The sequence below is a fragment of the Pristiophorus japonicus genome, chromosome 14, assembly GCF_044704955.1.
Source record: "Pristiophorus japonicus isolate sPriJap1 chromosome 14, sPriJap1.hap1, whole genome shotgun sequence".
In the NCBI taxonomy this organism is placed as follows: domain Eukaryota; kingdom Metazoa; phylum Chordata; class Chondrichthyes; family Pristiophoridae; genus Pristiophorus; species Pristiophorus japonicus.
This window is the reverse complement of record NC_091990.1, coordinates 134,451,265-134,595,443: the sequence shown is the minus strand read 5'-3', so window position 1 is coordinate 134,595,443 and position 144,179 is coordinate 134,451,265. Positions and strand designations below refer to the sequence as shown.

Here is a 144,179-nt window from a genome sequence, read left to right as displayed (position 1 = left end):
AACTGCAAGGGACCTACGTTTCTCTTCACATATCTATAGAAGCTTTTGCAGTCAGTTTTTATGTTCCCGGCAAGCTTCTTCTCATAGTCTATTTTCCACCTCTTAGTTACACCCTTTGTCCTCCTCTGCTAAATTCTAAATTCCAGTCCTCAGGTTTGTTGTTTTTTCTGACCAATTTATATGCCTCTTCCTTGGATTTAACACTATCCTTAATTTCCCTTGTTAGCCACGGTTGAGCCACTGTTTTAGTTTTACTCCAGACAGGGATGTACAATTGCTGAAGTTCATCCATGTGATCTTTAAATGTTTGTCATTGCCTATCCACCGTCAACCCTTTAAGTATCATTTGCCAGTCTATTCTAGCCAATTCACGCCTCAAACCATCGAAGTTACCTTTCCTTAAGTTCAGGACCCTAGTTTCTGAATTAACTGTGTCACTCTCCATCTTAATAAAGAATTCTACCATGTTATGGTCACTCTTCCCCAAGGGGCCTCATACAACAAGATTGCAAATTAGTCCTTGCTCATTACACATCACCCAGTCTAGGATGGCCAACTCCCTAGTTGGTTCCTCGAGATATTGGTCTAGAAAACCATCCCGAATACACTCCAGGAAATCCTCCTCCACCGCATTGCTACCAGTTTGGTTAGCCCAATCAATATGTAGATTAAAGTCACCCATGATAACTGCTGTACCTTTATTGCATGAATCCCTAATTTCTTGTTTGATGCTGTCCCCAACTTTACTACTACTGTTTGGTGGTCTGTGCACAACTCCCACTAGCGTTTTCTGCCCCTTGGTACTCCGTAACTCCACCCACACCGATTCCACATCATCCAAGCTAATGTCCTTTCTTACTATTGCATTAATTTCCTCTTTAACCAGCAATGCCACCCCGCCTCCTTTTCCTTTCTGTCTATCCTTCCTAAATGTTAAATACCCCTGGATGTTGAGTTCCCAGTCTTGGTCACCCTGGAGCCATGTCTCCGTGATGCCAATTACATCATACCCGTTAACTGCTATCTGCGCAGTTAATTCGTCCACCTTATTCCGAATACACCTCGCATTGAAGCATAGAGCCTTCAGGCTTATCTTTCTAACACACTTTGCCCCTTTAGAATTTTGGTGTAATGTGGCCCTTTTTGCTTTTTGCCTTAGGTTTCTCTACCCGCCACTTTTACTTTTCTTCTTTCTATCTTTTGCTTCTGCCCCCATTCTACTTCCCGCTGTCTCCCTGCATAGGTTCCCATCCTCCTGCCATATTAGTTTAACTCCTCCCCAACAGCACTAGCAAACACTCCCCCTAGGATATTGGCTCCGGTCCTGCCCAGGTGCAGACCGTCCGGTTTGTACTGATCCCACCTCCCCCAGAACTGGTTCCAATGTCCCAGGAATTTGAATCCCTCCCCTCTGCACCACTCCTCAAGCCATGTATTCATCAGAGCTATCCTGCGATTCCTATTCTGACTAGCATGTGGCACTGGTAGCAATCCTGAGATTACTACTTTTGAGGTCCTACTTTTTAATTTAGCTCCTAGCTCCCTAAATTCGTCTTGCAGGACCTCATCCCATTTTTTTACCTATATCGTTGGTACCTATATGCACCACGACAACTGGCTGTTCACCCTCCGTTTTCAGAATGCCCTGCACATGCTCGGAGACATCCTTGACCCTTGCACCAGGGAGGCAACATACCATCCTGGAGTCTTGGTTGTGGCTGCAGAAATGTCTATCTATTCCCCTTACAATTGAAGCCCCTATCACTATCGCTCTCCCACTCTTTTTCCTGCCCTCCTGTGCAGCAGACCCACCCACGGTGCCATGAACCTGGCTGCTGCTGCCCTCCCCTGGTGAGTCATCCCCCTCAACAGTACCCAAAGCGGTGTATCTGTTTTGCAGGGTGTTGACCGCAGGGGACCCCCGCACTACCTTCCTTGCACTGCTCTTCCTGTTGGTCATCTATTCCCTAGCTGGCTGTGTACCCTTTACCTGCGGTAAGACCAACTCACTAAATGTGATATTCACATCATTCTCAGCATCGTGGATGCTCCAGAATTTATCCACCCGCAGCTCCTGTGCCACAATGTGGTCCGTCAGGAGCTGCAGGCAGATGCACTTCCCGCACAGGTAATCGTCAGGGACACCGGAAGCGTCCCTGATTTCCCACATAGTACAGGAGGAAGTACCCCATCAAGTCAATGCTTTCAGGAGAAGGAGAGGAGGGAGAGGGAGAAGAAAACTGATTGTGGTGGTAAGGGGGAATTTCCCCCAGGAAAATCCATAAATACTGTACAGCGCTGTGGATGAAATTTATAAACATAGAAACATAGAAACATAGAAAATAGGTGCAGGAGCAGGCCATTCAGCCCTTCTAGCCTGCACCGCCATTCAATGAGTTCATGGCTGAACATGAAACTTCAGTACCCCCTTCCTGCTTTCTCGCCATACCCCTTGATCCCCCAAGTAGTAAGGACTTCATCTAACTCCCTTTTGAATATATTTAGTGAATTGGCCTCAACTACTTTCTGTGGTAGAGAATTCCACAGGTTCACCACTCTCTGGGTGAAGAAGTTTCTCCTCATCTTGGTCCTAAATGGCTTACCCCTTATCCTTAGACTGTGACCCCTGGTTCTGGACTTCCCCAACATTGGGAACATTCTTCCTGCATCTAACCTGTCTAAACCCGTCAGAATTTTAAACGTTTCTATGAGGTCCCCTCTCATTCTTCTGAACTCCAGTGAATACAAGCCCAGTTGATCCAGTCTTTCTTGATAGGTCAGTCCCACCATCCCGGGAATCAGTCTGGTGAATCTTCGCTGCACTCCCTCAATAGCAAGAATGTCCTTCCTCAAGTTAGGAGACTGAAACTGTACACAATACTCCAGGTGTGGCCTCACCAAGGCCCTGTACAACTGTAGTAACACCTCCCTGCCCCTGTACTCAAATCCCCTCGCTATGAAGGCCAACATGCCATTTGTTTTCTTAACCGCCTGCTGTACCTGCATGCCAACCTTCAATGACTGATGTACCATGACCCCCAGGTCTCGTTGCACCTTCCCTTTTCCTAATCTGTCACCATTCAGATAATAGTCTGTCTCTCTGTTTTTACCACCAAAGTGGATAACCTCACATTTATCCACATTATACTTCATCTGCCATTAATTTGCCCACTCACCTAACCTATCCAAGTCACTCTGCAGCCTCATAGCATCCTCCTCGCAGCTCACACTGCCACCCAACTTAGTGTCATCCGCAAATTTGGAGATACTACATTTAATCCCCTCGTCTAAATCATTAATGTACAATATAAACAGCTGGGGCCCCAGCACAGAATCTTGCGGTACCCCACTAGTTACTGCATGCCATTCTGAAAAGTACCCATTTACTCCTTCTCTTTGCTTCCTGTCTGACAACCAGTTCTCAATCCACGTCAGCACACTACCCCCAATCCCATGTGCTTTAACTTTGCACATTAATCTCTTGTGTGGGACCTTGTCGAAAGCCTTCTGAAAGTCCAAATATACCACATCAACTGGTTCTCCTTTGTCCACTTTACTGGAAACATCCTCAAAAAATTCCAGAAGATTTGTCAAGCATGATTTCCCTTTCACAAATCCATGCTGACTTGAACCTATCATGTCACCATTTTCCAAATGCGCTGCTATGACATCCTTAATAATTGATTCCATCATTTTACCCACTACTGAGGTCAGGCTGACCGGTCTATAATTCCCTGTTTTCTCTCCCTATGTTTTTAAAAAGTGGGGTTACATTGGCTACCCTCCACTCGATAGGAACTGATCCAGAGTCAATGGAATGTTGGAAAATGACTGTCAATGCATCCGCTATTTCCAAGGCCACCTCCTTAAGTACTCTGGGATGCAGTCCATCAGGCCCTGGGGATTTATCGGCCTTCAATCCCATCAATTTCCCCAACACAATTTCCCGACTAATAAAGATTTCCCTCAGTTCCTCCTCCTTACTAGACCCTCTGACCCCTTTTATATCTGGAAGGTTGTTTGTGTCCTCCTTAGTGAATACCGAACCAAAGTACTTGTTCAATTGGTCTGCCATTTCTTTGTTCCCCGTTATGACTTCCCCTGATTCTGACTGCAGGGGACCTACGTTTGTCTTTACTAACCTTTTTCTCTTTACATACCTATAGAAACTTTTGCAATCCGCCTTAATGTTCCCTGCAAGCTTCTTCTCGTACTCCATTTTCCCTGCCCTAATCAAACCCTTTGTCCTCCTCTGCTGAGTTCTAAATTTCTCCCAGTCCCCGGGTTCGCTGCTATTTCTGGCCAATTTGTCTGCCACTTCCTTGACTTTAATACTATCCCTGATTTCCCTAGATAGCCACGGTTGAGCCACCTTCCCTTTTTTATTTTTACGCCAGACAGGAATGTACAATTGTTGTAATTCATCCATGCGGTCTCTAAATGTCTGCCATTGCCCATCCACAGTCAACCCCTTAAGTATCATTCGCCAATCTATCCTAGCCAATTCACGCCTCATACCTTCAAAGTTACCCTTCTTTAAGTTCTGGACCATGGTCTCTGAATTAACTGTATCATTCTCCATCCTAATGCAGAATTCCACCATATTATGGTCACTCTTCTCCAAGGGGCCTCGCACAATGAGATTGCTAAATAATCCTCTCTCATTACACAACACCCAGTCTAAGTTGGCCTCCCCCCTAGTTGGTTCCTCGACATATTGGTCTAGAAAACCATCCCTTATGCACTCCAGGAAATCCTCCTCCACCGTATTGCTTCCAGTTTGGCTAGCCCAATCTATGTGCATATTAAAGTCACCCATTATAACTGCTGCACCTTTATTGCATGCACTCCTAATTTCATGTTTGATGCCCTCCCCAACATCACTACTACTGTTTGGAGGTCTGTACACAACTCCCACTAACGTTTTTTGCCCTTTGGTGTTCTGCAGCTCTACCCATATAGATTCCACATCATCCAAGCTAATGTCTTTCCTAACTGTTGCATTAATCTCCTCTTTAACCAGCAATGCTACCCCACCTCCTTTTCCTTTTATTCTATACTTCCTGAATGTTGAATACCCCTGGATGTTGAGTTCCCAGCCCTCATCATCCTGGAGCCACGTCTCCGTAATCCCAATCACGTCATATTTGTTAACATCTATTTGCACAGTTAATTCATCCACCTTATTGCGGATACTCCTTGCATTAAGACACAAAGCCTTCAGGCTTGTTTTTTTAACACCCTTTGTCCTTTTAGAATTTTGCTGTACAGTGGCCCTTTTTGTTCTTTGCCCTCCACTTTTCCTCATCTCCTTTCTGTCTTTTGCTTTTGCCTCCTTTTTGTCTCCCTCTGTCTCCCTGCATTGGTTCCCATCCCCCTGCCATATTAGTTTAACTCCTCCCCAACAGCACTAGCAAACACTCCCCCTAGGACATTGGTTCCGGTCCTGCCCAGGTGCAGACCGTCCAGTTTGTACTGGTCCCACCTCCCCCAGAACCGGTTTCAATGCCCCAGGAATTTGAATCCCTCCCTGCTGCACCACTGCTCAAGCCACATATTCATCTGCGCTATCCTGCGATTCCTACTCTGACTAGCACGTGGCACTGGTAGCAATCCCGAAATTACTACTTTTGAGGTCCTACTTTTTAATTTAGCTCCTAGCTCCTTAAATTCGTTTCGTAGGACCTCATCCCTTTTTTTTACCTATGTCGTTGGTACCAATGTGCACCACGACAACTGGCTGTTCTTCCTCCCATTTCAGAATGTCCTGCACCCGCTCCGAGACATCCTTGACCCTTGCACCAGGGAGGCAACATACCATCCTGGAGTCTCGGTTGCGGCCGCAGAAATGCCTATCTATTCCCCTCACCATTGAATCCCCTATCACTATCGCGCTCCCACTCTTTTTCCTGCCCCCCTATGCAACAGAGCCAGCCACGGTGCCATGAACTTGGCTGCTGCTGCCCTCCCCTGATGAGTTATCCCCCACAACAGTACTCAAAGCGGTGTATCTGTTTTGCAGGGGGATGACCACAGGGGACCACTGCACTACCTTCCTTGCACTACTCTTCCTGCTGGTCTTCCATTTGCTATCTGGCTGAGGACCCTTCTCCTGCGGTAAGACCAACTCACTACTCATAAAGTTGGAATACAGTATAGAAATTATACAGAATCTTAATTTATGCATCATTAAGCTCCAGAAAAACCTTTAGAATTAACATCCTTACATACAGAAAATGATTGAATTACTCTGCTAGACTCCTGTTATTTTACACTGTGGACCCCATAGGGATAGACTGCTGGTACAATGCTGTACGATCACGGGCTGAGTTTGGTCTTGTCCTTAGTTGAGTGTTAGCAAGAGTCAATGGATCGCAATTAGAGTCAAGAATCCTTGCCAGACCAAGAGCAAGGATGTGGCCAATAATATTGTTCCCACCTCAGCTATCTCAATATAGACTAAAGATGAAACTTGGGACTTTCCTGGTATGTATGGCCTATTTACCCACTGAGATATTACCAATTCATTTTGATATGCTCCTGAACAACAAAGAGTGATCAAACTTAGTTTTTTATACTAATTGAGCATTCGATTGAATTTATAGGTGATACACTACAGCTGATGACCAATCACATGGATAGGGATAACTCAAATTTACTGCAAAGTAACCCAGTAACAGTTTTGTTGTGTGTCCTGTTTACTGACCAGCAATTGTGGGGATGATGGCCCCATTGTTAGTGCTGAGCTGACGGTCATGAATTGAGCAGTAGTGGTGAGGATGGTTGATCTAATGTAGATAACAATGACTGCATAAAATTTATCTTAACACTCAAAGCACTGTTATACTTCACTTTGAAAAAAATATCAGTAGACCAACCGACAGACATAGGTTGAGTTTGTGGCCAACTTCAGCTGTAAACAATCATTGAAAGATGCCTGGAAAATCACTGTCACATTAAACAAAACTACTTGATGTAGGTTGGATCATTTTCATTGTGCAACTATTTTTATGAGTCATTTTCCAGTTGCCCCACGTCACAAATCACTTTGTAAACACAATAATAATTGCATGAGTTGCCAACCTGACCTTTTCAGGAATAATATTAAAGTTTTCCATGTTTTTCTTTTCAGCTCTATTGTATCTCATCTCATGGTCCTTGTTCACCAACCGTCATAAGGGACAAATCAAGAATGATATCACACAACTTGGCTCTGCATACTGGATGGGACTGTGTTCTTGGTTCACATTGTTAATTATTTTACCGATTATCTACTTGATGGAGCAGTGTTCACTTCCAGAACTTGAGATTCTAATATGAACAGGAGCTCAATATTTCAGGATGATAATTAAACATTAGAAGAATCGTGTGAATCTGTATAAAATCTTTCCAAATACTGGCAGCTAATGGATCGAAGATACTGAGATTATTTTCAGATACGGTTTGGAGATCTAGGGAGATTGAATTTGAAAGAGTCTCCTTTAGGAACTGAAGAAGTGATACAATTCAACATTTTAATACTTATTTAAAATTGCAGTGACCTTGGAACTTACTGAGCTATATTGTGAATAAGATAAAAAGTCACTGTTAGTATAGATGTTTCATATGTGACAATGTCCAGATAGGTACCAATTATTGATTTAATTTGAACATAAGAAGTAAAGGTGGAAAATGGTCAAACAGCCCATTAAAAAAAAAGACAAATTCAATATGGCCAATTACTGCCCCATCGGTCTATTCTCAATCATCAGCAAAGTGATGGAAGGTGTCGTAGAGCGCTTGCTTAGGGAGTCTCGTGTCGGGCATGCGGACAATGTGGCCCACCCAACAGAGCTGATCGAGTGTGGTCAGTGCTTCGATGCTGGGGATGTTGTCCTGGGCGAGAACACTGATGTTGGTGTGTCTATCCTCCAAGTGGATTTGCAGGATAACTCCCCAAGCAAGTGCTCTACTCGGAACTCCAACACGGCAAGCACATATGCTCCTATTATCCATAGATCACAGTGTGGGCTGGCCTGTGCTGCTTGTGTGCCTGTGCTACTGGTGACTGTGTGGCTTTTGGTCTCAGGTTCTGGAATAGTGAAGTGCCAAGAATTGATTCCAGCTTTGCTGTTTCACATAGGTGATTCAGAATTCCTGCATCAAGGTATTTGCCTTCTTGGTGTGAGTGTTCTACCAACCAAATGTACAGCATTGTGAACATTATCTGTGGATAACTAGCATGGGAACAAGATTGGTGGCTGTGTGATGAAACAATTTTTGGGGGTTTATTAAGTACTTAGGAGAAATACCAAATAAAAGTGACATCAAGCATGCTGTCTGTATGACATTGATTTTTGTCTGTATGACATTGATTTTTTTCTGTAGCAATGTTAGTCTATGGTTGGCCAATACACACGGTTGATGTATTGCAATTAGCAATCATCAACTTTCTCAATGTGGCTGGCTGGCACATCTATTTTTATTGTTCTTTCATGACCACGTCTGACTTCCCACAACACAGACCATTCATAGACTGATACAGCACAGAAGGGAGCCATTTGGCCCATCGTGTCTGTGCCGGCTCTTTGAAAGAGCTATCCAATTAGTCCCACTCCCATGCTCTTTCCCCCATAGCCTTGCAATTTCCCCCCCTTCAAGAATTTATCCAATTTCCTTTTGAAACTTACTATTGAATCAGCTTCCACCATTCTCTCAGACAGGCATTTCAGATCACAATGTTGCATAATTTTTACCCCCATATATTAGAATCATAAAATGATACAGCACAGAAGGAAGCCATTCAGCCCATGTTGCCTCTGGTTCTTTTGCCCCAATCACCAAATTTGTGTCTTCTGGTTACTGACTCCTGCCACTGGAATCAGGTTCTCCTCATTGACTCTATCAAAACCCTTCATGATTTTGAACACTTCTATCAAATCTCCTCTAACCTTCTCTGCTATAATGAGAACAACCCCAGCTTTTCTAGTCTCTCCACAAAATTGAAGTCCTGCATTCCTGGAACCATTCTAGCAAATCTCTGTACCCACTCCAATGCCTTGACATCCTTCCTAAAGTGTGGTGCCCAAAATTGGCCACAATACTCCAGCTGGGGCCAGACTAGTGTTTTTTTAAAGGTTTAGCATTACTTCCTTGCTTTTGTGTTCTATGCTTCTATTTATAAAGACAAGGGTCCCATTTGCCGGTTTTTTACAGCCTTCTCAACGGACAGAAACTCGACATCGAGATGTCTTTGACATACGGGTGCTCCGGGGGCAGGGCACCAATCGTGACCACGGGAGAAGGGATCATGGAGGCAGAAGGCCAGGCCACCTACTTCCACAAGGGGAGATGGCCTGGGTGGTTGGGTTCGACTTCCACCCGGTATTTGAGCCATGAGAGTTTTACCGATGGGGAGGCCTCCATCCCTTGCTCCGAAATCGAGATGGCCATGTCCCGGGTTAGGGTGACAGAGGGAAGGAGAGTGTGTTAACGTGTGTTGGGGACATACCTTTGGGACGCTGGTGGTGGCTTAGGAAACTGAGTGCGGACGTCGAGGACAGCAGTTCAGACTGGGAATGTCTGAGTAATGACACCTACCGGACGATCACGGGCTCACTGGGGGAGGGGGGGGGGGCAGTCACTGTGTGTTGGGAGAAATGGTGGGCCTATGATGGATCTATACATGCCTATGGGGGTCGGCCCAGGTGTACCCAGAGGGTTTGTCCATTGCCTTTGCCAGATGGTGGAAGGACTCGGGGAAGGGGATGGAATAGGATCACAGCAGGGAAGATTGTGTGCTCCCTCGCTTCCGGGTACCAGTCAACGCCACCGAGCTGCTGGCTCAGGTGAAGAAACACCTGCCCACTGACAGTTATGGATGTCCGCCCACCACTAGGGGACCTGGGAATGGGTTAGTGTTAGTACCCACAGATAAGTTAGTATACCAGGGAGTACATTATGCTGCTGCTTCAGTAATTCTAAACCTGACAGAAGTACGCCTACCCGCCTTCTGCCCCAGAGAAACCGAGTTGTTGTACCAAGCTCTACTGAAGGAAATGTTCAGGAGCTTCTACGAGCTGGACTTTGGGGACGTCAATGTGGCGGACCTGTATAGACAAGAAGATACAACCGAGCGGGGCATACAACACAGGGTGGTCATGAATGACGTTTTCACCGGATTTAACACTGGGGCATCCGTCATGAACAGCCTGGATGATGTGCAACTGGCTCTACAGATCAATGGGTTAAAGTCACAGCTGCGCAGCATCCTAGGGAAAGAGAATAATGTGTTGGGTTCCACGCTTCACGAGGGGGTGGCTATGACTGTGCATCTGAAAGAAATTATTGCCCAGCTAGAGGCTCACGCCCGGACATTAAACACCTTGATCAAGGAGGACCAGTTGGCCTCGGATCAGGCTGCACAGAACGAGGTGTTTTTTTTAACAAAAGGGAACATTCTGGTTTACCGTAGCACCGCGAAAGCCCGTACCTGGAAGCTGACTGGCACTGTCAACTGCTTAACTGTTAAAACTATCCATGACAGAACACAATATGGACTTATCACAGATATACATTTGTACAGTGTAATTACATCTGTTCGATATGCTGTGATGGCGGAAAAAATATTTCAAGTAACACGCGACATGATGTGCTATAATTATGTACTTAACTCGATGTAACTAAAAGCAATATGGTATCTTGTTTGTAGTTTACCTGTAAAGGAGCGTGGGTAGTGCACAAATTATGGATAGAAATATTGTTTGTGTACGTTGGTTTATGCGGGTCTATAGTTTAGAGTAATTATGGGGATGGCTGACACTTGGGGAGCTCTAGGATTTTCTTGCAAACCTTCTGACACATTCCGTCTATATCCGGATGTGTCAAGATGGGGGAGTGTAAGGTTCGAAAAACCACGGCCGCATTTTATTGGAACACCCTAAGGACAAGAAAACTAATATGGAATTGTCCTGTACATTTTAAATGAACATTTTTGGCCAAGTAAAATTCTCAGACCAGGTAGGCGGGGAAATGTGTGGGTGGATACAGACATTGTGGAGTCTGGCTCACAAGCGAGACAGAGGCACTGGCCAATGGGGGAAAAGTGCATTCTGGCAGGCCAATCAGGGGTCGAGTTGGGTCTGAAGCAGGGAAATCCTCAAACAATGGGGACTACCCGGCCCAGTTCGAAAATATGACTCACCCCTAATCAAATTATGAATGTGGACTATCATCAACCTAATTAATATGGACAGTGGACAATAGTCCTGAGATCACTGCAGTGATGGTCCATCAAAGGGGAGGCCCAAACCGATTGACTCCCAGGACTGTTACAATGGACCAGCAGACTTTGAGGCACCAATGTGCACTGAAACAATACCCCTGTCCTCACACCTACCTGTACCTGTGACATCTTCTGATTAAATATTCAAAGCTATCTCCCCGCCCAAACTTACACAATGGACCACCAACTGAGTTTGGGCACGAAAAGGCCAGAACTAAATTGGTTACAAATATAGGACCTACAGAACCAACGAGAGGGAAGAAGCAGCTGGAGCAGTAGGAGAAGGAGCCGAGGGGCAGTAGCAGTCACAGACAGACAGAAACCGAGAGAGAACGGAGACGGACTGTTACCGGCTGGGAAACCTACCATCGAACGGGCCCTGGATTCGACTTGTGTGCAGAATATACAACTCAACTACCGAGAGGCCCAACATCATCTCAAGAAGCCGAGCCGCACACCGAACAACGTACCGAGGCCAACCAGCTGAAGAACCGGAGACTGAAGTAACTGGGAGAGGCAACATTCACTCCAGCTACCCCGTAAACCAACCAGCCTAAGGCTAAAAAAATAACTGTCAAAAGGGATGGTAAGTATTATCCTGGGGTTTCTTTTCCCAACTGTCAGCCTAGGTCAGTCAGGTAAAAAGGTGGGTGGGGTGGTGTTGGAACTGTCTTGTAAAGATAAAATTGTGTAAGGTTTTCGTTGTGTCCATTTCTTCCCATAGATTTTCATAGTTTATAAGTGTGTGTCAGATCTGTGTTTTGATGAAGTTTGACCTTGTTGGAAACTTACCGTGGTTAATAAATTGGACTTACCCGTTTTTTTTTGTTCCAAGGAACACTTGTCTCTGAGTGTTTTGTTTTCCCTTGTGGAAGCTCATAATCCACCAAAATTCTGAGGTTAGAATCAGATAGGGGTGCTGGGCGCTTCGAAACCGCCAGTTTAGTGGTCAGCGAGCCATAAGCTGCTGGACCATCCCCTAGAAGGGGCAGAGAGGCCCAATACACCAACAGCCACCAAAGACCCCCGTAATTGGGCAGAGCAAAAACCCCCTACACTCATGATGAGCCAGGTAGGAGCTCAGTGGGAGAATGAGCTTACTATCTCAGAGAGGGTGGTACTGGAAAAATCTAAAATGGAGGAGAGAATCACGGACTATGTTTTCTCCAAGGTCAATTTTGCCAAAACCTGGGTTTAGAACCTGACCAGGGCGCCACCTCCAGCGGACGCAGCAGCCCAGTGGACAGAAGGGCCTACACATAACAATAGGGTAGAAAAGGCAGTTTGGCTGATATGTTTAATTAGGCAGGTTCGGGAGTTAGACCTCCAGGTAGGAAAATTACAGGAGGAATTAAAGGATGCCGTTATCAGCTCAGCGGCCAGGGGGGCTGCGGGTACTAAAGTCACAGAAAAGTTAATAGAGAAAAGGAATAGAAGGGCACGGTTAGAGGAAACATTCCGCAACCATCAGGAGTACCTGCAGAGTCAGGTTACGGTGTCACGGGCTACGGAACAGAAGTACAGGGAGCAGAGTGCAGCTTATGCCCAGCAGGTCCAAGAGCTTCAGGTCCAATTAAGGGATTTGCGCACAGCCTATAAAGTTAATACCGAAATAAATCATGAGAAGGCAGATCATGTGCCCTGCCATAAGCGAATCCAATCCCTCCTCCAGGCTCTGTCCCAGATAAAGGGGGCAGTCTGTCTGTTGGAGCCCAGGGAGGCAACCAACGAGTCAGGGTATTGGGGAGTGGAAGAGGATCCGGTGGCAGAGGACAGTCGACGGCCTCCTGAGGCACCAGTAGTGTGTCCGGCAGGTCTTACGGAGGATCAGAGGGTGCAGCCCAAGAAACCCACAGGGCATGGGATTGGCCAGGTAGAGCCGGTCCAGCCAAAAGGGTATGGGACACCCGCAGAAAGGGTCGAGTCTGCAGATTTAAATTCAGAGGCAGTTGAGGCTGAGGAAAGGGGGGAGCCAGTGGTGGTGTCTGCCGTGGGATCAATGTGCCCGGCTGTGCAGAGGAAGTACGGTCCCCTACAAGGTGATCAACCCTAAGGACCGCTGGACAACGAGTTTATCATTCCGCATCCCAGGAGAGAGTGGCATCAGGAGGGTGGACATCCTCCCGATAGAAAGGGGGTGTGTTACGGGTGCGGTAAGCCTGGCCACTACCACAACAACTGCAGGGCCAACCCCTACCGCGTGAAAGAAGTAAAAACACCCACGGAGGTGAAACCGTGTAATGAGAAAGCGGGTGCCACAACAGTGTTTGAAACCGCTGTAGAAACCCTCAGGCAGCTGCTGACAGGTCCCTGCCGTATCAATGTAGCGGTGGGTAGAGAGATCCCCACAATTCCCATAAGGCAGGAACTATACTAGCACCCACCAAGCCTGCCTACCTGTGTCCGCTGGACTATGACTCGTGGGGAAGACCGTGGGTGAAAATGGAGGTGGAGGGGAACCAGGGAACTTACTTGTTGGACACGGGGGCTTCAAGCACCCTTATCCACACAGAGGACCCGGCCTCCTCTCCCCTGTCCAGCGGTGTGCCCTACGAGCTGGTCGGCTTCACGGGGAACGAAAGAACAGGGTATTTTTCGATCCCACTGACCCTTAATTGGGAGCACTGACCACCAAATGGAAGTGCGTCCTGATAAGGTGGGAGCAGGCTACAAAGGTATATTGGGGGCAGAATTCATTATAGCCCACCAGATCCTGGTGGATCTGCGAAATCACTGTTTATGGGGAACAGTGGACCCAGATACAAACAACGAGGTCATGCTTATAGAAAGGATACAAGACAAAGGGGCTCTGTGTACTGTGAAGCCAAAAGGGGGTTATGACTTAGAGCTTCTGGTCAGGAACACCTCGGCAGAGTACAGGGCCTATGTGTGAGCCAGTCTCGCAGCATTTGCCACCCACAAACATGACTGTGGGAGAGTCACCGGAGTAGAGGTCAGGATAGATGGGGATCCCGTGTCCCGACCTCAGAGGCAGTATAACTTCCCGAGAGAGGCAGAAGCCGACTTGGAAGTGGCACGTGAGCTCACTGGTGGAGCAGGGTGTGTTGAGACCCATAGCCACGCACGTGAACTCTCCCCTGTGGCCGGTGAGAAAACCGGACAACTCGTGGAGAGCCGCCGTGGACTACCGGGTGCTCAACAGAAACATCCCGGCTTGTGCTCCTACAGTGGCAGCAGTGGCAGACCTGATCAGGGAAATCCCTGCGTCTGCAACCACCTTCACAGTCCTAGACATTTCAAATGGTTTCTGGTCTATCCCTGTGAGGAGAGAGGACCAGTACAAGTTTGCTTTCACCTTTAAGGAACAGCAATATACTTGGAGCTGCCTCCCTCAGGGATTTTACAACAGTCCCAGCATCTTCCACCAGTGCATGGTGAACTGTTTGAAGAGCTTCAGCCAGCCGCAACAGTTGGTGCAGTATGTGGACGACCTGCTCCTTTTCACTGACAACAGTAAAGAGCATGGTCCCCTGCTGGCAGAACTGTTGGCTGTGCTCAAGGAGGGGGGTTTTAAGGTCAACCCCAAGAAGGCCCAGATAGGGTTAAAGGAAGGAAAATTCCTGGGTCTAACACTCAGAGCAGGGGAACGAGGTATAGGTGAGACCCGAAGGCAAGCCGTGCAGGAACTCCCGGTACCAACCACCGTATCCGGAGTCAGATCTTTTTTAGGGATCACAGGCTACTGTAGAGATTTCATAGAAGATTATGCAGCAACCGCAGCCCCTCTACTCAGGCTCCTGCACAAAGGGGTCGAGTGGGAGTGGGATCAAGGCTGCCAAGCTGCATTTCTTCAGTTGAAACAGAACCTGCAGAAGGCACCTGCACTGGGGGCTATTGATGGGGGAAAGGATTTCTATTTAGAAGTAGCAGCCAGCGGGGACAGTCTGAGTGCAGTGCTTTTACAGGAAAGGCACAGACAGCTGAGACCGGTGGTGTACTCCTCTAGAGTCCTTGCAGAGGTGGAGAAGGGGTACTCCAACTGTGAAAGGCATCTGTTAGCCACTCACTGGGCTGTGAAAAGAGCACATGTTTTCACAGGAGTATCCCCTATCACACTCCTCACCCATCACACCCTGACCCAGATGTTGTTAGATGGGAGAATAAAGGATGGAACAATCAGCAATGCCAGGATCACTCGCTGGACCCTCCTCCTCGCCCAAATGGCCATCAGGTTCAGGGGCCTCTGTAAGTCCAGGCTCGCAGCTAGCCTCATTTATGCAGGGGAGCCACACAGATGCTCAGTAGAAGGGGTTTGGGACACCGACTTTGGATTTCCCACATCCCACAGGCCGCGAGATCTACGTCGATGGATCCAGTTCAGTGTCCGCGGGTACAAGACTCACGGGCTGCGACGTTTGGGACCCCGAGGCAGGCATAGCCTTGGCGCTTAAACTCCCCAGCACCCTGAGCGCCCAGCAGGCTGAACTGTCAGCGGTGATGTACGTGGTGACTCACCCCGAGGAATTCCCCACCCCGTGCACGATTTGTTCGGACAGCATGTTTACTTGCAATTCGTGTACAGAGTATCTGGCTATTTGGTCACGCAGGGGATACACATCCGCAGGTGGGAAGCCCCTGGTAACCAAACCCCTGCTAGTAAGGATAGTGGCAGCCCTAGGGAACAATAGGCACGTCTACATCCACAAGGTTAAGGCACATTCTAAGACTGAGCCCAGGGCAGAGGGTAACCAGCGGGCGGACCTCCTGGCCAGAGAAGGAGCCAAGACAGGTCGCTTCTGGGACCCGTATGAGAAAGGCAGGGTGATAGCAGCTAGAGGCAAGCCAGGGAAACAAGGGAGCGCAGGGGTAGCAGTGGCCCCGGACCTGAGAACGGTTCAGGCGCAGGACCCCGTCCTCAAGGCTACCATAGCAACCATCCTAAGTGGAGAAAAGGCAGAGAGCCCATACAGTGCCGCGGATATAGCTGTCAAGGGAGGGATGCTGTTCAAAGGGGATAAGTGGGTGGTTCCAGCACAACACCAGCGGGAGTTCCTACAACTGGCCCATGAGGGGCCAGGTGTGGGACACCCCGGGCCAGAGTCCACCTGGCAGAAGGTGGAACAGGCAGCATGGTGGCCAGATCTCCGGAACGACATCCGTGATTTCTGCGCAGCCTGTCTGATGTGTGCAGCCAACAATCCAGACCCCCAGAAGAGAAAGGCATCCATGGGATACATCAGGCGGGTAGAGGGACCATGGCAGTCAATCCAAATCGACTACATAGGGCCCCTTCCAACTGCCCGGGGGGGGATACAAGTACTGTCTAGTGCTGGTGGATGTTTTCTCCAAATGGGTGGAAGCCTTCCCTTGCCGAACAGCTACTGCATTGGGGACGGCCAAGATCCTGGTCAGGGAAGTGTTCTCAAGGTGGGGTCTGCCGTAGTTTGTGGAGTCTGACCAGGGAAGCTACTTCACCGGCCAGGTGATGCAGGCCACCTTAAAGTACTGGGGATTAAAGCACGGTGGCATGTGGCATACAACCCCCAGTCCTCAGGCCCTGTAGAGCGCCTCAACCACACCATCAAAGAAAGGCTCCGCAAGGAGACAGGGAATTCACCCAACAGATGGGGATCCGAACCAGTCAGTCGAAAAGCACAGGGTATTCACCCCACGAGCTGATGACTGGGAGACCCATGAGGACCCCAGTACACACATTGGTGCCGGGTCTTACCGGAGGACAGCTTCAGGAAGCTAACCGAGACCGCTTTGCTAGGAATCTGCTGGAACAGCTGCAGCAGATTCACTGGCAGGCAGCCACCAACATGGGAAGACAGCACTTTAGTAACAAGCTGCTGCCGGAACCCCGTAGCCACCATGACTGGGAAATAGGCGACCAGGTCATGGTACGCAGCTTCGCCAGGGTGGAGGTGTTCGAGCCACTGTACATGGGGCCCTACAGTATAGTGGACAAGGCAAGCCCTATGGTTTATGCGGTCCAATTACCCCGCCGGGTAAAGTGGTACCACATAAACCAATGCAAGTGGTTCAACCCTACTAGGGCAGGAAAAAGGAAGGCTCCCACAGGTAAAGAAACCTCACGGGAGGCAGAGAACATTCCGGTGGATATGGAGGCTGTAGCAGAGGTCAACCCCGGCCCCGAAGCCCCACAGCCCGGAATAGTCCACTGCCACAGTAGGATCATCACACAGCAGAGTGAAGTGGCACAGCCTGATAGGCAGGAAAGCGACTTAGCTCAGGAGAAGGGAGTCCTGTGCAGTATAACGACAGGGCAGGTAGAGGAAAGGATAGACCAGTGGGAGGACCAAGGGGTGCAGCCCGTAACATGGGACTCCGCGCCCCTGGTTAGGCGTAGTTCCAGAGTGAGGAAGCCTAGGATGCCTTGGTCCCCCGTGTAAAGTCCTGACCCTGCAGTAAAGACTTACACGAGGCACATGCTGAAGTCAAGGTCACTCTGGACCTGCACCTTTATTTCACAGCTCTCGAGTGCCACACTTGCCTGAGACCTGCCTTTATATACCTGTGTGGAACAGGTATGCAGTGTCTCCTGCAAGTGCACCCCTGGTGGTAAAGTATGCTTGTGGTTACAGGTCATATCTAGTTACAGTCATGTATAGCATGGTAAGATACAGTTATATACAGAAATGTGAGATACATGACATCACCCTCCCCCAAGGTCTTATTGTCTTTATAGATTCAGTCTCTCAGGTGGTCTACGCTCTCGCGTGGAGCATCTTAGTTGTGGTTCAGTTGTTTGCCTTGGTGCCTGTTTTTCTTTCGGTGTGATTGCTGATATCTCGCCTGGGCTGTCTGTTTTGTTCAGTCTGATTGCTGGTATCTCACCTGGGCTGTCTGTTGAGACTGCCCTTTCCTCAGGTTGTTCCCTCTGTCTGTCCACCAGGTGTGGTGTGAGTTCCACATTGTAGTCGGCCTCTGGTTCTTCAGGGTTGTTGGTGAATCTAGTTTTTACTTGGTCTACATGCCTCCGGCAGGTTTGGCTATTGTCCATTTGTACAACCAGTAGCCTGTTTCCTTCCTTGCCTGTTACTGTCCCTGCAAGCCATTTGGGACCCCTGCCATAGTTTAGCACAAATACTTTGTCCCCGATCTCATTCCACCTCCCCCTCGAATTTCGGTCATGGTACTCAGTTAGCTTCTGGCGCTTTGCCTCAACAATTTCATGCATGTCTTGGAGGATTAACGAGAGCCTAGTCTTTAAGGTCTGTTTCATCAATAATTGCGTGGGGGAAACCCCAGTCAACGAATGCGGACGTGAGATGCGGACAGCAGTCACGACAGACGGCTCTGCAGTGTGGGACCTTGGATTTTTAGCATGCCTTGTTTAACGATTTGCACTGCTCACTCCACCTGGCCATTGGAGGCCGGCTTGAACGGTGCCGTCTTAACGTGATTTATGCCGTGGTCAACTATAAAATCTGGAAATTCTGTGCTGGTGAAGCATGGACCGTTATCACTGACCAATATGTCAGGAATTCCGTGCGTTGCAAACATGGTTCTAAGGCTCTCCAGGAGGTGGTGCTCGAGTTTAAAATGGTGCACTCGATCCACTTTGAAAATGCATCGACGACTACGAGGAACATTTTGCCCATGAATGGGCCCGCATCGTCTACATGCACCCGCGACCACGGTTTGGTGGGCCAGGGCCAGGGGCTTAGGGGGGCCTCCCTGGGGGCATTACTGAGTTGGGCACAAATGGTGCACCGCCGGACGCAGAGTTCCAAGTCCGCATCAATGCCAGGCCACTAGACGTGGGATCTGGCTATGGCCTTCATAAGGACGATCCCCGGGTGCTCGCGGTGGAGCTCCCGGACAAACGCCTCTATGCCTCGCAAGGGCGTAACTACTCGGCTGCCCCACATCAGGCAGTCTGCCTGTAGTGATAGTTCATGCATGCGCCTATGGAAAGGTTTGATCTCCTCGGGGCAGGCATCGCGAGTCTCTGCCCAGTCATCAGTTAAAACACATCTTTTGACTAAGAATAATGTGGGGTCGCTGGTCGTCCAGGCTCTGATTTAGCGAGCCGTCATGGGCGAACCTGTGGATTCAAAGGCATTGATTGCCATGATCATCTCACAGTCCTGTTCGTCGGACACTTCCGTGGTCGCCAGGGATAGCATGCTAAGCGCGTATGCACAGTTGTCTGTGCCTGGTCTGTGCCTTATTGTGTAGTCGTAAGACGCCAGCAAGAGTGCCCACCGCTGAATGCGTGCCGAGGCGTTGGTGTTTATTGCGTTGCACTCGGATAGCAGGGACGTGAGGGATTTGTGGTCGGTTTCTAACGCGAACTTGGCCCCGAAAATGTATTGGTGCATCTTTTTGACACCGTACACGCATGCGAGCGCCTCCTTCTCAACCATACCGTACCTGCGCTCCGCCCGTGAAAGTGACCTGGAGGCGTAAGCAATGGGTTGTAATTTACCCGCATCATTGACATGCTGTAAAACGCACCCGACCCCATACGCTGACGCATCACATGTAAGAACTAGCTTTTTACCAGGGTCAAAAAAGGCTAAAACACTGTTGGAACACAGAAGGTTGCGTGCCTTATTGAAGGCGCGTTGTTGGGCGTCCCCCCAAAACCAATCGCACCCCTTTGAGTAGCACGTGGAGAGGCTCCAGCAGCGTGCTCAAGTTCTGCAGAAAGTTCCCAAAGTAATTGAGTAGCCCGAGAAAGGCACGCAGTTCCGAGACATTCCGGGGCCTGGGTGACAGACGAATTGCTTCGGTTTTGGATTCTGTTGGGCGGATTCCATCAGCGGCAATCCTTCTGCCCAAAAATTCAACCTCGGGCCCGAGAAACAGACACTTGGATTTCTTAACTTTTAGGCCTACCCGATCCAATCGACTTAGTACTTCCTCCAAATTGCGGAGATGGGAGTCGGTGTCCCTGCCCGTGATGAGTATGTCATCTTGAAACACAACCGTCCCCGGGATGGACTTGAGCAGACTCTCCATGTTGTGCTGGAATATAGCAGCTGCCGACCTGATGCCGAATGGTCATCGATTGTACATAAATAGGCCTCGATGTGTGTTGATGGTGGTGAGTAGCTTAGACTCGGTCAGTTCTTGCGTCATATACGCAGATGTGAGATCTAGTTTCGAGAAAAGTTTTCCTCCAGCCAACGTGGCAAATAGGTCCTCCGCTCTGGGCAGCAGGTATTGGTCTGTAGGGAGACTCTGCTTATGGTAGACTTGTAATCCCCACAGATTCGTACGGATCCATCAGGCTTCATGACGGGGACGATGGGACTTGCCCAGTCACTAAATTCCACGGGTGAGATAATGCCTTCCCACAGAAGCCGGTCCAGTTCGTGTTCAATCTTTTCCCTCATCACATAAGGCACAGCTCTAGCCTTATGATGGACCGGTCTGGCATCCTGTGTGATGTAGATTTTAACTTTAGTCCCTTTGAAGGTGCCCACACCTGGCTGAAAGAGATGTTCAAAACGACTTAGAACTGTTGAGCAGGAGGTCCGTTCCTCTGACGACATGGCGTGAACATCATCCCATTTCCAAATTAGTTTTGCCAGCCAGCTTCTCCTCAACAGTGCTGGGAGATCTCCGGGGACAATCCACAGGGGAAGTCGGTTCACCGTCCCTTTGTGTGTGACTGAGAGCATGGCGCTGCCAAGGACTGGGACGATTTCTTTGGTATAGGGCCTTAGTTTGGTGTCGATCCTTGTGAGTTTTGGTCTGTTGCTTTTGTGCGGCCACAGCTGTTCAAATTGCTGGACGCTCATGAGAGATTGACTAGCTCCCGTGTCCAGTATGGTAAGATACAATTATATACAGTAGTGTGAGATACATGACACCCTGTATAGCTTCCCGCCCGTCCCAGAGTCAAACGTGAAAAGAAGCACAAGAGTGGCAGACTCTGTGCGGTAAAAGGGTCACCACCGAAAGACCCGGGAAAGATCCCAGACACCGAAGGCTCACAGAAATGGAAGCAGGACATTTAAAAGAAGTCCTCCTGCAAGCCCTACAAAAGGGGGCAGTCCGGCTCCTGTGGCAAGGTCAGCAAGATGGCCGACAAAGCCAAGTCAGTATCAGAGACTGACCTGGCCACCCGGAGACGGGTGGCATTGTATATAGCCCGGCATTCTGCATATAGTTTAGGGAGATTTTAAAGTGAGGTGATGGTGTTTTTATTTTGTGATGTTACTCCAGTCGAGCCTGAAGAAGTCTCAGGCAAGGCTGTGTTCAATCTTGTGTTCCAGAAGATGCTCCGGACCGTCGCGATGATATTTACCGACCTGGGGACCTGCACCGGACAGAAACTCGACATCGAGATGTCTTTGACATACAGGTGCTCTGGGAGCAGGGCGCCAATCGTGACCACGGGAGAAAGGAACATGGAGGCAGAAGGCCAGGCCACCAACTTCCACAAGGGGAGATGGCCTGGATGGTTGGGTTCGAATTCCACCCGGTATTCGAACCATGAGAGTTTTACCTATGGGGAGGCCTCCATCCCTTGCCCCGAAATCGAGATGGCCACGTCCAGGTTAGGGTGACAGAGGGAAGGGGAGTGTGTTTAACGTGTGTTGGGAACAGACATTTGGGACGCTGGTGGTGGCTCAGGAAACTGAGCGCGGATGTCGAGGACAGCAGCTCAGACTGGGAACGTCTGAGCAATGACACCTACCGGACGATCACGGGGTCACCGGGGGGGGGTCACTGTGTGTTTGGAGAAATGGTGGGCCTATGATGGATCTATACATGCCTATGGGGGTCGGCCCAGCGGGTTTGTCCATTGCCTTTGCCAGATGGTGGAAGGACTCTGGGAAGGGATGGAATGGGATCGCAGCAGGGAAGACTGTGTGCTCCCTCGCTTCCGGGTACCAGTCAACGCCACCAAGCTGCTGGCTCAGGTGAAGAAACACCTGCCCACGCCCAAGCCCATTGACAGTCATGGATGTCCGCCCACCACTAGGGGACCTGGGAATGGGTTAGTGTTAGTACCCACAGATAAGTTAGTATACCAGGGAGTACATTTTGCTGTTGCTTCAGTAATTCTAAATCTGACAGAAGTCCGCCTATCTGCCTTCTGCCCCTGAGAAACCGAGTTGTTGTACCAAGCTCTAATGAAGGGAATGTTCAGGAGCCTGTACGAGTTGGACTTTGGGGACGTCAATGTGGCGGACCTGTATAGACAAGAAGATACAACCGAGCGGGGCATACAATGCAGGGGGGTCATGAATGACGTTTTCACCAGATTTAACACTGTCATGAACAGCCTGGATGATGTGCAGCTGGCCCTACAGCTCAATGGGTTAAAGTCACAGCTGTGCAGCATCCTAGGGAAAGAGAATAATGTGTTGGGTTCCACGCTTCACGAGGGGATGGCTATGACTGTGCATCTGAAAGAAATTATTGCCCAGCTAAAGGCTCACGCCCGGACATTAAACACCTTGATCAAGGAGGACCAGCTGGCCTCGGATCAGGCTGCACAGAACGAGGTGTGTGTACTCTATGGGGCCTGGTTGCTGGGAGAGGTTCGGAGCAATTTGGAAGACCTTAGGCAAGGTCGGGTCCCCTCCTGGATCAGCAACCAGCACCTGGAGGCACTACACCCATACAGCAGCACCCTCAGTCCCTGCCAACTCCGTGTGGCGTCGGAAGCCTATCCTGTCTCTGGAATTGGGATGATCCCCAGGAAGGGATCATCCCAATCCCAGAACCCTCCATGGTCCAGCTCACGGTACAGTATAACGCGAGTGATCTGCAAAACTATGTTGCCCATTTTGGGTACCCCATACCCTTACTACCTGAGAAACTCACTGCCCTGTTGAAGGCAGTGGATCTCAGCCAAAAACATTATTACACCCTACAGCAAAAGACCAAAGACATAGCCCTTGAAATCGCGACATACAGTCACCAGCGTGGTGGGAATGGGGTACGAGAGTAGATATCCCGGTCTGGCTTTGCATGACCTCCCACACACTGGTGATTGTACAACTGGTCATTGTCCTATGTCTCATCATCAACGCCTGCAGATCCAAAAGAGCCCGAATAACACGGAGTTATCTTAAAATATTCCAGAAATAACAAAAGGACAGCCCAGTCTAACACACAAGAATGCCATTTTGTTTCCAGGTGGTTTTAAACAAAAGGGAACATTCTGGTTTACCGTAGCACCACGAAAGCCCGTACCTGGAAACTGACTGGCACTGTCAACTGCGTAAGCTGTTAAAACTTTCCTTGACAGAACACAATACAGACTTATTTATCACAGATATACATTTGCACAGTGTAAATACATCTGTTCGAAATGCTGTGATGGCGGAAAAGTCTTTTAAGGAACGCAAGGAACACGCGACATGATGTGTTATAATTATGTACTTAACTCGATGTAACTAAAAGCAATATGGTACCTTGTTTGTAGTTTACCTGTAAAGGAGCGTGGGTAGTGCACCAATTATGGATAGAAATATTGTTTGTGCACATTGGTTTATGCGGGTCTATAGTTTAGAGTAATTATGGGGATGGCTGACACTTGGGGAGCTCTAGGATTTTCTTGCAAACCTTTTGACACATTCCGTCTATATCCGGGTGTGTCAAGCTGGGGGAGTGTAAGGTTTGAAAATCCATGGCCGCATTTTATTGGAACACCCTAAGGACAAGAAAACTAATATGGGATCGTCCTATACATTTTAAATGAACATTTTTGGCCAAGTAAAATCCTCAGACCAGGCAGGCTGGGAAACGTGTGGGAGGATACAGACATTGTGGAGTCTGGCTCACAAGTGAGACAGAGGCACTGGCCAATGGGGGAAAAGTGCATTCTGGCAGGTCAATCAGGGGTCGAGTTGGGTCTGAAGCGGGGAAATCCTCAACCAATGGGGACTACCCGGCCCAGTTCGAAAATATGACTCACCCCTAATCAAATTATGAATGTGGACCATCATCTACCAAATTAATATGGACAGTGGACAATAATCCTGAGATCACTGCAGTGATGGCCCATCAAAGGGGAGGCCCAAACCGATTGACTCCCAGGACTGTTACAATGGACCAGCAGACTTTGAGGCACCAATGTGTACTGAAACAATACCCCTGTCCTCACACCTACCTGTACCTGTGACATCTTCTGATTAAATATTCAAAGCTATCTCCCCGCCCAAACTTACACAATGGACCACCAACTGAGTTTGGGCACGAAAAGGCCAGAACTAAATTGGTTACAAATATAGGACCTACAGAACCAACGAGAGGGAAGAAGCAGCTGGAGCAGTAGGAGAAGGAGCCGAGGGGCAGTAGCAGTCACAGACAGACAGAAACCGAGAGAGAACGGAGACGGACTGTTACCGGCTGGGAAACCTACCATCGAACGGGCCCTGGACTCGACTTGTGTGCAGAATATACAACTCAACTACCGAGAGGCCCAACATCATCTCAAGAAGCCGAGCCGCACACCGAACAACGTACCGAGGCCAACCAGCTGAAGAACCGGAGACTGAAGTAACTGGGAGAGGCAACATTCACTCCAGCTACCCCATAAACCAGCCATCCTAAGGCTAAAAAAATAACTGTCAAAAGGGATCGTAAGTATTATCCTGGGGTTTCTTTTCCCAACTGTCAGCCTAGGTCAGTCAGGTAAAAAGGTGGGTGGGGTGGTGTTGGAAATGTCTTGTAAAGATAAAATTGTGTAAGGTTTTCGTTGTGTCCATTTCTTCCCATAGATTTTCATAGTTTATAAGTGTGTGTCAGATCTGTGTTTTGATGACGTTTGGCCTTGTTGGAAACTTACCGTGGTTAATAAATTGGACTTACCCGTTTTTTTTTGTTCCAAGGAACACTTGTCTCTGAGTGTTTTGTTTTCCCTTGTGGAAGCTCATAATCCACCAAAATTCTGAGGTTAGAACCAGATAGGGGTGCTGGGCGCTTCGAAACCGCCAGTTTAGTGGTCAGCGAGCCATAAACTGCTGGACCGTCCCCTGGAAGGGCCACAGAGGCCCAATACACCAACAGCCACCAAAGACCCCCGTAATTGGGCAGAGCAAAAAACCCCTACACTAGGCTATCATCCTATATTTATTGGGAGATGGTTTCCTACATTACAACAGTGACTACACTACAAAGTACTTAATTGGCTGTAAAGTGCTTTAGGACGTCCTGAGGGCATGAAAGGTGCTATATAAATGTAAGTTCCTTCTATTGACCTGGTCAGATACTGTTTGTTGAAGGAAATCTTCAAAGACACAGATTCTACATCAGAAGAGTCAGAATGACAGATGTGTACCAACCTCCAGAATTCTGGCACCACAGTCGACTGATTTTCAACGGCCTTGCAAGCTGTTTTTGTATTTTGCGACTTCTCTTCTGGTCCACTAAATAAGTGGGCCCAGTTCCAATCACCTGTGTACTTGTGTCATAACATAATCTCATGTCATGATATCAGCACACACACCCTCACTAACCTAGTTCCGCATCAGTTTCTAGGCCTAGCTAAGAAACGTTGCTTTTTCGCAACTCGCTATCCGTAGTTTCATTTGCAGAAGGATTCAAGTCCATTGAAATTTGGTAAGACTTCTTTAACAGGTCTACTTCCTGCTTTCAGATGCACACCATGAAAACTGAAAACATGTACATAGCATGGGCTCATGTTAAAAAAGTTGTCTTTCAACAGCCTTTGATTAAGAGTGGTGGCATGAACGAAGGTGAAAGAGCAGAGCAGGTAGAGAGAGATTGTGAATAATGAATACCACTCCCCTGGGATCCCCAACTTTTATGCCTGTCGCTGACTGAAGAAAACCAATTTCCTCACTTTAACCCAGGAGCACTAAGGCTAATTGCAACACCTATTATTTACTGACTGTGAATGTGCTCACAAGGCATTCAGACTAACAGCATGAGGAATTAGAATAAGTGGCTGTTTCATTGACACTTGAAGCAGAGTAAGGGGTACAAGTATTAACATTGGCAATCTTAATAACTCAGCATCATCAGAGATTTGCAGAATCCTTGAAATGTTCTTTGAAAATAATCATTCCTCAACATCACACTATTCCTTTTTGGCCACGGACATTTCAAAAACACTTGTAATGATGCAAATATTGTATCAGTTTCCACACACTGCTGTGCAGTGGTTAATCATGCAGTGTCGAAGGTACTGGATAGCAGTGAAATACACGGTTGACCCCAATAATTCAAGTCTTTATATACAGCAGCTAGACAAAGAAGCCACCACATTTGCAATTCTGCCGTGCTTCCAGACATTGGCCTGTATTTATTGCTTTTAAAACCAACACCCACCCTCAGGTTGAACAGTTTTAATCATCTGCAGAGAAACCAAATACAAGATGAGATGCAGCAACCAATGGGCGCACATCTGTGAAGTGAGTACTAACAAGAGGAAATGCACGATTAAAATACTTTAAAAAGCCGCAGAGTCTTCCTGCCCACAGAAGAAATGAGAATCTGCCCTTTTGATGGAGGCCTGATAACTGTTTGCTTAACAGCTCAAGTACAAAATGGTGTCTGCACATCCATTTTGAAAGTTCATATTTTCTAGTAGTTCTCTGCAAATATGATTTTTGCTCCCCTCGCTAGTTCTCTTCCCTCTCCTTCTGAAGGCATTGAGGCAGCATTGTGCCCAAGTACAACAGCAATGTTTGAGCTTTGACAGCAAGTGTAGCAGGATATCCCACCACTGGGGACATCAAAACCCAGATTAATTTTTACCTCGCCTGACACACACGTATGCACATGCAGATTTCACCAAAAAACAATGAAGGGAGGAATCCCTGGTTAATTTTCTCCTCTCTAACCCAGGAGCACAAAGGCAAATTGCAGCACTCACTCTATCACTATTGTCTTTATTGTGATTAGTTAGCTTTACACAAACTGGATTAAATTGGAGATATTCCTGGTCTGTATGGAACCACTAGACATAGTGGCTGAGTCATTTGATGCAGGTGATCTGAAATGAGCTACAAAACAGGATGTAGCACAGGAAACAAATTTAAACTATAGAGCATTCTGCAGAAATTACTAAAATAGGAAATAGAGCAAATAATGAGAAACTATACAGTCATAGAAGTTTACGCACAGGAGGCCATTTGGCCCATTGTGTCTGTGCCGGCCGAAAAAGAGCTATCCAGCCTAATCCCACTTTCCAGCTCTTGGTCTGTAGCCTTGTAGGTTACGACACTTCAAATGCATATCCAAGTACTTTTTAAGTGCCATGAGGGTTTTTGCCTCTCATCATAGGCGGTCCCTCGAACGAGGATGACTTGCTTCCACATGAATTCACAGATGTTTCAATGAAGGACCCGATGTTCCAGTCCTGAACTCTGATTGAAGGGGTGGAAGATGCCTGTGTGTGGATTTTTTTAATGCGTGGTGACCGTTGCACATCAGCCACCACACGGGCTTGACAGAGCTAGGCCTTTATCCACTGGCAAGGGTTAACCAGGACGACTGGAGACCTGCTCTGCTGCACGGACCCAGTGCGCACACATATCGCAGTGTGGGCTGGCCCGTGCTGCCCCTGGGCCCTAGGCTTTTCTGGGCCTCGTACCCTCATCTGTTGCACCTTCGCCACGATCTCTCGCCGCTCCTCCATCACAAACCAGTGCAGCAATACTGAAGCACTTTAAGAGGATGTGGACATCAAAATGAGAAAAGCTTACATTTTTTAAAATTTACTATATTCTGGGGCGATTCTCATTAAAGCAAATATGCATAACTAATAAAGCACATATATAAGTGAGTCCAACAGACAGACAGTTAGACACATTTCTGAATTAAAAGAGGGACAAGGTGAGAAGATGGATTTGTGCTCAACCTAAAGGCCATATATATCCTTTTCCTGTTCCTAAAATGTTTTGTTTTTTAAATCCACGTTCACTTGAACATTTCCATGTGTGATCTCTCAAACCATGCCTCTCTAAATCTCTCAAAATACTTTCTATTATGTTTTTCCTGCTTGTATTAAACTTGACTGGTCTATACATTTCAGGTATGTCTCCAGAGTTTTTTTAAATACCTGTAGTAGAGTTCTGTTTCTAATTTTGTCTCTTACCACCCTTACAGGCAGCGAGTGCGAGCCTTCCACCACCCTCTGAGTGAAAACATTTCTCCTCACTCCCCTCTAATCCTTTTACAATTTACTTCAAATCTATGTCCCCTGGTTATTGAAATGATTTGATTTAGATCACTTCAATAACCAAGGGTTATGAAATGATTTAAATATTTTAAGTGAGTAACTGGGAAAATTGTACTAGACTTACTTCAGTGTGGATAAGTGTAAAATAATTAGTATGGGAGCAAGGAATCAAAATTGGAAGTGTGGTTTAAATAGAACAGTGGTAGAACATATAGATCAGGAGATATAGGGGTTACAATGAATACATCTAAGAAAACCTTAGTATAGTGTTTAACTACAGTAAGAAGCTTTGGAATTTTCGGGTCAGGAGCGAAGGTTTTGGTGATTTGCGTTCCTCCAGCTGACCTCTGTCCCCATTCACCACTGTTGATGCTGTTGGTCTTGTATCTGTCTGGAACAAAGTAGATGACTCTGGACTTTTCCATCTTTGCTTGTCTCACAGAACTTTCAGTACTTGACCAGCAAACTGTCCAAATGTTGATCGTGGTTTCATGACTTGAATCAATGCTATAGCATCCCATACTCATGTTGAATCACTTGGGATCCCATCAATGGTAAAGTGTGGGTTGACTGACCTCTCGAGAAAGTGTAAGAGCGTGGCTTTTTTTGTCTTGATGAGGGATCTATAATGATTAGCTAGAGGCAAGGGCAATGGTCCTAACGTATGAACCAGCATCTCGTCGATGTCCACTTTTCTCACTGTTCCAACAACTATTAGTCTGGCAAATAAGTTCCAATCTGCTTTCGGAGCAATCTCTCTACCCTTTACTTTCGTTATGGAGGATTTTCCTGAGTCCTTGAAAGCCTTCAGTTTCATCTTCTTGACAGGATCATGAAAGCTGATATCTTGGTTTTGTAGTCACTTCTGACAAAAAGTCATGAATGCTTACTCTCCCCTTTCCTTGGCCTCTGTAAGATCTTTGACTACAGGTGCTGATTAAACTTGACCCGATGTAATGTGATACAACTAATCTGTCTCCAAGGAAGGGTCAAAAGGATTAACCATATTCTGAATGGTGTCCATGACATTCCTCACATCCTTTTCATCATGCTCCCTTCTTGTCTTGTCCAATGTTCTTGTCCTTCTTGCAGAGGAGGCACTGCACTGGAAGATGGTGGTATAACCTTGGGGTCTGTCATTTTTGAGTGAAGCAGTGGAATCTGGGTGGCGGCTTCACTCTCCTCTTCTTTCCGTATTGGTTCTGCAATGGCTGCGAAGAAATGATAAAATGGATATTCTAATCAGCCCCACTGATAATGACCCTTGGTCAAAAAAACTTTTTTTTTTCTGTGTTTGTGCGTGTTGTGACCAGAATGAAAAGTTTAGAGTCAGTCTACACAGAAATAAATATATGGGGCTGAAGATCCACAAAATGAAACATGTCAAATGGCATAACCATTGAACTAAGGAACGAAAGTTGGATATAAACATTTGTAGGCTGACACAGTTTCATAGGAAATACTGTCAAATCATGTGTACTCACGTTCATAGTTCGGATTTTCCCTTTCTTGCTTCTTCTTGGCTCTATCGATCTTGGATTTATCAGTGAAACGCATGTAGCACTGCAGATGATATCCAATTGAATGTGGGATTGTTGAGAGTCTTTCTGGTGCAATAACCAGCTCCAGACCTAAACTTTCGATGGCATTCTCTACAATTTTAGCTTCTCTAGTTCCAGTAAATTTCCACTGATGAACACTCATAAAAAATGTTATCTCGCTAGAGGCCGAAAAATAAATGATGTTGCCTTTGGCTCCCGCAACTACATGCAAGCAGCACACCATTGTTTCGGTGCATGCAGTCACTGACTCTAATCGATCTAGTACAGAGATCGTGATTGGCTGATTTCACGGTACTGACGAATACAGCAATTGTGATTGGTCATTTAAGTAACTCGCAATTACATCATCACTCTGGGTTTTGACGAGATTTCTGCCTATTTTTCAATGAAAGTTTCTGCAAAATGCTCACTTTTTGAAGATGGGGACATTGATTTTTGTAATAAGTGGTCCCTAAACTAATATTGGTGTGAATATGTAGTACTTCCACAGAGGGGACTATGGAAAATCATTTTCTTGAGACTCTGCCCACTGTCTAAAGTACTATATACAGTTCTGGTCACCTAATCATAGGCAGGATATCATTTCTCTACAAAGAGTACAGAGGAGAACAACAAAAACTTTCTAGGTATTAGGAATTTGAGTTTCAAGGAAAGATTAAGCAACTTGGGTTCACCTGCTTTGGAAAACAGAAGATCTCAAGATGATGCAATTGGAGTTTTGAAAGGTATTGACAAAAATAATCCAAACAAATTGTTCACAACGATAAAGGTTAAAATACCAAGTAACATAGGATATTTGTCACACCAAAGACAACTATCCACTCTTAGATGTCAGGAGGTGGTTCTTTTCCCAGAGAATAATGGACCTCTGGAACAGGCTGCCATCTTGTGAAGTGGATGTTGATTTGCTGAATTCCTTCAAGCGAGAGCTGGACCTGTTTCGGCTGGGGCAAAGATCAACTCTTACAGAAGGTAGGTACTGCAAGGAATTCAGGGCCAGAGTGCTCTCCTGAACTAGGTTAGATCACCTAGATGGGTTGGAGAGGAATTTCCCAGATTTTCTCCCCAAATTGGTCTGGGTTTTTAAATCTGTTTTTTTGCCTCTCCCAGATCGTATGGTTTCAAGTGGGGTGGAGAGTATGTATTGTGATACACAAGGTATCACAATTATGTGGGACTATGTGACTGGTCAACCTTCAATGTGAAATGCAGATGACAAGCACGATAATGAACACTGTTCAGAATAGTTCATTGCATGAAAAAGCCATGCCACCCTCTCCGTCTCCTAGCAATTTATCAATAGCAAGCCCCCATTGTCACCACAGCAGAGATCAGCTAGCTCAGCATTGAACCTGAACCTTCCTCATCTGTATGGCCCTGCTCTTCATTACCCTAACTTGCTGCACCATTGCAGGAGCTTTTGAAAATCATGCAAGTTTACATTCCACAAACCTTAAATATTTAAGTACCGTTAAGGACCCCTTTTATCTTGTATATAAGCTACAATTCCCTGCTACTGCATAATTATCTGTGTCCATGACTTTATGACAGACTTTTACCTCTCAGCTTAATGCACTGTTCATACCTTTCCATAAAGGTTTAGTTACCTTTTAAAACAGATAATACTGCTGCTACAGATCAGACCAGGAGATGGTGCTATAGACGTGTCTGCTCATTTAAGTGTTTAACAATTCCTGATTTAATTTACTGAATTTACCTGTAGAATGTGGATTAAGGTAATTAATTTTACAACTAATCATGTATTATTAATGTCCTTATAGTAAATGGTGATACTTCAATGTCGAAACCAACATTAAAAAATTGCACCAAATTGCATAAAAATGCCAACATCTCAAGCAGGAATTATCCTACTAAATCACAACAATTTTTGATGCTGCTTAAGAAAGATTATCATGTATCTGCACATCCAATGTTGTTTTTATGTCAGGTGTGAAATTCTTCTGTTTTCTCTTTGATTTCACTTGATCCTGTTCATCACACTCTAAACCAGCCACTAGGAACATGCAAGAGCAACATAGGAACAACTCTCCCTCCATATATTCAGCCGTTTGGCTGAAGTCACTCACGCTGGACCATTGGCGATTGAATCTCTAGTGTGCTGTAAGACAGTGCAGTGGGACACAGATTCAATCCACATGTACAGATACACTTTTATTGGGAAGGTGAGCGAAGTACTGCTTCAAGCCGCACTCAACCAAAGCTGGTGATCCAAGTCAGTTAGTAAACGCAATTTGTAACTGAGTCATATAGATCAGGATTTTGATTCCTCAGTGCTGAATTAAATCATCTCAACCAGGTGGTCAGGAACAGTGTTACAGTCAGTCTCATCACCCTTGGCTGGGTGAGGGAATCAGCCACTTTATCCTGCTCACTGCCCATTGACACCTGCAGGAAAATGATCAGGAGCGTGTGGATGTTGAGCGAGAGCAGGATTGGGCTTGGGTATGATGTCCATCCATGGTTGGATACCCTGCCAAGATGCACTGTCTCGGCTCTCATATGAAGAAAGATCACTTGGGCCTGGTACTAAAAGGCACCCATGGGACCATACCTCTGCAGAAGTCAAAGCGTTTAAGAGACATGGAGAAAACTAGCACATAAAATCTACACACAATACCACCAGTGATTCCAGGAACATTTCAGAAATGGCAAAAGTCTCAGATATCTTACTTTTCTTTTCACCAATGGAAAAGTATCCATTTTTGGGGACAGCCTCTGGCTGATTCATTTATTCTATCTGTTGGAATTCAAACTTGCAACTACAGTTTTGTTAAAAATGAGCAGAAATGTAAATGGGTGCTATGCAGATCCAATGTTTGCAGGGTTTGAGTTACATGAAACTCAGTTACACACAATGCAGAGTCAAAGTAAAATGTTTAAGTGGCAATAACTTGTAATTTTACGAGACATATGGATACAGAGTACAAAATAAAAAAACTAATAATTATATAGTAATGATTACATTAAAAAGTGACATGTTTCAAATAGGTTACACAGTCAATTTATAATCATATATATATCATGTTGAATCATTATTATACAGAATTGGATGTAATACATTTTATATGAAATACATTTGCTTTCCCAACCCCCAACAGGGCTCACAACACATAGACGCACAATTAAACCTCACTTCACATCTACATACATTAGCTCTAGGTAGATAGGCCACATGGGGACCGAGCAGTTGTGCCAAGATTCAAATATGAGAAATTACACATGTTTGTGTCCCTCTGGTAATGACAGCCATTTGAATTACTGAAGAGAACATTATACATTAATGGAAGAAAGCAAAATTAAAGACAGACCAATACTTTTAAAAAAAACTCACTTTTGTGCTCCGTTGAATGTTTAGTACCATGAGAGAACGGACCTCCAGTAATTTGATCATCTTTGAAGGCTTAGTGTGAAATAAGCAGGGAGATAATGTTTCCGCATGTTATTAGTTTAATGTAACTGAGTAGTTGAGAAATGCTTCTCAACAAATTATATTTGATTTTTTTTTAAAAAAAAGGTTAAATTTCTCTTTAAAAAAAAACCCTGTTTCAAACAACAAGCCATTACTTCTCACTCTTTCCAGACAACAGGAATTCAATTAATAGCCATATTTTCAAAACTGGCAGATAAATAAGACACATGTTTCATTTTCGGGAAGTCAAGACACTCTGGATTTTGCCACAAACTGGTTTACACAAAACGGACTTCAACATTACACTGCCATGTAATTATCCACACAAAACCAACCTCACACTGCCAAGTAATAATACAAAATAACTCAGTTCATATATTTGAAAAGTTATTCCGCCAAAACATTGTTCCTTCCCTCCACAAAGGTTACATTTATAAAGAGTCAGGAGACATAAATTCAACAATGCAACAGGAAGTAGATCCACTGAACTGGACTATACTGACAAGTTTTGTTGGCCGAACCATGATAAAGTCCATGTTGGAGACTAATTAAATATTTAGAGAAAAAAAAACCTGCAAAGGCTCAAAATCTAAAATTAAAATTGGAGATCACAGAATCAAAAGATGGTACAGCACACAAGGAGGCCATTCGGCCTATCGTGCCTGTACCAGCTCTTTGGTCGAGCTATCTAATTAGTTCCCCACTCCCTTGCTCTTTCCCCGTAGCCATGCAACTTTTTCCCTTCAAGTATTTATCCAAATGCTAGGAATTCACAGTATGCTTGTCTCTGCCTTGAAAGAGGAAAGATGGCTAATGTTTCTGGAAAAGACTTTCAGATGAGTCTATGCCAAAAATTGTAAAATTTTTTTCTATTTAAGTCTTTTATTGCCTAAATTAAACACAAAGAAAGACTTTGGTGTTTTTGATAATAGCTGTAACAATCTCAGAAAGGTTCTTTAGGCAGGGGACCATGTAAAGATTCAAATCTTCAATGAAGGTTGTTTAAAATCACTTTTATCTTCAACATTCAAAGTCAAAATGACCAACTACAGCTATTAAATAAATCCTTCAAGGTGTAAATAAAAAAAATGAAATGTCCCTCAAAAAGAATCTTGAGGAACAGTACTCGTTCAAATGACAAAACCTAAACTTTTCCTAAAAAAATAATTTATGTACTGCACGTAGAATTGCTCAAAGGTAAGTAAATAAGTGGGATGTGCAAACTTTGCATCACAAGTTTAATTAAATTTGGCACAAAATGCAATTAAAAGTTATTAACAAAAACCAAATGGGATGTACAAGATCTGAGAGTAAAATATGGTATTCTTTGTTCTACGTGAATAACTTTCAGTGCAGAAGCACCATAATTTTACTGCAGTAAAAAACATCTTCTGAGGTAACACAATCACCAAATGTACTAATCTTCAAATTGGACATTAAATTCCATGCAACCCATCAAAGTGCAAAATCATTTTCAACAGAGCAAATCATATGCTGAAACATGCATTTGTGAGACCATCTAGTTCAATGTTTGAGGGATCTTTCCATACTGTTTAGATCATATCTTCCTAGTTTTTTTAAACTGTGATTGAGGCGAGATGCATTGCAGGATCTTCATAATGCGGAGAGTTTACAAACATATCGGGCTGGATCTTCCCGCTTCTGACTCACCTGGAGCGGGGGCGGGGGAGACCTGGAAGTCCAGGTTTCCCCGGGCACTGAAGAATTTTAACTCCACAGCGTGCGTGCGATGTAAAGGGCAGGTCCCCCACCCAGAAGCCAGTCTGATTTGACAGGCTGGCTTCTAGTCGGGTGGGGAATGCTGGCCGGACACGAGGCCGCAGCAACAGTTCAGGGGGTGGGGGGGCACTGATTCCCGACTCCGGGGTGAGTTCTGATCCATGGAGGGGCTGGGCCTGATTCCGGGGGGGGGGGGGGGGGAAGGGGGGAGGGGGAAGGGGGGAAGGGTGCAGGCCGCTGGTGGAGAAGATTGGGGGGGTCAGGCGGAAGCACTCCTGCTTCTCGCGGCCTACATGGATTGTTCCCCAAGTCTGTGCGTGCCTCGCTGCAGCTACCTGGAATTCCGAAGCCCGGGATCCCTGGCCACCTGCACAGCAGATTAAAGCAGAGGCTTCAGGCCTCATCAGTCACAATCACCCATCACCCTGTGCTTCGACCTACATTGGCTCCCGGTTAAACAACGCCTCGATTTCAAAATTCTCATCCTTGTTTACAAATCCCTCCATGGCCTCACCCCTTCCTATCTCTAATCTTTTTCTGCCTCACACTCCCATAAGATGTCTAGGCTCCTCAAATTCTGCCCTCTTGAACATCCCTCATTATAACTGCTCAACCATCGGTGGCCGTGCCTTCAGCTGCTTGGGCCCTAAGCTCTGGAACTCCCTCCCTAAACCTCTCCGCCTCTCTATCCTCCTTTAAGACGCTCCTTAAAACCTACCTCTTTAGCCAAGCTTTTGGTCATTTGCCTTGATGTCTTCTTTTTTGGCTCAGTGTCAAATTTATCTGTTTTGTCTTGTAACACTGCTCTGAAGCTCCTTGGACGTTTTACTATGTTAAAGGTGCTATATAAATAAAAATTATCATATTTAAAATGTCAACCTGCCTCCTGGCAATGGTTTGGCTGCCTGTCCCCCCATCCCGACTGAGTAAAAGTTGAAAGTGGCTGGGTTGAGGTTGGGATTTAGATTTTTAAAAAGACTTGGATTTCTATAGCGCCTTTCACGACCACCAGACGTCCTGAAGCGCTTTGCAGCCAATGAAAACTATAACATCCCCCACTTCCCACTCACCCATTTTTTCATGTGGAAATTCCCCCCATTGTGCACACTCCCTTTCACTAAGTTGGTTCTTTTTCTTCAAAACAAATGGAAGCCACATGTAAAATTAAAACCACGCCTGGTGCCAGCCTTTTATATCACTCATTGGACGAACAGGGAGAAGCTAACATGCTTCTGACAGTCACAGGTTATGTAGTCTTTCCCACAAGTGAATTAAATGGCAGATTTCATTGCTTATCGTGAGTTGTTCATTGATGACAGCTTTCAATGGCCGTTATCAACTTCATCCTAAAACCAGGAATTTCATTTGACTAGCAAATTTGCAAAACATAAATGAGCTAAACAAATCTCCTGCCAAAGTTGTTTACCTGCTTCCTCGAACAGCAGATCTGGATTCGGTTGTGGAGATAAAACCACCGGAAATGTTAAATAAGAACAAGAGATGCTAGAAATGCACAATCATTGACTGAGAGAGACAGGTTAGTGTTTCACGTGCGCCCCTTTGTCAGAATTACATTCAACTCTGATGGTGGGGCCATCTATTGCAAGAGTGGAATGATCTGCTGCAGAATTTTGTTTTTTTACTCCAATTTCTGCTGTTCAGCGTCACAATTTTTATCCTTCTAAATCCATATTAATTTGAAAGCCCTATACATTAGAAAGGCATCTATTTTACAATTAGAAAGCACCTCTTTGTTGCTGTCATGAGCACGTCTTTCCTCCTCTCCAAAAACAAACATAAATATCCACTGCACCAAGTGACAATTCAATTAATAAATCAACTGCAACTCCAAGTCATGAGACGCAATGAATGGAAAGCAATCTGCCCCATCTTAACTGCCTTTATAAAAAACAGAACTGTGATCTATCAAAGTCTTATCATTCATAACTATGGCTGATATAATTTGTATGGAATTTAGTTTACTTGCAACCTGTGCAAAATGACCAACCTGGATTCTTCACTATTACAGCCCACAGAATAGTACTGGAGTGGATTCTACAGTACTTACACTGCAGGGGTGGCAGATGCTTATTTATAAAAACAAAATTAACATTTTACCACCAATTTCTTTTCATCAATGGGAGGGAAGTCAGAGCTGGGAAAAGGAACATGTTTTCACATTAAACAGCAATATCAGATTCAAGCACGGGCAATTTAGATAATAATACAGATTGGATTCAGAATAAAGCTTCCTCCTCTGTGCTTCAACTGCTGAGCTCAAAATAGCAATGACTATACATTAGCACAAAATTGTATTTTTCTCATCTCAATTATTTTATGGCTTCTCACAGTGAGAGATTGACAAACACTGCAGTGGCAAATCAGTGGCAGTTTGGTACTTTAGACTCATGCCCATCAGGAATCGGATTGAGAGTTTTTATTTTATTTAGAATCCCTATGGTCAGCAAAGAGAAGGGACCTTCATATAGTGAGCTCAGTTTCAATCCAGCCCAACTAACGGACTGGAGCATTAGTTGGAAGATTTCCTCTGATTGCTCTGTGTTAGCAACATCATAAACATAGTGGGAAGATTTCCTATGTTGGTTTTATTTAGTGAAATTGTGAATGTATTATAAAAGAACATGTTTACAATACGGTTAGAAAAACAGATTGACAATTAGAGGAAACCTTCACATTCTACTCCCAATGTCACAAATATAACTTGCATTTATGTAGCGCCTTTAACAGTAAAATGTCCCAGAAGCGTAATCAAACTAACATGAAGGAGGAGCTATTAGGATGGATGACTAAAAATCTCAGCAAAGAGGTATGTTTTAAGGAGCAGCTTAAAGGAGAGAGGTGGAGTGGCAGAGAGCTTTAGCGATGGAAGTCCAGAGCTTCGGGCTTAGACGGCTGAAGGCATGGCTGCCAATAGCCAATTCTCTTGCACATTATACAGCATAGGTGCACAGAGATGATCAATGATAACATCCTACTCAGAAAGCACTACAGGATAGAGAATCTTTCTTCATTTCGTCCTGTTGGTGATTAAAAATAAATTTTATAAACTGCTGTTCCGTACGATTTAGCAATATGTGGTTCAAAAAACTGGTTGGGGACCTCGCACTACCCTGTATCACTCATTCACAAACTAAGAGGAACTTTTAAGATCAATTCATCTTCTATTGGAAGAAATTTAAAAAATAATGTTTTCAATCACTTTGTGGACATAAAAATAAGTGTGGACAACAGCAGAATATGCTGGGTTTCTTTTCCACAGAAAACTAGATATCCCACTTCCCCGCCTCCTAATTACTCAAAGTATTGCTAACACTCATTTTATGCATTTTTGCACTATTGTTTTAATGTGTGTGATTCACAGGGATAGAAGGACGGAGATATATAGCTTCTTTGCCTCTGTCTCTATCGTCCCTTCTATCCCAAATCAAAATCAGTTAATGAAATTGCAAGTATTGACAATGCTGTAGTCCTGTGAAGGTGGAACTTTTGCATGCAGCTCATGGCAAGACGAGAAGATTTGGTTACAGCCACAAATTCATTTTCTTGGACTGGGGAGGGTGGCTGAGTGCACAAATTAAAAAATTTAAAATACCAGCAGTGTTGTACAGTACCACTTCAGTGTTAAGACATGTTACCAACCCCTCAGTCAGTGTGGTAGAGTATAGTGTAAAATAACCTACAAGCATTTTGCAAATTTGAAAATAATCACAAACGCATTCCAATTAATGCATTTTCTGAAATTGCAGGGACAGATTATTTCTCTGCAAGCTTGCAGAAAACTTCATAGACTTCTGGATTCTCTTGAGCAAACTGTTCAGCTGTGTTTCTCTGCAACCAGTCAGTTGATCGGATCTGTTGACGTAGAAGTCCAATTAGACCATCAAGAGCAGGATCTGGTGGAGATGGCTGGACCCCATCCTCTTTGACATCCTCAGCAGTTTTGGTTCTATTCTCAGCATCAGAATTGGGTCCTTTTTCAATTGACTGGATTTCTGAATCTTCCTCTTCTAAAACCTTCCTCAGCCTGTGCATTCCTAAGCAAAACAACATTGACATCTCAAGTTATTCGTGGAAGCAACAATTAATGAAGTTCAGTGAAATAAGATTTTAAAACGACTTTCAAACACATGCCATTGAGCTACTTATTACATTAAAATGGAGACCACAAGATTATTTTGAATCTCCTTGCAGCTCCCTTTGACGTCTTGGGCTGACTTGAAACACCAACTCAGCCATAGTGGAACTTTGTCAGCAATCAAGACTCTTAAGAACATAATGTGCTTGGTAACAATTTTAACCTCCCTTCCAAAAATACACTATTTCCTGTACAATGGCTTATTGCCCAAAAGTTTGTTTTTAACCATGACTCTTTATTCTTTATACCATCCTTTCAAAAGATTTCTCTTTCTCTCTCTCACTTTTCTGCTTTAAATTCCATCTGCCACGTGTCCGCCCATTCCACCAGCCTGTCTATGTCCTCTTGAAGTCTATCACTTTCCTCCTCACTGTTCACTATACTTCCAAGTTTTATGTCACCTGCAAATTTTGAAATTGTGCCCTGTACATCCACATCCAAGTCATTAATATATATCAAGAAATATGCAGTGGTTCTAAATACGACCCCTGGGGAACACCACTGTATACTTTCCTCCAGTCCGAAAAACAACCGTTTACCACTACTCTCTGTTTCCTGTCACTTAGCCAATTACGTATCCATGCTGCCACTGTCCCTTTTATTCCATGGGCCTCAACTTTCCTGGCAAGTCTATTATGTGGCACTTTGTTGAATGTCTTTTGGAAATCCATGTATACGTCAACCGCATTGCCCTCATCAACCCTCTGTTACCTCATCCAAAAACTTGATTATGTTGGTTATACACGATTTGCCTTTAACAAATCCATGCTGGCTTTCTTTAATTAATCCACACTTGTCCAAATGATTGTTCATTTTGTCTCAGTTTATTGTTTTTAAAGCTTCCCCACTACCAGGGCTAAACCTACTGGCCTGTAAGTGCTGGGCTTATCTTTACACCCTTTTTTTGAGCAAGGGTGTAACATTTGCAATTCTCCAATCCTCTGGCACTACCCCCGTTTCTAAGGGGGATTGGAAGATTACGGCCAGTACCTCCGCGATTTCTTCCTTCACATCCCATCTGGTCCTGCTGACTTATTGACTTTGTGGCTTCTGTATGGCACAGTCAGTTTATTCACGTATGGAGTTATTCACGGAGGTATCACACCACATTCTGTGGCAAATTGCAGCATTTTCCCCAAATTTTTCCAAATTCATCATCTCAACAGTTCACACCCAGGGCAGGTTTGACGCCTAGTCTGGTCTCAACTAGTGCAATGGCTGGCACTCTACAGTTGGCCTCAATGCAGCTGCACTCGGGAGAAGGGCAGAAAAAAATCCATCCAAATGCTGCTAGAATGTGCAATTGTGTAGACATCGGGCAATATTCTCAACAGTCAAATAACCTGCCAGCACTCACTATCTAGGCTTAAACATGCCTCTGGCCACATGGGCAAGTACCGACATACAGCCAGAGTCTGTGAAATCGTATGTGAGCAAGACCACCTTCAGGAGAGGAGAGAAAGGGTGCTAATCAGGAGGTAATAAAACCACTTTATAAACCTTGAATGTTATTTCACAGTTTATTTTTCTGTTGAAATCAGACTAATTTGAAAGCTAGTAACATTTAATAGATAAAGTAAACACTCAGATGTCACAAGGCCCATACTAGCGTATCGCACTTCTATTCACTTGGATGTACATATTGCAATTTAAAAAAAATAAATGGTTTAATTGAATTGCACTTTACTAAAATAACTGAAAAAAAATGCAAGAGTGAATGTTCATTCTGTGAATTTAGCATGATTATAAACCAATCCAAATTTTCCTCTGTAGCTATTCATAACCAGGTTAAAGGAACATTGGGTCAAAATATCCGGGAGGAATTTTTCCACATAGTAAATGGAGGAAAATTTCACCTTTCATGCTTAATAAAGCAACTTTGTTTTGTTAGCAGCTGGCTATATAATACACTTCACTTTAGATACCATGGAGGGATTGTTAAACTGGTGACCACCCATTCCTTGCTTCCGTCACTCCCATCCAATACAGGTTGTTTAAATATTCAAATCAAAGTCCTACAAAGGTTGTTAGAACGGGATGGCAATGTTTGTGGAGAAATGGGTGGAGCATGCAAAGTGCATGCTAGTCCCACTTTTCCTAAGCACTGGGGGCCTCACGCGAGGAGTCAGCAGAGGCCACTCAGAAAAAGTACATTTTTCATTTCCTTTTAAAAAAAAGGCAAAACACATCTTTGCGAGGTTTGAAGTAGCAGCTGCTCTTGGCCCCACAAAAAACCGTCTGTCTCACTGCCAGCATGTTCTGCCACCCGCCCCCCCCACCCAACTCCATCCCCAGGCTCCGCCCCCATCCCCCAACAGGTTCAACCTGTCAGGCGGCTCTGCAATTCTCCACTGCATCAAACTGGTGAGCTGCTGCAGAGAGCTCGTTTGCCCACAGCTCGCAGGTAACATTTAAACAAGGCCCGATCCTGGAAATGGATCAGGCCACCCGACTGTGGTCTGGGGCAAGCAAAGAGCGAGGGTTGCCGATATCACACTTGTTTTGGCCCCTCCCCTTTAGTGTCAGTATCAAGCATGCCTAGATTAGAGATACAGAACTCTCTCCTGCAGCAAAGTGTCTTGGTGCAGACCTTCGGAAATTCTTCCAAAATACTACAGCATAGTGTGAATTTGCTATATGGCTGTGGCATCTTAACTGACATTACCAAAGAGCCTAGGATATGAAATTGTCCCATACAACAGCATAGATATTAATACATAAGAATATATCATGTGGTATAATAAATATGACCTAGCCAGGTGGTTTTATTTTTTGGGGGCATGGGTGGAAGGCCTTATTGCTGAATCCCAGCATTACGATTGCAGTAAGAATCTTCACTCTAATAACCTCAGTGATCATTTAAAAAAAAGAAAGCTTTTAGAATGTTAAAATATACACAAGTTTGAAACTGCACCCGTTGATTAACCCATGTAGCAATATAAACATTAGAAATTTGTATTGGAATCAGTGCTCAAATCATATGTTCATCGGCTAAAGGAATGGCATCTGTGGCAAATACATGTTTAGAAGAGATTTAGAGATTTAAAAAAGGAGCAAAGATAAAATTACTAAACTGTCACCAACAGGACAGTTACGGTCATCACTGTACTCACCTAACTGCAGCCGATAGGTTTTGTCAGCAAATATAATGCGGAACCACCCAGGCTCACAGCACCCAAATGTCTTCCCATTGCTGACAAGAATTTTATTGTTGAGAAACCGCTTCCATAGTTTTGTCTCCTCTTCAAATGTTGGATTCTTTAAGTACTGAATCAGAAGAAACGTGTACATTATATTTCTGTGGATTTCCTGCTTCAATGCGTGAGTATAATTGTTTTCCCATTACCACGCTGCCACACCTTTTTTCCCCTCAGTCAGACTGACAATTTGGGCCAAACTACTAGAAACAACCCAGTTCCTTTTCATATTACAGAAAATATATGTATGGAACCATGAAAATATTTCAATAGTACTAACTGAATAAGTTATAATAAATCCCAAGTTAATTCCTTTATTTCTAGATTGAGACTATAGTTACAACAACAGCTTGCGTTTATAGAGTGCCTTTAATGTAGTAAAACATCCCAAGGCGCTTCACAGAAGCGTTATAAAACAAAACTTGCCACCGAGCAGCATAAGTAGAAATTAGGGCAGGTGACAGGTAAGTTTTAAGGAATGTCTTGAAGGAGGAAAGAGAGGTAGAGTGGCGGAGAGGTTTAGGCAGGGAGTTCCAGAGTTTGAGGCCTTGGCAACAGACGGCACGGCCACCAATGGTTGAGCAATTATAATCAGGGATGCTCAAGAGGGCAGAATTAGAGGAGCGCAGATATTGCGCGGGGTTGTGGGACTGGAAGAGATTACAGAGATAGGGCGGGATTTGAAAACAAGGATGAAAATTTGACGTAGCTGCAGCGATGGGAGAGGTTCACCGCTGGTCTGGAATCAAATCCAAGATCCAAAAGGTGGACCTGAATCCTCAGAACAATCCAGTTCCTTTTCATATTATGGAAAATATATGTATGGAACCATGAAACTTTTTCAATTGTCCTAACTGAATAAGTTAAAATAAATCCCAAGTTCATTCCTTTATTTACTCTGGTATAGGAAAGAGACAGAAGCAATATTCAAAAAGATTACACAGAATACCTTTTTAAAATCCGCCCAGATAAAAAGGCCTGCATGCTGGTTCAGGAAAGGAATTCCCATTGCTGTCAGTTCATTGGTCAAACACTTGTGAGCAGTTTTCAATCTGGCTCGATTTGTTGGCAAAAACACTTGGTTGATCCAATCTGCAGAAAAGTGGGAAAACAGACAAAACAAGCATCAGTGGATGACTGTGGATTTTATTGAGGCTGCAAGAAATTTTCAACCTTTCAGAAGGAAACTCTGATCTTTCAAGATGCCACAGTTTATAGGAAATCACTTCTGTAAAACTGCAATTTGAAGAGTGTCTCTCCATCTCATTATTTTAAAAGCTGAAGTTAAAATAAATAAAACAGTTTTAAGAGCCATTTTCTATATAAATTTCAACATTAACCTCAACAAGGCTGAGATAGATTTTTGGACTCGAGAGGAATCAAGGGATACGGAGATGGGGCGGGAAAGTGGAGTTGAGGTCAATGATCAGCCATGATCTTATTGAATGGCGCAGCAGGCTCGAGGGGCCATAGGGCCTACTCCTGCTCCTAATGCTTATAATCTTACAATCACACTAATATTTTTCACACAATTGTTTTGCTTAGTACGGTATCAATGTAAAATGCTGCTCAATAGGACGACGGTGTGGCCCAACAGCTCAAGCATTTTGTTTATAACTGGTGTTGCCAATGACAAAAGCTCTCACCTCAGCTGAAACTCCACACATCTCTATAGTCCTGGGGCTCAATATGGGCAACAGAACACATGCCAAATGTGACAAAAGAAAAATGCCCCATTTACTATCCCCTGCTGGCTTATGGTCTCATCAAGCAGGGTTTGCAGCCAGTAAAATTAGCTGCACAGTCAGCACTTTGCTTGCTCTGATCCTTCAAAAACTCAGTGGAGCAGCAATTGACAGAACTAACCAACTAAAACAGCATTTTGATGATTCCAAGATCTTTCCAACACATACTCTGGCCTGAATCCTCAAGCATAGATTGTGCCATTAGGTAACTGATTGATAGTTACTAGACTGATTGCTAAACTATAAAATGCAAATCCAGAGAGTTAGGATTGCAGGATGTAATTTTACAAAGTTAATACATCACTTGTTCCACCGGGCACTAAACATGCTTATATTTCTAGTGAATGAATACAAAAAAAAGTGGGTAAATAGAATCTTCCAAGTTAAGTAAGAAATTATCCTGCTAATTATTAATTTAAGAAATGTAGCTATTTATTTATTGACTAAGAGGTTAGTAAATAAAGCCCAGTAAAGCCTCAGTGGGTGATTGGACCCAAACCCTCCAGTTGATCCTTGGCCACATAGAGCAGGAAGATGCCTTCTGTGAGAGGTGGGTGCTGGAGGGACTGGTGTGCATCATTTCAACAAGGAACAGAATTTTAATTTGATTTAACAAAGGTTCCCTTAATCTTTAATTGTTAATTTATGTTTTTTGGTGCTCACCCCCCCAAAAAAAGAGGGCACTTGATTGAAAGTTACTTTAAAATAGATGTGCTGAGTTAGCGAATCTCAGTGTAGGGTGACCATATCTTTTACACCAAATCCGGGGACACACAGGGGAGGGAGCACAGCAAAGTATCCATGATGGAAAATGTAGATTGTGCAGCGTAGCGAGGCAAAGTATTTTAGCAGCCTATGTTTTAACAATTGCACATATACAATACAAATACAAAACAAATGTGCATATAATTACTGTGGATGTGATGTCACACTATTGAAGCCCATTCAGACACAGCCCAGAGATGCCCGACTCCCGATCACCCTCCCCCGGCGCCACACCCCGATCTCCCACCTGCCCCGACCCCCATCACTCCCAATCCCCCACTGCAGCGAAGTTTCCTGAAAGTTCAGCTGTTACACCAGTTTTACACCAATACCTGCAGTAACGGGAATATAAATTAGCACACCCAGGAAACTTGTGTGTAATTCCCAACATGAGAAATTGAAAGCTAGGGTATTTGGGGGTGTATTTCACGAACCGGGGACTATTCCGGGGACATTGTTTGCCTGGGACTGCCCCCGGAAAACCCCATCTCAGCAGCATAATGATAGACTGGAGGTGTTACAATTGGCTTCAGCGACCCTAATCTAGGAAGGAAAAACTAAATAATCAGCCAAGATTCCCACTCCTGATCACTATCCAGTCACCGCTAGTAGAAAGTGTATGTATGTGGACATGATTGGGTGAGAACAGGACTCAGCTTGACTGCAACAACCTTCATAATCTAACAACGTGCTGACATACACTGTATAAGCTCATACATGAGGAATGGTACGTTTGTTGAGGTCACAGAGCCACTGGTGCATGTAGAACTATAGAGCAAGCACCTTCAGGACAGGAGTCGGGAAAAAATGAGGAAAGACCTAATGGGATGTTTCAGAAAAGCAGATGATCTGTCTGACATAACAGCTTTGCAAGAGGCCTCCAATCCATGCATGACAACAACCTACATGAGCTCACTGCTTATTTGACACAAATATCCCACACAAACATGGAATAAGGCAACTTTCCACTGAGGTAGACTTACCTCGGTCTCTCAGTAACTGTGCTACCATATGTTGCGTGGGACCTGGAATACCATGGAAGTACGACAGCTGGCCAAGGGCACTGATAACATCTGTATTTTCAGTGTACAGTGTACCTACTCGAATTCCACTGGCTGCAAAATCCTAAGCAATGATAAAACAGGTTTAATTTATATAGTTCCTATGCTGCTCCATTCCCCCTCACCCTGCTTTGCCATGTATTTTTACACAACCTCCTTCAGCAAGTAGGCCAAGCAGTAGGTCAGCAGGCTCTCTGCAATTTATAAGGAATTGCCATCATTGTGCTCAGTCTCCAGGATGTGCACTTGATGAGATTCAGTATTAGTTTCCTTTATGCCCAGGACTAGATTTTGTTCCTGGAAGAATCACCAGTGAAGAGATTCATTGCAAAGCATTATTGATGGATTGAAATATAACTGACCCACTATTTAAGCCTGCAAGAACAGATTACTAGGTCAACAGTCACACAAAAGTAAAACTCAAGGGTTATTCCATCCCCAACATTCAATTGGGCACTTGGTAATGTCACTATATTTAAAGCCCCAACATCTGGACACATATGACCTAATAATTCTCTAGCTGCTCAAATTGGAGGTCATAAACCACGGGGGCCGAATTTGATGACACAACTGCCGGCTGTCGCCGAGTTTTCTCGGTGGTTTCCCAGTTTTTTCGGCGCTCTCCCCTCCGTGGGAGATTGGTGAGGCCCTCATGCCGGCGGTTTGGAAGGACCACTGGGGAGCGTCCGCTGGTGTGCGCCGGCGTGCAACGCAGAAAAAGGTCCTCCTGCTCACTCCCTCCCGAGATTTATCCGAGCGGGTCCTCCACTCTTGCAGAAGAAAAGACCACTGTGTGGAAGCAGGTCTTACCTGGACGGAAGGTATGAAGACCTGCAAGAAAAGGTAAGTGAGAATTTTTTTTTTTAAACTTCTTTTGCAGCGATTTTGTGTAAAAGGATCCTCTGAAGGTTTTGTGTTTTTTTTGTTATTTATTGTTTTTAAACTCATTTTTTTTGTGCGTTCCCCCCTCCTTAGACCTGACTCCAGCCTCGGTGTAACTTTCTTCAGGACTGCATTTGCCGTCCAGAATCACCCCTGCCACCTAGAATCAGTGTGTTACGCCCATTTTTGCCGCCGGGCGCTTTTTTGCTCCTTTTTTGACCAATCTTCTGCCCAAAGTACCGTCACGATCTTAGCAGTCTTTTCGACGGTAAACGGGCGGAACTTGCCTTTGATCAATTTCGATCCCCAAGTCATTTACACCAACAGCTGTTCAGCGGTTACGTTCTGCCAAGCTGAGGATTTATAGAAGTGTTTTCTACCAACACATATCTGAAACACAATTTTTTCCATTTGTGCAATATAACCTCTCAGACGTGGAGATTTTAGATGTAGATATAATTAGGTCCTATTACTATATCATCATCATAGGCAAACGAGGATGACTTGCTTCCACAAGAGTTCACAGATGTTTCAATGAAGGACCCGATGTTCCAGTCCTGAACTCCAATTGAAGGGGTGGAAGATGCCTGTGCATGGATTTTTTTTAACGTGTGGTGACCGTTGCACATTGGCCACCACATGGGTTTGACAGAGCTAGGTCTTTATCCAGTGGTAAGGGTTAACCAGGACGACTGGAGACCTGCTCTGCTGCATGGACCGAGTGCACACACATATCGCAGTGTGGGCTGGCCTGTGCTGCCCCTGGGCCCTCAGCTCTTCTGGGCCCTGTACCCTCATTCGCCGGGCCCCTGCGTGGGCTACCCCGACCTATGAGAGAACACCACCGCAGGTCGGGAGTATAAGAGCTGGAGCATACCACTGCAGCTTCCGGCGCGAGCCGACACAAATGTGCGACGGCTTTGAGGTGGGCGACTGGGTGACGTCATCAGGACCCAGGTCGCCGTTTGGAGTGTGGGCAGAAGCATTGGCGGGGCCATGGTACAGCGGAGGAGCGGGAAGGTCATATTACTATATAGGCATGTTAGGTCAAGTCCTACTTATTCACAGTGATAAATACTATTTTTGTGAAAATAATTGTAATCTTTTCCTTCACCTCAATCTTGTAATTTTAACAGGCCTGCTGTTACTTTAATAAAACTTAATTTCCAAATTTTTGACCTTGGCACCTCTGCAATAACATGATCAATATTAATTTAAAAACTTGCTATTTGCTTTCTCCCATTTACATTTTTATCCCCATTCTCCTTGGGTCCTTGCTCCACTTCTGAGCAGGTAGATAGACAATCTGCTCCAATCTCTCGCAATGTTTCTCACCGCCATGAGGAAACTTTGGTTACTTAGCCTTGGCTTACCGCCAACCTTTCCATGGGAAATCATAAACAGTCACAGCAGTGAAACAGGCCAATAGACTTCTAAATCCCTTTTAAAAAGAGTTGATGGACTCTTCTTCAACAATAGATTGAGAGAAAGAATTCTACCCTTTAAAGATGTTTTTTCTAACCATCTCTATCTTACATTTCCAGCTAAGAGCATGTGGCCATCAAAGTGGTTGGTAATACAGGTGCAGCGTTGACAATCCAGAGTTCCGAAATCTGGAACACCTCCTCCACGGCGGGGCCCCGCCCGAACACCTCCTCCACGGCGGGGCCCCGCCCGAACACCTTCTCCACGGCGGGGCCCCGCCCGAACACCTCCTCCACGGCGGGGCCCCGCCCGAACACCTCCTCCACGGCGGGGCCCCGCCCGAACACCTCCTTCACGACGGGTCCCCGCCCGAACACCTCCTCCACGGCGGGGCCCCGCCCGAACACCTCCTTCACGACGGGTCCCCGCCCGAACACCCCCTCCATGGCGGGGCCCCGCCCGAACACCTCCTTCACGGCGGGTCCCCGCCCGAACACCTCCTTCACGGCGGGGCCCCGCCCGAACACCTCCTCCACGGCGGGGCCCCGCCTGAACACCTACTCCACGGTGGGGCCCCGCCTGAACACCTCCTCCACGGCGGGGCCCCGCCCGAGGACCTCATCGATGGGGCCGGCCAACCCGAACACCTCCTTGGCGTGGGACACACCCCCTCCTTCCTGACATTCCAAAATCCAGAAATACCAGATTCATGATGTCAGAAAGATGATCGAAAGTCCAGAATAGCACAGAATCCGGAACGGCCTCGGTCCCAAATTCTTGACGCTGCACCTGTATTACATAGAATTTATGGCACTGAAACGGACCATTGGGTCCATGCCGGTGTTTATGCTCCACACGAGCCTCCTCCCACCCTAGTTTGTTTAACCCCATCAGCATATTCTTCTATTCCTTTCTCCCTCATCTACTTGTCAAGCTTCTCCTTAAAGACATCCACGCTATTTGCCTCAATCATTCCATATTGTACCAAGTTCCACATTCTCACAACTCTCTGGGTAAAGCAGTTTCTCCTGAATTCCTTATCGGAATAAATGAAATATAACAGAAACGTTTTTTCCTGGATTGAAATTCTTTTTTCCCCAGTATAAAATTCTCTGCGCCATTTGTAGTCACTTCGTACAAACAATAGCAGTAGCATATTTCTGGGTTCCACCATTGCCATTCTGTCAGCTGCCTCTTCTGACTTTGTTCCCAGATGAATCCAGCAGTGACTGGAAATCCATCATGTGAGGCACATACCTGAGTGAAACCGCTCTCTGGCATAATATACCATGGTGCCAACTCACTGTTCCACCTTGCTGCTTCAACACATTACATTCATCTCATGCGTTCATACAGAATTAACCATTAGTTTCAATGCATGCGTTACCTTGCTAAATCCCCACATCACATGCGTTCTCATTGGATCAGGAAGCCTGAAAAATAGTGTCATACAGCCATGAATTCAGAATACTTACATGTAAAAAAAAAATAAAGCAACACAAAAATATACTAAGCAGCACAAAATAAAATTAAGGAAATATATAGTATAAATTTGTTGAATTTTCAGGTAGAGAAGATAAAAATCACAGTCTGGAGGCCAATCTACGATTAATGTAAATGCAATTATTCCCACTCCCATATAAACAGTAACCAAAGTAGCAAAGTTAAATCAAAAAGACTGCTCAGGCAGCACGCTGTGCTACATTGTGCTGGACCTGCACCATCAATGTTCTGGCATAGTCTCATTTTACATAAAAGAGTTGTCACAGGTCTAAATTCAGCATAATGTAGTCAGACATAACGGTAACCAAGCATGAGTGATTGGATTTCTTTTAGGTGGTTTTGTTATGTATCCTAGTTTTGCATCACCCAAGAGGGAATTTCAAAAGCGATGTGACTATTTGTACTAACGATTTTCTCGTCCTCCGGAATCCGACCCTGCAGTGGGGCCCCGCAATAGGCCACGATGATTCTGACCACGTTGCCCAACTGAGCCACAAGCCGACGAGCCCCGAGCCCCCCACCGAGTCCTGAGCCCCTGCCGGGCCCCGAGCCCCCCACCGAGTCCTGAGCCCCTGCCGGGCCCCGAGCCCCCCACCGAGTCCTGAGCCCCTGCCGGGCCTTGAGCCCCCCACCGAGTCCTGAGCCCCTGCCGGGCCCTGAGCCCCCCACCGAGTCCTGAGCCCCTGCCGGGCCCTGAGCCCCCCCACCGAGTCCTGAGCCCCTGCCGGGCCCCGAGCCCCCCACCGAGTCCTGAGCCCCTGCCGGGCCCCGAGCCCCCCACCGAGTCCTGAGCCCCTGCCGGGCCTTGAGCCCCCCACCGAGTCCTGAGCCCCTGCCGGGCCCTGAGCCCCCCACCGAGTCCTGAGCCCCTGCCGGGCCCTGAGCCCCCCACCGAGTCCTGAGCCCCCCACCGAGTCCCGAGCCCCCCACCGAGCCCCGAGCCCCCCACCGAGTCCTGAGCCCCCCGCCGGGTCCTGAGCCCCCCACCGAGTCCTGAGCCCCTGCCGGGCCCTGAGCCCCCCCACCGAGTCCTGAGCCCCTGCCGGGCCCCGAGCCCCCCACCGAGTCCTGAGCCCCTGCCGGGCCCTGAGCCCCCCCACCGAGTCCTGAGCCCCTGCCGGGCCCTGAGCCCCCCCACCGAGTCCTGAGCCCCTGCCGGGCCCTGAGCCCCCCCACCGAGTCCTGAGCCCCCCCACCGAGTCCTGAGCCCCCCGCCGGGTCCTGAGCCCCCCACCGAGTCCTGAGCCCCTGCCGGGCCCTGAGCCCCCCCACCGAGTCCTGAGCCCCTGCCGGGCCCTGAGCCCCCCCACCGAGTCCTGAGCCCCTGCCGGGCCCCGAGCCCCCCACCGAGTCCTGAGCCCCCCACCGAGTCCTGAGCCCCTGCCGGGCCCCGAGCCCCCCACCGAGTCCTGAGCCCCTGCCGGGCCCTGAGCCCCCCACCGAGTCCTGAGCCCCTGCCAGGCCCTGAGCCATTGGGAGGGAGAAGGGAGCCTGGTTGGGTGGAGAAAGAGAGCTTGGTTTGGGGGGGGGGGGGGGAAAAGAGAGAGAGCCTGGTTTTTGTGGCGGGGGGGGGGGGGGGGGCAGTGGGGAGTGAGGGGGAGATACAGAGACGCTGGGGGGGGGGGGGGGAAGAGAGAGAGCCTGGTTTTCGTGGTGGGGGGGGTAGTGGGGAATGAGGGGGAGAGACAAAGACGCGGGGGGGGGGGGGAAGAGAGAGACACACAGGGCGGAGGGGAAGAGGGAACTCAGGGAAGACGGATCACATTCACACTCACAACCTATTTCCCGGAAAGCTCAGTGTGTCAGGGACATCGTTGGAGTGGATGAAATCCAGAAGTCACGACACTGTCACTATTCACTTCATACCCAATAAACCTGTTAACAATCTGTACACAATGGCCCATCTATGGCGGCGCGGGGGAAGGGGGTAGTGGGGAAGGGTAAGGTTGCGCTGGGGTAAGGGACGTCGGTTGAAGCTTGGGAGGCTTTTGTTGGGTTGTTCGAGATCTGTCCTCTATGGCTTCAGAAGTCAGAATAGATCAAATTACAATTTGCAAAGTCAGTGACAACTTGGGCTGGGCGGTTCCAGTTACACCTTCCAGAGAGACAGCAGAGTGTGGCTTATCCTCCAAGGGGCCAATCAGCAATGTCATATGATAATGGAGAGCCAATCAGAAATACAATGGCCAAATAGTTGTGTCCTTTCAAAAGGTACTGATGAGAAAGAAAAAAAGCTTGCAATCAGATACTTGAAACAGGCAGGTCAGCAAAGATGCTGTTGATGAAGGGGCATACTTGCTACTTTGGGCTAGGATTCTCTTAGGTGTTTTTAGGTAACTCTGCAAGCCAATGCTCCAGTGAATAGAATGGTCCTACCTGGACAGGCATCAGGAAGCTTTGTGGTTTTACCTCTTTAAACTCTAGCCGTATACCTGTGTACACTTAAGGGCCTTAAACCTGGACTCTAGCAACCTGAACCTAAACTCTCTATAAAAGAAAAAAAAAGACTTGCATTTATATAACGCCTTTCACAACTAACCGACATCCCAGAGCGCTTTACAGGTAATGAAGTATTTGTTGAAGTGTAGTCACTGTTGTATTGTAGGAAACACGGCAGGCAATTTGCGCACAGCATGGTCATATGAACAGAAATGTGATAACGACCAGATAATCTGTTTTAGTGATGTGGACTGAAGGATAAATATTGGCTACGACACTGGGGATAACACCCCTGCTCTTCTTCAAAATAATGCCATGGGATTTTTTACGATCACTTGAGAGGCCAGATTAACGTCTCATCCGAAGGACAGCACGTCCGTCAGTGCTGCACTGGAGTGTCAGCCTATGTGAGGGTAAGGGAAAACGTGTCTCTATGGGGGAAGAATGTGCACTCTGTATCAGAAAAACAGAAATTCTAAGTGTAGATTTCTCAGTCGCCTGGTTCAAGACTCTTAAAAATGATGATGGGCTTCTGTACATATCAAATTCTAGATGATAATGAACATAAGAACATAAGAATTAGGAAAAGGAGTAGGCCATCTAGCCCCTCGAGCCTGCTCCGCCATTCAACAAGATCATGGCTGATCTGGCCGTGGACTCAGCTCCACTTACCCGCCCACTCCCCGTAACCCTTAATTCCCTTAATGGTTAAAAATCTATCGATCTGTGACTTGAATATGTTCAATGAGCTAGCCTCAACTGCTTCCTTGGGCAGAGAATTCCACAGATTCACAACCCTCTGGGAGAAGAAATTCCTTCTCAACTCGGTTTTAAATTGGCTCCCCCGTATTTTAAGGCTGTGCCCCCTAGTTCTAGTCTCCCCGACCAGTGGAAACAACCTCTCCGCCTCTATCTTGTCGATCCCTTTCATTATTTTAAATGTTTCTATAAGATCACCCCTCATCCTTCTGAACTCCAACGAGTAAAGACCCAGTCTACTCAATCTATCGTCATAAGGTAACCCCCTCATCTCCGGAATCAGCCGAGTGAATCGTCTCTGTACCCCCTCCAAAGCCAGTATATCCTTCCTTAAGTAAGGTGACCAAAACTGCACGCAGTACTCCAGGTGCGGCCTTACCAATACCCTATACAGTTGCAGCAGGACCTCCCTGCTTTTGTACTCCATCCCTCTCGCAATGAAGGCCAACATTCCATTTGCCTTCCTGATTACCTGCTGCACCTGCAAACTAAATTTTTGGGATTCATGAACAAGGACCCCCAGGTCCCTCTGCACCTCAGCATGTTGTAATTTCTCCCCATTCAAATAATATTCCCTTTTACTGTTTTTTTTCCCAAAGTGGATGACCTCACACTTTCCGAAATTGTATTCCATCTGCCAAACCTTACCCATTCGCTTAACCTATCCAAATCTCTTTGCAGCCTCTCTGTGTCCTCTACACAACCCGCTTTCCCACTAATCTTTGTGTCATCTGCAAATTTTGTTACACTACACTCTGTCCCCTCTTCCAGGTCATCTATGTATATTGTAAACAGTTGTGGTCCCAGCACCGATCACTATGGCACACCACTATCCACCGATTTCCAACCCGAAAAGGACCCATTTATCCCGATTCTCTGCTTTCTGTTCGCCAGCCAATTCTCTATCCATGCTAATACATTTCCTCTGACTCCGCGTACCTCTATCTTCTGCAGTAACCTTTTGTGTGGCACCTTATCGAATGCCTTTTGGAACTTCTAAATACACCACATCCATCGGTACACCTCTATCCACCATGCTCGTTATATCCTCAAAGAATTCCAGTAAATTAGTTAAACATGATTTCCCCTTCATGAATCCATGCTGCATCTGCTTGATTGCACTATTCCTATCCAGATGTCCCGCTATTTCTTCCTTAATGATAGTTTCAAGCATTTTCCCCACTACAGATGTTAAACTAACCGGCCTATAGTTACCTGCCTTTTGTCTGCCCCGTTTTTTTAAACAGAGGCGTTACATTAGCTGCTTTCCAATCCGCTGGTACCTCCCCAGAGTCCAGAGAATTTTGGTAGATTATAACGAATGTATCTGCTATTACTTCCGCCATCTCTTTTAATAACCTGGGATTCATTTCATCAGGACCAGGGAACTTGTCTACCTTGAGTCTCATTAGCCTGTCCAGCACTACCCCCCTAGTGATAGTGATTGTCTCAAGGTCCTTCCTTCCCACATTCCTGTGACCAGCAATTTTTGGCATGTTTTTGTGTCTTCCACTGTGAAGACCGAAGCAAAATAATTGTTTAAAGTCTCAACCATTTCCACATTTCCCATTATTAAACCCCCCTTCTCATCTTCTAAGGGATCAACATTTACTTTAGTCACTCTTTTCCGTTTTATATATCTGTAAAAGCTGAAAAAAAATCCAAGTACAATACTTATTGTCAAAGTAGCAAAGTAACGATCACATTTGCAATATTTAATGTAAAACACAAGACTCACCTGTCAAAGCTGAGGACACTTTGGAATGAACCCACGTCACCAAATACCGTTAACATGTACACCTCATCCACAATTACATGCAATTTGTATCTACATCACCAAGAGAAAAAATAAAAACAGTATTTAATCAAGTTACATAAAAACCTCAATCAGTTCAAAGAAAAGTTTTTATTTTTGTATCCAAGAGAGCTAGATATTTTGTTTATAAATGGCGCAGGAACACCATGGGGTTGAAATTGCCCCCCGCCCAAAACGGGCCGCTCCCAGCCTGTTTCAATGGTTTTTACCGCAGCTGCTGTTCAGGTCGCCTCGAGTGATATTTGTCTCTTTCTTGTTTTTTTCCCCTTGCACCGGAACTCGATGGTAATTGGGGCGGTTACAACACCTGGGGGGCGGTGCGGAGTCACCGCCGCGATGACGTCATCACGGCGCCGCATCACCACGGCTCTCCCCTTCTCTTAAAGGGGAGCGCCTCCGCGATTGTTAAACTTCGGTCCACTGGGCCACCAAGGAGGGATTCGGCCGGGCCAGCGGCCTGCCACCTAAGAGGGGGTGTCAGGCTGCCTGTTGGTGGCCCAGCCAAACCCGGGGGCATATTTTGTCGGGCCAACATGGTAGTCGGCCGACAAAAAAAAACATGGCGGCAGCGCACCCTCCCCTTTAAGGAAGCCGCACCGATGCAGAAGGCCACAGCCTCACTGGGCCACTGGGATAAAACAGGTTTTGGCACCGCCGGGCGGTGCCGAAGATTTTCAGAGGGGAATGTTGCTGCTGGGCGGGTTAGATCGACGGTGCGCACGGTGATGACGCGCTTAAGACGGATCGGCAGCTACGGAGCGGTATGGGGGGGATCGAAGAATCGCCGGGAAAACTCGGGAGGGCAATTGAGGGGGCTAGCACTGACTGTTATGTATTGCCCAGGTACATTCAATGTATAAGTACAATGGTGTGCCACAGAGGGCGCTGTGGTGGGAGACCTGAAAGTACCTGCAAGACAGAGTATAAAAGGCTGCCCACCACACCTGAGAGGCACTCTGGAGTTACACAATAAAGGACTAAGGTCACAGCAGTTACTACAACACCAGACCGTGTGGAGTCAGTGATTTGAGTGCTACATACATCACATTGGCGACAAGGACACAGACGAACTTCACGCAACCATGACTACTCTGGGCTCACTAAAGGATTTTATAGTGGGCAATGATTGGGAGGCCTTTATGGAAAGGCTTGAGTACCACTTCACAGCAAACGACCTGACGGCGGACACGGATGCAATGAGAGCGAAGCGTAAAGCGATATTGCTGTCCAGTTGTGGCGATGAGGTTTACTGTCTCGTCAGGGATTTGCTGGCACCCGCGAGCACCAGGGACAAGTCATATGAGGAGCTGATCGCACTCATTCGTGACCAGTTGAAACCAAAGGAGAGCATCCTCACGGCCAGGCACAAATTCTACCATCACTGCAGACCTGAGGGCCAGGATGTCACCAAATATGTTGCGGACCTCAGGAGACTTGCAGTGCTGTGTGATTTTGGCACACACCTTGACGAGGCGTTGCGGGACGTTTTTGTTATGGGGATTGGCCATGAGGGCCTCCTTCACAAGCTGCTAGCCACTGAACCCACAGTCATCCTGACAAAAGCCATCACCATCAGCCGGGCATATATGACCTCGACTTGCAGCACCAAGCAAATGATCCACACAGTCTCGAACCCGGCAGGCACTGTCCACAGGATTGCGCCCACCACGGACAAAACTGCAGAATGTGGCTCTGCCCGGGGCAGAGAGCACGGACCTCGGGGTCCTGGAACTCAGAGTCCGCTGAGGGGGGCCAATCAAGCAGCACCATGCTGGCGCTGCGGAGGAAGCCATGGGGCTCACCGGTGCAGGTTTGCGGAGTATACGTGCAATGCCTGCCACATTAAAGGCCACTTTCAGCTTATGTGTAAAAGAAATCTGACTCACCATGTGGCTGAGGAGATGGGGGATGATCCACTGTTCAGCGAGGCACAGGCAGAAGAAAATGAGGCGTTAGTACTGTATATGTGTAGCGACGATTCGCCCCCAGTGATAATGGAAATAAAAATTAACGGAGTCCCAGTGAGTATGGAAGTGGCCACTGGATCGGGTCCGTCGTTGATGAGTCAGAGAACTTTTGATAAACTGTGGGTCAACCCAGCTGCACGACCCAAGCTGGTCCCGGTCACGGCAAAGCTGCGTACCTATACCAAGGAACTGATACCTGTTCTTGGAGGGCGGATGTGCAGGTATCTCACGGGGGTGAGACGCACGGTTTACCTTTGTGGGTCATTGCAGGCGATGGGCCAACGCTTCTCGGCAGGAGGTGGATGGGAAAGGTCCGTGGGAGCTGGGAAGACTTCATTCCTCCACAGACTGCTGCTCCCCGGGTTCCCAAAGAGCAGCGCCGACCGAGCTGGAGCTGCAGCCTAAATCCACACAGGCGACAGCAGCCCAGAACTCCTGACCTCAAGCAATCCTGCAACCTCAGCCTCCACAGATCAGCAGACCCTGGAAGAGCAGTTTTGTAGGTGCGGGCCGGTTGCTGGGGTGCGGACTGGCGGGGCGCTGCGGGCGATGAGCGGGAGGTCCATCGATGGCCGGCGGATCCAGGGGGCCCACGCAGAGAAAAAGTCGGGCGGAGGTAGCGGCTGCGATGGTGGTGGCCATGGCGGCCGCAGGAGAGGCTGCTACGGCGGCCGCAGAAGGGGTGGCAATTGCGGAGATAGCGGTGGGAGCGGAGGCTGCGGTGGCGGCTGGCGTGACTCAGGAAAACGCGAGCCAGAGCGGCAGCAAGTACGGAGGCCGCCCTCACAGGGACTGTGACTGATCGAGTCCAGGGAGCCACTTCTGCCAGAGTCAAGATGGGTTGCTCTGGGCCGTTTTTCCCCTTTCTTTCTTCTTTGTTCCCTCTGTTCTTTCTTTGCCAGCGAGCTCAAGTTGATGGTGAGCCTCATGGCAACAGAGCTCTGCAGACAAAGGCCAGCAGAGCAACTAAAATGGCGGCGCCCAAGGGAAGCCTCGTGGGAATGGAAATGCACCCGGGAGTCTTCAAAGGGCCTTACACCGTTGGCGGTCCCCACAATGAGACTTTTGTAAGGCAAGAGTGAGTCTAAATGAGCTGTATGAATGTAGAATTATGACTTATAATAAGAGTTAATATTTTAATGCTGAATGGTTACTGTGTTTAAAATTATGGATATGAATTACGAAGAGAGTTAATACCACGAGGTACAAGTAAAAGGGATATGGATCCATGACTAACGTGACTAATGGGCTAATGCGGTTTTCGATTTAGGTGATTCATGCAATGGTTCAGCGGCTGCAGATGAGCCGCCAAAGCGACTATTTTCTGAGAACAGAAGCAACGCACCAGTTGCGATACACTGTCTCAGAGCAGCCCAGTACCTCGGGCAAAAAGGGGCTGTGTACCGCCACCGTACCTCACCCAGAGGAACTGGGATTAAATAACTGTTCAGTGTACCACATATTATATGTACCGTACAAATGTACCGTCTATGTATACCTGCTTTCTGTTGGAGGTTATGCTCATGTACTTTATCCACCATGTAAGGACTGCAAATACCACAGGCTTGCACCGGATCACAAGCATAATCTCCACATGGGGGAGAAGAGGGAAGTGGATGGTCATGGGCTCACACTCACAAATCAACCAAGACGAATAAGGCCGAGGTCACCGGCAATGGCTTTTGGAACTGGCGGGGGGAGTGAGATGTTATGTATTGTCCAGGTACATTAAATGTATGGTTACAACGGTGCGCCACAGAAGGCGCTGTGGTGGGAGACCTGAAAGTACCTGCAAGACAGAGTATAAAAGGCTGCCCACCACACCTGAGAGGCATTCTGGAGTTACACAATAAAGGACTAAGGTCACAGCAGTTATTACAGCACCAGACCGTGTGGAGTCAGTGATTTGAGTGCTACATAAATCACACTGACCATTCCACGAAAAGTCGGCCGCCACTCTCCCCGCAGCGTGGCCGCCGATTTGCGGCGGTAACAGGCCTTAAGGAGAGGGGCAATTTCGCCCCCTATGAATTTCGGGCAGGAACCAGCAGCACCAACCAGAAATCAGCATCACTTAAAGAACAGACCTTTCAAGGTTTCCTGCTCTTCTGCTCTGAGATGTAAGAACATCCAAAATGGAACATGTCTCTTGTCGAAGTATTGAGAAGCTACTTTAAATGATACAATGTTGAAGCATATGGAGGTAGATCTTGACTTTGTGTGTTAGTGTAAACTGGTAATAGCAAGGCAGTAGCCAGTTTTACATTTCTCCATCTTGAAGTCTATATCTTGGGAGAGATGGAAAAGGGGCTGCCGGCATTTTACACTATCGCACAAAATCAAGATTTACCCCATGATGTCTATTTATGCCCGAAAACAGCTTTAGTTTCGGAAATGTTCCAATTTAACCCTTTCTGTTTTTCTCGACCACCACATTGCAGGACAATCCACTGAATATATATTGAACAAGTAACTTGCTTTGAGGTCTCTATCAATACTAATCTGTGTAATTAGCCCCTAGGAACTGCACAAGAGTGGCTTGTGGGGGTGGGGAAGGCAGAACCAACTTCTGCTTTCCCACTGCCCCCTTATGGACAAGCTCTACTCAGTGCCTTCTGACAGCACTTCCAAAGTCAGGTGGGGAAATTACAAGCACAAAACTACATCCTATTATTCCATGAGCCAGCATGAATTAGCTCAAATGCTAATTCGGGTGTACTTAACACTGAGCAGATCCTTCTACTAACTTGAAGTAATCTAGAATACAGTAGCCAGAAATATTTGTGAGTGTGAAATTGAATCAGACTCTGGGCTCAAAATGATAATATTTTTTGCACTCAAACATGCAAGAAAATAACCTCAATCTCATCAGCACACAATAATAATCTGTATCCATCACAGATAGTGCGTGGTGAGGTGGTGGTGGGGTGGGGGGAGGTGGAGATGGGAGTGTAGAAAATCATTAAATACTCTATGTAGAATAAGGGACAATGGTGGTAATTGTTGCAGGTCTTCATCAGCATAGGTGAAACCACTGGCACAAGACTCCCAAAGCAAGCGCTCTACTCGGAACTCCTCTCAGGCAAGCGAGCCCCAGGTGGGCAGAGGAAATGTTTCAAGGACACCCTCAAAGCCTCCCCACTGACACCTGGGAGTCCCTGGCCAAAAATCGCCCTAAGTGGAGGAAGTGCATCCGGGAGGGTGCTGAGCTCCTCGAGTCTCGTCGCCGAGAGCATGCAGAAAGCAAGCGCAGGCAGCGGAAGGAGCGTGCGGCAAACTTGTCTCACTCAACTTTTCCTTCAGCGACTGTCTGTCCAACCTGTGACAGAGACTGTAGTTCTCGTATTGGATTGTTCAGTCCCCTAAGACCTCACTTTTAGAGTGGAAGCAAGTCTTCCTTGATTTTGAGGGACTTTCTATGAATGAATGAGGTGAAACCACTAGATCCCAAAAAACATTTTAGCTATGATAAAGATTCAGGCTAACAGCCACTACTGAGGGATGAATGGAATTACAAATAAGTGCAAAATACATAAGCTCAAATATGAAAAATATTTAAGTCCAGAATTATTTTCTGAAATGAAGTGAATTATTTGAAAATCAAAGCTGAAGAAAGAGCAGGAGGATGTAACAGCATCATTAAACAGGTAGTTAAAAAAAAAATCTCATTGGAGTTCATGAAAATAAAAGCACATCATTTTCATATTCTGGAACAGATACAAACTGTGAGTCTGTGGGGGATTCACACTATCTGATTGCTAACCATTTTTGTAATTTTAAAACACATTCATCTCCTTACAAACCTTCATTGTTGGTCTAGCCAGAGATCGTTTAGGCCTCTGTCTCATAGTTCCAATGGATATCTCACCTTTTAGCAAATTCAAGAAATTCTTTCATTTCTGTTGCTGAATAAATATCACCCAAGGGATTGTGGGGGTTTGTTAGAATCATGGCTGTGACCCTGGTGCCCTGTGGTTACACAGAAAAATTATTAGCCCCAATACAAAACAACCTCCCACAAAAAGCTAGTCCAAACAGAATGAAGATTTTAGGATTTCACTGAATTTAAAAAAAAGTAACATCAACAAAATTATCCCTTCCCTTGAGTCGAATACTGTAATGCTAATTACAATAACTAAAATATAAAGTCCATCAAAGAATCAGAGATAGATTAACATTTCAGGTTAGACCATTCATCATGCTTGAAATTTTTCTCTTTTCAGATATTGATAAACCTGCATTTTCCAATTTTGTTTCTGATTTACAGCATTTCTCATCTTTGTTTTTTTCTCTCGAATTACATAAGATATTCTGAATAAATCATCAACAACTTGCATTTATATGGTGCCATTAACATAGTAAAACGTCCCAGGGTTCTTCAGAGGAGTGTTATCAAACATCTGAGCCACATAAGGAAATATTAGGACAGGGGATCAAAAGCTTGGTTAAAGAGGTCGGTTTTAAGGAACACCTTAAGGAGGAGAGAGGTAAAGAGGCGGAGAGTTTTAGGGAGGGAATTCCAGAGTTTAGGGCCTGGGCAGCTTCGCATCTAGTGAACTCCAGCAACCACAGTCAGTCAGTCTTTCAATTCCTGTGGATTTCATTCGGAATGGCACCATCGCTGGGTGGACAAAGCAACTCAAAATTTTATTTTGGAAATACTTAACAGCACTGAATTAATCCTATGCAAAGTTTAGTGACAAGACCTCTGTGTATCAAGTGGCCGAAATCAACATTGGTATGCTTAATTTTTGACAAGTACATTTCCCAACTGGACCACCCACAGTGCAGAGAGACAAGGCCTCTGATCTGGAAATGATCCAAAAGCAACACAATAAGAGTTGCAAACTAAGTGGGAGATTTCCTTTCAGGATGCCAAGTGCAGGCAATCCACTGAGGACATGAAAACAACTGGCAAGAGGTTGAATAGAATTGTTAAGAGAGTTGTTGGGGTTTTCCTCAAACTTTTGAGTGAGCTAGAAAATACCCATTGAACACAGTTAAAGCAAACAGTATATATTGAGGCTCGATTGAGTGGTGATTTTCAAAACTTGAGTCAAGAAACCATCGAAGCCCAGGCTGCACAGAGACAGGACTGAAGGAGGCTATTATCAGTTGACATTGTTAAATATAAATCACTCATCCGTTAATTTTTCAGAATGCATTAACCTGAAAATATGTGAGACAGACTCTCTCACATTACACTGCCATTGTTAAAAGCAGAATCTTTCACTGAAGGGAGCAAATCGGCAACACTGAATGAGGAGCTTAGACTGAACCAATGTTTAGTTACATTGGGCCCAAATTTAGCCCTCTGGTTTTGTCGGCGCACCTCCGAGCTCCCCAGTGACATTTTACCTCAGAAGCAGCGGCAAAAAAAATACTTGTGATCATGGCCGATTCTCGGACTGTCTGTGGAGCTGGCGTGGCGCAGAACAAAGAGAAGGGCGCGGAGCTAGGTCTGTGCGCTGAAAACAGTGCCGGGACCTCTGCACATGCGTGCTAGAGTCTGCACACATGTGCAGTAGCTCCTGGCAGGCTGTTTCTGCAAACGTGCGCTGCAGGCTGTGTGGGAGGGGCCGAAGCACACTGTCCCTAGCCCTGGCCAAATGGGCTCCCTCATCGGCGGCCCGCTGCCTTCCCTAAGGTAGGATTTCTATTTTTTATTTGATATTTACTGATTGATTTTGGTGCTTTAGGTGCAGGGTTCCTTCTATTTTTTTATTTGTTGTTTATTGGTTGCTTATTACTTTGGTCTTGGTGCGTTAGGGACAGGGTTCCTTCTATTTTATTTGTTCATTAATTGCTTATTACTTTTTGTGCTTTGTTTGGTGCTTGGTGGTGCTTTAAATGTAGTTACTTGCGCCGATTCCTTAACTGTAAGTAAGGTCTTTCTGTGCGGACAAAAGTGGACACATACACTGCCCTAAGTTAGTTTAGTACAACTTTTTTCTGGCCAAATTGGCATAAATGGTGTAAGTGGCCGGGAACGCTCCCTTTTGAAAAAAAAACTGACCTAACAAAAAACCTAATTAACTCACCTACACTGGCGCAAATTAAATGGCCATATTTGCAACTAAAAAGATACACCAGATAAATCAAGTTGCACCAAAGAAAACGGTGCAACTCATGGGGAAATTTGGGCCCATTGGGAAGGCAATGATCATAATTCTAATACCTGTATTCTGATGACAAACTAAGTAAAAATTCACACACAGGCATCTTCCACCCTTTAATATGTAGATCGGGATCTGGAATATTAGGTCCTACATTGAAACATCTATGGACTCATTCCTTTTTGGCGTGGAAGCAAGTCATCCTCGTTTTGAGGGACTGCCTATGATGATGATGAAGTTTAGCCAGTGAGGAATAGTTAGTGAATAGATGGTAAACCGAGAGGCAAAAACAATTTTTTAACACAATTGTTTGTAATGGAATGGTCTTCAAGAGCTATAGATCAGATATTTTGAGCTGCATTAGAGATTTTCTCCAAACACAGCATTAAAAAAGCAAGCAAACTATCGGGGCTCATTTCTAGAGGGATAGAATTGAAAAGCAGAGAAGTTGCGTTGAACTTGTATACATCCTTGGTTGCGCATGGCTCTGGTCACCATATTATAAAAAGGATATAGAGGCACTTGGGAGAAGGTACAAAAAGATTCACAAGGCTGATACTAGAACTGAGAGGATATGCTTAACAGAAAAGTCTGAACAGACTGGGGCTATTTCTTTTAGAAAAGGGAAGGCTGAGGGTTGAAATGATAGAGGCCTTTAAGATTATGAAAAAAATAGAATCATAGAATTGTTACATCACAGAAGGAAGCCATTCGGCCCGTCGAGCCCATGCTGGTCTGGACCTAAACCTTTCTGCCTTGCTATCTCTTTCCTCCTTTAAGACCCTCCTTAAAACCTACCTTTTGGTCATCTACTCAATTATCTCCTTATGTGGCTCGGTGTCAAATTTTGTTTTATAACGCTCCTGTGAAGCACCTTGGGATGTTTTACTACATTAAGGACACACTATAAATATAAGTTGTTGTTGATAGCGTAGATGTAGAGAAAATGTTTCCACTTATGGGGAGTCTAAAACTAGGTCATAAATATAAGATAGTTACTAATATATCCAATAGGGAATTCAGGATAAACTTATTTACCGGCAGAGTGGTTAGAATGTGGAACGTGCTATCTCAAGGAGTAGTTGAGGTGAATAGCATCGATACATTTAAGGGGAAGCTCGATAAGCATGAGAGGGAAAGGAATGGAAGAATATACTGATAGGGTTATTCTGCTCCTCTCCCAAGAAGCATTGTGCAAGGAGCAGTAAATCCTTAAATTTACCCCTTTACAGTCTACTTTTCCTCCTCCAATTACATAGGTCATTGAATCAGACTTTTACCTGATGTACCTAGCAGTCCAAGCATGTCAATTTTGAAATGTATTTCAGAAATTGCTCATAACATTTTAGTGAAAAATCAGATAATGCATAAATGTAAGAAAGAATTAAATGAATTGATCATTGTTTTTAGATGAACTAGAAACAGATTCAAAAGAAGCCGAGACTGCTCTCAGATCACGAATCAAGAGGAGAGAAAATAAACTGCAGGGCAATTACTTCTAGGCTTAAGTTAGTTAAAAATGGCAGATTAGGCACATCAACAGAAAGACCAATTGTACTGCTTAAAGGTTCAATTACTTAGACATCAATACATTTGTCAACTTTTGTATCAGCTTGTTCACATGTAACGAACCTTTGATATAATGTGTTATTTGTTCTGTAACAGAAAACAGCATGAATTGGCCAACTGAAACTATAGATATGGCACAATCACCGCAGAATATAAATTTTTTTTTTAAATGGTACATTGAATTGTGATGAATGTTCTGTTAAATTCCCATCCTCGCAATCCCACTTTAAAAAAAAAAGGTAATTCTGTAATTTAAATTAAAAAAAGATACTACCCTATTATAGGAATAACGAACATTTCTGAATCACTCACTCACTCACCTGTAACTGTGCAATTTGCATTGATTTTTCAAGCTTTCCCACTGTTAGTTGAAATGGACGCGTGTCACCATCAGTCATCTAAAACAAGGCCATCAGAAGTTCATTGCAAGACCTAGGTTTACACCTACAATTTTCTACGTAGCAGCTCCCTAATGTTCTGTGGGCTATACAAGGAAGGGTGCAGGCAACTACAGGTCAACACACAGGGCTCACTCACAACTGCATTGGCAAAACCTTATGGGCACGATTCAGTCAGTTAGGGAATTGCGGTTGGTGGGGTAAGAAGAGAATTAAATTAAAAAATACATCTCCCCACTTGATACTAAGGTGCAGGATAGGTTGTCAGTCAGACAGACTTTGCCGGAATGTGGAGATTCCAGGAGGGTGAAAGAGCAGTTGTGTAATACAGTGAACCACTACTAACTGGCTAGCAAATGTTTTGATCATGTTTACCAGTCACATGGCGATATTAGTTCAACAAACATAGAATCATAGAAATTTATGGCACAGAAGGAGGCCATTTAGCCCATCATGACTGTGCCGGCTGAAAAAGAGCTATCTAGCCTAATCCAACTTTCCAGCTCTTGGTCCATAGCCTTGCAGGTTACGACACTTCAAGTGCATATCAAATGCCTTCAAGGACGTCTTAAATGCGATGAGGGTTTCTGTCTCGGCTACCCTTTCAGGCAGTGAGTTCGAGACCCCCACCGCCCTCTGGGTGAAAACATTTCTCAACTCCCTTTAATCCTTCTAACAATACTAAAGAAAAAAATGAAAGAAAAATTTGCATTTACATAGCGCCTTTCACAACCACCAGACATCCCAAAGCGCTTTACAGTCAATTAAGTACATTTTTTGAAGTGTAGTCACTGTTGTAATGTAGGAAACGCAGCAGCCAAGTTGCACACAGCAAGCTTCCACAAACAACAATGTGATAATGACCAGATATCTGTTTTTGTTATGTTGATTGAGGGATAAATATTGGCCAGGACACTGGGATAACTACCCTGCTCTTCTTTGAAATAATGCCGTGGGATCTTTTACGTCCACCGGAGAGAGCAGATGGGTCCTCGGTTTAACGTCTCATTTGAAAGATGGCACCTCCGACACTCCCTCAGTACTGCACTGGAGTGTCAGCCTAGATTTTTGTGCTCAAGTCTCTGAAGTGGGACTTGAACCCAGAACCTTCACACTCAGAGGCGAGTATGCTACCAACTGAGCCAGGGCTTACACAAAATCTATGCCCCCTGGTTATCAACCTTTCCGAAAGAGGTGCTTCGTATACACTCTGTCTAGGCCACTCATAATTTTATACACCTCAATTAGATCTCCCCTCAGCCTCCTCTGTTCCAAGGAAAACAATCTTTCCTCAGCTAAAATTCTCCAGTCCTGGCAACATCCTCGTAAATCTCTAGTGCAATCACATCTTTCCTGTAATGTGGTGACCAGAACTGAATGCAGTACTCTAGCTGTGGCCTAACTAGTGTTTTATACAGTTCAGGTCTAACCTCCCTCCTCTTATATTCTATGCCTCGGCAAATAAAGAATAGTAATCCCCTACGCCTTCTTAATCACCTTATCTATCTGTCCTGCTACCTTCAGGTGTCTGTGGACATGCACTCCAAAATCTCTCTGTTCCTCTGCACTTCTCTGTTTCCTACCATTTATTGTGTATTCCCTTGCCTTGTTAGCCCTCCCCAAGTGCATTACCTCAACCCAGATTGAATTCCATTTGCCACTTTTCTGCCCACCCGATCAGTTCATTGATATCTTTCTGCAGTCTACATCTATCTCTTCACTATCAACCACACGGCCAATTTTTGTATCATCTGCAAACTTCTTAATCATGCCCCCTCCATTTAAGTCTAACTCATTGATATATATCACAAAAAGCAAGGGACCGAGTACTAAGCCTTCCAGTCACAAAAACACCCGTTGACCCTCTGATTCCTGCCTCTGAGCCAATTTTGGATCCAACTTGCCACTTTCCCTTGGATCCCATGAGCTTTTACTTTTCTGACCAGCCTGCCATATGGAACCTTGTCAAAGGCCTTGCTAAAATCCATGTAGACTACATCAAATATGCTACACTCATCGAGCTTTTTCATTACCGCCTTAAAAAATTCAATCAAGTTAGTCAGAAATGACCTTCCCTTTACAAATCCATGCTGACTGCCCTTGATTAATCCGTGTCTTTCTAAATTATGATTAATACTGTCCCTCAGAATGTTTTCCAATAATTTGCCCACCAATGAGGTCAGGCTGACTCGGTTTATCCCTTACTCCCTTTTTAAACAACAATACAAAGTTGGCAGTCCTCCGGCACCACACCTGTAGCCAGAGAGGATTGAAAAATGATTGTCAGAGCCTCTGCTATTTCTTCACTTGCTTCTCGTAACAGCCTGGAATACATTTCATCTGGGCCTGGGATTTATCGACCTTCAAAGATGCTAAACCCTTTTATTCTTCCTCTCTCACTATGTTTATCCTGTCTAATATTTCAAACTCCTCCTCCTTAACTACAATGTCTGCATCGTCTCTCTCTTTTGTGAAGACAGATGCAAAGTATTCATTAAGAATATCTTCTAAAACAAAACTTGATAAGGTTTAAATTCCTAATACATCATTGCTCATTACATGACTCGGGGCGTTAATGGCAAAGATGAACCTTTAGGTTACTCAGTTGCTTAGTTTTCATTCACTCTAACGGAAGTTCAGCGCCTTGGACAAGTTTTACAAAGTACAATTACAAATTATGAGGAATCACAAAAATCCAATTTTTAGGCTATTTGCTTCTTATGTGATCTCCTTACTTTGCTTTCCAAATGCACAAATTGTAGATTGACTGCGCTGTAGAAAAAAATATCGAACTTGATAACACCATAGTATGGAGTAGGTAGTAGGATTCTATCTGTCAAAACAGAAGTGGAACCATGCAGTTATGATTTTAGTAAAATAAAATGACAGATGATCAAAAGACAAACAATTTAAAATTCAATTAATCTTTAGCCTGAAAAATAAACTAGCTCCATATACCAGTACATATGAGTATGTGTTAATAGTGATACAAATTAGTGATCCCCACGACAAAATATATTTTCCCACTAAGCATCCTAGGTTAGGAGCAAGTGGGGGGATTTGCATTTGTGCCAATCTTAATGTTGTTCACTTAAGATGCCCCCCAAAATGTGAAAAAATAGATGAAAAAAAAACTGTTCTTGGGATGAGGGAGCCGTTGGCAAGGCCTCATTTATTGCCCAGCCCCAGTTACCTTGAAAATATGGTGATGGGCCCTCTTCTCAAACCATGGCCGTGGGTAGAGAATTACAGGATAGTTACCTTTCATCATTGCTAGAACAGTGGGATATTTCAAAATCAAGGTGGTGCATAACTTGGAGAGGAACCTGGAGGTGATGGTGTTCCCATGATGCTGGTGTTCTTATCCTCCTCAATTCTCTAAATTGTCAGACTTTTTTTTATTTGTTCCTGGGATATGGGTGTCCCTGGCAAAGCCAGCATTTATTGTCCATTACTAATCGCCCTTGAGAAGGTGGCGGTGAGCTGCCTTCTTGAACTGCTGCAGTTCATGAAGGGAAGGTACTCCCACTGTGCCTACTTTGTCGTACTGGTTTGGTACAACTTGCTAGGCCATTTCCGAGGGCAGTTAAGAGTCAAGCACATTGTTGTGGGTCTGGAGTCACATATAGGTCAGACTGGGTAAGGATGGCAGATTTCCTTCAGTGAACCAGTTGGGTCTTTATGACAATCTGACAGTTTCATGGTCACCATTACAGACACTAGCTTTTTAAATTCCAGATTTATTTAATTAACTGGATTTAAATCCCCCCAGATGTCGTGGTAGGATTTGAACCCATGTTTCCGGATTATTAGTCCAAGCCTCTGGATTCCTAGTCCAGTAACATAACCACTATGCTACTGTAAAAGTAAAATTACAACTTAAAAATTACAGCCATTGTCTTTGGTCTCAGCCACAAATTCCACTCCCTCTCTCTGGCAACTGTCTGAAGCTGAACCAGACTATTCGCAACCTTGGTGCGTATTTGACCCCAAGGTAAGCGTCCAATCACATAACTACGGCATCACTAAGACCGCCTATTTCCATCTCCGACCTTCCCATCATCATAAGGTTAGAAGTGGGAATGTTAGAAGTGTGATGATTGCAGTGTTCAGTTCCATTCGCAACTCTTCAGATAATGAAGCAGTCTGTGCCCACATGCAGCAAGACCTGGACAACATTCGGGCTTGGGCTGATAAGAGCCAGACAATGAGCATTTCCAACAAAAGAGAGTTTAACCACCTCCTCTTGACAGTCCACGGGATTACCATCATTGAATTCCCGACCAACAACATCTTGGGAGGGGGCATCCTGGATCAACCACATAAATACTGTGGCTACAAGAGCAGTTCAGAGGCTGGGTATTCTGCGGCGAGTGTCTCACCTCCTGACTCCCCAAAGCTTTTTCACCATCTACAAGGCAGAAGTCAGGAGTGTGATGGAATACTCTCCACTTTCCTGGATGGGTGCAGCTCCAACAACACTCAAGAAACTCTACACCATCCAGGACAAATCAGCCCACTTGATTGGCACCCCATCTACCACCTTAAACATTCATTCCCTCCACCACTGGCGCACCATGGGTGCAGTGTGTACCATCTACAAGATGCACTGTAGAATCCCGCCAAGGCTTCTTTGGCAGCACCTCCCAAACCTGCGATCTCTACCAACTAGAAGGACAAGAGCAGCAGGTGCATGCAAACACCACCACTTGCAAGTACCCCTCCAATTCGTACATCATCCTGACTTGAAAATATATCGCTGTTCCTTCATCGTCACTGGATCAAAATCCTGGAACTCCCTCTCTAATAGCATTGTAGGAGTACCTTCACCTCACAGACGGCAGTGGTTTAAGGCGGCAACTCACCAGCTCCTTCTCAAGGGCAATTAGGGATGGGCAATAAATGCTGGCCTTGCCAGCGATGTCCACATCCCATGAATGAAAAAAAAATCATCCGACTCCATCCCTGCTTCAGTTCATCATCTGCTGTTGAAACCCTCATCCACACCTCGGTTACCTCTCGACTTGAGTATTCCAACGCATGCTTGGCCGGCCTCCAACCTTCCACCTTTCATAAACATAAGCTGATCCAAAACTCGGCAGCCCATGAGCTAACTCACATCAAGTCCTGTTCACTCATTCATGGGATGTGGACATCGCTGGCAAGGCCAGCATTTATTGCCCATCCCTAATTGCCCTTGAGAAGGAGCTGGTGAGTTGCCTTCTTAAACCACTGCAGTCTGTGAGGTGAAGGTACTCCCACAATGCTATTAGAGAGGGAGTTCCAGGATTTTGATCCAGCGACGATGAAGGAACAGCGATATATTTTCAAGTCAGGATGGTGTACGAATTGTAGGTGCTTGCTGACCTACACTGACTCTCGATTAAGTAATGCCTTGATTTAAAAATTCTCATCCTGGTTTTCAAATCACTCCATGGCCTCGTCCCTCCCTATCTCTAACCTCCTCTAGCCCTATAACCCTCCAACATATCTGCGCTCCTCCAATTCTTGTCTTTTGCGCATTCCTGAATTTAATTGCTCCACCATTAACGGCCGTGCCTTCAGCTGCTGAGGCCCTTAGCTCTGGAATTCCCTGCCTAAACTTCTCCACCTCTCTACCTCTCTTTCCACCTTTAGGACGTGCCTTAAGGTTACTGCACAAGATAAAAGTTCACGGGGTTGGGGGTAATATATTAGCATGGATAGAGGATTGGCTAACTAACAGAAAACAGAGAGTCGGGATAAATTATTCATTCTCTGCTTGGCAACCAGTAACTAGTGGGGTGCCACAGGGATCAGTGCTGGGATCCCAACTATTTACAATCTATATAAACGACTTGGAAGAAGGGACTGAGTGTAATGTAGCCAAGTTTGCTGATGATACAAAGATGGGAGGAAAAGCAACGTGTGAGGAGGGCACAAAAAAATCTGCAAAAGGACATAGACCGGCTAAGTGAGTGGCCAAAAATTTGGCAGATGGAGTGTAATGTTGGAAAGTGAGGTCATGCACTTTGGCAGAAAAAAAATCAAAGAGCAAGTTATTATTTAAATGGAGAAAGATCGCAAAGTGCCGCAGTACAGCGGGACCTGGGGGTACTTGTGCATGAAACACAAAAGGATAGTATGCAGGTACAGCAAGTGATCAGGAAGGCCAATGGTATCTTGGCCTTTATTGCAAAGGGAGTGGAGTATAAAAGCAGGGAAATCTTGCTACAGCTATATAAGGTATTGGTGAGGCCACACCTGGAATACTGCGTGGAGTTTTGGTTTCCATATTTACGAAAGGATATACTTGCTTTAGAGGCAGTTCAGAGAAGGTTCGCTAGGTTGATTCCGGAGATGAGAGGGTTGACTTATGAGGAAAGGTTGAGTAAGTTGGGGCCTCTACTCATTGGAATTCAGAAGAATGAGAGGTGATCTTATCGAAACAGAAAGATTATGAGGGGGCTTGACAAGGTGGATGCAGAGAGGATGTTTTCACTGATGGAGGAGACTAGAACTAGAGGGCATGATCTTAGAATAAGGGGCCGCCCATTTAAAACTGAGATGAGGAGAAATTTCTTCTCTCAGAGGCTTGTAAATCTGTGGAATTCGCTGCCTCAGAGAGCTGTGGAAGCTGGGACATTGAATAAATTTAAGACAGAAATAGACAGTTTCTTAAACGATAAGGGGTTATGGGGAGCGGCAGGGAAGTGGAACTGAGTCTATGATCAGATCAGACATGATCTTATTAAATGGCGGAGCAGGCTCGAGGGGCCATATGGCCTACTCCTGTTCCTATTTCTTATGCTCTTATGTTCTTAAACCCTATCTCTTTGACCAATCTGCCCTAATATCCTCTTATGTGGCTTGGTGTCAAATTTAGTTTGATAACGCTCCTGTCAAACAGACTATTATGTCCCCAATGATTTCTTGTTGGAGATGGTCATTGCCTGGGGCTTATGTGGCACGAATGTTACTGGTCAGCCCAAACCTGGAAGTTGTTCAGGTCCTGTTGTAGGCTGGCATGCTCTATTTTTGGAAGTGTTGTTAATACAGTTGAACACTACAAAACTGTCAGCACACGGCCCTATCCCTGACATGACAAAGGACAGGTCACTGATGAAGCAGCTGAGTCACAGGCGCTACCCCGAGGAACTTGAGCAGCACTGTCCTGGGCTGCAATGATTGGCCTCTGACAACCATGACCATCTTCCTCTGGAGGGCTTTCCCACTGACCCCAGTTTTGCTCGGGCTCTTTGTTGCTATACTCAGTCGAATGTAGCCTTGATGTCAAGGACAGTTACCCTCACCTCTCTTCTAGATTTCAGCACTTGTGTCCATTTCTGGATCAAGGCTGCGATGAAGCCAGGAATCACGATTTGCAGTATTTTACTTGCACAAGTTCGTTTTAAACACAGACAGCAACTGAAAAGTTGTGATTTTACTTTTACAGTGCTGATGTATCAAATGTCAAGAAACAACACCACCCAGGGCACAACTCCTGACAACCAGAAGGGAAATCCAAATGTTTTGCCACTCAAATAAACAACCACGTGGTTTCAGTCTTCACTTACCTCCGGGATCACAGAGCACAGCAGACAGTGCGGAAAACAGAGATCCACAACCATTAATCACCACTATCTAGAATAATGAAAGAGGTGTAAATACATCATTCTTGGTTAATAAGCATTCCATGAACAAGTATCAACTTTTTGGGATGAGGAAAGGGGTCTTCGAATAAAAAAAAGTTTATAATCAGTTGTACAAAATTCCCATCATTACACAGTAAGTAATCAAGTTTTAATTCACAAAAGTTTGTCGCATGTCAGACACGAGACTCCCAAAGCAAGCGCTCTCCTTGGGGTCACAGTCTAAGGATAAGGGGTAAGCCATTTAGGACTGAGATGAGGAGAAACGTCTTCACTCAGAGAGTTGTTAACCTGTGGAATTCTCTACCGCAGAGAGTTGTTGATGCCAGTTTGTTAGATATATTCAAGAGGGAGTTAGATATGGCCGTTATGGCTAAAGGATTCAAGGAGTATGGAGAGAAAGCAGGAAAGAGGTACTGAGGTGAATGATCAGCCATGATCTTATTGAATGGTGGTGCAGGCTCGAAGGGCTGAATGGCCTACTCCTGCAGCTATTTTCTATATTTCTATGTTACTCGGAACTCCTTCACGGCAAACGAGCCAAAGGTGGGCAGAGGAAACATTACAAGGGAACCCTCAAAACCTCCCTGATAAAGTGCAACATTCCCCACTGACACCTGGGAGACCCTGGCCAAAGACCGCCCTAAGTGGAGGAAGCGCATCCGGGAGGGCACTGAGCACCTCGAGTCTTGTCACCGAGAGCTTGCAGAAATCAAGTGTAGGCAGCTGAAAGAGCGTGAGGCAAACCTGTCTCACTCACCCTTTCCCTCAATGATTATCTGCCCCACCTGTGACAGAGACTGTGGTTCTCATACAGCCACCTAAGAACTCATGTTAAGAGTGGAAGCAAGTCTTCCTCGATTCCGAGGGACTGCCTATGAGAAGGTATCCACTCCTACTATTTATATATGCAGCTGGCTATTACTGATGATTCATATTGATGTTACTAAGAGACACCAATGGAAACCTATCCATTGAGTTAATGAATCTTCAACCAGCAATCAGCCAAACTCAGCTGAGAACTCCTCGACAACTATTTTAGTTGTATCAGTAATCAAGTGTCCCCCTGATTAAAGCTACAATCTGGATGTTGAATAGTTTCTGACTTGATAAGTATTACGTGCTTATCACCCTTTGCATGGGATGACCTACTGAGCCAATGTACAGCTTAAAGGCAACATTCTGCTGATGCTCTTCCAACGCCAGCTTCATACATAAAGCTCACGCACAAAGATCATGCACAATGTTCAGAAATGCAGCTCACTTTTCAATTCTTTAAAAATAAAATAAAGCTCTCTACAAAAACCACAGAAGATATTAACTTATCCAACAGAAAATGCTGGAAATACTCAGTAGGGTTCTGATGAAAAGTCATCGACCTGAAACATTGGGGGGAATTTTAACCTGGGAGCGTGGGGATAGTTAAATTGTTAAAAATCGGAATCCCGACCTGAACCCATCGACTTCCGGTTCTAACGGAGGCGGGACAGGGCGGACAGCCAATCACTGCCAGGAGGCGGGTTGTCAATTTAAATATTTTAATGAGGCTGGAAGCCTCTTCTTCAACCTCCATTTTGTTTTTAACTGTAGTTGGTTGTAAAACCCAGCAGTTACAGCAAGGCGAGGACTGCTGCATCCAGGAGGTAAGTGCCTTTAGGGTCTCTGCTTAACCCACCCCTCGCGATCGCCTTCCTGGAACCCTCCTCCCCACCGATGGTGAGGCCGGCCACTATCTTCCCTTCACCACCACCCAGTGGCTGGCCTGGTCTTCATTTCACCACATCGCCCTCCCTTCACCCCGATCCTCTAGTGGCCGCTCATGGTCATCCCTTCCCCCTTCACCTTCACCCCCACGATCCTCTCTCACCTCGCCCCACCCCAATCTTCTGCGCAACTGCCCCTCCCCCAGCCCTCCGATCATCTTAACGGTCCGGTCCCCAAGTGAACCCTCCTTCCTCTGTGCGGCCTAGTGCCGCAGGCCTAACCGCCCGGAGCCAACCAGCCTCTCAATCTGGCTGGCCGTGGGTGGGAAACAGAGGCCTCGCGTGCAAATCAGGTCCTGCTATTTAAAGTCAGCAGGGCCTGTGGGAAACCTGGTTTCCAGACCGCCTCGGAACCCCCAACCCGCCTTCCCCATTAAAATCCAGTCGATTAACTCTGCTTCTCGCTCCACAGATGCTGCCCGACCTGCTGAGTATTTGCAGCATTTTCTGTTTTTATTTCAGATTTCCAGCATTCACAGTATTTTGCTTTTGTATTGAGTTATCTAAATTAATCTGGGTTGTATGGTTATCGAATTCTCTCTTCTACAACAATGTTAATTTATTGAAGATTTTTAATTTCAATTTATGCTTTTCCAGCTTATTAACTTTTAATGGATTGTTTCAGTTTTACCATTCTGTTTTAATGTTTAAGATATACTCCACCCCACCCCACCCCACCACCCCAATTGTATATGCTGAAGGCACATGTTCATCGTATAACTGATGAGGCTACTTAGACTAGGAGAAACTGCTTTGTTACGACAGCCACTGTGACCGTGACCATGGTGCTTCATACCTTCTTGTCCTCTTGCAGCACTTCATGGACAGGTGCAAGGAAAACAGACACCTTCTCAAAACCCATTTATTTGACCATAGTTTCGGGCACAACTCCTAACATCTCCCTTCCTGGATCGGAGAACATTTTCCTTACAATTATCTGTGAAGTACCTTGGGATGTTCTTCACATTAAAGGTGTGGTATCAATGCAAATTGCCATTAGTGCTGACAAGTGTTGCCTGTAGGCCAGGTATGGGAACACACAATGATATATTAAGGCCTCTGTACATACCATGTTTGGGTTAGAGAGAGCCAAGCAGATATTGCTGAAGTTCTGTACCTCCACTGTTGCATGGCATATAATGGGTGTCTATTCGGTGATTGGGGGATGGATGATCGCAATTTCTACATGCATTTTATGTTAAGTTATGGAGCTCACTATGCAACTTGTAAGCAGTTGATGATAGCTGTCTACCGAGCAAGAATTCAAACCTGTGAGTTGTCTAGTAACTCGAGTTGCCTAGTGACTATCCTACTTGCAAGGGAGGTACACTTTGGGTTGAGGCAAAAAGGTAACATTGCCTGGTGATGAAAGTTCAAAACCATCGTCCTCTGTGGTAAACTCAGTAATTTCATACCCCAACCAGGCAGGTCTGAGATACTCCAGGGCACTCTTGATGAGTAACTAATCAGCCTGGCTCACAAGTTGAACCAGCACGGGTAGGCCCATCACAAGGGGGCCAAGCATGGTGGATAGAAGTGTACTGATGGATGTGGTGTATTTAGATTTCCAAAAGGCATTCGATAAGGTGCCACACAAAAGGTTACTGCAGAAGATAAAGGTATGCGGAGTCAGAGGAAATGTATTAGCATGGATCGAGAATTGGCTAGCTAACAGAAAGCAGAGAGTCGGGATAAATGTGTCCTTTTCGGGTTGGAAATCAGTGGTTAGTGGTGTGCCACAGGGATCGGTGCTGGGACCACAACTGTTTACAATATACATAGATGACCTGGAAGAGGGGACAGAGTGTAGTGTAACAAAATTTGCAGATGGCACAAAGATTAGTGGGAAAGTGGGTTGTGTAGAGGACACAGAGAGGCTGCAAAGAGATTTAGATAGGTTAAGCGAATGGGCTAAGGTTTGGCAGATGGAATACAATGTCGGAAAATGTGAGGTCATCCACCTTGGGAAAAAAAACAGCAAAAGGGAATATTATTTGAATGGGGAGAAATTACAACATGCTGTGATGCAGAGGGACCTGGGGGTCCTTGTGCATGAAACTCTTTTAGAGTCTACCTGCAAAACATAAAACATTTATCCATGCCACCCGACCTGGATGACACACCAGACATTTACAAGGCCCTTTTTTTTTTCTCTTTTTTTTGGGCAAAGCCTACTGCACCTGGTATTCCCAGGCAGTCTTCCATCCAAGTACTAACCAGGCCTGACTCTGCTTAGCTTCCGAGATCAGACGAGATCAGGCGCTTTCAGACTAGTATGGCCGTAGACTAACGCTTCACGAATTTGCGTGTCATCCTTGCGCAGGAGCCATGCTAATCTTCTCTGTATCGTTCCAGTTTTAGTATAGAATCCCAAAAAGTTAGTTTGCAGGTGCAGCAGGTAATCAGGAAGGCGAATGGAATGTTGGCCTTCATTGCGAGAGGGATGGAGTACAAAAGCAGGGAGGTCCTGCTGCAACTGTATAGGGTGTTGGTGAGGCCGCACCTGGAGTACTGTGTGCAGTTTTGGTCACCTTTCTTAAGGAAGGATATACTAGCTTTGGAGGGGGTACAAAGACGATTCACTAGGCTGATTCCGGAGATGAGGGAGTTACCTTAAGATGATAGATTGAGTAGACTGGGTCTTTACTCGTTGGAGTTCAGAAGGATGAGGGGTGATCTTACAGAAACATTTAAAATAAAATGAAAGGGATAGACAAGATAGAGGCGGAGAGGTTGTTTCCACTGGTCGGGGAGACTAGAACTAGGGGGCACAGCCTTAAAATACGGGGGAGCCAATTTAGAAGGAATTTTTTCTCCCAGAGGGTTGTGAATCTGTGGAATTCTCTGCCCAAGGAAGCAGTTGAGGCTAGCTCATTGAATGTATTCAAATCACAGATAGATTTTTAACTAATAAGGAAATTAAGGGTTATGGGGAGCGGGCGGGTAAGTGGAGCTGAGTCCACAGCCAGATCAGCCATGATCTTGTTGAATGGCGGAGCAGGCTCGAGGGGCTAGATGGCCTACTCCTGTTCCTAATTCTTATGTAAGCTCCTGCCCACTTGGTTACAGATAACCTTCCAAACCAATGTCCTAACATGTGGGATGGTCCTAGTGAATAAGCAGCAGGAAGTTACCAGTGTTATCAGAATGTCTATTACTGTTGAGAGAAAATCCAACAACAATAACTTGCATTTGTATAGCACCTTTAGCATTATAATACATCATAAGGGCCGAATTTTCGGTTTTCGGCGAAAATGGTAGCGATACATGAAAATTAGTATTTACGTTGCGCTACCATTTTTAGGCTGAACTTTAGTCCGGGTCAGGAGGGCTGCGAAAGGCGCCTTGGGAGGGGGAAAAAACAAAAAAAAATTGCAAAAAATAGTCACAAAATCCTTGTCTATTAAATCGCTGAAAAACAATTAAAAAATAAAAACTTTAACCTACATTTTTGCAGGTTTTCATACTTACCGCTGCTACAGAGCTGCACTGACAGGTTTGACCTGTCGCTATTCTGGGCGCGGTGTAAGGGTCAGGAGCGTGCCAAAGTACGACGCAAACGCAATCCGCATCGTTGCACGTTGGCGCACCTCTCCCCGGCGGTACTCGGAAGCGCCACCGCAAACAGGTACCCGAGGATCCCGCCGAACGGGTTTTCGCCGCGGAGGGTCAAATCGCGGCAAAAACCAAGTCTCAAACCTGGCGAAAATCCGGCCCTAAATTAAGGCTTTTCACAGGAGAAAAATGGATCGAGCGATAAAGGAGTTACTCCAAAAGCACAGTCAAAAAGGAAGGCTTTGAGGAGGTTTTAAAGGCAGGGGGAGAAGTGGCAACCACTTTACTTCCAGAGGGTGGAGCCAAAATAACTGAATGCTCTGCCACCAAGTGACAATGCTGGATAGAGGGGGTATGCTTAGGAGACCAGATTCAAAGGGACAATCGATAGGCTGGGATGTAGGGATAAAGGATGCTGCAGAGATAAGTTGGGATGAAGTTGTAAAAAAGACAAAGATTTTGAATTCACATGGATAGGGATGATGGCTGCAAGATAATGTATGGATAGCAGAATTTTGTACAAGTTGAAGTTTGAATGGGGAGGAGTTCGAGAGCTGGCAGGAGGGTGTTTGATAAAGTGCCACATAATAGGCTTGCCAGCAAGGTGGAAGCCCATGGAATAAAAGGGAGAGTGGCAGCACGGATACGAAATTGGCTAAGTGACAGGAACCAGAAATGGTCTCCTTCTGTGCCGTAACCATGCTATGATTCTAAATCGAGTTATAACGTCATAAAAAGCCGGATATGGAGCGAAGGGGGCGAGATGGGGCAAAGGCAGGTAATGTTGAGGAGGTGGAAGTGCACAATCTTGGTGATGGACAGGATATGGAATTTGAAGTTCAGCTCAGGATCGAAGAGGACACCGAGGTTGCACACTATCTGCTTCAGCCTGAGTGAGTAACTGGGACAAGGGCAGACATTTTTGGTGGAAAGCGAGTACTTCAGTTTTCCAAATGTTCAACTGGAGAAGATTCTGGTTCTTCTATAACTTTATACAACACAACAACCACTCTTCCCCAGGTAATATTAGAAAGATACAAAATATAGCCAAGTAGTTAAATTGGAGACTCCCTCTATTAGTAAAAAAATGCCCACATAAAAATACTGTTCACCATCGTGCTGACAAGATTGTACTGAGTAAAGCAAACCCAGAAACTACTCACCCTAAACGATTGTGAAATGGACAAGAATTGCCACTATTAACACAATACTAGTTGCACATAGTCATAGAATATTGATTACCATGCTAGAGTACGTTCGACATGAAACAAGCCTGATAGGTTCAGGTAATGTGGCTGTTTCTAAGAATAGCACCACCTTCAAGGATAAATTAATCAAGAGGCTGGTGAAAGTATTGGGATAGAAAATTGCACCCTTTGTTGTGGTTTTCAGATCTTTTACTTAAGAAATGCATTTTATGGAGAAAATATTTGCCCACTGAGGTATTTGTCTTTCACACTTTGAAAATGCATTCTTAAAAGAAGGACTCCTTCACAGAGTATGTGTAGTAAACTCTCCTTATTACCAAATCTATTTAGTTGTTCCCCAATAACAGCTAAAGGACAAACACTGTACCCTTTGTGGAGGTATACCATCAACATGCACAAAGGAAGTTCAAGCCCTCTGACCTCACCCCCACCCTTTCTGGCCCCATTTACTGAGACTTGAACAGTTTAATATTCACAGCTATGTCTGGTCACTACATTACTCACGTTGTCAGGTTGGAGGGGCACAGGTGCCTTACAGTAGTATGTCAAAAACCTTCCCACTTCCACTCGGAGGCTAAAATAATACAAACAGAAAATTGATTTCTTGTACATTTCTCTCAATGTGAAAATTCACAGATACAAAGTACATCACAATAATAAAAATACAAAGACATTTTAAGGGGGGTAAAATCAGAAAGCATCAGTGTTACAAAATGCTAATAACAGGTTTCTAATTTTTTTTTAAAATTCAGGGGATATGGGTGTCACTGGCAAGGCCAGCATTTATTTCCCATTACTAGTTGCCCTTGAGAAGGAAGTGGTGAGCCATTGCAGTCCTTGTGGTAAAGGCTGTTAGGTTGGGAGTTCCAGGATTTTGACCCAGCGATGATGAAGGGTTGCAGGTGTTCCCATGCGCCTGCTGCCCTTGTCCTCCTAGATGGTAGAGGCCATGGGTTTGGGAGGGGCTGTCGAAGAAGCCTTGGCGAGTTGCTGCATCTTGTAGATGGGTGGAGAGCGATACGAGCAAGTAGCCAGAGATGGCCTTATCTGCAATTGACAGGATGGAAGCAGCGAGGCCACTAGAGATGGCCATGTCAAGGGGTTGGCCGTGAATATGGGTTGGGGAGTTTACATGGAGGGAGAGATTAAGGGAGAATAGGAGGCTAGTGAACTCAGAGGAGAGAGAGCATGATGAACAGCAATGTGATGCTTTATTTTTTTGGTGGTATTGGTTGAGGCCTAAACGTTGACCACGACAGTAGGAGAAATCCCCTGTCTCCTTCGAATAGTAACACAATCTTTTATGTCCAGCGGCAAGACCTCTGTTTAATGTCTTATCTGTAACATGGCATCTCCAACAATGCACATTCCCTCAGTACTGCAGTGAAGTGTCAGCCTAGATTATGTGCTCACTTCCTGCATTGGGGTTTGAATCCATAGCCTTTTGACTCAGACACCAGTGTGCTACAACTGAGCCAAGGCTGACACTTCTAAATTTAATCTAAAGTTAGCAATAGCACAGTAATATCACTCAGTACTTACAACTCATGTCCCTTCCAGTCTGGATACTCCAAGAGCGAAGGCTCTATTTGATACATGTCAGTCTGCATCAACTGCAAACAAGAAAGACCAATTAGCATTTCAGTTAAGCACATTTAAAAAGGAACAATCTTTCAGTAACTATAAATCTACAAGACTACACTGAAAGTGGTTTGAACCTTGTTATATGTTTATTTGTGTACTTAGAAAGTTTCATCTCTAAAGCATGAAGGATTCTACAAAAAAAATCAGAAAATCAACCACAAACAAATCTTGTAAAGAGAACGAACATGGGAGATTTTTGTAATATTCAATGAGTTTATCAAGTAACAGTTGCATTAATGTTGTGCCTTTAATATAAAGAACATCACAAGTTGCTTCAGAGATAAGCACAAGGAAAATGGCCATCGAGCCAGGAAGATTACATTTAGGAGGAGCTATCGAAGGCTTGGTCAGAGAGGTGGGTTTGAGAAGGTTTCTAAAAGGGGGAGAGGGACATGGAAAGACAGAGATTTTGGGAGAAAATTTCAAAAAATAGAATCCAGATGACTGAAGGCTCTGCTGCCAGCCATGGGTTGCTAACTTCAGATCAAATCTGTCAGCCTTGGCTCAGTAGAAATGGTATGTGCTTCCTGTTCTATTAGCTTAACTCACAGATCTTATCACACCACACAGAATTAGGATACAGCAGTGCAAAACAAAGTTAAGTCAAAAACATTTCATACGCATTTTGTTTTACTCTTAAGAAAATGGTTTGAAAAAGTACTCAAATTGCGGTACTACACAGCACAGAAAACAGTTTTAAAGTACATGACAAAGACTTGTTCTGAAGTCGTTATAGGTTTTTGTCATGTATTCTACATGGTTACTGCTTGTACTATCACAAGGTGTGCCACCAGAGGGCACCGCAGTGGGAGACTTGCAGGTTACCTGCACAGGTGTGCCTGGCCTAGTATAAAAGGCAGGCCACCATATGTGATACTCACTCTGGAGTTATCACTAAAGGACTAAGGTCACTACAGTTCAAGTGCAACACATTGCCTCATGGAGTCATTTTCAGAGCATCTAAAGACATAACAATTGGCGATGAGATTACAGACTTTCACGCGAAAATGGCTACCCTTGGTACGTTGCAGCAGTTCGCTGATGGTGATGATTAGGACGCCTTTGTGGAGAGGCTCAACCATTTCTTCACAGCAAACGACCTAGCAGGCGACAATCCGGCCACACTGGCTGATAAGCTGAGAGCTATCCTGCTAACCAGTTGTGGGCCCACTGTCTATGGCCTCGTCAGGGACTTGCTGGCACCAGCAAAGACAATGACCAAGAACTACGAGGAGCTTGTAACGCTGATCCAAGAACAACTCAAGCCCAAAGAGAGCATCCTTACAGCCAGACACCGGTTTTACACCCACCGATGGCCCGAAGGCCAGGAAATCGCGAAATATGCTGCAGATCTCAGGAAGTTGGCGGCACCGTGTGATTTCGGCGACCACCTCACCGAAGCACTGTGGAATATCTTTGTCATTGGAATTGGCCATGAGGGCCTTTTTCATAAGCTACTGTCTGCAGTCACACTGCAGAAGGCCATCTCCGTGAGCCAGGCATTCATGACCTCAACCTGCGACTCATCCTCAGGACTCAAACCCGGCAAGTACTGTGCACAGAGTGGCGCCTTTTAGAGGCTGGACTGTAGAACGTGAACCTTCTCAGGGAAGAGAGAACAGGCCCCCAAGTCCCTTAACTCAGAGACCGCTGAGGGGGGCTAGCTCCATGCTGGCGTTGCGGAGGGAATCACAGGGCTCACCAGTGCCGCTTTAAAGACTATTTGTGTAAAGGCTGCAGCACAAAGGACCACCTCCAGCGAATGTGTAAAAGAAATATGACTCACTGTGTCGATGAAGAGTCTGCAGATGGCCATGAATCCAGCGCGGATTACAAAGCGACAGTCAGAGAGGCAGCTCAGCCCCACGATGAGGTGTATGGCATGTTTACCTGCAGCACCGAGTGTTCCCCGTTGAGGATGGAAGTCGAGATAAAGGGCGTTCCAGTCTTCAGGGAAGTGGACACAGGGGCGAGCCAGTCAGTAATGAATCAAGAAGCCTTTGCGAGGCTGTGGGACAATCAAACTGAACGACCCAAGTTGGTCCTGGTTCAAGCAAAGCTGCGCACCTACACCAATGAACTTATCCCAGTCGTTGGTAGTGCGGATGTAAAGGTACTCCATGATGCGCGGTGCACAAGTTACCTCTGTGGATTGTTGCAGATGATGGACCAACACTACTCAGAAGAAGGTGGATGGAGAAGATCCATTGGAGTTGGGAAGATTTCACCCCTCCAGTGATTGACGTCCTCCGCTATCAGAAGCAAAGCAAGCCCCCACCTGAGGGTGGACCCGGTACCAGAGAGCAGACCAGCACAGCACCCGAGGCACAGATCGCTCAGCACGACTGCGTGGAGATGATCCAGCTGAGACGACCCGAATGCACCTTTCAGGCTCCAGTGGCAAGGCTCCGGAGGAAGAAAATCAGATCCAAAGGCGACTTTCCAGCTTCGGTGGCAGAACCCGGGGAGAAGAGGATCACTGCTGTCGATATCGTGGATGGAGGAAAGATGGCGCCCAAACTACAAGGTGATGTGCTGAAGAAAAAGATGGCGGTGGCCAGACCACAAGGTGCAGCGCTGATGGGGCAACACATGGCACCAAACGGAGAAGAGGATTGGGGTAAAGATAGCAAGGCTCTCTTAAAGGAGGCATGCAACCCACCACACTTAAAGGCACAGTTCACACACTCAAGCAATATAATAGCAACTGTGAGTTAGAGATAAAATGTGTAACTGATGATCAGAGTTGTGTACATGCAATAAGCAAAGAAAAGGCGCGCGAGCGCGATCGGAGCTACAGGTTATTTACAATGAGCAATGAAACGTTGTGCGATATAGGATTTCAACTACATTCAGTCAATGCAGCGGGCAGACACACATTGGGAGTGGGAGCACACAGTTCCAGCGAGCTACCCAATGTAGTAGCCTGCGTCCCTGGGACCAGCGTTATGCATTATGGAGTGTGGCCACAAGCAGAGCAATCGATCTCAAGAGGGCAACGGCACCAGTATCGATACCCTGCCCCTGATCAGTTCCACCTCTCAGGCACCCGATGGTACAAACCGCCACGAGCCTGAAAGAGCAAATTGTGCTAAGGCGCAGCCCCCAGATCCTATCGTCACCAAGGCCATATCCGGGAACGAAGGGTCACCCGCAACAGTTCACCCAAATGGGACCAGCCAGGATCCCAAACCAAATAACACCCAGGCAAGTGAGTCAGCAGTTCCCTGCGCACTGCAAGACGACTGCTCCTCAGGGAGCAGCAGCGACCCGGGGAGCAGGGAAAAGACAGGGAGGTCACAGGCATCTGTGAACCTCCCCGACGCTAGGAGCAACGGCAAAAGCCCCAAGAGCAGGCAACTTGAGCCAACCGGGTTCCCACTGCCAGCACTGGGCACCGCGCCGCCACCAGACTACCTGGACACCATCCAGCAGTTCTGGAACTAGCTTGTCCTCACGCACCGGTGCTGTCACCTGTACCGATTCCAAGTACGTATCAAGAATGTATCTCACCAGTCGAATGTACTTGCCTTACAACTGTACCACAGATGTAATGATGTAAATGCAATTTTTTTTTTCTGGACTTGAATGTACATGAATGTAATGAGCCACCGGCATAATCTATATGTGGGGGGGAGATAATGGAGTGGTCATGGACACACAAACAGAAACCACCAGCACCCGATTGCACGAAACACTACCCACTCACCCAGGATAGAAACGACCTGCCAAGCATCAACCAGATAGAGCTACGACAGAGCACAGTCAACGCAGAGGCGATTTGCACTAAAGGCTTGGGGGGGAGTGATGTCATGTATCCTACATGGTTACTGTTTGTACTATTACAAGGTGTGCCACCAGAGGGCACTGCAGTGGGAGACTTGCAGGTTACCTGCACAGGTGTGCCTGACCTAGTATAAAAGGTAGACCAGCAGGTGTGATCCTCACTCTGGAGTTATCAATAAAGGACTAAGGTCACTACAGTTCAGGTACAACACATTGCCTCGTGGAGTCATTATCACAGCATCTAAAGACATAACAATTTTATTAATCAATTCAATTATATTGTAATAACAACTTGCATTTATATAGCGCCTTTAACATAGTAAAACATCCCAACGTGCTTTGCAGGAGCATTATCAACCAAATTTGACATCGAGTCACATGAGATGATGTTAGGACAGATGACCAAAAGCTTGGTCAAACAGGTAGGTTTTAAAGAGTACCTTAAAAGGAGAGAGAGGTAGAGCGGTTGAGGGAGGGAATTCCAGAGCTTAGGGCTCGGGCAGCTGAAGGCATGGCCGCCAATGGCGGAGCAATTAAAATCAGGGACGCACAAGAGGCCAAAATTGGAGGAGCGCAGAGATCTCGGAGGGTTGTAGGGCCGGAGGAGGTTACAGAGACAGGGAGATGAGGCCATGGAGGGGATTACCACACACTGTCCACATTAAAAGATAGATCTTAACATGTCAAGTTCTAGTCAGTCAATAATATATTAAAAATCTTCTGTTTGCACACATTTCCAGTCTACAAAACCTTACTTTCTGTAGTCAAATTTTCCCATTATAAATTCCTACATCCACATTTATCATGCAAACTAGTCACAATGAATTTACCCATCAGTGATGACGCAATAGGTCCACAATTTTGCGTATCCCAGCTCTTGGAGGCTTGTACTAAAGGAACAGCAATAATCATGGACGATTTTAACCTTCATATTGATTGGACAAAGCAAATTGGCCAGGGTAGCCTTGAGGAAGAGTTCATAGAGTACATCCGGGATAGTTTCCTTGAACAGCACGTTGCGGAACCAACCAGGGAGCAGGCTGTTTTAGATCTGGTACTGGGCAATGAAACAGGATTAATAAATGATCTCATAGTAAAGGATCCTCTAGGAATAAGTGACCATAACATGGTTGAATTTCAAATTCAGTTAGAGGGTCAGAAAGTTGGTTCTCAAACCATTGTCCCAAGCTTAAATAAAGGAGACTACAAATGTATGAAGGCAGAGTTGGCTAAAGTGGACTGGGAAAATAGATTAAAGTGTGGGACAGTTGATGAGCAGTGGCAGACATTTAAGGAGATATTTCATAACTCGCAAAAAAAATATTCCAATGAGAAGGAAAGACTGTAAGAGAAGGGATAACCATCCGTGGCTGACTAAGGAAATAAGGGATGGCATCAAATTGAAAACAAGGGCATACAATATGGCCAAGACTAGTGGGAGGCCAGAGGATTGGGAAACTTTTAAAAGCCAGCAAATAATGACTAAAAAAATGATAAAGAGTGGGAAGATAGATAGTGAAAGTAAACTAGCATGAAATATAAAAACAGATAGTAAGAGTTTCTACAGGTACATAAAAAGGAAAAGAGTGGCTGAAGTAAATGTTGATCCCCTAGAGGATCAGACTGGGGAATTAATTATGGAGAACAAGGAAATGGCAGAGACGTTGAACAAATATTTTGAATCGGTCTACATCCCATAGGCAGTGCCTTGAAATCGAGGAAGACTTGCTCTAAAAGTGAGTTCTTAGGTGACTGAACAGTCCAATATGTGAATTACAGTCCCTGTCACAGGTGGGACAGACAATCGTTGAAGGAAAGGGTGGGTGGGACAGGTTTGCCGCATGCTCCTTTTGCTGTCTGTGCTTGATTTCTACATGCACTCTGCGACGAGACTAGAGGTGCTCAGCGCCCTCCCGGATGCTCTTCCTCCACTTAGGGCGGTCTTTGGCCAGGGACTCCCAGGTGTCAGTGGGGATGTTGCATTTTATCAAGGAGGCTTTGAGGGTCCTTAGTCCATATTCCCTCGTGGTTGACAATAGTGGATAATCAAGGGACTACAGGGAGGGAGGAACTTAATACAATCACTATCACTAATGAAGTAGTACTCAGTAAAATAATGGGACTAAAGGTGGACAAATCCCCTGGACCTGATGACTTGCATCCTAAGGTCTTAAAAGAAGTGGCCACAGAGATAGTGGATGCCATGGTTGTAAGGTTCCAACATTCCCTGGAATCTGGGGAGGCCCCAGCGGATTGGAAAACCGCAAATGTAACGCCCCTATTTAAAAAAGTAGGCAGATAAAAAACAGGAAACTATAGACCAGTTAGCCTAACATCTGTCGTTGGGAAAATGCTGGAGTCCATTATTGTGGAAGCAGTAGAGGGACATTTGGAATAGCATAATTCAATCAAGCAGAGTCAGCATGGTTTTATGAAAGGGAAATCATGTTTGACAAATTTGCTGGAGTTCTTTGAGAAAGTAATGAACAGGGTGGATAAGGCGGAACCAGTGGATGTGGTGTATTTGGATTTCCAGAAGGCATTCGATAAGGTGCCACATAAAAGGTTACTGCACAAGATAAAAGTTCACAGGATTGGGGGTAATATATTAGCATGGATAGAGGATTGGCTAACTAACAGAAAACAGAGAGTCGAGATAAATGGGTCATTTTCTGGTAGGCAAACAGTGACTCGTGGGGTGCCGCAGGGATCGGTGCTGGGTCCTCAACTATTTACAATCTATATTAATGACTTGGATGAAAGGACCAAGTGTAATGTAGTCAAATTTGCTGATGATACAAAGATGGGTGAGAAAGCAAATTGTGAGGAGGACACAAAAAATCTGCAAAGGGATATAGACAGGCTAAGTGAGTGGGCAAAAATTTGGCAGATGGAACATAATGTGGGAAAATGTGAGGTTATCCACTTTGGCAGAAATAATAGAAAAGCAAATTATAATTTAAATGGAGAAAAATTGCCAAGTGCTGCAGTACAGAGGGACCTGGGGTTCTTGTGCATGAAACACAAAAAATTAGTATGGAGGTACAGCAAGTAATCAGGAAGGCAAATGGAATGTTGGCCTTTATTGCAAGGGGGATAGAGTATAAAAGCAGTGAAGTCCTGCTACAACTGTACAGGGTATTGGTGAGGCCACACCGAGAGTACAGTTTTGGTCTCCATATTTAAGGAGGGATATACTTGCATTGGAGGCTGTTCAGAGAAGGTTCACTAGGTTGATTCCAGAGATGAGGGGTTTGACTTATGAAGATCGATTGAGTAGGTCGGGCCGATATACATTAGAGTTCAGAAGAATCAGAGGTGATCTTATCGAAACATATAAGATAATGAGGGGGCTCGACAAGGTGGATGCAGAGAGGATATTTCCACTCATAGGGGAAACTAAAACTAGGGGACGTAGTCTCAGAATAATGGGCCGCCCATTTAAAACTACGAGGAGGAGGAATTTCTTCTCTCACAGGGTTGTAAATTTATGGAATTCCCTGCCCCGGTGAGCTGTGGAGGCTGGGTCATTGAATATATTTAAGGTGGAGATGGACAGATTTTTGAGCGATAAGAGAATAAAGGGTTATGGGAAGCGGGCAGGGAAGTGGAGCTGAGTCCATGATCTTATTAAATGGCGGAGCAGGTTCGAGGGGCCAGGTGGCCTACTCCTGCTCCTATTTCTTATGTTCTTATGTTCTCTTGTTAGAACTGTAGAAAAACTCTGACCAACACTATTTCTTTGCTTCCCAAACTGCTGTTACTTTATAGCAAAACTTCATATAAAATTAAAATACTATAATACAAAACAAGCACAGAAGGTATAACTTTAAAATGGAGAATGAACTACATCTTCATGCCCTAGTCTAATTATCTCTCATCCTCTAACTCCGTTTCATCTGAAGATAATATTTGATCTTGACTGCCCATCTGTAATGCCACTGGTTGTTTAAAGATTTTTCTGAAACATGAATTGATGTACCGTAATAAAATATGATTGCGTGAGTAAGAAAGAATGGTATAAGCACAGCATAGTAGAACATCAGCACGTTGGAAATAGGACATAGGATCAACCATGCTTTCCATTCTCCTCCCTGAAAGAATTCCTTTTCGTAGCTGTGCCACTGTGGAATTACCAACAGAAGCCAAATGCTTCTCTGTAGGGTGGGATAGAAACTCACTCCATTCTAGCAGCCTATTGTGAAACAAAATTTACGCAGGTGTAGCATGAATAGGTTGTGTGCCTGAGAAGAGTGTTTCTTGTAGGGAATGCAATGCAACCTTGCCCAAGTAAGCATAGAAACATAGAAAATAGGTGCAGGAGTAGGCCATTCGGCCCTTCGAGCCTGCACCACCATTCAATACGATCATGGTTGATCGTGCAACTTCAGTCCCCCATTCCTGCTTTCTCTCCATAACCCTTGATCCCTTTAGCCGTAAGGGCCATATCTAACTCCCTTTTGAATATATCTAACGAACTGGCATCAACAACTCTCTGCGGTAGAGAATTCCACAGGTTAACAACTCTCTGAGTGAAGAAATTTCTCCTCATCTCAGTCCTAAATGGCTTACCCCCTATCCTTAGACTGCGACCCCTGGTTCTGGACTTCCCCAACATCGGGAACATTCTTCCTGCATCTAACCTGTCCAATCCCATCAGAATGTTATATTTTTCTATGAGATCCCTTCTCATTCTCCTAAATTCCAGTGAATATAAGCCTAGTCGATCCAGTCTTTCTTCATACGTCAGTCCTGCCATCCTTGAAATCAGTCTGGTGAACCTTCGCTGCACTCCCTCAATAGCAAGAATGTCTTTCCTCAGATTAGGAGACCAAAACTGTACACAATATTCAAGGTGTGGCCTCGCCAAGGCCCTGTACAACTCCAGTAAGACCTCCCTGTTCCTATACTCAAATCCTCTCGCTATGAAGGCCAATATGCCATTTGCCTTCTTTAGGGCGGGAAGCCTAGACAGGCATTAACTGTGAAGAGCATCACAGCTGAGCCCCAATACCTTCCTCTTTTGACATTCATATACGTGCATTTTCCCGCAGCAATCACTCAACAGGAACAGCAGTGGGAACCCGGATCGATTTTTCTCTTCCATTGTTTAGGGGCACTTGCCTTCTGTGACCGGTGGACACTCTCGGAGAGACTGGAGTGCATCATCAAACCCCGGGACCATTTTTTAAAAGTTCATTTAGCTTATTTATAATTTAGTTTATTGTTTGCGTCTCTTTAAAAAGCCGTCACTTGCTAACTCTCGATGACACCAGTCATAAAGAGTTAACTTAGCAACACTGAGGCAAACTGTAGCAACCCAGCTGCTGCTTTTGCTGCAATCAGCACACAGCTCAGAGCTGCAATCGATCATGTGACCTTCCGATCTCCATGGATATGTGCTTCACTCTTTAGTCCATCGGGAGAAATGTTCCCTGTAAACTGTGCTTTGTTCTGCATGGCCTGTTTCTTTTAATGTGCAGTCCCTTTAAAGCTCTGTGCCTGCATGGTATTTACAATGTAAAAGCCGGTGAGTAGCCTGCACGGGACCTTTCAGATTACTGCGCGCGCATGCACCTTAGTGGGAACATTGATCAGGAGTGTTCACAAAGTTACTGCTATAAATTTAGAGAGAATATGCATAGTGGCCTGATAGTTCACAGAAAATAAGAAATAGTCTACAATGTATAAGTTATTCAAGAATCCATTATGCAGTTGGTAACAAATAGTTTATTTCCTTTAAACCACCAGATCCCAGTATATGCTCCATGAGTACTCAGTACGTCAAAGTGCTTCATAGCCAAGGAATTATTTTGAGGTGTAATCACTGTTGTTATTTAGGCAAACATGACAGCCAATTTGCGCATACCAAGGTTCCACAAACAGCAATTTGACAAACAACCAGTTAATTACAGGTTTGAAGTTGTTGTTTTTTCTACACTTAACATTTAAATGTGGAGTAATGCATGTAGTGAGGTCACATTTCACATCGTAATTGTGTTGTGAGCTGGGATTTTTACAAAAAATGTGTATCACAGCTACATGAACTGCTGTGTAACATCAACACATCATTAAAAAGATTCCAGTGCAAACTGTTACATTGGTCTCCCCAAAGATTGTATCAAATTTATTAATCTCAAATTTCCTACAAGTTAAATAGTGACTTTCCATTTTCAGCTTTTGTCGTTCAAGGAAGCAGATAAATAAACCAAGAAAAGGTTAAATACTGTACTGCCACTAGACTTAGCAAAGTTGTGTGTCAATTCTTTGGGCTCAGTTCGATAAAGCTCCTACCAATTAATGGCTCAGATTTTGCAGTTGTAATGATAGCAAAACTGTCAGCGTTCGCCGTCAATACTCTGAGAAAAGGACAGAAACTTCTGGTATCTGCACATGCGTAGTTAAACGCGGAAATCTAGGAGTTGCTGTCAGTGATTCCTACAGCTCCACAGGGCCCATTGTTGAAGTCACCATACACGGCAATCTTTAGATATCACTGAACTGATGAGAACTTCCCCTTTTACACTGTAATATCGCTATTAAAATCCCTGAAAATGTTAAGCTTTTTAAATGAGGTGTAACAGCTTACTAAGTCAGAACTACTGTGGAACAGCCAGTCTGGTCCCGCAAAATTAATCTTATATTTATGAAATGTCAAATATTTCCATTATTATAAAAATTCCATAGATTGACTTATAATATTTCATCTTCTACCTTAATCCCATGTGTATGTCCTAATCTTCATTTCGCTTTCTGCAAAATTTATAAAAAGTGAAGGATAATCAGTGCATTTTACTTCCTGGTTTGCTATCTGTGAGAATTATTCAATGTGATTGGCTGCTTAGCCTCCTTGATGACATCATTGTTGCTGGGCGCTGGAGATCCCCTAGAGTTGGCGGCAGAATCAAACTAACATTGGGAAAGGTGTAATCGACAGCACAGAGATCACTAGATCCTTGTGGGTAGCTTTCTTCGAGGTCAGTGGAGAGCGTCGTCACTTTGCCGCTGACCACAAATTTGGGGCCAATATCTTACAATTGCAATTGACATCTAAATTGGATAGTTAGAAGTTCATTTTCCTCGAACAAAGGCATTCTTATAAACCGCTTGAACTTCCAACTCGTTTCTGAAAATCATGGATCACAAAACGGTGTGGAGAAACCGCTGGGCCGTTTCACAGCCACCAATTTCCTTACAAACTCCTAGCAGTCTACCAACCAATAGACTTTGACCAAAACTGACTTGGTAAAAGTCCAAATCGGTTTTCTTCCAAAAATGAGAAGCACGAAAGCTTGTAATGTGAGATTTGGAATCTCCTGTTAAAATGCTGATGTAAACAATACTGGATAGGAAATTGGAAAAGCACTTTGGAGGGTACATTTTTTTTTTTTATACAGTTGACATAAAAATGCACATACCCGTTTGGAAAGCAGGTCAAAGCACAACTTATTCTCAGCAGTTCCAAGATTAATAATGCCCTGCAAGAAGGGATGAAAGCAAAAAGAAAATAATAATCTACTATCTGAACAAAGAGCTGCACTCAGACTTACTTTAGAAACTCACCCACTGATTATTAATTCACAATGTGGGTGCTAGGTCACTCCAATTCCAGTTCACAGGTCAAACTCAATTTATGGCACATACAGTACCATAATGTGAGATTTTCATTGCCTGCAATTTAGAACATTAATATTTACCAAATTTATAAACACACAAACAGTATTTAAAACAACCACTGACATTACTGGAAAAGCATTTCCCAGCTTTCTGAAACCTGTGCTGAATTACGGGAAGGAAATGGGAATTGTAAACATAGCTGGAAGTCTTTCTCCGATAATATTTCTAGAGACCAAAAATCCTTTTACCTGGCGGGAAAGCTTTTCACGGCCATTTGCTGGGCAGTAGTTGGCCCAAATCTGTGCCAGCGAAAGTGATCTTGGAGTGGATGTGAAAAATCTGTCCAAGTGAAACTTGACAGATCGCAAGTTCCGGGTTTTCACACACGTGCAGTGCATGCAAACTCGGAAACTTGCAGGGCCATTCTGAAGGCTTCAGACAGTGTACTCACTGTAATTTCAGGCCCACAATATCAATTAAAATAATTTCAGTTTGATATTTCCATCAATAATTAATATTTCTCAGTGGAATGAAACATTAAGCATAAAACAGGGGCGAAAGTCTGATATTCAAATTTAAAAATTTTTTGCTGCAAAGGTAGGAGGGAAGGCTGTTGGGTGTTTTATCTCCAAGTTTGCAGATAACACTAAGCTGGGTGGCGGTGTGAGCTGTGAGGAGGATGGTAAGAGGCTGCAGGGTGATTTGGAGAGGTTAGGTGAGTGGGCAAATGCAGTATAATGAAGATAAATGTGAGGTTGTCCACTTTGGTGGCAAAAACATGAAGGCAGAATATTATCTGAATGGTGGCAGATTAGGAAAAGGGGAGGTGCAATGAGACCTGGGTGTCATGGTACATCAGTCATTGAAAGTTGGCATGCAGGTACAGCAGGCGGTGAAGGTGGCAAATGGCACGTTGGCCTTCATAGCTGAGTATAGGAGCAGGGTCTTACTGCAGTTGTACAGGGCCTTGGTGAGGCCTCACCTGGAATATTGTGTTCAGTTTTGGTCTCCTAATCTGAGGAAGGACATTCTTGCTGTTGAGGGAGTGCAGCGAAGGTTCACCAGACTGATTGCCGGGATGGCAGGACTGACATATTAGGACGGACTGGATCGACTGGGCCTGTATTCACTAGAGTTTAGAAGAATGAGAGGGAATCGCATAGAAACATATAAAATTCTGATGGGACTGGACAGGTTAGATGCAGGAAGAATGTTCCCGATGTTGGGGAAGTCCAGAACCAGGAGTCACAGTCTAAGGATAAAGGGTAAGCCATTTAGGACTGAGATGAGGATAAACTTCTTCACTCAGAGAATTATGAACCTGTGGGGTTACCTACCGCAGAGAGTTGTTAATGCCAGTTCGTTAGATATATTCAAGAGGGAGTTAGATATGGCCCTTACGGCTAAAGGGATCAAGGGGTATGGAGAGAAAGCAGGAAATGGGTACTGAGCGAATGATCAGCCATGATCTTATTGAATGGTAGTGCAGGCTCGAAGGGCTGAATGGCCTACTCCTGCACCTATTTTTATGTTTCCATGTTTATGGCAAGGGTGACTTGCTGGGAGGTAGTGACGATTCTAAACACAGGAGAAAAATAGAAACAATTTTAAACCCTACTAAACGGAGAAAGGTCTGTCAGGAATTGTTCACGGGTGGTTTCAGTGATCCAAAACTGTGCAAAGCCAATAAACCTGCGTACACATAAAGTGGTACCTAGCGTAGAGTGTTCAGGATAAACATGCACATATGTGTGGCAATGGTCAGGACTGTTCCATTTGTGCCCATCTACAACTTCAAACACACTCAGCTTATTTAAAGAACATGCAGTGGAGTGTTCCCCAACAAAGTGTGTGACCTCAAACTTTTGAATTTAACCAGTGCACTTTTCACCCCAATTTACCATAATCTCTATGCAAGGTTAGAATCCTAAAGATAATGCCAAATTTGTGTAATTATGATGTTGTGCAAATTAATTGTGAAAACCCAAAGTCTTTAGAATAGCAGACCCTCCTCAATGTGTCTAAGTATGTAACCTAAGTTGCAGTTAAAAATCAGTGACTGAACACATTCTGAAATTCAGTTTGGATTTAATCTAAATACCCCAATCAAATAAATGAATACAAATAAAGCCCCACAGACCACAGCTAGACCAAACCGGCACAGACAAAATGGGCTGAATGGTCTCATTCTGTGTCATAAATGTCGATCATTCTAACCTTAATATGCCTTAATAGACTTACATTCGGGTTTTTGTCTTCGTCATGCTTATCTGCATGGTAGGCAGCAAAACCTTCCTGAAGTTTTCCACAGAAATTAATGATTTCATTTCCTCTCTTTGATAAATAAATGCTAAACTCAGGTTGTTGGAATATTGGATTCCCTTCTACATCAGACACATCCCTCCGTCCATTTGGTAGAGATTTGCTCGGAGGCTGCACTACTCTACTGCTACCATTTTTAGAGGTGGAAGCCGAGGATGGGGCATCACCTGCCCCAGTGGCTTGACCAGAAGCCTGTGAGAAGGCCTGGCTGAGGTCCAAGCCCAAGGTCTGCAGGGAGCCACCATGTCGCAGTGCGTTCACCATCTGGGCGAATATGGTGAACATTCTGTACTCGTGCTCCCTCTCCAGTTCCATCCGACGCTGCTCCAATTGCATGCGCCTGTCTTCCAGTTCCATGTCCCGTTGCATTCTTCGCTCCTCCATTTGCAGGAAACGTTCCTCGACCACTCTTTGTGCTGTTAGAAATTTGAGAAGAACGTCGTCCAAGGGATCCTTCACCCGGGGTGGCTTTCTTTTCCGGCGAAGTCTGTGAAGGGCAGAAAAAGCAGGCCCGGAGGTTCGCATCCCAGAGGAGGTACTACCTACATTTGGGTCAATGTAACCTGAAATAAAAAGGTGCAGATATAAATAATCATAAACTACATTTTTTATGTGTTGTTTTTTAAACATGAAACACACCAAAGAAAAGAAAGGGTAATCTTTCTTTTAAAAAGTCGCCCAGAATGGAAACCCACCAGGTCACTTTGTTCCCAGTTTACTTTGGGTTAGCCGTGCAATGCTGCTGGGTAAGAGGCAAAACTTAACATCGTTTTTTTTAGTGTAAGAATGGGAGTAATCATAAAATGGGATTGAATAATCCACTGTGTGTAGGTCCTGAACCCTTAGGGTGGGGTTGGGGGGGAGGAAATGCTAGCAAATATTACAGCACAAGTGCTGGCAAACAAACAACTCACCAATCAAAATTGGGTACAGTCTCAAATCATGGATTTTTATTTATCTTGCCCATCAATTTTTCCCCTCCCAAGGCTGTCAATCTCTTGCTGCAATAAGATTCCTATGCTTTGTCCAAATTGTCATGTATGTTATCACAATGTAACACCACTGTATTACTGTATACACTCAACCTAGATGCACACCTTGACCACAAGGGGTGAACTTGTGGGAGACACTCCTTACCTGATCACTCAGGTATAAAAAGGGAGGTCCCACGCAGGGTCATTGTCTTTGGAGTCCTGTGAATAAAGAGTTCAGGTCACAGAGTGACCTTGTCCCCAGAATGTGCCTCGTGTGGTTTCATACTGTAGAGTAAGGACTTTACATTGGCGACGAGAAACGGGAATTCACGACCCACGAGAATGGCCACCGGTAGCACAGAGGAACAGTACTGTGTTGGGGAAGACTGGGACGATTTTGTCGAGAGGCTTCAGCAAAGCTTCGTTACGAAAGAATGGCTGGGGGATGCAGCGGCCGACAAGCAAAGGGCTCATCTCTTGACCAGCTGCGGATCAAAGACTTACGCGCTCATGAAGGACTTACGAGCAACTGAAAAGCCGACGGACAAAACCTTTGAAGAACTTAGCAAATTGATCGGGGAGCACCTCAAATCGGCGAGTAGCATACATATGACCCGACAGAGATTCTACACCCACCGACGTCATGAAGGACAGAGCATACCGGATTTCGTAGCGGACCTCCGGCATTTGGCCAGCCTCTGTAAGTTCACAGGCGCCTGCAGGGAGGAGATGCTAAGGGACTTCTTCATCGAGGGCATCGGTCATGCGGGAATTTTCCGCAAATTAATTGAGACCAAGGATTTGACCTTGGAAGCGGCAGCGTTGATGGCTCAAACTTTCATGGCAGGGGAGGAAGAGGCGAAAATAATATACGCGCGCAATTCTGCCTCTAACGCGGCGATGGATCAGGGACTCAACATCATCAATGCAACTCAGAGCCCCGCAGGCAGGCAGGGGCAGTCCAAAGCAATCGACCCCAGAGTAGGACTTCAACATAGACAATGGCAGGCTGAACGGACATTCACGCCATCACAGTGGACAATGCGGCCTGGGATGGGGCCATTGACACCCACTAATAGAGTACTTAAGAGCAGTCAACGGGACAGTCAGCGCGGAATGCCTGACCATAGCCCTTTTGTTCCCAACAATGGAAACTTTAACTCGTGCTGGAGATGTGGGGGAAAACACTCAGCTAGATCTTGCAGAATTCAACAGTGTGTCTGCAGGAACTGCAATCTCAGTGGCCACTTAGCTCGAATGTGCAGGAAGCATGCAACCAGACTAATATATGAGGCGGATGGACCAGAAGAAGGGTTCTTTGAGGCAGGATGACCTTTGGGGCAAATCGATGGACACCGATGTTCAGCGGGTCCATGTGGCAAGTATTCACAGTTCATTCACCAAAACGCCACCAATGATGATGAGGGTTTTATTAAACGGTATCCCTATACGCATGGAGCTGGACACTGGGGCCAGCCAGTCACTCATGGGCGTTCAGCAAATTGAGAAGCTATGGCCACTTAAAGCCAGTAGACCCAAATTAGCACGTGTTGACACACAATTACGGACTTACACAAAATAAATCCCTCCGGTGCTAGGCAGTGCAATGTTGGCTGCCACACACAATGGGTTAGTGAATCGACTACTGCTTTGGATTGTCCCGGGCAATGGTCTCGCACTGCTGGGGAGGAGCTGGTTAGCCAAGATGAACTGGAAATGGGGGGATGTTCACGCAACATCATCTGTGGAGCGAAGTTCGTGCTCACAAGTCCTACAACAATTCGATTCAGTATTCCAACCTGGCATTGGGACTTTCAAAGGCACTAAAGTAGTGATACACATCACCACGGACGCCAGGCCAGTGCACCAAAAAGCCAGAGCGGTGCCGTATGTGATGCGGGAAAAGACCGAGAGCGAACTGGACTGGCTGTTGAGAGAGGGCATCATCTCGCCTGTCGAATTCAGTAACTGGGTGAGCCCCATCGTTCCCGTACTAAAAGCGGATAGCTCTGTCAGGATCTGTGGAGACTACAAGGCCACCATCAATCAGGTGTCCCCACAAGATCAATACCCGCTCCCGAGAGCGGAGGACCTTTACGCCACGCTGGCAGGCGGCAAGCTGTTCACCAAGTTGGACCTCACTTCAGCCTATATGACCCAGGAACTGGACGACGAATCTGAACTACTGACCACCATCACCACGCACAAGGGACTGTTCGTTTATAACAGGTGCCCGTTTGGCATTCGATCAGCGGCCGCGATTTTTCAACGAAACATGGAAAGCCTGCTTAAATCCATTCCTGGAACGATCGTATTCCAGGACGACATCCTCATCACAGGTCGAGACACCGAGGAACACCTCCACAACCTGGAGGAGGTGCTACGCCGACTGGACCGGGTAGGCCTGCGACTCAAAAAGTCTAAATGTTTGTTCTTAGCTCCTGAGGTTGAGTTTCTGGGCAGGAGGGTTGCTGCAGATGGGATTCAGCCCACCGAATCCAAAACAGAGGCGATTTGACGAGCACCCAGGCCCTGCAACACATCGGAGTTGTGTTCATTCCTGGGACTGTTGATCTATTTCGGGAACTTTCTGCTGAACTTGAGCACATTGTTGGAGCTGCTACACATGCTCCTGCGAAAGGGTTGCGATTGGTTTTGGGGGGACTGTCAAGAGCGGGCTTTTGATTGGGCGCGAAACCTACTTTGTTCAAACAAGTTGTTGACCCTGTACGATCCCTGTAAAAAATTGGTGCTGACATGTGATGCATCGTCCTATGGGGTTGGGTGCATGTTGCAGCAGGGCAATGCTGAGGGTCAACTACAACCTGTGGCTTATGCCTCCAGGTCGCTCTCTCAAGCAGAACGGGGATATGGGATGGTCGAGAAGGAAGCGTTTGCATGTGTCTACGGTGTAAAAAAAATGCATCAGTACCTCTTTGGTAGGAAGTTTGAATTAGAGACGGACCACAAGCCATTAACATCCCTGTTGTCAGACAGCAAGGCTGTCAATGCCAACGCATCAGCTCGCATAGAGCGATGGACCCTCACGCTGGCTGCTTATGACTACTCCATCCAGCACCGGCCTGGCACTGAAAATTGCGCTGACGCACTCAGCAGGCTTCCACTGGCCACCAATGAGGGGGCAGCGGAGCAAAGCGCCGAGATGGTCATGGCTGTCGATGCCTTTGACAGCGCAGGCTCCCCCATCACAGCTGGCCAGATCAAAATCTGGACAGAGATCCCCTCCTATCCCTGATTAAGAAATGTGTCCTGACTGGGGATTGGGTGCCTGCACACGGAGCATGCCCTGAGGAGGTCAGACCATTCCACAGACGGATGGATGAGCTCTCCCTCCAAGCCGACTGCCTACTATGGGGCAGCCGGGTAGTTATGCCTCAGAAGGGCAGGGAGGCATTCATCAGAGAACTCCACAGCGAGCATCCAGGCATTTTATTGATGAAGGCCATTGCCCAGTCACATGTTTGGTGGCCTGGAATTGATTCAGACCTGGAACACTGTGTTCGCAGGTGCACGACCTGTGCCCAGCTGGATAATGCCCCCAGGGAGGCCCCGCTCAGCCCGTGGCCCTGGCCCACCAGGCCATGGTCACACATTCATGTTGACTACGCGGGCCCGTTCATGGGTAAGATGTTCCTTATTGTGGTAGATGCGTACTCAAAATGGATCGAGTGCATCATTCTGAATTCATGCATGTCATCCACCACCGTGGAAAGCCTACGTGCGATCTTTGCAACCCATGGCTTGCCGGACATCCTGGTTAGTGAAAATGGCCCATGTTTCACAAGCTACGAATTCCGAGAGTTTATGTCAGGCAATGGCATCAACCACGTCAGGACTGCGCCGTTCAAGCCGGCCTCCAATGGCCAGGCAGAACGTGCGGTCCAAATCATTAAGCAAGGTATGCTCAGGATTCAAGGGCCCTCCCTACAATGCTGCCTATCGCGCCTCCTGCTGGCCTATAGATCCCGACCGCACTCGCTCACGGGGGTCCCGCCCGCAGAGCTACTAATGAAACGGACACTCAAAACTCAGTTGTCCCTCATTCACCCAGTCCTGGCCGACATAGTTGAGGGCAAGCGCAAGTCACAAAACGAGTACCATGACCGTAATGCGAGGGGGAAATATATAGAAATAAATTATCCTGTATTTGTCCTCAATCACGCCATGGGGCCCAAATGGCTTGAGGGCACTGTAATTGACAAAGAGGGGGATAGGGTCATCGTGGTAAAACTCAACAATGGTCAGATATGCCGTAAGCATCTGGACCAAGTAAAAAAAAGGTTCAGCATCGACACGGAGGTACCTGAAGAAGACCATGAGATGGAGCTCACCACACCGCCAGTGAACAAGCAACAAGAGCAATCAGAAGAATGCACAGTCCCTGAGGTCAGCCCGGACAGGCCGGAATCACCACAGGTGACAGACAATCGCGTCAGTGTCCAACAACCAGAGCCCCAACTGCGGCGCTCCACGAGGGAGCGTAGACCACCTGAAAGACTAAACCTATGATCCCAATAAGACTTTGTGTGGGGAGGTGATGTCATGTATGTAACCACAATGTAACACCACTGTATTACTGTGTACACTCAACCTAGATGCACACCTTGACCACAAGGGGTGAACTTGTGGGAGACAGTCCTTACCTGATCACTCAGGTATAAAAAGGGAGGTCCCCCGCAGGGTCATCGTCTTTGGAGTCCTGTGAATAAAGAGTTCAGGTCACAGAGTGACCTTGTCCCCAGAATGTGCCTCGTGTGGTTTCATACTGTAGAGTAAGGACTTCACACAAATGACCATGACACATGTAAATAAATCAATCCCAATCCAGTCTTTGCCCAACATCCACATAGCACACTTCTAGTGGGGGCTGGTAGATAACAAATCAGGAGCAAAAACCTTAGGATGGATTTATCCTCCCTAACCCAAGGAGTTTAGCATTCATGCCAGTACCTTGGCGAAGATAATTAACTCAGGAGAGACCAGGGACCTGAACCTAGGACCTTCCTGGTCTGTATGTCTCGGGTACTGACTGGATAAACCTGCTTAGTCAAATTTGATTATTAGAAACACAACTGTAACGACTAACAAAATGTACCTTATGTATGTGTTTTCTATCTTAAGAGATATGAGCTCTTTTATGACCTGTGAATGGAGTTTCTGCTAAAACATGGGGTACTGACATTATATGATTCTTCCAATTACGAGATACCAATGAGCAGATACACCAAGAGCTGCAAATGAACACTACGGTTTGATGTTGGTACTGAATATGTAACAATGATTTTCCAATTTCATCATCTTGATGAATATATGGTGCCAGACTTTGCGTGGGAGTATGGCGTCATACCGCCTTGAAATGGACCGCAAGTTCAGGATTCCCGCATGCGGTGGCACTTGCGCTTGATCCCAAACTTGCGATCTGTCAAGTTACGACTTGGCAGACCATCTGTCATGTTGTGGAAATCCCAATTGCTGGCACAGAGCTGGCTAATTGCCCGGCAATTGGGATTTCCACAACAATAATTCTGAAAATACATCCAAAGTGAGAGACGCAAAGCAGCATATTTTTTAATTTGAGGTCTTTCCGGGCCATTAACTCCTCTGTCTATTGATATAACCTGCTCTTCAATGACAAGAAACGTAGTAGGAAACTGGGAGCCCAAAGCCCACGTGATCCGCGGTACAGTCACACACGATACACCCCTGGGATCCGTGGCCCATTACGCTGCTCTTGAGTATGCAGCGTCAGAGAGCAAGTTCGCGAAGGATGGCCCCGATCTGGTAAATTTGTATTCTATTTGGATGCTGACGGCGTACACCGTAGGTATGGCAGGGGGATGGGAACCTATGCAGCGAGATAGGGCGAAGTAATATGGAGTTAGAAACAGATGGCAGAAAGGTAAAAAGCAATAGTGGAAGGCCGAGTAAACAAAGGCAAGAAACAAAAAGGGCCACACTACATCATAATTCTAAAAGGACAAAGGGTGTTAAAAAAACAAGCCTGAAGGCTTTGTGTCTTAATGCATGGAGTATCCGTAATAAAGTGGATGAATTAATTGTGCAAATAGATGTTAACGGATATGATGTGATTGGGATTACGGAGACGTGGCTCCAGGATGATCAGGGCTGGGAACTCAATATCCATGGGTATTCAACATTCAGGAAGGATAGAATAAAAGGAAAAGGAGGTGGGGTAGCATTGCTGGTTAAGGAGGAGATTAATGCAATAGTTAGGAAAGACATTAGCTTGGATGATGTGGAATCTATATGGGTAGAGCTGCAGAACACCAAAGGGCAAAAAACGTTAGTGAGAGTTGTGTACAGACCTCCAAACAGTAGTAGTGGTGTTGGGGAGGGCATTAAACAGGAAATTAGGGGTGCATGCAATAAAGGTGCAGCAGTTATCATGGGTGACTTTAATATGCACATAGATTGGACTAACCAAACTGGAAGCAATACGGTGGCGGAGGATTTCCTGGAGTGCATAAGGGATGGTTTTCTAGACCAATATGTCGAGGAACCAACTAGGGGGGAGGCCATCTTAGACTGGGTGTTGTGTAATGAGAGAGGATTAATTAGCAATCTCGTTGTGCGAGGCCCCTTGGGGAAGAGTGACCATAATATGGTAGAATTCTGCATTAGGATGGAGAATGAAACAGTAAATTCAGAGACCATGGTCCAGAACTTAAAGAAGGGTAACTTTGAAGGTATGAGGCGTGAATTGGCTAGGACAGATTGGCGAATGATACTTAAGGGGTTGACTGTGGATGGGCAATGGCAGACATTTAGAGACCGCATGGATAAACTACAACAATTGTACATCCCTGTCTGGCATAAAAATAAAAAAGGGAAGGTGGCTCAACCGTGGCTATCAAGGGAAATCAGGGATAGTATTAAAGCCAAGGAAGTGGCATACAAATTGGCCAGAAATAGCAGTGAACCTGGGGACTGGGAGAAATTTAGAACTCAGCAGAGGAGGACAAAGGGTTTGATTAGGGTAGGGAAGATAGAGTACGAGAGGAAGCTTGCAGGGAACATTAAGACGGACTGAAAAAGTTTCTATCGATATGTAAAGAGAAAAAGGTTAGTAAAGACAAACGTAGGTCCCCTGCAGTCAGAATCAGGGGAAATCATAACGGGGAACAAAGAAATGGCAGACCAATTGAACAAGTACTTTGGTTCGGTATTCACTAAGGAGGACACAAACAACCTTCCGGATATAAAAGGGGTCAGAGGGTCTAGTAAGGAGGAGGAACTGAGGGAAATCCTTATTAGTCGGGAAATTGTGTTGGGGAAATTGATGGGATTGAAGGCCGATAAATCTCCAGGGCCTGATGGACTGCATCCCAGAGTACTTAAGGAGGTGGCCTTGGAAATAGCGGATGCATTGACAGTCATTTTCCAACATTCAATAGACTCTGGATCAGTTCCTATCGAGTGGAGGGTAGCCAATGTAACCCCACTTTTTTTTTTAAAAAGGGAGAGAGAAAACAGGGAATTATAGACCGGTCAGCCAGACATCAATAGTGGGTAAAATGATGGAATCAATTATTAAGGATGTCATAGCAGCGCATTTGGAAAGAGGTGACATGATAGGTCCAAGTCAGCATGGATTTGTGAAAGGGAAATCATGCTCGACAAATCTTCTGAAATTTTTTGAGGATGTTTCCAGTAGAGTGGACAAGGGAGAACCAGTTGATGTGGTATATTTGGACTTTCAGAAGGCTTTCGACAAGGTTCCACACAAAAGATTAATGTGCAAAGTTAAAGCACATGGGATTGGGGGTAGTGTGCTGACATGGATTGAGAACTGGTTGTCAGACAGGAAGCAAAGAGTAGGAGTAAATGGGTACTTTTCAGAATGGCAGGCAGTGACTAGTGGGGTACCGCAAGATTCTGTGCTGGGCCCCAGCTGTTTACATTGTACATTAATGATTTAGACGAGGGGATTAAATGTAGTATCTCCAAATGTGAGGTTATCCACTTTGGTGTTAAAACAGAGAGACAGACTATTATCTGAATGGTGACAGATTAGGAAAAGGGGAGGTGCAACAAGACCTGGGTGTCATGGTACATCAGTCATTGAAGGTTGGCATGCAGGTACAGCAGGCGGTTAAGAAAGCAAATGGCATGTTGGCCTTCATAGCGAGGCGATTTGAGTACAGGGGCAGGGAGGTGTTGCTACAGTTGTACAGGGCCTTGGTGAGGCCACACCTGGAGTATTGTGTACAGTTTTGGTCTCCTAACTTGAGGAAGGACATTCTTGCTATTGAGGGACTGCAGCGAAGGTTCACCAGACTGATTCCCGGGATGGCGGGACTGACATATCAAGAAAGACTGGATCAACTGGGCTTGTATTCACTGGAGTTCAGAAGAATGAGAGGGGATCTCATAGAAACGTTTAAAATTCTGACGGGTTTAGACAGGTTAGATGCAGGAAGAATGTTCCCAATGTTGGGGAAGTCCAGAACCAGGGGTCACAGTCTAAGGATAAGGGGTAAGCCATTTAGGACCGAGATGAGGAGAAACTTCTTCACCCAGAGAGTGGTGAACCTGTGGAATTCTCTACCACAGAAAGTTGTTGAGGCCAATTCACTAAATATATTCAAAAAGGAGTTCGATGTCGTCCTTACTACTAGGGGGATCAAGGGGTATGGCGAGAAAGCAGGAATGGGGTACTGAAGTTGCATGTTCAGCCATGAACTCATTGAATGGCGGTGCAGGCTAGAAGGGCCGAATGGCCTACTCCTGCACCTATTTTCTCTGTTTCTATGACCGCAAAATCTGCCCCATGAAGTTCAGTAAACTGCTAACTTTTGCTGATACTGATTCAGAAACATTGAAAATTCCTCCGATCATTGAAATTCAGCTGCAGCTTGTGGTCAACACAATGTGTTTGCACAACTGAATAATGCTTAATAAGTATCGAAAGTCAAACATTTAACTATCTGAGGCCCATTATAATCCAGATTTACACCAACAAAATTTCAAATGCTGACAGGCCAGCCGAATCACAGAGAAACATACTCACTTAAAACAAATCATTAGTGGCCACAGAAAAAGTATCAAATTTAAAGAAATTATCCTAGACAGGACAATTGCGTCAGCCTTGGCTCAGTGGTAGCACTCTCACCTCTGAGTCAGAAGACTTTGGGTTTCAGTTCCACTCCAGGATTTGAGCACTAATCTAGGCTGCCACTTCTCCCAAACCCACAATCTCTAACAGTTAGAAGGACAAGGGTAGCAGGCGCATGGGAACACCACCACCTCCACGTTCCCCTCCAAGTCATACACCATCCTGACTTGGAAATATATTGCGTTCCTTCATCGTCGCTGGGTCAAAATCCTGGAATTCCCTCCCAAATAGCAGTGTGGGAGCACCTTCACCATGCGGTTCAAGATGGTGGCTCACCACCACCTTCTCAAGGGAAAATAGGGATGGGCAATAAATGCTGGCCTTGCCAGCGATGCCCACGTCACTTGAATGAATAAATAAAAAAGTACTGAGATAGTGCTGCACTGTCTTTTGGATGGCATGTTAAACTTTTTGGATGAGGCCCTATCGGTCTCTCAGGTGGCCCGGTGTCCTGTCCAGTATTTATCCCACAACCAATATCACAAACAGATTATATGGTCATTATCTCATTACTGTTTGTAGGACCTTGCTGTGCACAAATTGGCTGCTGAGTTTCCCTACACAGTTAAAATATTTTGAGCCGTCCTGAGGTTATGAAAGGCGCTATATAAATTCAAGTTTGTTCTTTCACAACTCCAGCTTGTCAGAAGAAAATTAAAATCTTTTCTTGCCAGCAGAGAGGAATAGACTTTGAAACCCAGGTTGTTTGTTTCCTATGCACTCTGTTCCTGGACGAACAATAAAGACAAGTAATTTTTTTCAAACACACATCGACCAGAAACAATATCTCTAAAGAAATGCTAAACATAAATACTAAATAGCTAAGAAGTAACTTCGTTACAGTTCCTGGGGCAAATTCCTCAGTAACAAAGGAAATCTTAGTTACTGCCTTAGAATAAGTACCTGCTTAATTTTCAGAACCTTCCAGCAATACCATCTTCAGTGTGTGCACGAGCTACAATCTGCTGATTTACCGATTAACCAGTCACAAGGGCATTTGATCCCAGAGCTATCGTTGCGTCAATCATTGTAGGGAATGGGCTCTAAAACACTATGATGTCGTCCTGCGTTTTAATTCCCCAGTACTAAAACTCTAAATTCAACTTCTCTTCTCTATTAAGCTTCGACTTCACTTGGCCCTGCTATTGTGATTAATCTGGCCCACTTTCAAACTGAAGGATAGTTTTAAAAGAAAATTGATCCTTTTCTCTTTCCACACCCTCAAATATTTCCTAAACTCAATCAGTGACAATGCCATAGTCACAATCCAAGCTTAGTAGTCAAAATCTTGTAGTTAAAAGCATTGTTTTACCTATTTTGCCTTCTCACTGTTAGATTTATTTATTTTCCATGAAGGCAGTGTCATGTAGTGTTAGAGCAGCAATTGATCATGGGACAAAGCAGTCAGCAATGATTTTTAAAATATTTATTTCTGAGTGCTATGTTTTGTATTTTGTTTGAAGCAATCATTGTGAATGGAAGAGAGGAGAACACAAAATCTACAGAGACTCAAAAATATTCCGAAGTGTTTCATTTAAGAGAGAAATGTACAGACTACATTAGAAAATCACAATATCTGGAGAAACTGAGGATAAGTTTCGGTCGGTTTGTTTTTGTTGTTCAGATCTACTCAGAAACTGGACTTTTCACCCTCTCTGGAGCTTTTATGCAGAATTGCAGAAATTGGGTATGAAATTGCATGTGTGGAAACCTGTGGGTTGTCACATCAGCTCAAGTCACTTGGACTTTGCACAAAGCAGCCATCGTTATTGAGATCATTTTTTGTTTACGTTCACTTATGCATTACTGCTGGAAGTAAAAAAATGCACAAAGTGCACTCATGCCCTTTGCATATTAGGATCTTGTCGCTGCATTTGTGTAAATCTCAGTAGAGAGCTACCAAATTAAAAATAGTTCAAACTGTTGAGTCCACTGTTGAGTGGCTCAGCGATGCAGTAATAACCGCAGCTAACATAATACGCTAACTATATGTGTTACAACATTAGTGTGCATTGGAGTCATGGTTTACACATATTGGCATGGGTCAGACACCTCAGGACAGCAGATGAAGTGCCATAGATAGATAAAATGTACACACCAAATTAGACTAGTACTTTCCTGTGCACGTACAGCAATACTCCGATTTTCAGAACAAAAGACTTACATTTATATAGCGCCTTTCACAAAGCGCTCAAAGCGTCATTGGTTGTAAAGTGTCTCAAAGCGTTTTTGGAGTGTAGTCACTGTTGTAATGTGGGAAACGCGGCAGCCAATTTGTGCACAACAAACTCCCACAAACAGCAATGTGATAATAACCAAATAATCTGTTTTTGTTATGTTGATTGAGGGATAAATATTGGCCAGGGATTTGGGGATAAGTCCCCTGTTCTTCTTTGAAATAGTGCCGTGGGATCTTTTACATCCACCTGAGAGAGCAGATGGGGCCTCGGTTTAATGTCTCATCCGAAAGACGACACCTCCGACAGTGCAGCACTCATTGGAACACTCCCTCAACACTGCACTGGAGTGCCAGCCTGGATTTATGTGCTCAAGTTCCTGCAGTGGGACTTGAACCTACAACCCTCTGACTCAGTGGCAAGTTTGCTACCCACTGAGCCACAGCTGGAAGTGTCAGAGTAAGCTATAGCAACCAATTTGTGTGACCATTGCAACCTGGTATAACCTGGATGGCACAATCGAGACTCTATTATTCAACATCTAGAATGAACAAAGGATATTAAGGAACCCTAACATGGCTTCTGGAAGAATATCTGATTATGTTTTTTGAAGGAGTTACAAAATTGGTGGCTGATGTAAATCTGGTAGATATTATCTATCTCGGTTTTCAAAAATTATTTGATAAATTGCCGCACAAAAGACTGCTAAGTAAGATTGAGCCTTGTGGGATTGACTGACAGATTTAGGTTAGGTACTGAATTGATTGCATTCACATATACAGAGCACAATTATTAAATGAGATCCCAAAGTGCTTTACAGCCAATGAAGTATTTTTGAAGTGCAGTCACTGTTGTAATGTAGGAAATACAGCAACCAATTTGCACACAGCAAGGTCTCACATAATGACCAGTTAATCTGCTTTTAGGTGTTGGTTGAGGGATAAATATTGGCATGGGGAACAGAGAGAACTCTCTGCTCTTTTTCAAAATAATAGTACTATGGGATCTTTTACATCCACCCAAGAGGTGGTTTAATGTCTCATCCGAAAGATGGCACTTCCGACAATGCAGCACTCCCTGAGTACTACTGGAATGTCAACCTGGATTATGTGTTCAAGTCTCTGGCCCGGAACCGAAAACCTTCTGGCTCAGAGGCGAGAGTACTCTCACTGAGCTATGGCTGATACCGCAGGAATCAATGTTAGCACTGTTGCCCTTCATCATCTTTATTAATGATCTGACATCAGGGGAACAGACAACAATATTGTTGATGATAAAGGATTAGCACCGTAGGTGAGAGAAATAGCCTGCAGGTGCATCAAGACCCATTGGATGAATGGACCCAGTGTGGGGCAGATGTTTTTCAATATAGACAAATGCAGCATGATGCACTTGGGCCAGGTTAATTGCAGGCAGGTATATATAATACATGGTTTCCCACTCAAGGGTGCAGAGCAGGAGAAGGACCTGGGGTTTGTAGTTCACACGACATTGTAGATCCATGACCACTATGGTGAGGCCATTGTGAAAGTGAATCGGTTGTGAGGATATACAGCTAAACAATTAAGTATAAAACTAGAAGTACAATTCTGACCATGTACAAGGCTTTGATTCGGCCACATCTGCAATACTATGTCCAGTTGGGTCCATCACATGGTTCCAAGGTCCTGGAACGATCCAGAGGAGGGCACTTGATTAATACCAGGTTTAAAAGGTCCTTGGTTAACAGAATAGGGAGGGAACTGAGGCTTTTGATTTTGGAAAAGCAGAGACTTCGAGGAGATATAATTGAGGTATATCAAATAACAAAGGGATTAGATTCTGTCCAAGTTTACAGGTTATTTGAGCTAGATAGGCAGGAAAGAACGAGAGGGCCACATACAAGTTGCCAAAACAGAATGAGGTTACATACCAGGTTACTTTGGAGATTTGTCAACTTTTAGAATAGGCTGCCGGGGCAAGCAGTGAGTGAAGTTTCACCGCAAACCTTCAAAAGGAAATGGAATTAATTGCTGCTGGTGGACAAAATCTCGAGTTATAGAGGTAGGTGGCTAACTGGGACTAGTGGCATCAGTCACTGTGGTGTCCTGGAAGTTGCTTGTTTGTCTGCCTTTGGCGTTGAGAGAGGAATTTCCCAGAGTTGCTCCTAAACTGGCCTAAGGTTATTTCTGGTTTTTTGCCTCTCTTTATTGCGTGATTGGGAAGAGGTGGATTGATAGTTTGTGTAGGCTGCACCATGTTGATGGATCAGGTGGTCTTTTTCATATATCTCACCAGCACCAACACATTACTTATAAATGACTGGCTGAAAATAGTTATTCGAAGTGACAACATATTGGACTGAAATGGCATATCTGCAGCATGTTAAACCCTCTAGATTACAGGTGAAGTGTCATATGAAAGGTCACACTAAATCAGACAATCTCAGTGAACTGCAAGCACACATAGCCAATTTCTCCACAGCTTTAGCTGGCTGCCTCTGATACAGTACTATAATGAGGTTGAGATTGAATTCTCAAGTCTCTTTGTGTGAAAAATAATCACAACGGCATAAGTCAATTATTTGTATATTGGGCTCGACTGAGCAAAACAAGTATTTGAACATGTTAAGCAGCACTGGAGTAAATAGAAAGCAATACAGAAAACAGAAAAATCAGAGGGAGTGGGAGGTGAAAGAGTGGGGAGGGAGGGAGGGAGGCCGAGCCGAAGTGGCGGGGGAGGGGGGGGGGGAAGTAGAGGGCAGAGCCAGAGGGGAGGGCCGGGGTGGATAGGAGGTGGGAGAGGCGTTAGACAGGGGGGGGTGGCAGGAGGGCAGAGCCAGAGAAGGGGGCGGGGGGAGGGGAGGGAAAGGGAGAGCTGGGGGGGGGGGGGGGGGCGGAGGGCAGAGGCGGGGAAGGGAAGGTGTAAGATCTAGTTGAAAAGCTATCACAAGGCTGGTGCAAGGATAATTGGGTGAATAATCGTTGCTAACTTATTAAAGACACATTTATATGGCGCCTTTCACGACCACCGGATGTCTCAAAGCGCTTCACAGCAAATAAAGTACTATTTGACGTATAGTCAGAGTTGTAATGTGGGAACCTAAGCTTTAAGCCACGGCTGCGACCTGTGTTGCAAGATGTTAGTTGCGAAACGATCTAGCTTGCAGTGGTAAGAGTGATGTGCTGATTTTGCAGAAGTGTCTGTATCAAAAATGACTAATCTAACTGGTAATTGCTGTAAACTGGTGATCAAGCTAAAATTGTTTAAGAACATCATAACATAAGAATTAGGAGCAGGAGTAGGCCATTCGGCCCCTCGAGCCTGCTCTGCCATTCAATGAGATCATGGCTGATCTTTTATCTCGACTCCATTTTCCTGCACTGTTTCCATATCCCTTGATTCCCTTAATATCCAAAAATCTATTGATCGCTGTCTTGAATATACTCAATGAATGAGCCTCCACAGCCCTCTGGGGTGGAGAATTCCAAAGATTCACCACCCTCTGAGTGAAGAAATTTCTCCTCATCTCAGTCCAATGGCCGACCCCTTATTCTGAGATTGTGACCCCTGGTTCTAGACTCCTCAGCCAGGGGAAACATCCTCCCTGCATCAACCTTGTCAAGCCTTGTAAGAATTTTGTATGTTTCAATGAGATCACCTCTCATTCTTCTAAACTCCAGAGAATATAGGCCTCAATCTCTCCTCATAGGACAATCCACCCATCCCAGGAATCAGTCTGGTGAACCTTCATTGCACTCCCTCTATGGCAAGTATATACTTCCTTAGGTAAGGAGACCAAATCTGTACACAATACTCCAGATGTGGTCTCACTAGGCCCTTATCTAATTTTACTTTTATACTCAAATCCTCTTGTAATAAAGGCCAACATGCCATGTGCTTTCTTAATTGCTTGCTGTACCTACATGTTAACTTTCAGTGATTCATGTACAAGGACACCCAGGTCCCTCTGAACACCAACATTTCCCAATTTCTCATCATTTAAAAAATACTCTGCTCTTCTAATTTTCCTACCAAAGTGGATAACTTCACATTTCTCCACATTATATTCCATTTGCCACGTTCTTGCCCACTCACTTAGCCTGTCTATATCCCCTTGAAGACTATTTGCATCCTCCTCACAACTTACATTCCCACCTATCTTTGTATCATGAGCAATCTTGGATATATAACATTTGGTCCCCTCATCCAAATCATTGATATCGATTGTGATTAGCTACAGCCTGCCAACCCAAAAATGACCCATTTATTCCTGCTCTCTGTCCGTCAACCAATCCTCAATCTATGCTAGTATATTACCCCAATCCCATGAACCCTAATTTTGTTCAATAATCTCTTGTGTGTCACCTTATCAAAAATCCAAATACACCACAGCCACTGGTTCCCCCTTATCTATTCTGCTAGTTACAACCTCAAAAAACTCTAATAGATTTGTCAAACATGATTTCCCTTTCATAAATCCATGTTGACTCTGCTCAATCCTATTATTCTTTTCCAAGTGCTCTGTTACCACGTCCTTAATAATAGATTCTAGCATTTTCTTCACTACTGTCAGGCTAACTGGTCTGTAGTTACCCATTTTCTCTCTCCCTCCTTTCTTAAATAGCGGGGTTACATTTGCTACCTTCCAATCTGCGGAACGTTTCTAGAATCTATGGAATTTTGGAAGATGACAACCAATGCATCCACTATGTCGAGAGCCACCTCTTTCAAAATCCTAGGATGTAGGCCATGAGGTCCACGGGACTCATCATCTTTTAGTCCCATTAATTTCTCCAGTATATTTTTTTAAATTCATTTCTTTCAGTTCTTCATTCTCACTAGACCCTTGGCTCTCCATTATTTCCAGGAGGTTTTTTGTGTCTTCTTCTGTGAAGATGGACACAAAATATTTGTTTAATTTCTCTGCTATTTCCTTATTCCCCATTATAATTTCTCCTGTCTCAGCCTGTAGGGAACCCACATTTACTTTTGCTAATCTTTTCCTTTTTACATACCTATAAAAGCTTTTACAGTCTGATTTTATATCTCTCTCTAATTTACTCTCATTCTATTTTCCTTTTCTTTATCAATTTCTTGGTCCTCCTTTGCTGAATTCTAAAATCATCCCAATCCTCAGGCTTACTGCTCTTTGATCTAATACTATCTTTAACTTCTCTTGTTAGCCACGGTTGGACCACTTTTCCTGTGGGGTTTTTGTGCCTTAATAATACATAATTTACAACAAATGTATATTTGTTGTAAATTATGTATTAATTCTTTAAATGCTAGCCATTTGTTTGTCTACTGTCATATCTTTTAATGTAGTTTCCAAATCTACCTTAGCCAACTCTCCCCTCATACCTACCTAGTTACCTTTGTTTAACATAGAAACATAGAAAGTTGGTGAGGAATAGGCCATTCGGCCCTTCGAGCTTGCACCACCATTCAATATGATCATGGCTGATCATGCAACTTCAGTACCCCATTCCTGCTTTCTCTCCATACCCCTTGATCCCTTTAGAATATATCTAACGAACTGACCTCAACAACTTTCTGAGAATTCCATAGGTTCACAATTTTCTGAGTGAAGAAGTTTCTCCTCATCTCGGTCCTAAATGGCTTACCCCTTATCCTTAGTTTGAGACCCCTGGTTCTGGACTTCCCCAACATCGGGAATATTCTTCCTGCATCTAAACTGTCCAATCCTGTCAGAATTTTATATGTTTCTATGAGATCCCCTCTCATTCTTCTAAATTCCAGTGAATATAAGCCTAGTCAATCCAGTCTTTCTTCATATGTCAGTCCTGCCATCCCACGATTTAGATTTAAGACCCAATTTTTGATTTAACTAAATCACTTTCAAACTTAATGTAAAATTCTATCATATTATGGTCACTCTTCCCTAACGGCCCCTAAACAACAAGGTTATTAATGAATCCTTTCTCATTGCACAATACAACATCTAAAATAGCCTGTTCTCTAGTTGGTTCGTCAACATACTGATCTAGAAAACCATCTTGTATACATTCTTTGAATTCACCCTCCACATTATTACTGCAAAGTTGGTTTGCCCAGTCTGTATGTAAATTAAAGTCCCCATTGTTATTGTGTTACCTTTGTTACATGCACCTCTAATTTCATGATGTATACTGTGCCCTATATTGCCACCACTGTTTGGGGACCTATAAACAACTCCCGTCAATGTTTTCTGCCCCTTGCTGTTTCTTGGCTCCACCCAAACTGATTCTACATCTTGATTTTCCGAGCGAAGATCCTTTCTCTTTACTGAATTTTTCCCATCCTTTATTATCAGGGCTACCCCTCCTCCTTTTCCATTTTGCCTATCTCTTCTAAAAGTTAAGTATCCTGGAATATTTAGTTCCCAACTTTGGTCACTTTGTAACCACTTCTCCGTAATGGCTATTAGATCAAACCTATTAATTTCTATATGCGCTATTAATTCATCTATTTTGTTGCGAATGCTGCACGCAGTCAGATTTAGTGCCTTTACCTCTGACTTTTTCTTTTTTTCCTCTTATGTCACCTTAGTCAGTAATGCCCTATTTATTACCTTTGTTACCTTTCCTGATCCACTCAGCTTATTTTTACCCAAAACTCTACTCTGCTCTAGAGCCTTGACATTTCTCTTGCTGCTTTTAAATTCACTCTATCCTGAATCCTCCCATCCCCATTCATTAGTTTAAAGCCCTGTCTATTGCCCTAGTTATTCGATTTGATAGGACACTGGTTCCAGCCCGGTTCAAGTGGTGCCAATCACACAAAGCAAAATCCCTGCCTCCCGCATCAGTCTTTGAGCCATGCACTTAACTTTCTAATCTGCTTTTCCGTGTACCAATTGGCACAAGACTCAGGTAACAATCCAGAGGTTATTACCTTTGAGATTCTGCTTTTTAATTTGGACCCCAACTCCTCAAACTCTTTCGGCAGAATCTCATTCCTAGATCTACCTATGTCGTTGGTTCCCACATGGACCACGACAACTGGAACCTCCCCTTCCCACTCCAAGGTCTTCTCCAGCTGCGAGGAAATGACTTTAGCTCTGGCATCGGGCAGGCAACACAACCTTCAAAACACCCGGTCGTGGCTGCAGAGAACAGTATCTATCCCTCTGACTATATTGTCCCCTACCAAACTGCATTCCCTTTCACTCCCCTCACTTGAATGGCCAGCCAGCTCATCCATCCTGCAAGCTTTTCCCTCATCGCACAGACAGCAAAAACGTCATACCTGTTGGATAAGCACTGCACCCTGGGGTCCCCTTACCTGCCTGAGTTGCAGTCACACCCTCATGTCCCTGACCACTAACCAGACCCGCACCATTACCTAACCTAAGGGATGTGACTTCCTCCTGGATCAAAGTGTCCAGGTAACTGAGAGACAATTACAAATAGACCCTCAACCAATTACTGAACTGACCCTTGACCACTGGAACTGCAAAAGGTCTGGAAGGGCAGAAAAACAGGAAACCCCAACAATGTGTTAGGCAAAAGTAAGAGAAGTGAGGAAAAGCTTATGTGCAGACAGACATGTCAAAGCAGAGACTCAATTGATTGGTCCAACTGGAACATGTGATTGAGAAAAAGGGTACAGCTGAAGAAGGGTCCTTGCTATCGGTGCAGTCGTAAAGAAGGACTCAGTGAGCATCTTCAAAGAGAGGAAGGGGAAACATGAAGACATCGCCTGCTGAGCTACGCTGACCAGTGGCTGAATCGGTAATGTAGAACCTGTTCAGGGCTGTATTTCTATAGAGATCTGTGTACTCATTGTATAATCGTAATAAAAATCCACCGGTACTAATTGAGATCAAGTCTGAGTCCTTAGTATTCTTACAGAGACTGGGACGGGGGGGTGGGGGGGAGGAGAGGGCAGCGCTGAGCCGGGTGGGGGGAGAAGGGGGGGGGGTGGGGTACTGGTTGGACAGAGCCGAGCTTGGGGGGGGGGGGGACAAAAATAAGGGAGGACTAGAGAAAAAGAGACAGAAAAAGCAAGAAGAATGAGCAGAGAGAGATTTCTCTTTTAAGTTAAGTACCAACCTGATGGGGAAATGGTATTCTCTGCAGGAGCATCCACCCTGATCGCTGGTGACCCATCATGATGTCCCCCTTCCAACAGGCTCCCATCCATTCCATGGTCATCCACACCTTGCTGAAGTACATGAGAAGGGGGTGGTTCAGGTGTCTCGCTGCGCTCGTCAGAGTCCACTTCTTCACATTTAATGTCCATTAGTTCCTGAGGATGGTGTGAATGAGACATACCATGTGGAGGAGAAGTAAGATGATGGTGGTGGTGATGATGAATGTACCCTTCTCCTGCTGCCAGAACACCTGGTGGTATCTGCTGTGTTATCACTGTGTTACCCACAGTACTGTAACAAATATTTGGTCTGTTGGACAGCACTCTATCCATCACCTCAAAGAACTTCCAGGTCCTTCCTCCCCTACAGATTTTATTGTTATCCTTAATTCTTCTGTATTCAAGTTTCATTTTTTTGATCTTCTCCCTACACTGGTCTCCTGTTCTGTGGATACCCTTTTCCCTCAAGACTTCGGCTATCCTGTTGAAGACATGCTGGTTCCTCAGGCAACTCTCCAACTCCATCTGAACGGACTCATCAGCCCAAAGCTGCAGCAACTCCACCACCTCAGGATCTGACCAGTTACTCCCACGTTCATATTTTTTGCCTCGGAAATCCATCACATCTCATTAGGCTGGAAGACATTAACGGAGAAGCATTACATTTTAAGTACTTATCTGCAGTGTAATTTTACTATCCAACTCAACAAAATATTAAGTAGCTGTCATCTCAAAATGTTTATGTTCAAAATCAAGTCATGGTAATCCTTTTGAATAATCCAAGCTCCCTGTATCAGTGTAATATGCATTTGTTAGCTGTACTCAAAATACAAAGCTATATTCACTGCAATGATTTACATATGGTTGATAACAGCTTGGCAAAGTACAACTTCTCTTCTATTTACATTAGAAATTTGCAATAGAGGTATGACCATCATGAAACCAATATACTGTTCATCTATTATAGCTGCTTTTAGTTCAAATACAATTTATATTTTCCTAATGAAAAATTCTGACTTACTTCAGATTTGTGATTGTGTAAAATACACTGCACAAGATCAGTTTTAGATAAACTTAGGACGGAATGGATCTGAATCACACTGGCTCATTCTATCCATCACCATGAAGAACAGAGGAAGAAAACTGGATTAAGATGACACTGTTGGATCCATTGCTTGGTTTGCAGAGAAGTGCCATGCAAAACATAATGAAATCAAAACTGGTTTGGATGAAAACAACACAAGATTAATACCATATATTGTTGAGGAATTGCAGGTGAAACAGCATTCTTACAATGGATCTTGCGCTAATCTTCAATAGAAAAATGAAATACAATATATTGGGATTTTTCCTGGGATAGCTCAGTCAACAAAGAAGCAAATAAGCTAGACATTAAGTGCAACAATCTTTAAGACACATGACCACCGTTCCACTATTCTGGCCATATTAAAATACAGCAAAATTGGTGCAAATACATTTTGGTTTTGTACAGCTGCAGCAAAATACCCTGCCACCTGTGAGAATTCAGGGTATATCCATAAGTAGATTGCTTGTCCGACATCCTGTACTGGATGAGCAGAAATATTCTCTGATATTGGGAAGACCGAAGCCATTATCTTTGGTCCATGCCACAAACTGCGTTCCCTAACCACTGACTCCATCCCTCTCCCTAGCATCAATCTGAGGATGAACAACCTAGGTGTTATATTTGACCCTGAAATGAGTTTCCAGCTACATATCCAGCAGCATAACTAAAACCGTATTTTTACATCTCCGTAACATTGCTCGCCTCCGGCCCTACCTCAGCTCTTCTGCTGCTGAAACCCTCATCCATGCTTTTGTTACCTCTAGACTTGACTACTCCAACTCACTCCTAGCCGGCCTTCCACAATCCACACTACGTAAACGTGAATTCACCTAAAACTCAGCAGCCTGTGTACTAACCCGCACCAAGTCAAGATCACCCCTGTGCTTTCTGACCTACACTGGCACCCAGTTAAACAATGCCTCAATTTCAAAATTCTCATCCTTCAGCTGCCTGGACCCTAAGCTCTGGAACTCCCTCCCTAAACCTTTCCACTTCTCTACCTCTCTTTCCTCCTTTAAGACGCTGGTTAAAACCTACCTCTTTAAACAAGCTTTTGATCATCTGCCTTAATTTCTTCTGTGGCTCGGTGTTAAATGTATCTGTTTGTCTGTAACACAGTTGTGAAGCACCTTGGGACGTTTTACTATGTTAAAGGCGCTATATAAATAAAAGTTATTATTATGGATAAGAAATTGGCTTAAAGGTTGAAAATAATGAGCACTAGTTATGTTGGGGCGAGGAAGTACTGAGTGATCAGTGTTGACATCATTACTGTTTGCCCCCCCAGTCATCAAGATCTACGGCATGGCCCTGGACAACGTGGACCATACCTCGGGAGCCTCTTATCAACAAGAGCAGGCATTGACGACGAGATTCAACACCGCCTCCAGTGCGCCAGTGCAGCCTTCGGCCACCTAAGGAAAAGAGTGTTTGAAGACCAGGTCCTCAAAACTGCCACCAAGCTCATGGTCTACAGGGCTGTAGTAATACTCGCCCTCCTGTATGGCTCAGAGACATGGATCATGTACAATAGACCCCTCAAGTCTCTGGAGAGATATCACCAACGATGTCTCCACAAGATCCTACAAATCCCCTGGGAGGACAGATGCAACAACATTAGCGTCCTCGACCAGGCCAACATCCCCAGCAGTGAAGCACTGACCACACTTGATCAGCTCTGCTGGGCAGGCCACATTGTTCACATGCCTGACACAAGACTCCCAAAGCAAGCGCTCTACTCGGAATTTCTTTACGGCAAACGAGCCAAAGGTGGGCAGAGGAAACATTACAGGGACACCCTCAAAGCCTCACTGATAAAGTGCAACATCCCCACTGATACCTGGGAGTCCCTGGCCAAAGACCACCCTAAGTGGAGGAAGTGCATCCGGGAGGGCGCTGAGCACCTCAAGTCTCATCGCCGAGAGCATGCAGAAAACAAGCGCAGGCAGCGGAAAGAGCGTGCGGCAAACCTGTCCCACCACCCCCCCCCCCCCATTTCTCTCAACGACTGTGACCAAGTCTGTCGTTCTCGTATTGGACTGTTCAGCTACCTAAGGACTCATTTTAAGAGTGGAAGCAAGTCCTCCTCGATTCCAAGGGACTGCCTATGATGATGAGTAATAACTTGGACTGTGAAACCACATGGAAGATGATTAAATTTGCATATGGTACCAAATTGTAAAGGGCAGTTGAATAGAAGGAGCCAGTTCAAAACTTATACAATGAGCTGGACAAAGTATGTAAGTGGACTGAACAATGACTGATGAAATTTAATTCAGACAAGTGTAAAGTACTGCACACTGAAAAGAAAAAATGGTAACATACTCCATGAATGGTATTGAAATAGCCAAGGACAAAGTTGAAAATGACCTAGGAGTCTTTGTAAACTCAACATGTCCAACCAATGCAGAGTAGCAATTCACAAAGCCGATAGAATTTTAAATGTTTTAGCCAAAACAGTAGAATACAAATCAGAAGAAGTCAGGATCAAACTATTTTAGGCTCTAGTCAGACCATACATTGAGTACTTTGTCCAGGTCTAGTCACTGAGACACAAGGGAGATATTGAAACATTGGAAGCAGTGCAACGAAGAATCTTAAAACTGGTGTTTAGGATCTAAGTTTTGAGAAAATATTCTAGAGATTTGGGCTTTTCAGCCTGGATAGGTGGTGTCTGGTAGTTGATCTTAAAGAGGAATACAAGATAATTAAGAGAATGGAAACTGTAAATCCAGAACACTACTTTAAATTAAACCAAAAAAGTGGGTCATGGGACACAGGTTCAACCCAGTAAAAGGTAAATTTAGGATTGACGTTGGGATGTTTACACATGAACAGTGATCAAAACTTGGAGTAGGGACTCCTGGACAGAGCAGTGCAAGTGAAAACCCTGGAATCATTTTACAACCAATGGGATGGTGCAATGGGGGAAGGGGAACAGATTTTGTACCCCGCCTCCCATTCCCCCTGTCTATTTAATCCCAAAATGCTTCCTGTGCTCAAAAGAATCCTTAGGTTCTACTAATAGCTTGGACAAACACTTAGTCCTTGTTAGGCAGACTTTTAAAGGATAGGCATCAGTCTGATTTACATAGAAAGTAGTTGCAGGACTAGGCCATTCGGCCCTTCGAGCTTGCATTACCATTCAATATGATCATGGCTGATCATGCACTTCAGTACCCCATTCCTGCTTTCTCTCCATACCCCTTGATCCCTTTTGTCATAAGGGCCACATCTAACGAACTGGCCTCAACAACTCTCTGTGGTAGAGAATTCCACATGCTTACAACTCAGAGTGAAGAAGTTTCTCCCCATCTCGGTCCTGAATGGCTTACCCCTTATCCTTAGACTGTGACCCCTGGTTCTAGACTTCCCTAACATAGCTGCATAATCTGCCTTTATCTGTTTTACTACACCTGAAGGAGTCAATTTCCTCATCCATCAAAATAAAACAGATGAAACAAAGTCCATCTGTCAGATTTTGCTATTTTTTCTGGCAAACACAAGTACATGGAGAAAATTCTAAAATTCAAGGATTTGGCAGAACAAAGAATTTGGGAATGAGCTGATGCATATTGCACACAAGACTGGTGGTCAAATGGAGATAAATACTCTGCAAATAGCCTTTGACAGCCTAAAGCAACCACTGGAAAACATAGGAAACCAACCATTTTAAATCCCACTCTCCAATTGAAGATCAGAATGAATAGGTGAGGGTTTGATTTTAAAGCGAAGAATTGAATGCAAGTTAATTGTTTCAATGCCGTGAGCCACCATGTTGGTGTGTTTTTTTTCTGTGGAAAGTGGTGCTGCTGTGAAGGGGGGAAGCACCTGAAGGTACAGGCTTTGTCTGAGTGGGCTGGAGGGAGTAGTGCCTGAAGGTATGGGCTCGGTGAGTGGGCTGGAGGAGTGATGCTGTGAGGGGGAGAAGGGGAGCAGTGCCTGAAGGTGCAGGCTCATTCTGAGTGGGCTAGAGGGAGTGATGCTGTGAGGGGGAGAAGGGGAGCAGTGCCTGAAGGTGAAGGTGTGGGCTGGAGGGCGTGCTGCTGTGAGGGGGAGAAGGGGAGCAGTGCCTGAAGGTGCAGGCTCATTCTGAGTGGGCTGGAGGGAGTGATACTGTGAGGGGGAGATGGGGAGCAGTGCCTGAAGAAGGTGCAGGCTCAGTGAGTGGGCTGGAGGGAGTGATGCTGTGATGGGGAGAGGGGGAGCAGTGCCTGAAGGTGAAGGTGCAGGCTTGGTGAGTGATGCTGTGAAGGGGAGAGGGGGAGAAGGGGAGCAGTGCCTGAAGGTGAAGGTGTAGGCTCAGTGAGTGGGCTGGAGGGAGTGATACTGTGAGGGGGAGGGGTAGAAGGGGAGCAGTGCCTGAAGGTGTGGGCTCAGTGAGTGATGCTGAGAGGGGGAGCAGATAAGGGGAGAGGAGAGAAGGTGCAGGCTCAGTGAGTGGGCTGGAGGGAGTGATACTGTGAGGGGGAGGGATAGAAGGGGAGCAGTGCCTGAAGGTGTGGGCTCAGTGAGTGATGCTGAGAGGGGGAGCAGATAAGGGGAGAGGAGAGAAGGTGCAGGCTCAGTGAGTGGGCTGGAGGAGTGCTGCTGTGACTTTGAGAACGAGTTGGCCGTGTCAGGGATGGATGATGCCGGAGGCGCTGCAGGAGCAGGGTTGACAGACGGCAACTTGATAACAAATCCTTTCTGGTTACAAAATAAAAGATGACTGTCCACAATGATAGTGCAGCATTGTCTGCAACCCGGCAACTCCTCAAAGAAAAAAGTTTGGCACCATCCGCACAACAGGAATTTTTTTATCAAAATGAAAATTCTCATCTTTAAAATGCAAAAATAAAAATGCTTGTAATTTTGGGAGGCTATTTGTTTTTTCAGTATTATCCAACATTGTGGGATTTTATTTGCCCAGAACTCCAAAGGAAAGTATGTTGCCTTCCTTTACATCACCTGAACTAGTTGTCATCAGATAAACCTCCAAGTACCAAATCCACTGACCTCGGGTTATTTTGGAGTTATCTCGGGTCTATTTCACCCAATTCCGCCGACTTTTCACTTTTAGCTCGGATGGTAATATTGGCCAATTTACCTCATGAATTTGGTGATCTACGATGTCCTTGCCGGTTCTGTCTTTTATTATTATTATTTTTTTAGAAATATATGAATTGTTAACTGGCCCGGCTCAGCCCGGCCCGGTCCCGGTCCCACTGCCAATTCAACCAGGGCTTGTGCTGGAGAAGTGATTTACATCCGGGTTGACGGCACATGCGTGCTGTCCTTATTCCGGGATAACTTTGGTCCGTGTCAGGCCGTCAGTGGTTGCCTTTGCACAAGGAGAGCCAGTGGAAACAAAGCCAGAGAGAGTGAGGGAGAGAGAGAGAAAGAGACGAGCAGACTGGCGGCCACTCAAACACATAGCACACCCCAATGGCAGGGCCGGGCAGCACATCATCTGTCACATACAGCACACTTTGCTTCAATTTCTATGTTTTAGATTTTTGTATTACTGAGGCAGTGAGCTACACACAGCCCAGTTGTCAACCTCTTAAGGCCGAAGAGCCATGCGACTTCCTTCAACATGTGAAAAAGTACAACGTTGAAGGAAATAGCTTTTCCCCTCTCTATTTAGTTTGCAGAGTTCTGTGGACAGCCGTGTCAGTTTATTTCTTGGATCTCAGCTGGATTGCCAGTTATCATCTCGGCCATTCCTTTAACTGTAGGGGTTGCCATCTGCTTGGTTTTGGACTGACACTCCAGTTAGTGTGTGGACTGTTTGGAAATTTCTGAACTATAAATAGGACAGCTAAAGTATTTCCTTTTATAAAAAAAAAAGAAAGTCGAATGTCAACTTAATTCTCTGTCTTATGCAGTGAAGGCATCTTTTATTTGGGGTTTTAACTATTTTGTTATTGGCACCGAAGAAAATATCAGAACTTAAACTATGATCATATGCTCTGTCCTGCTTCTCTTCTGCTCATTTAGTTTGGACTTGGAAAGAGTGGAAATCCTAGTCTGCAGCACATGTGCAGAATGCTAGTAATCTGTTGTATATGTCTCTCATTGTTACAGTAACTGCACGCAAAGTACAAACTCATTGTGTCGCGTGCTTTGAGATATTTCAAGGTGCTAAATGAATACAAGCATATTATTTCTGGAGTTCTGCACCTCACCTCCCCCCAACCAAGCTGAAAAGGCCAACCTCTGTGCTAGTCTTCTCTTATACCACCAGCAATGCTACTTAAAGGTGAGCTGAGATGAAGTACTTGTTCCTGAATGCTCAGTTCCATCTTTAGTGATCCATTTAGCAACCTAGCGTAAATATTCTCAGTATTCTCATGATCTAACTTTTATAGCACTCCTATGCTTTTGCAGTGTTTTTCTGTATACATGAATGAGAATATCAAGAAAATATGAGTAAATATGCAGCAACATCTCTACAAAAAAACTAAAGGGAAAATGAATAGTATGCTGAGAAAGCAAATTCCATTTAACATTTATAGTTTTTTGGTGTATTTTTGTATTTATCCTTTAAAAAATATAATCCAAATAAGAATGAGAAAACACACTGTCTGCCTCACTATCTATTTTTCTCTCTCACCCACACATAGTAGTAGCAATTAGAATACCTATCTCAAGCAGTAACTAACAATTACTGTTGTTAGTGTTAGTGTTTTCTCAGAAGAATCACTCAACACTCAGAGTCGGTTCCAATGCTGATGCGGCCTTTATTACGCTTAGCGGGGAGGAAATCACAAGACTGAGTCCAGGCTTCTCTCCACAGAACAAAGGGTTACATTCACTTTTATATGTTTCACAACAGTTACAAACAGTTTACTACAGTTACACAGCCCATCACGGCTGGACACAAGCCAATCACAACGATTATAGATTACATATAGGTTCTTTTAACCCAATAGAATTCCCCTTATGTCTCAGGAACCATGTGTTCGTCGCTTGTCAGCTTGGGCTGATTGATATAGGTTCTCTCACTAGTTCTTTCTTCTTGGAGAAATAATTGGTTTATAACCTTGTTTACAGGAGATAGGTTCTCTTATCTCTTTCTTCCTGGGGAATTAATTGGTTTATGGCCTTGAATACGGGAGATGGGCTCTCTCCTCATTATTCTTATCCTGCATCCAAGGCATTCCTATAGTGGGCCTCACAGGGTTATTGCTCGGTCATTGAACATTCAACAGTTCACAGCTTGACTACCTGATTTCCCATCATGCCTGGGCAGCCATTTTATGTGTGGCCACTTTAAACTTATATGCGTTTAGATATATAGAAACATAGAAAATAGGTGCAGGAGTAGGCCATTCGGCCCTTCTAGCCTGCACCGCCATTCAATGAGTTCATGGCTGAACATTCAACTTCAGTACCCCATTCCTGCTTTCTCGCCATACCCCTTGATCCCCCTAGTAGTAAGGACCTCATCCAACTCCTTTTTGAATATATTTAGTGAATTGGCCTCAACAACTTTCTGTGGTAGAGAATTCCACAGGTTCACCACTCTCTGGGTGAAGAAGTTCCTCCGCATCTCGGTCCTAAATGGCTTACCCCTTATCCTTAGACTGTGACCTCTGGTTCTGGACTTCCCCAACATTGGGAACATTCTTCCTGCATCTAACCTGTCTAACCCCGTCAGAATTTTAAATGTTTCTATGAGGTCCCCTCTCATTCTTCTGAACTCCAGTGAATACAAGCCCAGTTGATCCAGTCTTTCTTGATAGGTCAGTCCCGCCATCCCGGGAATCAGTCTGGTGAACCTTCGCTGCACTCCCTCAATAGCAAGAATGTCCTTCCTCAGGTTAGGAGACCAAAACTGTACACAATACTCCAGGTGTGGCCTCACCAATGCCCTGCACAACTGTAGCAACACCTCCCTGCCCCTGTACTCAAATCCCCTTGCTATGAAGGCCAACATGCCATTTGCTTTCTTAACCGCCTGCTGCACCTGCATGCCAACCTTCAATGACTGATGTACCATGACACCCAGGTCTCTTTGCACCTCCCCTTTTCCTAATCTGTCACCATTCAGATAATAGTCTGTCTCTCTGTTTTTACCACCAAAGTGGATAACCTCACATTTATCCACATTATACTTCATCTGCCATGCATTTGCCCACTCACCTAACCTATCCAAGTCGCTCTGCAGCCTCACAGCATCCTCCTCGCAGCTCACACTGCCACCCAACTTAGTGTCATCCGCAAATTTGGAGATACTACATTTAATCCCCTCATCTAAATCATTAATGTACAGTGTAAACAGCTGGGGCCCCAGCACAGAACCTTGCGGTACCCCACTAGTCACTGCCTGCCATTCTGAAAAGTACCCATTTACTCCTACTCTTTGCTTCCTAGCAGGTGCCTAATGCCTAGTATTCTGGTATATTCTAAAGGTGCCTACCTCCTACAACAACTCCCCCTTTCGGTAAAGGGACTAGTCCTAGTCCCCTTTTAACCGACCATTCGACCTTTATTAGATTTTGTGCACGGCCCGGTACTCCCTGCCTCAACGTGCTGGCCAGTCACGCGGTTTCAGAAGTCCCGGTTGCTTAAATCGAATTGACAAAGGCCAAATCCTCCTGCCCCTTTATTAAACAGGCTTGTTTAGTATCCGGGGAACGGTGATTTGTCCGTCTTCATTGTGCGTGGTGTCTGCATGCCTGGCAGGCCATTACGCCCCATGTTATTGCTAAGATTAATTGTATCCCGACCAGTATATGTGAAATTATTCGAATCCATGAGTGGATGTTCACATTTATTCCCCAGTCCCAGACCTTTCTCCACCAACTCTGACTTTGTAAGTCTACCTCGGTATCTTCTTCCAGTACTTTGATTTTAGTTTGTAGTTGGTGGTAGAGCTTTACGGATTGACCCACTCTGAGCCTCAACTCTCATAATACTTCGGTTAGATGTGGGATAAGGACCTGATCTGGTTCGTCATAATCCTGTAAATGATCATGAAGCTGATCGGTTACCTCAATAACTTCGGACTTCCGGCGCCTAACCTGGGTGATATGCGCTTGCCCGATCGCGACAGGTCGTAGTGGTGTAAAGCAAAAGTTTGGCTGTGGTATAGGGCACTGCAGGTCATTATACTGGAATGAACGCTCAGTAGTCGAGACGCAGTATCTTCCCTTCCCTCCGTAGCCTGCCCTCGCGAAGTGCATGTGTGCGGGCACTATTTCTAGTACACACCCGTCGGTTCGGTTAAACCCGCACTCGTCTAGCTCCCCTCGGCCCACCGGGTGAGGGCATACTGTGATTTCCCCCTTTTGCTTGCAATCTGCTAGGGAAATCCCGGTAAGTATGTTGTTTCGACGAACGGCAGAGGTGGTGGTCAGGTAGTAGCGTATGGAGACATTTTCCCGTATTATTCCGATATTCTCTCGTTGGTATAGGGGGAACGGCCCTGAGTCCGGCGTGGCTATAGGGATCATCAGGACTATCCCTATCCCGGTAGTCCTACATCTGGCAATCTGGGTATACTCTGGTCAGTCCCTTCAGAGTACAATTATCCAGTGTCCCCCTTTGGTTAGCCAACTGAGCTAAATGTGAACTGTCTATCCAATCGGGTACTTCCCCGCGTTGGATCTGGTCGAGATTGTGGCGGATCTGTCCCACCATCCACAGACCATAAGCGTGACAGAGTTGCCCCTGTCTTTGCTTTCCCTGTATCTTCCTGTTCTCTATCAATGAGGTGATTGATGGTTCTGGCGTGAGCTTCCAGGACTGAGATGCCATCCAGCTGGATTTTGGCACCCTCCTTTCCTAGGTTGGCTTGGTCTTCCTGGTTTTGCTCCACCCTCTCCAATAACCCCTTCATCACCCCTCTAAGCTGTTCCACCCTCTCATTTAATCCTTGTATGTCTATCGAGTTCACTACGGAGGTCCCTGTATTGAAAACGGTAGCAACATCATTAACTATTTCCCTCTTCATCCTGGGGGCTAACCCCTGTCCCCGGAACCTACTGGCACCCATTGCATCAGCAGCCTGCTGCATTACAACTTTACTTAATACATTGTACATCTTCCTTGACTGTTCTGTACAGTATTCCGGCATCTGGATGCCTGAAATATTGATCAGAACAGGCACAATTTCATGTTTAACATTATCATACAACAGTTCCCCCTCGTTGTACATTACAATCCCATTCTCTGGTCCCTCGTAGTTATGGGGCAAGGCAGTTCCTCAGGCAATGTAGTGATTCTTATGGGGCGCGGTGTCGGAGGGGGTGAGAAACATACATACAATGATATTGCAGCCGCCCCCGCCTCCTCGTAATACCCACACAGCCCCATTCCCTTCTTGCGGATGACTGATTGCTGGGATTGTCCCGGAGGCGTGCAAATTATGCCGAAAGTACATTCATCAGGCCCTTTGACATCCCTCCGTTTAATGCATCTGCTCCTTATACCCGTGGAGCACTGTACACATACTCTTATTCTTATTAGGATTCTTATTAGGATTCACTTGTAACCATGCATTAAAATAAGTCCTGTCCTTGCTCCAGTCCTTGGCTGCTGGGATGCACATTCCGTCCGTTAAATTAAACAAGACTCCATAGTTCATGTAGTTGTTTATTTCCAGCGTGCTTTGCTGTCCGTCGGTGTTGCCCAGGGTACGTGCATGTCGCAGGGCTGTCCATATTACGAGTAGCGCCTTTCGTATTCCCATTCCGGTAAGTATTATCTGTAATTTTAAACAGACGGCCTGGTCGTCACCAGGGGTTAAGTTTTTTTGCTCTACGAGTGTCCCTGTCACCCTGCAAAATCAGAAGCACAAGGTTATAATCGAACCATTTCGAGCTGAATCTGTAGGGCGTGCGCCCGTGTCTTTACCCACTTAAATATTACCCAAACTCCTATGACCAAGGCCAAAGCTATTCCTCCAAACATCGCTCTCTGCTTTACCGTTAGGTTGGGTTTGTGGACTACACCTACCCACCGTGGGGTACATTGGCTCTATTGCCATAGGTGATGGTGCTATGGCTGCGAACTGCACTATCCGTCTAGTCCCGTTATCTCTTCCAGCCTGTTTATCTTAGCTTTTAACTCTTCAATTTGTTTTTATTGAGTATCTATTTCTTTATTGTATCAGGCAAGTATTATTACATAAGCTAGTTCTGTTTTTATTTTTGTTTCCTCTGTTAGGTGAGTCTTTTTTTTCCTATTAAGAAATCCAAATTAATAATGTTCAGTATAAAATGGCTGTCAATGGAAAGGGTTAACTCCTTTCCAGGTTTGTAAGAAGACCTGATGTCATTACGTGACTTCACGTAATCATCTGAAAAAAAGTCTTTGTGCCTTCAAAACTGGCTTCGAAATTAGGAATCCGTTAAAAACAGCATAAATCATTAGAGTAAACTCCAATGTTTTCTTAACTTCTAATTCAAGTACTTGCCAAATAATTTTTTTTTTAATTGTTTTAAAACAAGACCACACATACAATAGCAATTTTGTTTAGTGAAATTCAATTCTGTTTTTTTTTATTTCTCTCTTTCTCCTCGTTATCTTCAAAACCCTCCTGCTTGTTTAGACTGTTCGGGACTTTTTTTGATAAACACTGTCCATTTTGGAAATCTTTTCAAACTGCATTGAAACTTTTTCATAATTTAAAATTCGAATCCATGTAGAGTGTTTTTTACTTATTCCAATTTTTTTTTCCTTCTAATTAAACCAATATCTTTTTCACAGCAAACATCAACTAGTATTTAGTAAGTTATGTTTTTTTTTTCATTTAGTCCGTTACATCTTTTTTTTCTTTCTTCAAATTAGGTTTTGTATTTTACACGGAGGGTTCGTAACTCCATAAAGTTGTTAATTTAAAATCATTTGTTTACTTTCAAAGTGGCGTCTTTATCTTTTTCTTTTTCTCCATAACTGGAATGGAGTCCAGCTTTGAGAGTTTGAGGGCTGCCTTTCGTTATCTCAAAATGCTCTAGTTTCAAAGTCGTTACTAAAGCTTGCTGTTTTTAACTTTTTCCAAAAGTCCCTTTTACACCTTCGCAGATAGCTCGCCACTCGCCCAGAAGTTTGACCTGATCAGATTTAATTTAATAATTTTTTTTTTTGAATCCACCTCAGTATTTTCTGTGCCTTCTCTGAATATCTCAAAATCCCAATTCAAACTTTGTAATTTCAATCTTTATTTAAAACTTTTTTTTTGCTAGAAGCTCTTTTTTTTTAAAGCATTCTTTATCTCATTCTGAGACTAAATTTATGTCTTTCAACCCAATCAATCATTGCATGTTTTCTTTCGGCAAGTAAGTGAGCGTGTCAAATAAATCTTTTGCTCAACAAACCTATCCTTTATTTGTTTATTTTCCTAGCTCCGTAACTTATCATCCGAATAAATCCACACCTGCGTTTCTAACTTAAATGTCTTAAAACTTCCCACATACAGGACAACATTACAAAGGGGTAAAAAAAGACTTTCACTCTGTTTCTAAAATAAACAGACACTTGCATTCCTCTTCCAACCAGGCTTTCGGAACATGAAAACATTAAAAAATTCATTCTGCAGTCAAAAATCACACAGACACTTCTCACTCAACGATCAGACATTTACAACAGTCTCTCTTCTTGTTTTGGCCGGCTCTATTTTTGGATCCATGACCTTTCAGGGAATTCATAGTTTTATCTAAATAATTCCTCACATAACTAGTTCCTGAGGATTCCACCCTGCTTTAATCATTTTTTCAATTAGCTTCTTTTGTTTTTCCGCCAGGTGGCGGGTAAGCGACCCTTTTGGTCCCCACTCGAGTTTACTTGTTTTCATGGCCATTCCTGGGTAGGACTAGTACCGTTAGGAATCTACTCTCAGAGGTCCGCTTTCTTTCTAGCGCGACTTGTAGTAAACTGTCTCTTGGCTACTGTCAGGTCACAAGTTCTGCTGTTACACAAACTTATACAATTCTTAAAAACGCGTTTAAGCAATTCCCGCAGTGCTCTACGTATCCTTAACGACTACCTACCACCGCTCAGCCCGTTGGTCCGACCCTGTTCACAGGTTTGGATTCCGTTAGCCGCTGTACACCGCTTGGTTCTACCCCGGGGTATTTCAAATTACACTACTGGGTCCAGAAGATGTCTCTCGGTATCACGATCCCACGGTCTAAGTGTGTTCCCTACGCCTACTTGGTTCCTGGCCGTCACGTGGGACAAAAGTCCTCTTAATTCAGGCTCAGGCTAGGCGTTTGAGATATTAGACCGTCTCCTCGTGTCGATCAACCAGCTTCAACCTTCCGCACCCTTTATACTTAAAAATCGTTTTTTTTTTTATACTCACCCGGGTTTTTCCAAGGGCGTCCAGCGACTCCGGGAAATCCCGTCGACTGCGCCACTATTAGCGTTAGTGTTTTCTCAGAAGAATCACTCAACACTCAGAGTCGGTTCCAATGCTGATGCGGCCTTTATTACGCTTAGCGGGGAGGAAATCACAAGACTGAGTCCAGGCTTCTCTCCACAGAACAAAGGGTTACATTCACTTTTATATGTTTCACAACAGTTACAAACAGTTTACTACAGTTACACAGCCCATCACGGCTGGACACAAGCCAATCACAACGATTATAGATTACATATAGGTTCTTTTAACCCAATAGAATTCCCCTTATGTCTCAGGAACCATGTGTTCGTCTCTTGTCAGCTTGGGCTGATTGATATAGGTTCTCTCACTAGTTCTTTCTTCTTGGAGAAATAATTGGTTTATAACCTTGTTTACAGGAGATGGGTTCTCTTAATCTCTTTCTTCCTGGGGAATTAATTGGTTTATGGCCTTGAATACGGGAGATGGGTTCTCTCCTCATTATTCTTATCCTGCATCCAAGGCATTCCTATAGTGGGCCTCACAGGGTTATTGCTCGGTCATTGAACATTCAACAGTTCACAGCTTGACTACCTGATTTCCCATCATGCCTGGGCAGCCATTTTATGTGTGGCCACTTTAAACTTATATGCGTTTAGATATATCTAGCAGGTGCTTAATGCCTAGTATTCTGGTATATTCTAAAGGTGCCTACCTCCTACAACACTGTTAAGTACAATAGTTGACTTCAAAATTCATTTTTCTTTGAAACGGAATTATTAATATAAAACCACCCCTCCTGCTCCTCTCCCCTCCCATCTCATACATCCTTTCTGTCACCACCCACCTCTCTCTTTGACCCCAACTCTCTCCCTTTCTCTCACTGAGCTTAATACATTTTCTGGGTTTTATTTAGAACACAAATCAAAAGCCACAAGTATGCAATTAGCACATTCATATTTTCTCATTCTCTTATCAAAAATAACCTCTATTTAAAAAAAAAACACAATATACATTTTAACTTGAACAAAGATTTTGAAATTTGCCCTCCAGCTCCTCTTCAAATAATTTTGAAATCTTCAAAGAGCTAGCATGGACATGATGGGTTGAATGGCCTCCTTCTATGCTATATAATCCTATGATTCTAAGGTAAAGAAATATAGGCCATGATTACAGCTGACTGAACAATACTGATGCAGCTTGGGAAATTAAGTACACTGCGCTTATTTAGACGATACAATCCAAATTCAGCTCTCAGCAGAAATGTTAAATCCAAGCCCGGACTTTTAGGAGAGGATGAGACCGTCAAGTAAAAATTTAATGAAGGCATTAAAAGAAACCAAATGCAGTCAATGGATACATTTAATCATGTTATTGTGCAACATAGATTTTTTTGTATTTTGTTTAAGCCCTTATTTAGAGAAATATAAATTTCAGTTACTGGGAAATAAATTGCAGATCAAAATTTTTAAATGAAAATTTTTCATAAAGCAGTTTGAGTGATTTGTGGGGAAGAGCTACCCATTGATCAGAGCCTGCCACTGCATGCCGACTCAAAGCAATTTTATTTTTGTTTACTGTATGAATCTCACTGTAAAATAGCAGCTATTGTGGCATTGCATGTGGGAACAAATGATGTAATGGATAAAAAAAAGTACTTTGTCTTGCAGGACTAGAGGAAGTTAGAGCAAAGTGGTCATCGCAGGTAGTCTTCCAGTCCATGAGGTTCTGCAGAAAGGAACACCAGAATCATTGGGCTTGAGGATCTTCGTAAGAGGAGAGAGGGGCCAAAATTCAGCCTCTTGAAAAGGCCTCTTACCGCTGGAAAGCGGTGGCCAAGCCGCGGACTCGAGTGGCCGCCGACTTGCAGTCCAATGGCTGCCACCAGCAAAATTGTCCTCAGGGGTTTTGGCAGCGGTGTTCACTTCCGCCCCGCTCCCCCCGGCACTTCCTCCACGGTATTGTGGATGCAGCCATAATGACGTAACCAAACGGACCATTGCACTAAACTTTTACACAACTGGCTCTTTCCCGTCTGCAACTGCAGACATATCTATCAGCTCTCCGCCCATCGTCCATGCGTCAAGTCACAGATGCTCTCTGCAGGAGAAGACTGCAATACATTTCTTTCCCAATGACGAGGGAGAAGCAGGTGGAGCGGCAGACGGGATTTGTGCGGATTGCGGGGTTCCCCAGGGTGCAGGGCACCATCAACTGCACACACGTCGCACTGAGGGCGCCACAAACGCATGCTGAGATGTTTATGAACAGAAAGGAATTCCACTCCCTCAATGTCCAGTTGGTGTGTGAGCACCAGCGCTAGATTCTGGCAGCAGTCACGATGCCTTCATCCTGCGCCAGAGCCGTGTGCCCGCCATGTTCTTGGGCCCAAACTAAGATTGTGGATGGCTGCTTGATGACAAGGGATATCCCCTGTGCACTTGGCTGCTGACTCTCCCTCGCAACCCCAGGACTGCTGTCGAACATGCTTACAACAACTTTCATTCCACCACCAGGTGCATAATTGAGCACTGCATTGGGATCCTCACGCAGAGGTTCTGTTGCCTAGACCATTCTGGTGGAGTGTTGCAGTACTCGCCTGAGCGGGTCTCCCTCTTCGTAGTCGTCTGCTGCATGCTTCACAACCTGGTAATCATGAGGGGTCAGCCGCTGGAGGTCGATCCAGCAGTAGCACCTCAAGAGGAGGTGCAGCAGCAGGAGGAGGAGGACCAGAATGCACCACCAGCCACCCAGGAGGCGTTGTCACCATCCCAACCCTGCAAGCGAAGTGCAGACCCATCTCATTGCTGATTGTTTCCGATGCCCACATCACCCTTCATCTTTGCTATTCCATGGCCTTCCTTTCAAACATCATTGCCCACCATCAAATGATACACCTGCCCAGATATAAGAACACAAAATAAAGATTTATTACATAATAAAGAAAGGTGCAAAAAACATACAAAACAATCATTTCTCACACTTGTGCATCTCCTTATAATCCTTCTTACGCAAACCTATCCTGCTACTACGCTGCAGTGTCTCCCTTGTGGCTGCCTCATGGGTCTGGGAAGGCTGCTGTGTTTCAGGTGTAGAAGTTACAGATGTCCTTCTAGGACGCCCTCAACCAGCTTTGGCCTGAATGGGCTAGCTGGAGACTGGGCAGTACCCTCCTGGGAGGGTTCAGTCAACCTTGGTTTGGGTGACTCCATGATTGGAGGCAATGGTGGAGTGACAGGCCTGGGGTCAGGAATGATGTGATCCTGAGAGAACTCATTATCAGGTTCCTGGTTGGAGGAGCCTGCGTCGCTCCCTGGGGGCAGCACACCACCACTGGCACCAATCTGAGGGAGCTCAGGTCGGTGCTGCAGCGCAACACCGAAAGGTCCCCCTTGGCCCGTTGTGGGCCCAGCCACGAAGGCAACACTGAGGTGTCGGGTGGCATCCAGCTGAGACTGCATGAGAGCAGCCAGAGTCTCAAATCCACCAGAGATGACAGCAGTAAGACGCTCCATGGGCTGTTGCCCAGAGTACATAAGAGCATTCTGAGCTTCCAGGGCCATGGCCATCCTTTCCAAAGCAGCACTGATATGCTGGTTCATAAGAACATAAGAATTAGGAACAGGAGTAGGCCATCTAGCCCCTCGAGCCTGCTCCGCCATTCAAAAAGATCATGGCTGTTCTGGCCGTGGACTCAGCTCCACTTACCCGCCCGCTCCCCATAACCCTCAATTCATTTATTGGTTAAAAATCTATCTATCTGTGATTTGAATACATTCAATGAGCTAGCCTCAACTGCTTCCTTGGGCAGAGAATTCCACAGATTCACAACCCTCTGGGAGAAGAAATTCCTTCTCAACTCGGTTTTAAATTGGCTCCCCCGTATTTTGAGGCTGTGTCCCCTAGTTCTAGTTTCCCCGACCAGTGGAAACAACCTCTCTGCCTCTATCTTGTCGATCCCTTTCATTATTTTAAATGTTTCTATAAGATCACCCCTCATCCTTCTGAACTCCAACGCGTAAAGACCCAGTCTACTCAATCTATCATTATCTCCGGAATCAGCCTAGTGAATCGTCTCTGTACCCCCTCCAAAGCTAGTATATCCTTCCTTAAGTAAGGTGACCAAAATTGCATGCAGTACTCCAGGTGCGGCCTCACCAATACCCTGTACAGTTGCAGCAGGGTGTTAGATCTTTTAATTTCCAATATAATACGAACTCCGATTGTAGTTTTAACTTTTTAATCTTGGCAGAGAGCAATAACAAGTTCTTGGCTTTAAGCCAGGTCTTTGTTCTTCTGGCACCACATGGCCAAAATGGCTGTATTTATACCTGGATCAATTTACAGAAAAGAACTCGCCTTCTTTGACCTTATTGGCTCAATTGAAAGTCTTTTAACGTTTTAATTGGCTCGCTACCCAAGGACCGAAAATGTCAAGTTAATTGATGACTTAATGCAATGTGGCCTGTGTTTTTTCACAGCCTGTCGAAATGAGCCTGTTTGAATACTCTATCAATCCCCCCTTTGATTCTTTCACAAACTGAATCATAAAACATCAGGTATCACTGGTTAAACATTCTACAAAATAATTTCATACATGTTAATAGAGTTTCCTTCGAAAACTTGTTGATGTGTTTCGCCACATGTCCGGACTAGTAGCTTCCACACAAATTTACACCAACCCGAGTTCCATCGTGGCCACAATGGAAGTCTGGTTTTAGTAGGTTAATTAACCTTATTCCAATTTAATCCAAATCAATATCTTAATTCAACCAGTAAACAACCTTCCCTTAAGCATAACATACCCCTGTGCCATGAACAGACGGTCTGCTGGGACCTGCAAGGTGTCTCACCTGCGGGACAGCAGCTACAGCCACCTGGTCGCAACAACATTTAATCAACATAAACAAACAATATAAAAGTAAAACAATTACAACAAATAGAATTAAACCTTCCACCAATTAAGTTCCTATTGAACCTAGCCATTCAGTGGCTCCACTCCACAAAGTGAATGATGGGGGTTGCTTAAGTTTTTCTACTTCCTTTTGGATATGCTCCGCTAAGTGGGTAATTTCTTCGGAGCTATCTGGGATATATGTGCAACACTCAGTTCTGAGAAGGGCGCAAGTACCTCCCTTTTCAGCCAGGATGTAATCAAGGGCCAGTCTATTCTGTAGGGCTACTGTGCGGATTGCTACCATTTCTGCAGTGATTTTAACTAGGGCCTCTGAGGTATCATTGGCTACCCGTTCCACAATAGATGCCATATAGCTCTCTTAGGACGGTGTAAATGTTCTGACAGTGACTTTATATGATACATATAAGGCACAATATAGGCTAAATAGCAGGATCCCCTTGTGGCCACACACCCAATAGGTGCCATTATATGCAATGAATATCAGCTGTTTCTTTGTCAGCAACACTCCGGGGCCTGTCCAGGCTTTTCCATCTGTTTTATTCAGAATCCCCGTTACGTTAAAAATTCCCACATCGGCCCAGTTTGGACGGTTCCGTGGCTTGATTATATTATAATTCCGGGAGCAGTTACTATACCCCATATTTTGGCCTCCTTTGATGTTTCTAATCAGACAGACCGATTCCCCCGGTCTTCCTATTCCCGTTGTATTAGTGATAACAAAAAATGGGGGCCGTTTGGAATTATTGTAGCACGGTTGGTATCCCCTTCAAAGGTAGTCAGATTGTAACCTGCTGACTTCCATTTACGTGCCCAGTTTTCCGTATTAATTATCCACTCAGCCATTTCTGAGATATTCAAGGGAACTGGCCTCAAGGGAATCCCTCCCTTTGAGTGAATAGGAATATGCGCACACACCCAACAACTAGAAATGTTACCTTGTTTGGCATAAATGTATGACATATATAAAAAGGTATTTACATGTAATTCCCTTGCTACCCTACTATTTCCCTTTGGTGCAGAAGGTCGGCTAGTAAGAAGTAGGCCTTTGCCTATAATACCTACAATCAATAATACAGTAAATTTATACATTTTCGCAAAAAGTAATTGTCCTTATTAGATTTCAGCTTCAGTTATGGGTGCTCGTTTAATGTGTGAAGCGTGGATCCAGGCTTTCTTTCCTTGGACTTTAACAGCTGCCTGGGTGGTCAATAACACTTTATAAGGTCCCTCCCACTTGGCACCCAAAGGTTCTTTATGCAACTTTTTCACATACACCCAGACTCCCGGGATGATGTCGTGTCCTCCTTCGGGTGGATTACCCCAAGCTGCCGATACCTGTCGGGAAACAGAACTAATAGCATTGGTTAAGTTCTGACAGTATGAGAACAAAGTGTCACTCATTAAGTGAACATCAGCTTTCCGTAAATCGATAGTTCCTGGCAGCGACATGGGTCTTCCTGTTATAATTTCAAATGGGCTTAGACCTGTAGTTCTGTTCGGGGTTGCCCTAATGCTACACAGCACTATTGGTAGTGCCTGGGGCTATGGTGTTCCTTCAATTCTTCTTTCTTCAAAGTTCTAATTGACCATGTCACCCGACCATCCTCAAAATGCAACGATGAATCTACTTGGATTAGAACGTCCATTCCCAAAAGGGGTTGCTCTACTGGGCCTATCCAGACCGGCGTGGTTAGTTCATGTGGACCCTGCCCTATAAGTACCGGTGTTGTCCTTTTAATTTCCATTTTATGGCCTCCAACTCCATAGGCTGTACGTGCCCTACCATCCAACGGCAAAAAGTCTCCATATTGTAGGGGTAAGCATGTTAATTCCACCCCTGTGTCTAAAAGACAGTCCACATCCTTATTGCCCACCCTCACAGTTATATATAGCCCATCTCCCCTTTGTTGTATTAGTGCGAGGAGGTGGACCAGGGTGGGCTCTAATCGTTTTTTGCTATCCCAAGTAACTCCTTCTGTTGTTGTATTGTCAGTCGCTTAAATGCTTCTATGAGGTCGTTATCTTGTGACAAGCCAGGCTTGTTGGCTGAATTGTATCCCTGGCTGCGTCCTATTCCCCAGCCATGACCTTGCTGTTTTGCCCTGCACGTCTTGGCCCAGTGACCTTCTTTCCCACAATAATGACATTTTCCGGGTAATTTTCCTAATAACTCTTTATTGGAATCCTGAGATTTCCATCCCATAGCCTGTACAGCTCGGACTTTAGCTCCCATATCCCGGTCTAATTGGTTACATCGATCCACCAATGCTGCAAAGGTAGTTCCTCTACCTTCCCAGTCCGGTAACACTACCTTAAGCATTTTGGACAGTTCTGGCTTTAAACCTGCCACAAAAGCTGCTTTCAGGGGTCCAAACACTTGTTCATCCATTTCCTCATCCGTATTATTCATACCCGAATGTTCTAGCCACGTGCATCTAAACCGCTCGTCATACTCCAGGACCTTCTCTGTTCCTTTCTGTTGGAAGGCTGCAATTTTTCCCCAGTCTGTCTTAGCTGGACTGAAGGCTTGCAGCCAGTGTTTAATCGCCTCCCATCCTGCATCTAATTCTTGCTCATTCTGCCCCAAAGCTTCATCTACCTTGTCGTGCAATTTTCTTCCCTGTGTTTTTGGCACCATTATGGTCAAAATTTGCACTCCGTCCCAGGGATGAAGTTGATATATATTTCTTAAGCGGTCCAATTGGTCCCACGTTTTTACTCCCCCTTTCTTTGGATTGGGCAATTCCTTGGACCATTTATCAATTTTCTCTGGGTCTGTCGGAGCATGAACTAAGTATTCTTCGTACACCCTTCTCTTTGTTTTTTTGGTTCCGCTCTCATCCGCAGTCTCTTCTGATTTGACTACAACTCGTCTTTTTTTAAACGGGGCAAAGCGCACCCCTAATTCGTCATCCTCTGCCACTGTATTGTCGGAGGATTCGGAATCCGTATCTATTCCTCGGTCGTGTCTTCGGGTTTGCGCTTTGAATTTATCCAAACATTGGTACCCTGGGAATTGATCAATACATTTTCCTTTTCCTTTTACTGTCTCTTGACCTAATGATTTTTTCCAATCTTTAATTTCACCTTTAAGATCTTTAACTTCCGCTTCCAGCTTTTCAAGTTCAAGCTTTTTCTGTCGCAGCTGTGCACAAACTGCTTGCAATTGATCCTTTGTACTGATCAGTTCTCGATCATGTTGGGAACGCATTATAATTTCATTCCGGTTTCGGATCTGGCCCATAACTGCTAGGGACCATCTAGTTCGCTCTTTATTTTTCATATGGGTCGTTTTTCCCCAGACCCTTTTAATCTCGTCCAAGGACCATTGTCGTTTGGAGGTTCCGTACTTTTCTTCGATCTTAATACAGGTTTTAGATAAGTTGAATTGTTGCGCTATGTATTCTTTCAACTGTTCGAGAATTAAATCTAGCGAAACTTCAGGTGGTGCCTGCCCACCTTTAACAGTTGTCGGCAATTCTTTGCTCTTATCTGCTGCTGCCATTTCTTTACTGGGGTCTCGAGTCGTAGGCTTTGAGCCGATCAATAGGTCGGTGATTAATTAACTAACACACCGCCGAAGTTTAGACGTCGATGGGACCTCGAGCCGACTACCAACCGGACGGTTCGCAAACCGGAGGATTTCGGAATCGCGTAGAAGGAGAGGCGAATTTAGACTTTTGACCGAGGACTTTTTTTTAAAAAGAGGAGTCCTTACCTCAATATATAGGTCCGATGTCCAAAATTAAGTTTCTTTCCTCAGCGATCCTGTTCGCAGCGCCAAAATTGTTAGATCTCTTAATTTCCAATGGAATACGAACTCCGATTGTAGTTTTAACTTTTTAATCTTGGCAGAGAGCAATAACAAGTTCTTGGCTTTAAGCCAGGTCTTTGTTCTTCTGGCACCACATGGCCAAAATGGCTGTATTTATACCTGGATCAATTTACAGAAAAGAACTCGCCTTCTTTGACCTTATTGGCTCAATTGAAAGTCTTTTAACATTTCAATTGGCTCGCTACCCAAGGTCCGAAAATGTCAAGTTGATTGATGACTTAATGCAACGTGGCCTGTGTTTTTTCACAGCCTGTCTAAATGAGCCTGTTTGAATACTCTATCAAGGGCCTCCCTGCTTTTGTACTCCATCCCTCTCGCAATGAAGGCCAACATTCCATTCGCCTTCCTGATTACCTGCTGAACCTGCAAACTAACTTTTTGGGATTCATGCACAAGGATCAGGGTGGAGCTATTGGAGGCGTGGCCTATTCACTTGGAGCCTGGAGCAGTGAGAGAAGGAGCTGCTGCTGTAGCTCGTGGCTGGAAGGCCTTTCGAGAATCCTGTGAAACAGCCCAGGAAGAGAAGGAAGGAAGGGGCTTCATTACCATTCATCCAGAGGGAGAGGAGGGAGAGCAGAAGACTGCAACACCTTTATTAATTCTACAAAGAGTTGGAGAGAGGGGGAAAAAAGAACAACTAACCAGTGTGGAAGGAGGGAAAGACTTCTTCAACCACAGGGGTGGGTGTGTTTTGGTGCATTCCTCAAAAGACTTTGTTGTATCGGTGGGGGGAGGAAAGAAGACCATTCGAGGGCCGGAACATCGCGGCGGGTGTGTGTGTGTGGAAGTGTGTGTGGGGGTCTTGCCTACAGCTAGGCCCACACACCACTGAAGCACCCCTCCCCCACTGCCTAGCCTGGGATAGCTGGAGCTACCAGGCTGAAGAAACTCAATCACCCTAATTAACATCGTTGGGAGTGTGTACCTGTGTGGCTCCAGCTGCCCCAGGTGAAGACATCTTCTCCCCCCACCCGAAGACCACCCCAAAGACTGTTTTGTTTGACATCTGGAGAGTGCACCCACCCATCGCTGTGAGGGGAGACCTGCCCTCACAGCTTCCCTCTTTCCCATCCCCCCCCACACTCTTTCTCTCTCCCCTCTCTTTCTGAGAGCCCTTTCCTTCCAATTGAAAAAAGGAAAACAATCAAGACAACTGAGCAGAGGGAGCAAGGCCCCTCCCCAATTGCCAACTAGGGGAGAGGTGTGCCTCTTTCAGAGCTCCCTCTGTTCAAATATTTAAACGAGGCCATTTAAGACCATTGAGGCCTGTGACTTTGGGGTGGGTGTAGCCCTTAAAGGGACCCCGTGATGGCGACCCCATCTACGCCGGTGGCAGGGCCAGCTAGGACATATGCACAGGTGGCATCCACATCCACGGCGCCTCCTGCGCCTCCTGCTGCCCTGCCACCTTTCAGACTGATAACAAAAAAACACGGGGTCAAGAGCTACACTCACCCCACAATGAGCATTGAGGAGTGCGTGCGGGCGATGGCTGGGGTAGTCGGTCCCTCGGCCATTGTCGCAGCCTCCAAGATGTCTGGGAAGGCCGTGTTCTTCCTGGGGTCGGAGCGGGCGGTGTCCCTAGCCCTCGAAAAGGGGCTCACGGTGGGCGGGACGTTCCTGCCGGTGGACCCTCTCGAGGCCACCGCGCAGAGGGTCATCATTTCAAACGTCCCGCCCTTTGTTCCCACTGAGCTCCTCCTCCCTCACCTACACCAACTGGGGGAGGTAAGGTCGGGGATCAACCCCATACCGCTCGGCCTCAGGGAGAACAGCCTGTGCCACGTGTTCTCCTTCCGCCGCCAGCTCTTTGTCCGGCTGAAGCGGGAGGAGACGACGGAGGGAAATTTTTATGTGGTGCACGAGGGGACTGCCTACCGCGTCTTTTGGACGTCGGACGGCGTGCGGTGCCATGCCTGCAGGGAGGTGGGGCACGTTCGCAAGAACTGCCCCGCCTCCAAGGCCGCCAAACCACCGAAAGCGGCCAAGGCTGGCGCCGACGCCACCCCTCCCCCTAGTAGCGTCTGCGTGCCGGGAGCTGTGGGTGCGCGGGCATCGTCGGGGGCCTTTGTTTTCACGGCCTCCGGCGGGGGGGAGGGAGAGCGCCCGATCGGAAGGAAGGCGCGGAGGAAGGCGAAACATGTCGAGGCGGGTCCCCTCACTGCGCCAGACAGCTTGAACACCGCGCTCAGCCCAACCCTGACATCGGCGAGCGCGGGGTGCCCTGAGCCTGTGCCCAAGCCCTTGACCAGTATCACAGAGGGGCTCGGGCGCGGGCAAGAAAAGAAAAAGGGGGGGGTGGAGCGGGAGGCCTCGGCAGACATGGAGGTCTCCCTGCCTCCGCGCCCCCCCAGGAACAAAAGGAGGCACGGCTCCAATGAGGCGGAGGGGGAACAACATCCCTCCGCGGAGGAGTCGGTGCCCGCCGCGTGTCCCGCGTCCCCCACCAGCGCCCCCAAACTGCGCCGTAGGCGAGAGGAGTCTGTCCCCGGGGGGGGTGAGACAGTCGAGGCTGCCCAGCCTCTGCCTCCCGGGGATGGCGTGGAAGATCTGCCTGTCGTGGGGAGCGTGGGGCCAGCGGAGGAATGCATTGCCGCTGGGTCGAGCGTCCCGGGGACTGAGGCGGGTGGGGCCGAAAAGGCCGAACCTGAGCCCGCCTAGCTATTAACCAACTTCCCCCGGGAGTCGCTCGGCCAGAAGAAACTGAAAATATGATTAATTCCACAGAACATCCACACGCTGGCCGGGGGGTGGCTGCGGGGAAGGGGAAGAACAACAACCCTCGCCCCCTACTTTGCGGCTGGGGGTCTTGATGGACCTGGAGAATTTTCCAGACCAGGTCTCTCCGTGTTCCCCGGCTCCTGGGGCGGGGGAGGAACCCCTTCCGCTGTCGCTTCCCGACCCAGCACCACTTTTAAAAGAGCCCAGTGGGGACTCCTCTGCCGACGATCCTGGGGGTGGGATCGGGGCAGAGCCAGGGCCAGAGGGAGCGGCCGGGCCGTTTGCCGTACCTCGTGCGGTCGATGGGCCGGCTGCTGGCGGCGACCTCCCGGAGGGGGACGGGGATTCGGTGGGGGACGCGGGAGAAGATCTAGAGTCCATCGCCAGTGAGGCGGTGGATCTGCTCGCGTCCGCCGCTGAGGCCCTCCTCATTCCTGCAAAGGAACTCCCGGACTTTTTGGTCCAGAGCCAGGGTCGCCGCGACCGAGCCCGTCTGGCCCTGGAAAGATGGTCCGAGCCAGTGTTGATCATCGCTTCCGTCCGCGCCGCCGCTAAAACCATGGCCGCGGGCGGGCCCTTGACAAGGGCGCAAGATCTTGAGCTGCGTCGGCTCAGGGGGTTCCTCGCTGGGCTGCGGAGGGAGTGGAGGCCAAAAAAAACGACTCCGCTGCCCCCCTCCACAATAGGTTAGGTAGAGGTTGCACTATGCTCTTGTCATGAAGATAACCATAGCCAGCCTCAACATCAACGGCGGCAGAGAGGCACGCCGTAGATTTAACAATTTTTCACTCCTGCGGGAGGGGAAATATGCGGTGTGCTTCCTGCAAGAAACCCACACCGTTCCGGGAGACGAAGCCACGTGGCTCCTGGAATGGCAAGGAGAGGTCCGCATGAGCCACCTCACCGCCACTTCTAGTGGGGTGGCCATCTTGCTGGGCCCGCATTTTCAGCCGGAGATCTTGGGGGTCGAGGAGCCCGTGCCAGGCCGCTTGCTGCACGTAACGGTTCGCCTGGGGGACGTGCCGCACCATCTCGTGAACGTGTACGCCCCTCAGCCCGGCCCGCAGCAAACGCGCTTCTTCGAAGAGGTGTCCGCTCTTCTTGGCTCCGTCGACGTCGGCGACTGCATTGTCCTCGGGGGGGATTTTAACTGCACCCTCGAGGCGAGGGACCGCTGCGGTGCCCCGCAGAGCATGACGGCGATGGAGAAGTTGAGGGACCTGGTCGGGTCCTTCGACTTGGTGGACGTCTGGCGAAATCTCCACCCCGACCCCAGCGCCTTTACTTGGGTGAGGCCTGGAGTAGGATGGTCCCAAGTCGACCGCCTTTACGTGTCTCGGGCGTACGTTTCCTGCGTCCCGGCAGCCTCCTTGCGGCCGGTGCCATATTCGGACCACCACCTGGTGTGGGCGGAGCTCGCTTCGCTCCGCGCGAGGACGGGGTCCGCGTACTGGCATTTTAACAACCGGCTGCTGGAGGACGTGCGGTTCCAGGACTCGTTCCGTCGATTCTGGTCCGACTGGAGAAGGAAGCAGGGGGGCTTCCCCTCCTTGAGGCTATGGTGGGACATGGGCAAGGCTCACGTCCGCGTCTTCTGTCAAGAGTACGCGAGGGGGTCGACCAAGAGGCGGGCGGCCAGGGTCGGGCGCCTAGAAAAAGAGGTGCTCGACCTGGAGTCCCGTCTCGGTCATGTCGTCGGGGACCCGGCCCTGCGGACGGTGTACGAAGCGAAGAAGGCCGCGCTGAAGGACTGCAGCTCGTCGGGTCCCGAGGCGCGTTCGTGAGGTCGCGGATCTGGTTCCTGCGGGATCTGGACCGCGGCTCCCCCTTCTTCTGGAAAAAGGACAGAGTGTCCGTAAGCAGCTCTTGATGCTGCTGGCCGACGACGGCTCTCTCGTCTCGGATCCGGAGGGCGTCAACAACAGGGCCCGTGAATATTACGGGACCCTGTTCTCTCCGGAGCCGTCCAGCGAGGAAGCGCATAGAGTTTTGTGGGAGGACCCGCCGAAGGTCAGCCCGGAGGGCGGCGAAAATCTGGAAGCTCCGCTAAGCCTGGCGGAGCTGACCGGCGCCCTCGACCGGCTCTTGAGGGGAAAAGCCCCGGGGCTGGACGGGCTGACCGTGGAGTTCCACAGGGCGTTCTGGGACGTCCTGGGGGGCGACTACGCGCGGGTCCTGGGGGAAAGTCTGGCGACCGGGGAGATGCCCCTCTCTTGGCCCAGGGCAGTCATCGTCCTGCTGCCTAAGAAGGGCGATCTCCGCCTCCTTAAGAACTGGCGCCCGGTCTCCCTCCTCAGCACGGACTAGAAAATCTTCGCCAGGGCGATGTCTGCTCGCCTTGGCGCTGTGCTGGACCACATGATCCACCCCGACCAGTCCTACACGGTCCCGGGCCGGACAATCCACGATAACATCCATCTGGTCCGGGACCTCATCCATTATTCCCAGGAGGCTGGTCTGTCGGTCGCCTTCCTATCCCTCGACCAAGAGAAGGCGTTCGACAGCGTGGATCACGACTATCTGCTCGGAACTCTGCGCGCTTTCAGATTCGGGATGCATTTCGTCGCCCGGATCCGACTTCTGTACGCCGCCGTGGAGTGTCTGATTAAGGTTAACGGGTCCTTGACGGTGCCCCTTCGCTTTAGGAGAGGGGTGCGCCAGGGATGCCCCATGTCCGGCCAGTTATATGCCGTCTGCGTGGAGCCTTTCCTGCGCCTCCTGCGGACGAGGTTGACGGGACTGGCTCTGCAAGGGCCGGGCGTGGAGATCGTCCTCTCGGCTTACGCCGATGACGTGCTCGTCGCGGTAGAGGATCCCGCTGACCTGCGGAGGATGCGTGAGTGCCAGGAGATTTACTCGGCCGCATCCTCCGCCAGAATCAACTGGGAGAAATGTTCCGGACTCCTGGTGGGTCAGTGGCGGGTGGACTCCCTGCCGGAGGAGCTCAGGCCTTTTGCCTGGAGCACGACCCATCTCCTCTATCTGGGAGTCTACCTTAGCCCCGACGAGGAAGCCTGGCCGGCGAACTGGCAGGAACTGGAGGCCAAGGTCGCCGCTCGCCTAGGGCGCTGGACAGGACTGCTCCGAGTGCTGTCCTACAGGAGTCGAACGCGAGTCATAAACCAGCTGGTGGCCGCCATGTTGTGGTACCGGCTGGTCACTTTGACCCCTCCCCCTGCGTTTGTCGCCAAGATACAGAAGAAGCTGGTGGACTTCTTCTGGAACAACAGGAAGCACTGGGTCTCTGCCGCGGTCTTGAGTCTCCCGCTTAGGGAGGGCGGTCAGTCGTTGGTATGCGTCAGCGCCCAGCTCGCGACTTTCCGTCTTCAGACCCTGCAGAGATACCTTTACGTTGAGCCCCCTCCTAGGTGGCGTGCTCTGGCGATGTATTTCTTCCGCCAGCAGCACGGCCTCAACTACGACACGCAGCTCCTGTTTGTGAATGTGGGGGGCGTCAGGACCGCCCTCCGGGAGCTGCCTGTCTTTCACAAGGAAT

The 144,179-nt window shown here is 45.7% G+C and overlaps 1 protein-coding gene and 1 non-coding gene across 4 annotated transcripts; both read right to left on the bottom strand.

The window, feature by feature from the left end:
- Positions 1-32,844: 32,844 nt before the first annotated feature.
- Positions 32,845-121,136, bottom strand: LOC139280121 (1-aminocyclopropane-1-carboxylate synthase-like protein 1). Of its 3 annotated transcripts, none has more exons than XM_070899642.1 (17): positions 120,896-121,136; positions 115,832-116,029; positions 114,771-115,445; positions 94,346-94,989; positions 91,906-91,965; positions 80,600-80,670; positions 79,562-79,631; positions 72,457-72,523; positions 67,636-67,733; positions 64,823-64,900; positions 60,686-60,786; positions 54,773-54,862; positions 49,721-49,766; positions 45,949-46,090; positions 43,405-43,547; positions 42,372-42,525; positions 32,845-39,157 (listed from the first exon to the last, which is right to left on the bottom strand). In XM_070899642.1, exons 3-17 carry the CDS (start codon positions 115,429-115,431, stop codon positions 38,877-38,879), a joined length of 2,706 nt encoding a protein of 901 aa, XP_070755743.1. In that variant the 5' UTR covers positions 115,432-115,445; positions 115,832-116,029; positions 120,896-121,136; the 3' UTR covers positions 32,845-38,876. The 3 variants fall into 3 exon arrangements, with proteins under 3 accessions (XP_070755743.1, XP_070755744.1, XP_070755745.1); XM_070899643.1 differs by having other exon boundaries at positions 120,987-121,136; XM_070899644.1 differs by lacking the exon at positions 115,832-116,029.
- Positions 76,463-76,581, bottom strand: LOC139280426 (5S ribosomal RNA). The gene has a single exon (XR_011596680.1). It is a non-coding gene; the product is annotated as a 5S ribosomal RNA (ribosomal RNA).
- Positions 121,137-144,179: the final 23,043 nt, after the last annotated feature.

Coding starts and splice junctions, on each gene's coding strand:
- LOC139280121 (XM_070899642.1), bottom strand. CDS start 115,431: ATGGATTTCCGAGGCAAAAAATATGAACGTGGGAGTAACTGGTCAGAT. Junction 49,767..54,772: donor AGTGTCCTCAGCTTTGACAG/GTGAGTCTTGTG, acceptor ACTATTTTTCAG/GCTTCCTGATCCAATGAGAA. Junction 43,548..45,948: donor ACAGTTACTGAGAGACCGAG/GTAAGTCTACCT, acceptor ACTTTTCTGCAG/ATTGGATCAACCAAGTGTTT.